This window comes from Equus asinus, chromosome 4 (assembly GCF_041296235.1).
Source record: "Equus asinus isolate D_3611 breed Donkey chromosome 4, EquAss-T2T_v2, whole genome shotgun sequence".
Classification (NCBI taxonomy): domain Eukaryota; kingdom Metazoa; phylum Chordata; class Mammalia; order Perissodactyla; family Equidae; genus Equus; species Equus asinus.
In genome coordinates this window covers 79647304-79765970 of record NC_091793.1, presented here as the reverse complement: position 1 = coordinate 79765970, position 118667 = coordinate 79647304, and the positions used below count along the sequence as shown (strand labels likewise).

General features: G+C 41.7%; 2 protein-coding genes and 1 pseudogene across 2 annotated transcripts; all 3 read left to right on the top strand.

Moving 5' to 3' along the window:
• Positions 1 to 30280: 30280 nt before the first annotated feature.
• On the top strand, positions 30281 to 61437 carry MCM6 (minichromosome maintenance complex component 6). Its single transcript, XM_014849526.3, has 17 exons — positions 30281 to 30495; positions 34405 to 34551; positions 36323 to 36433; positions 37550 to 37799; positions 40001 to 40166; positions 40444 to 40589; positions 41403 to 41553; positions 43770 to 43911; positions 47903 to 48044; positions 49022 to 49129; positions 50155 to 50310; positions 52109 to 52237; positions 53460 to 53621; positions 55234 to 55369; positions 55956 to 56111; positions 58187 to 58326; positions 61014 to 61437. Exons 1-17 carry the CDS (start codon positions 30389 to 30391, stop codon positions 61128 to 61130), a joined length of 2466 nt encoding a protein of 821 aa, XP_014705012.1. The 5' UTR covers positions 30281 to 30388; the 3' UTR covers positions 61131 to 61437.
• Positions 61438 to 66758: 5321 nt separating this feature from the next.
• Positions 66759 to 72887, top strand: LOC106836551 (protein CDV3 homolog pseudogene; annotated as a pseudogene).
• LCT (lactase) lies at positions 72881 to 117592 on the top strand. Its single transcript, XM_014849525.3, has 17 exons — positions 72881 to 73962; positions 84181 to 84260; positions 87065 to 87148; positions 90462 to 90564; positions 91098 to 91176; positions 95180 to 95903; positions 98605 to 99250; positions 101583 to 103133; positions 103825 to 104093; positions 106082 to 106372; positions 108300 to 108498; positions 109229 to 109431; positions 111284 to 111393; positions 112920 to 113054; positions 114599 to 114822; positions 116014 to 116241; positions 116895 to 117592. The coding sequence occupies exons 1-17, from the start codon at positions 73323 to 73325 to the stop codon at positions 117113 to 117115; spliced, it is 5787 nt and encodes a 1928-aa protein (XP_014705011.3). The 5' UTR covers positions 72881 to 73322; the 3' UTR covers positions 117116 to 117592.
• The last annotated feature ends 1075 nt before the right edge of the window (positions 117593 to 118667 follow it).

Sequence of the window (118667 nt, the reverse complement as noted above, 5' to 3'; positions counted from 1 at the left end):
AGAGTATCTTGAGTATAGTAGGCACCTCAAAAGTGTCTAATAAATTTAAACCACACCAAAAATAAAATGGACTGCTATCCATCTTTTTCTGTAGTGTGTAATCTCCAGGCCCTAAAGTAGTATGATAATAATGGCCCCAGAGCTGGTCTTCTCAAGTTCATAGAATTATAGCTTCTTTCAAAATAAATGGTTTGTAAAGTCTTAGAATGATATAATCTTTTTTGTTTAATTCTTTTTATTAAGTATTTCAAACATGCCAACCAGATGACAGCAGGATAAAAAGGACACCCCTATACTCACCACTCAGCTTTATCAAATCGTAACATTGTCATATTTGCTTCAAATAGGGGAAAAGAAATTGTGGATACAGTTAAGGCCTCCTGTATACACACCCTGATCCTATTCCTCCCCACCCTAGTGGTAACTACTATATGAATTCAGTGTTTTTTAGTTCTTTTCCATGTTTTTATATTTTAACTAAATATTTATGTTTCTATAAACATTAGTATTGTTTCACAGATTTATTTGATATGTATATTCTGGGGGATTTTGATTGGCATTACCTTGAATTTAAATAATTTAGAAAGGCTTGGAATTTTTGTCTCTTTAGTATTCTAATGAGTGATCATGGTATGTCCCTTCATTTTTTGGTGTTTTTTTTCTTTAGTCATGGTAAAATATATTGATATTTTTTAATATCTCAAAATTTTTTTAATTTTTAGTTTATGCTAGCATACTTTACAGTTTGCTTTTCAATTGGGAATGGGATCCTTTTTTTCTGTTATTTTTAAATTGTTAGTAAGGCATAAGAACACTATCAATTATCAGTTTTTATATGTTGCTTTTTTTATGTAGCAACATTCCTGAACTCTTCTTCATTCTAATAGTTTATATTGAGTGTCTTGTATTTTCCAAGTAGACAGATGTGAGGACAGATAGCATAGTAGTAAAAAGTGGATCCTGTGGCTACACTGGCCTGGATTCAAATCCTGAATTTGCTGTTTACTAACTGTATAACCTTGGGGAACTTGCTTATCCTCAACCCTCCTCATTTGCATAATCCTATCTCATGGGACTATTGTGGGGATTAAAAACTGTAAAACACTCAGAACAGCACCTGGTACATAGAAGAGTGTCTGGCAAATAAGGAGAGTTTTCTCTCTTCCTCATTATACATACTTATTGCATTTAGCTTAGCCTCCAGTAAAATGTTGAATAAAAGCAGTGATGGGGGCATGCTTTTCTTGTTGTTGATTAATTTTAAATACTTCTGAAGTCTCAAGATTGTGTAATATTTTCTCTAGGTTTTTAATAGATGCCCTTTATCAAGTTAATGAATATTCTATATGTTGAGTTTCTGTAATGAATGACTATTTAATTTGTCCAATACTTTTTCTATATTTGCTGCAATTATTTTTTTTCTTTTAGTTTTGAATATGGTAGATTATGTTATTAGAAATTCCTGCTATTTTTCTGGAAGTAATACTTTTTGATCAGTAGGTAATATTTTGTGTACATACTACTGAATTCAACTTGCTAATATATACAACAAAATTAACTCATCTTAAGCCTGTAGTTCGATGAATTTTGGTAATTTTATAGTCAGGTATCCACCACCATAATCAAACTACAGAATATTTCCATTGCCCCCGAAAGTTCCATTTTTATAGTCAGTCCCCCCACCTCTGGCAACTAAAGATCTACTTTTGTCACTATTGTTTTGCCTTTTCTAGAGTTTCATATAAATGGAACAATAGCATCTGATTTCTTTCTTTCAGCACAGTGTTTTTGAAATTGATCCATGTTGTTGCATGTGTTAACAGTGTATTTTTTTTTTATTGATGAGTAGTACTCCATAGAATGGATATGCTATAATTTGCTTATCCATTCACCAGTCGATGGTCATAGAAGTAGCATCCGCTTTTTAATCTACAATGAATAATGCTGCTGTGAAGATTTCTTTGCAAGCCTTTGTGTAGACATGCTCCCTGCTACTAGCTCATCACCTGCCGTGTGCCAGGGCTGGGCATGTGCTTCACCCAAATATCCTCACAGCATCCTACAAGGTCAGTCTTATTGGCCCCATTTCATTTCTACTAGATAGATACTTAGGAGTGAAATTTCTGGGTTATATGAGAAGAGTATGTTTAACTTTGTAAGATTCTGCCATACTGTTTTCCAAGGTAGCTGTACCATTTTGCATTTCCACCAGCAGTGAATGACAGTTTAAGCTGCTCCACATCATCACCAACACTTAGAAATGTCAGTCTTTTTAATTTTAGCTATTCTAGTGGTTGTGTAGTAGTACCTCATTGTGGCTTTAATTTGCATTTCCCTAGTAATTAATGATGTTGAGCATCTTTTCATGTGCTTTTTGACCATTTGAATATCTTCTTTGGTGAAGTGTCTTTATATCTTTTATTAGGTTGATTGTCTTCTACTTGAGTTATGAGAGCTCTTTATATATTCTGAATAGGAGCACTTTGTCAGATGTATGTTTGGCAACTAGTTTCTCCCTGCGTGTGGCTTGCATTTTCTTTTTTTTCCTTAACTGCCTTTCAAAGAGCAAAAATTTTTAACTTTATAGTTGTGCTTGTTGTAATCTGTTTAAGAAATCTCTGCCTAACCCAGTGTCACAAATATTTTCTCTTATGTTTTCTTCTATAATTTTAATCATTTGAGCTCTTATATTTAGGTCTATGATCCATATTGAGTTAATTTTTGTCTGTCGTATTTGTAAGGGTCAAGGTTTTTTCTTTTTGTTCCCCATATAGATACTAAGTTGATTGAGCACCATTTGTTGAAAAGGCTATCCTTTCCCTGTTGAATTACCTAGGGACCTTTGTGGAAAAGAGTTGACCATTATGTATGGGTCTATTTTTAAGCTGTTCTATTTGAATCATTGACCTATATATCTGTTCTGTCGCCAATACCAAAATGTCTTGATTTTTGCAGTTTAAAGTAAATCTTGAAATCAGGGAGTTTAAATCCTCCAACCTTGTTCCTCTTTTTCAGGATTATTTTAACTATTGTAAGTCCTATGCCTTTCCATTTAAATTTTTTTTTTTTTTAAAGATTGGCACCTGAGCTAACAACTGTTGCCAATCTTTTTTTTTTTTATTCTTCTCCCCAGAGCCCCCAGTACATAGTTATGTATTCTAGTTGTGAGTGCCTCTGGTTGTGCTGTGTGACGCTGCCTCAGCACGGCCTGATGAGTGGTGCCACGTCCACGCCCAGGATCTGAACCGGCAAAACCCTGGGCCACTGAAGCAGAGAGCACGGACTTAACCACTAGGCCACGGGGCTGGCCCCCTCTATTTACATTTTTATATCATCTCATCTGTTTCCTCAATAAAGTCTGCTAGGATTTTGATTGAGACTGCATTGACTCTATAGATCAATTTGGGGAGAATTGCCATCTTAACAGTATTGAGTCTTCCAATCCATGAATATGAAATACTCCTTTTTTTTTTAGGTCTTCTTTCATTTCTCTTTGCAATATTTTGTACTTTTCAGTGTTCTGTGTACTAGTTCATCACATCTCTTTGTAAATCTAACTGTGTGCTTTTGGAAAGAACGTGTATTCTGTCCTTGTTGAGTATAGTAATAGAAATAGTGTTGATGGTGTTGTTCAGAACGTTCTCTTTGCTGGGTTTTTTTGTCTAGTTCTAGCAATTGTAGAAATTGGACAGATGATTTTGGAATTGTCTATTTTCCCCTTTAATTCTGTAAATTTTTGATTCATTTATTTTGAAGCTTTGTATTAGGCATATAAACTGTATGATTGTTATAGCTTCCTGATGATTCGGCTCTGTTATCTGATGAAATGCCCCTTTATAACTCTGGTAATGCTCTCTCTTGAAATCTGTTTTATCTAATCTTAATATAGCCATTCTCATCTTCTTGTGCTTATTGTTTGGCATGGTATATCTTTTTCCATCATTTACCCTCAGCCCGCCTGTGTCTTTATATGTAGTGGGTTTCTTATAGACAGCATATACTTGGGTCTTGTTTATCCGTTCTGACAAGCTCTACATTTTCATTGGAGAATTCCTCCCAAAAGATTTAATGTAATTATTTATTTATATGGTTAGATTTGTATCATTTTATTGTTTTGTACTTGCCTCCTCTGTTCTTTGTTCCTCTATTTTCCCTTTCCTGTCTTTTTTTTTTAATGGCTATTTAAATATATTTTTGAATTTCATTTTAGTTTTCCTTTGGCATTTTTAACTCAACTTCTTTGTATTGTTTTTTTAGTGATTGCTCTAGAGATTATAATATACATTCTTAACTTTTACAGTCTGCTTATAGTTGCTAATTTTATGTTTAAGGATTTTATATCTATGTTTATAGCCATTATTTGCTTTTTTATATTGGTCTCCTCCAGTTTGGCTATCTATGGCATCATCAGCCTGTTTTTTCAAACTGTTTGAGACAAAGTTTTATATTTAATGAGATAATGATCATAGTAGTCTCTAATGGTTTTAAAAAAGATTTAACCTCATCTTTTTGTGCCTTTTTTACTTTTGTAAATGATTAATGTCTTAATAGACATTTACCTATGTTTTAAATCTCTTCAGCTAACATTTTTAGCTTTTGATCTTATTGATCCTCTCTATTCTTTGTTTTTTAATTCATTAATTTCTGCTCTTGTATCATTTTCATTCCTTCTGCTTTCCTTAAGGTTTTTTCCCTATAGTTTGCTAAGTTTATTTTTTGTAGTCAGTAGTTAATATACTGATTTATTTTTATCAAGTTTTCTGCTCACTATTGTTTCTTATATTTGTATATTTCGTCTGGGTTCACTTTTCTTCTTACTAAAGTGTACCTCCTTTAATATTTCTTTTAGTATCTGTTAATTATAAACTCAAAGTGTCCTGTGCTCTTCGATACATTTAGCTCAGTATAAAGTTCTAGGTTAACAGTTATTTTCCCTTAGCACTTGGAAATACAGTAGTCCCCCCTTATCCTTGGTTTCGCTTTCTGTAGTTTCAGCTACCTGTGGTCAACTAAAGTCAAAGATATTAAATGGAAAATTCCAGAAATAAACAACTCATAAGCTTTAAGTTGCACACTGTTTTGAGTAGCATAATGAAATCTCGAGCTGTCCTACTCCATCCTGCCTGGGACATGAATCATCCCTTTGTCTAGCCTATCCATGCTATATACACTACTTGCCCATAGTCACTTAAGCTGTCTTGGTTATCAGATTGACTGTCATAGTATCACAGTGCTTGTGTTCAACTAACCCTTATTTGACTTAATAATGGCCCCAAAGCACAAGCATAGTGATGCTGACAATTCTGATATGCCAAAGAGAAGCTGTAAAGTGCTTCCTTTAAGTGAAGAGAACATAGTATGTATAGGGGTCAGTACTATCTGCAGTTTTAGGCATCCACTGGGGGTCTTGAAATGTATCCCCCAAAAATAAGAGGGGACTACTGTATTACATCATTAAATTCTTGTGTTGCCTATGAGCAGTTTGCTGTCAGTTTAATTATTTTTCCTTTGTAGATAATCTGGCCTCTTTTCTTGATAGCTTTTAAGTTGCCTCTTTATCTTTGATATTCTACCAATGCCTTGTGATCTGTGTGACTGTTCCTCATCTTGTTCAGTATTCAGTGTGCTTTTTGTCTAGGATCCACATCTGTTTTCAGTTATGGAAAATTCTCAGCAAGTATTTCTTCAAATATTGCTTCTTTACATATTCTCAATTGTTAATTTTTTTGAAACTCCAATTAGCTAAATTTGGGCCACTAACTTTTCTGTGTCATATTTTTCATCTTCTGTGTCTGTGCTGTGTTCTGGATGAGTTCCTCAATGTTGTCTTCTAATTATTTAATTATGCAAATCTGCCTAGTCTAAAATTAACCCCATTTGTTGCATTTTTTTATTTCATTGACTATATTTTTCATTTCTAAAATTTCTAATTCTTATCTCATTTATGACTATTTTTGTGCATACATTCTTTGGTGGCAGTTATGTCATCATTTATGTCTCAATAAATTCTTTATCATATTGTCCTAGAAAATATTTTCACCTATGTCTTATTTTGGTTTTGCATGTTCTTGACGTATGTTCACATAGAAGGGGTTATCGCATGTAAACTCATTGGATCATCTTGAGGAAGATGATTGTAATTAATGGAAGAAGAAAATAATATTTAAACAATGAGTAGATGCTATCTCCTAGCACAATAGTTTTCATACTCAGTTGTTGCTCAGTTGACGTTTGCAGTGCTGAGGGCAGCAGGCCTCACAGGAAGTTCTCTCTTTGGCCGTTGCAGGGAGCAACAAAGGGTTCTGCTAGGGTAGAGTCAAATTTGTATCGAGGCTTTTGTCATGGACCGCTTCTTGTACTACATAACTTCCTGCATTTCAGAGTTTTTCCTTTTCTCTTTAACTTATTTATAGTAAGAACACTTTCTGAAGTAAAACTTTGTTAAGTCAAGCTGAAACATGTTTAAGACTTAAACAAAATATATTTCCTGTAAGTGAATGTTTATATATAGTATTACTATATAGATGGGTCACATAAGAATATATTTTTCAGCAAACAAGCTCCCGCAAGCTCTGGAAGGGTTTTTTGTTGTTATTGTTTTTATTTTTTTCAGATTTATTTAGATATAATTGATATATCTGGAAGTATTGAGATACTATGGTACTTAATCATTAAGTATCATTAAGATTGCCCATGGGTCAGCCTGATTTTTTTTTTGGCTGCAGTTATAGACTCCTAGGTGACACTGGCTTTGGCACTAACTAGAGAAAATACAACATTCTCCTAGTTTCTGTATTAATTCACTCTGCTCTTGCTTGAGCATTTCTCTAGATTTTGAGTTGTATTTGTTACCTGGTGCTTCAGTTTCTCAAAAGTTAGGCAGACCCAAATTAAAACAACCATTTTCATTTTGCTACTTTCTTGTAAATGTCAACACCCGGCACAAAGCACTATGGTTAATTCGCCGTCAGAGTGGCCCTTCGTTCCACTGTGTGCTGTCTTACGTTACCTCATCAGTACAGCAGAACACACACCACCCGCCCCTTGCTGTTCTGACCCTTCTTCCGCTGTCAGTCCTTCCCTTTGCTCAGCCATAAAAGGTTGTCCTTCTATCTCATGGGACCCTGGCAAAGCTGCTTCAACCCTCCCCTTCCCAGGTCTGCTTCTATCTCCCAAGTTCCCACACACTCACAAGAATGACTCTCCTGTTCCCAAGGCTGCTTAGGATCTTCTAAATATCGATCCGTCCAACTGACTATGCCCCAAGCTATTCAACCCATAGAAAACTATACCATCGTACTATCAAGACCACATGGTTTTGCACCTAATTTTTCTCTAAAATTCCTGTTACTCTCATTCCTGTTGTTTCTTCAACTGATTTTTTAAACAATTTGATGTAGCAATGTGAAATCCGAAAACTTTGAGTTCAGCTCTTGACCTGACAATAGGTATGTAATTCTGAGTCTCAGATCTCTTCATCTGTATAGTGGTGTTAATGCCTACCTTGCAGGGTTGTGAGGATTAAATGAGACACGTAGGTAAAAGCTCTTTCAGAGTTCCTAGCATATAAAATATATTCACTAAACAGACACTGTTGTTAATGCTAAGAGCAGGGGCCACATCTTCAACTTTTTGTAGCCCCATATTCATAGCATAATGATAAATACATGGGATGTGCCTGATATTACTGGTAAATTGATTGGTTAATTTTTGGAGTTCAGGGATGAAGCTGTTAATAATAAGCCCAGGATAAAATGTTCTTACACAGAAGTTTTATTTTTTACATTCACATCTGACACTGTATTGTGTTCATTTAAATCTGACAACGTGTATATATTTAGTTGAAAGACCAAAGTATGACCCATAGGCCTTCTTTAAAAACAAGCCATCTGGCTAAGAGTGGTAGCCAACAGTTTGCAAAGTCTTAATCACTTTTCTGTACACTCCTTAAAATCATTGTTTGTTTGTACCTTGCTTAATTAAAATGAGCCACCATACTCCTAATTGCTGCCCAGGAAGTTGGACTGCTGGCTGCCGCTCATGGATCAAGATGTCATCATGTCCCTAGAGGAAGTAAATGCTCTGTCTTCTTTCAGCATCAGTAATCTGTAGAGAACTTTTCCATATAACTTTTTAAAACTTTCTCTCTTAAAGATGTTCAACTTCCTTGGCAATCAAATTGAAACATCAGTGAGATGTCAAACTGGCCATGATAAAGCATGCTTATTATTTGCAACAGGATGGAGAATTGGGAACTTTGAGGCCCTGTTGGTGGAGTGTAAACTGGCTCTCAGCCTGCCCTTCCAGAAGGCAGTTTAGCAGTATATATCAAAATGTGTATGTGCATAGCCTTTGACCCCATAAACCCTCACTCTTAGAATTTATCCTAAGAATACAGGTGCACAAAAAAGATGTTATTAAGTATATTTATTGCAACATTGACTATACCAGTGAAAAAATTGCAAACAACCTAAATTTCCATTAACGGGTTATTAAATAATGCTTTATCCATACTATAGAATGTTAGTCAGGCACAATACAGGCAGTCCGTGCTTTGCACAGTTGTATAGGATCCTAAAAATGACCATGCAAAGCAATGTTAATAATCAAAGGGGAAAAGTATGATTGTGCTGTGAACTTTAAAATTTGTCAAACATTAAAAATTCTCTTACTGTTGGTTATAAGTGCATAGGGAAATAAAAAGTAGTAAACCCAATATTTATTTAGTACCTTATAATTTAAGACATAAGAAACATTGAGAAAGTGCTTCATTCCTTTGTGGGGAAAAAAAAAAAAACTTATCAAGGGAAGTTGCTACTCACTCCAGCCATGCTGGGGATCGCATCTCCTCTACCATTAAAGACTCTATGTGGCTCTGCTGCCTATTGTATTGAGTTGTGACCTGTACCAATCGCAAGAGTCATAGTAAGGACCCCAGGGGGCCCAGGAAACCTAGAAATGACTGACATCAGCATCATGGTAGAGTGAGCTCCTCCCTTAGACTCTCCAAGCTCAGCTACAATGAAAAGGACATTCATATACCAACAAAGGACATTCACACAACACAAAAGATGTCTGATAGGCCCATGCAGCCATATGTCTAAAGGTGAAGGTGCTGGAATCCCAAAGAAAGTGGAAGGAGGAAAGGAGATGGCCTCTCCATCCCCTAGTAGCAGTGAACCAGGATGCAGGACCACACATGGCTCTGAGAGGAGAGGGGGAGTGGGGTGGCCCTCCATGGGAACACTTTCGCTCTCCAAGTGTCTTCACAGCCCATGGGAAAGACCCACACAGAGGTGGCTAAGCTATTTCAGGGATGTCTTCATCAAGCCAGCACTCCAGAAGAGCAGATAGCAAGGGCAGAGTGAGACCATCCCCAGGATCATGCAGGTGAAAGAAAATGCGCCTCCCTCTGCCCGGCACTCCAGCTCAGCCAGCTGGCCAGAGAGCCCATGCATATTATAGAAAAGCAGCAGCTGTGAGCAAGCAAGCTGGAGTTGCGCTGGGCTCAGAATACACAGCTCTTGACCCCCACCCAGTGGCAGCAGGTGGAAGCTGCAACCAGATACTAATATCGTGCAGAGGCACAAATCCACACCATCAAACAGTATGAAAAAATATACTAATACTCTAGATCAGAAGGAAAATGACAAGCACCCAGAAATCAATCCTGAAGGCACAGAAATTTATAATCTAAATGACAGAGAATTCAAAATAGCTATTATAAAAAAACTCAACGAGTTTCAAGAAAAATCAGATAGTTCAATGAAATCAGGAACTTCTTCACATAAGAGATTGAAAGCACAAAGAAAAAACAATCAGAAATGTTGGAGATGGAAAACACAATGGGTGAGATGAAGAAAAATCTGGACTCCTGAATAATAGAGCTGATATTACAGAGGAAAGAATCAGCAGTCTGGAGGAAAGAAATATAGAAATGCTTCGAATGGAGGAGGAGAGAGAACTAAGGCTAAAAAGAAATGAAGAAATTCTCCAAGAAATATTTGACTCAATTAGGAAATGCAATATAAGGATTATAGATATTCCAGAGGGAGAGGAGAGGGAGAATGGATCAGAGAGCTTGTCCAAAGAAATAATAGCTGAGAACTTCACAAGCTTGAGGAAGGAGCTGGAAATACAAGAGAAGAAGCTAATAGATCTCTTAATTATATCAATGTAAAAAGACTTTCTCTAAGGCATATAGTAGTAAAGCTGGCAAAAATCAATGACAAAGAAAAAATATTAAAGGCAGCAAGGCAGAAGAAAATAACTTATAAAGGAACCCCTATCAGGCTTTCAGTGGATTTCTCAGCAGAAACCTTACAGGCTAGGAGAGAGTGGAATGATAATATTGAAAATTCTGAAAGACAAAAACTTTCAGCCAAGAGTACTCTATCTAGCAAAAATATCCTTCAGATATCATGGAGAAATAAAAACTTTCCCAGATAAACAGAAGCTAAGGGAGTTCATTGCCCCAAGACTCCCCCTTACAAGAAATGCTCAAGAAGGCCCTCATACCTGAAGAAAAGAAAGATTTTACAAAGGCTTGAGGAGGAGATAAACAGGTAGACAAAATCAGAAAATTGCAGCTCTCTATAAGAACATGTTATAACTTAATTATAACATTAAAGATAAGGGGAAGGAAAACATCAAAAACAAATATAATCTCATCATTTTAACCTCAAACTCACAATACAAGATAAAAGAAGTTGTGGCAATAATAACTTAGAAGGGGAAGGGGGGGGGGACGGAGTCTGCTTTCGTCTAAGGAAATAAGAGGCAATCAGAAAATGGACCATCTCATCTATGAGATTTTTTTATACAAACCTCATGGTAACCACTAAACAAATAATCAGAACAGAGACACAACTGATAAATAAAGAGAAAACTAAGAAAACCATCATAGAGAACTACCAAACTGAATTGGTAGTCTGAAATACACGGGATGAGAAATAAGGAAAATGCAGAAGCAGAAAACGAGTGATAAAACGGTAGCATTAAGCCCTCATTTATCAATAATCACTCTAAACGTAAATGAATTGTATTCTTCAATCAAAAGACACAGTGTGGTGGGATGGATTAAAAAACAAGACACAATAATATGCTGCCTCCAGGAAACACATTTCAGCTCTAAAGACAAACACAGGCTCAGAGTGAAGGGACGGAAGACGATACTCCAAGCAAATGGCAAACAAAAGAAAGCAGGTGTTGCCATACTTATATTAGACTAAGTGAGACCTCAAGACAAAACAGGTAATGAGAGACAAAGAGGGTCAGTATATAACGATAAAAGGGACACTCAACCAAGAAGACATGAAACTTGTAAATATATATGCACCCAACACAAGAGCACCAAAGTACATAAAGCAACTATTAACAAACCTAAAAGGAGATATTAACAACACCGGAATAGTAGGGGACCTTACTACCTCACTTATGTCAATGGATAGATCATCCAGACAGAAAGTCAACAAGGAAATAGTGGATTTAAACAAAAAACTAGACCAGATGGATTTAATAGATATATATAGAACACTCCATCCAAAACAACAGAATAGACATTCTTCTCAAGTGCATATGGAACATTCTCAAGGAAAGACCATATGTTGGGAAACAGGTGAGCCTCAATAAATTTAAGAAGACTGAAATCATATCAAGTACCTTTTCCAACCATAATGCTATGAAACTGGAAATCAACTACAAGAAAAAAGCTGCACAAGGGACAAAGATTTGGAGACTAAACAACATGGTACTGAACAACCAAGGGATCACTGAAGAAATTAAAGGAGAAATAAAAAAATATGTGAAGACAAATGAGAATGAAAATACACCATAACAACCCATATGGGATACAGCAAAAGCAGTCCTAAGAAGCAAATTCATAGCAATACAGGCCCACATTAACAAAGGAGAAAATTCTCAAACAAGCAATCTTAAACTATACCTAACAGAATTAGAAAAAGAAGAACAAATAAAGCCCAAAGTTAGCAGGAGGGAAATAATAAAAATTAGAGCAGAAATAAATGAAATTGAAAAAAAAAAAGTAGAAAGGATCAATGAAACAAAGAGCTGTTTCTTTGAGAAGATAAACAAAATTGACAAACCCTTATCCAGACTCACTAAGAAAAAAAGAGAGTAGGCTCAAATATATAAAATTATATATGAAACAGGAGAAATTACAACAAATTTCATAGAAATACAAAGGATTAGAAAACTATGAAGAACTATATGCCAACAAATTGGACAATCTAGAAGAAATGGATAAATTCTTAGACTCATACAACCTCCCAAAACTGAACCAAGAAGATATAGAGAATCTAAATAGACAAATCTCAAGCAAAGAGATTGAAACAGTAATTAAAAACCTCCCAAAAAGTAAAAGTCCAGGACCAGATGGCTTCTCTGTAGAATTCTATCAAACATTCAAAGATTTAATACCCATCCTTCTCAAACTATTCCAAAAAATTGAGGAAGACACAACACTTCCTAACAATCTGTGAGGCCAACATCACCCTGATAAGGACAACACAAAGCCAGACAAGGACAACACAAAGAAAGAAAATTACAGGCCAGTATCAATAATGAACATACATGCAAAAATCCTCAACAAAATATTGGCAAACTGAATACAGCAATACATTAAAAAGATCATACACCATGATCAAGTGAGATTTATACCAGGGACACAGGGATGGCTCAACATCCACAAATCAATAAATGTGATACACCACATTAACAAAATGAGGAATAAAAACCATATAATCATCTCAATAGACACAGAGAAAGCATTTGATGGGATCCAACATCCATTTATGATAAAAACTCAAGAAAATGGGTATAGAAGGAAAGTACCTCAACATAGTAAAGGCCATACATGACAAACCCACAGCCAACATCATACTCAATGGTGAAAAACTGAAAGCCATCCTTCTGAGAACAGGAACGAAACAAGGATGCCCACTCTCACTACTCTTATTCAACACACTACTGGAGGTGTTGGCCAGAGCAATTAGGCAAGAAAAAGAAATAAAAGGAATCCAAATAGGCAAAGAAGAAATGAAACTCTCACTGTTTGCAGACAACATGATCTTATATATAGAAAACCTTAAAGAATCCATCCAGAAACTATTAGAAATAAAGAAGAATTAAAGCAAAGTAGCAGGGTACAAATCAACTTACAAAAATCAGTTGCATTTCTATACTCTAATAACAAACTGAAAGGAAGAGAACTCAAGAAGACAATCCCATTTACAATAGCAACAGAAAGAATAAAATATCTAGGAATAAGTTTAAGCAAGGAGGTGAAAGACCTATACAATGAAAACTATAAGACATAATTGGAAGAAATTGATGATGACATAAAGAAATGGAAAGATATTCCATGCACATGGATTGGAAGAATAAATATGGTTAAAATGTCCACACTACCTAAAGGAATCTAAAGACTCAATGCAATCCCAATCAGAATCCCAATGACATTCTTCATGGAAATAAAACAAAGAATTCTAAAATTCATATGGGGCAACAGAAGGCCCCAAACAGTTAAAGCAATCCTGAGAAAAAAGAACAAAGCTGGAGGCCTCACAATCCCTGACTTCAAAATATACTACAAAGCTACTGTAATCAAAACAGCATGGTACTGGTACAAAAACAGACACACACATCAATGGAACAGAATTGAAAGCCCAGAAATAAAACATTTATGGACAGCTAATCTTCAACAAAGAACATACAATGGAGAAAGGAAACTCTCTTTAATAAATGGTGTTGGGAAAACTGGACAGCCACATGCAAAAGAATGAAAGTAGACCATTCCCTTTTGCCATACACAAAAATTAACTCAAAATGGATCAAAGACTTGAAGGTAAGACCTGAAACCATAAAACTCCTAGAAGAAAATGTAGGCAATACACTCTTTGACATCGGTTTTAGAAAGATCTCTTCAAATACCATGTCTACTCAGACAAGGGAAACAAAAGAAAAAATAAACAAGTGGGACTTCATTAAACTAAAGAGTTTCTGCAAGGCAAAGGAAACCAGGAACAAAACTAAAAGACAACCCACCAACTGGGAAAAGATATTTGCAAATCACATATCCGACAAGGGGTTAATCTCCAAAATATATAAAGAACTCACACAACTGAACAAAAAAACAAACAACCCGATCAAAAAATGGACAGAGGATATGAACATTTTTCCAAAGAAGATACACAGATGGCCAATAGGCACATGAAAAAAGGTTCAATATCACTAATTATCAGGGAAATGCAACTCAAAACTACACTAAGATACCACCTTACACCTGTTAGAATGGCTATAATCACCAAGACAAAAAATAACAAATGTTGGACAGGATGTGGAGAAAATGGAACCCTCATACACTGCTGGTGGGAATGCAAACTAGTACAGCCACTATGGAAAACAGTATGGAGATTTCTCAAAAAATTAAAAATAGAAATACCTAGCTATCCCACTACTGGGTATTTATCCCAAGAACTTGAAATCAACAATTCAAAGAGTCTTACGCACCCCTATGTTCACTGCAGCGTCATTCACAATAGCCAAGACGTGGAAGCAACCCCAGTGCCCATCAACTGATGATTGGATAAAGAAGATGTGGTGTATATATATATATATATATATAATGGAATACTACTCAGCCATAAAAATGACAAAATTGTCCCATTCCCAAGAACATGAATAGACCTTGAGGGTATTATGTTAAGCGAAATAAGCCAGACAGAGAAAGACAAACACCATATGATTTCACTCATATGTGGAAGATAAACTAACACATGGACAAAGACAACAGATTAGTGGTTACCAGAGGGGAACGGGCTTGGAGGGTGGACACAAGGGGTGAAGGGGCACATTTATATGGTGACTGACTAATAATAATATACAACTGAAATTTCACAATGTTATAAACTATTATGACCTCAATAAAAAAAGCTTATCAAGAGTAACTTGAACAGTGCTGCCCTTCTTCTCATGGTATAACTTTCAGTATGGAGAGACCATCTCTCCTATGCTTTGGTGAATTATCATACTTTCCTAAGTTCAGATAAGCTTCAAACACTTTATCCTTTGCACTTTCAACATCAAGAAATATCTCCAAGAGTTCCTTCAGGGTGAAGTTTTTTACTGTTGTCACCTCCTCTGAGATATCTTCATCTTTTCCATCACAACCACTTTCCTTGTTTACGTCAGTAAGTTCATCTTCACTAAGTTTCTCTGGCTACATATCTGGAGTTTCTCAAACAGTGGCAGTGTCAACACAACCAGGGTCAGCTATTTCTTCTATAACTCCATTTACATTCCATTCAAATTTCACTTATGGAGTTATCACTTTCCTTGATGTACTTTCACCTTTGTTGGCCAATTCCCTCTTTTAATTGCCTATTTTTGTAAAATGTCTCATGGGTTCAACAGTGGGAGGCAAGGAGGCAACACAACTACATGCTTTGCTGTCTGTATGAACTGAATACCTGAATAACATGCAGTGACAATCACTGACAGACTTTGACAGACTGAAAGACACGATCGGACGCTGATTATGATGAACATCTGTTATTTACAGAGTGATCTGTGGACTGAAGAGCTAGCAGTGAAGTCTGTATTTTATGCAGTTACTCAATATATCATGGTAACTGAAATCTGAACCATGTTGTTAGAGGACTGACGTAATTTAACAAAATGGTGGTAACTCAGAACCACGCACAGCTAGGACTACATATATGCATACATAGGACTACAAATATTTATTGTCTCTAAAAACTCTTCACGTGAGCTGGACAGTCTCTATTTGCTCCCTTCCCCGCCACACTTACTGCCTTTTATACTCTGCTGTGTGCCCTGGGAGGCCAACTTCTGTGGACTCTATCAACCAGTACCCTTCCCGATGGCCTCTAATTGGGTTTAGTCAAAGGAGGCACCAACAGGAGATCAGATGGAGGACGAAGAGAAAGGTGAGGATATTTACTTTCCTTTTTCTCCGCTGGGCCACATTTTGACCATGGCTGCTCTCCCCTCCTGAAGGCTACGGCTTCCACTGAGCAGAAGGTCACAGCTCCCTCTCTACAGCCACAGCTTCTTCTCAGGTCCCAGCTGCTGCTCCCTCTCGTTGCCCCTTCAGGCCTAGAGGTGGTAATAGCTCTCTGGAATTGCTAGCTCTGGGGTACTTCACCATCCCTTTCTGGTTTCCTTTAAAGCTTCCCAAACCTTCGTTTTTGGCCTCTTCACAAAACTCTCTTTAAGCATACTTATCCTCCTGGGTGTGCCATATGTTTTCCACCAGGACCCTAACCTACACACCATATCACACTGTTTATGGGAAATTATATGTACATATCCAAATATGTACATGCACTCAGAGAGAGGTTGGAAAGGATATAAACAGTAACATTATTTTTAACCCTTTGCCCTTTTCCTATCTGCTTTCAAAAGTAAGAAGATTACATATAGTGATGGATTATTTGAGCTTCAAAATATTCATTTTTTTAAATTTAGTTAAATATTTATGGAAGTTTCCAAATTAACTACTCTACTTTTTAACATATTCAGTCTGACTTATCTTTGTGTGAGTGTTCTTTAAAGCTGTTCTGACAAAGAAGAGTTGATCGTGCAGCAATTCACATCAAGGAATTGCTGGATAGAGACAAGTTTCAGGAATTAAATGAGATTAGCTGTTGTCTGCTTTCTTAAATAGAGTAACTCAGAACATGCTTTATGCCCTAACACACTCCTGCATCTGGGCTGTCACTGACTTCAATTTGGGATAGCTTACGTTTCCAATTTGCAGGAAAACCACTGACATACACACATAGCTTTATTGCTGCTCTGACTGGTTATTAGTCACAGCATCCACACATCCAACTTAATATTTCCTTCAGAACCAGACCTAATTGAATTTTCTACTTGTGAGAGGCATTAAAATGCTAATTCCAAAATTCTTCTGTTTTCTTATTGCTGTCACCAGAATATTTAACAAGGCAAGCAGACATGGTGGGTCTAAACATATACAAAATAGATTTCGAAAACGCCATGTGACTTTATCATTGAAATGCTGAAGGTTCTGTTTCCTATTTTTTATTTTTATTTTAAAGCGATAGGAAAGTAAAACATTTCTTGAATGTTTTTAAAGAAACCTATCAGAAGAGCATCCTAAGAGAAGACCTCTTCATTGGAATTCCTCACCTTTGCCCTGACAGTTTCTACAGCAGTACTTGCAGAAGACACTGTGCTGGTTTTATGATTGTGGATTAAAGAAAGATTTCCTCCATAACATTTTTACAGTTGCCCCACTTTTTATAAGACATTCAAAAAGTATAACAATAACAATAATAATATCCTAGTTTCTTCCTACTTTCCAAGTCTAGAATACATGGAACTAATAACTAGTGAACAGAATACTTCACAGAATACTATTCTGACCCACCTACATGGGATGCTGTGAGGTCTGAATGGTGCCTAGAACGGGAGAGGGCTCTTAAGCAGGTCCAGGCTGTGGTTCAAGAAGCAGAACTTATGGTTCTATGGTATCAGTGATGGGAAAAGGTACCATGTGGAGTTTATGGGAGGCCCCAATAGAAGAATCACAACATAGACCTCTTAGCTTCTGGAGCAGGCCTATGCCATCTGCAGCAAAGAACTATACACCATTCAACAGCCCCTGGCTTGCTACAGGGCTCTGATGGAGATAGAGCACCTGATTATAGGATATCAAGTTATCATGTGACCAGAACACATGTGCTGAGTTCCATTAGATCCACAAAATTATAAGGGTCAAAAGCAATCCATCATAAGATAGTGGCTGGTACACCTGGGACTGGGCATGAATAGAAAAAGGCCTCGGTAAGCTGGATACTCAGGATTCTGAGTCCCTTGTCATCACCACTGTTGCTTCAGTGCTTCTCCTCAGCTCAAACTTATGGCCATGTACAAGAGAAGGGGAGACAAAGGAGACTCCCTTAAGACCAGCTGGCAGAGGAGGAAAAGGGCCACGTTTGGTTCATGGTCGGGCTGACTTGGCAAGGGGCTGCTGCTATTGCACTACTACCACTCAAGGGTGGCCTTGAAAGACTTAAAGTCTTCCCCATGGGCGGTGCCTCTGGCTGTCTTTCCACATTTTGTATGGAAAGAGAAGTGGTCCAGGGTGAGACTATACATACATTTGTGGGCATTGGTGAATGACTAGGCTGATTAGCCAGAGGCCGGCAAAGCGAAAGATTAGAAATTTGGGAATAAAGAGGCTTATAAAAAAGGCATATGGATGGATCTATGGGAGGAGGTACAAAATGTAAAGATCTTATCACATATTAATGCCCAACAGAGAATATCCACCACAGAAGAGGCACTGGTAGACAGAATGCCTTGGCCACTTGATGTCAGCCAGCCTCTGTCATCAGCCACTACAAGGCTGGCACAACAGGTTCATGAAAGAGTAGCCAGGCGGCAGAGATAGAGGCTAGGGACCCATCATGAGCTTCCACTCACCAAGGCTGATCTAATTACTGTCATTGTCGAATGTCCTATCTGCCAGCAACAGAAATCAATGCTGAGCCCCAGTATGGCACCATCTCTTGAGACCAACCATTCACTTTTTAGCAAGCTGATTACATTGGACCCTTTCACCCTGGAAAAGGTAGCAATTCATCTTGACTTGACTCAAACACATCCTTCAGGAATGGGTTTTTCCTTTCTTGCTGCAAGGCCCCATTCAGAAGCAGTATCCAGGGGCTTACAAAGTTTGATCCACCAACATGGAATCCCATGCTACAACTCAGACTAAAAGTTCCACTTTATAGCAAAGCAGTAGGCACAATACCATGGGATCTACTGATTGAGGAAACTGGCTCCTGGTTAAAAAACCTATGTGTGATGTTTCAGGCCTGAACATAGGCAATTACAAAGGCTTTATCTGGCAGGCCTTATGGGGGAAGCTGCCCTCCCCACACCAGACTTGATGCACAGCCCATGCATTGCAGTCTCTGAAGGGAGGGAAGTCAAGGACTCAGACCCCTTTGGTGGTCATACTCTACACTTATTTACATTCCTAGCCCAGGCATCTTCATGCCTGGTCTCTATCTGAAGCCTTGGGCAGAAGTCTCCTTCAGGCACCTCTGCTGAGACCTCCTTATAGAAGGGAGGAGGGGGAAAACTTGAAGACAATTTTTCCCACTCCAACTGGGAATCCAGTACTTTTCCACTCGTAGCCCTCCCCCTTTACCCCACCCTCCACCTCAGGGTCCATAAAACTACCAGAGGCTTTTGTTTGAGACTTCCTCAACAGTGAGATGACCCCCACATCTGCACTGACCCTCCACCACTCATCATTCCATGTGGGAAAATGGAACAGAGGAGTCTGCTCTCTCTGGTTTTAGCCTCCTGCTTATACCATTGCAGTAATTGACTGAAGGCTTAACTCTTTCATTTTTGGTTTATTGCTTTAATCAGCTACTCACACACTGACAGCTCAGCTCTTTCTCAACTCAGCTGAACTCCTGACACTGATCCTAATACATACTGCACCACCCAGAAACTTCAAGCTTTATAGAATGATAGAGGGGCCTTTTGAAGGCTCAACCAAGGGGCCAGTGAAGATGATGTGCAAGAAGGGGGCCCCACCTCCAGGACATGGTACATACCTTAAATCAACAACCACTATAAGGTACTTGGTGCCCGTTAGATAGAATACCAGCATCCAGGACATAAGAGGTGGAAGGAGTGGCCCTGTTCACTATCTCTTCCAGTGATCCACTTGGGAAATCTGTGCTTCCTTCCTCACAGCTTGAGACTCTATGGATCTACAGGTCCTGGTTCCCAGAGTTAACATTTCTACGAGGAGACGCAGTGGAGCCCCATAAACTTGAAACTACAGCTACAGCTCCGTCATTTTAGGTTCCTCATGCCAGAAACCAGGAGGCAAAAAAGAGTCATGATATTAGCAGGTTTATTTGACCTGATAGGCAGGAGGAGGGAGGGAAGCTGTAATAAAATGCAGCTAGGGAAAAATGTTTGATAGCGGATGATCCAGCAGTGCTTCTCCTCAAACACCCACTAACCAGTTTCAGCCATGGCCTGAGAAACGTATAGTGACCAAAGGCTCAGGCCCCTCAGAGGTCTGTGTCACCCCCACCAGATAAGCCATCTAAACCAGCAAAGGTGCTGGTTGAGAGTGAGGGGAATCTAGAATGAGTGGTAGAGGAGGAAGTCATGATGAGTATCAGTTGTAGGCTCCAGATCAGCTCCAGCTGCAGTGGCTGTAGTCATCTTACTAACCTTTCTCTTGTAAGTCTCCCCAGGCAAAGAGCCAACCAGGATCCTAGAGATGCTGTTCTCAGATGCAGTGGAGTTACTCTGTGAAGCAAGTGGATCTGAGAGGTGCAAGGGTGGGGTACAGTGGATGCTATGTGCCACCCAAATACCCTCTTCAGGACCTCATTTCCCACAAGCCACTGGCAGTGTTGGCTCTTGAAGTCACGGCCATATCCCTTTCTGGGAATTGCCCTTGACCAAAAGGAGCTGCTTCACCTAAAGTTACACTTCCTCCCCAAGGGCAGCCTGCATCCAACGACCGATTGATGCTGGGGTCAAACACCCAGTTCCCTTGCCTCTACTGGGGACAACTCTGAGGGGGCATCTGACCTCCAGACCTCCCTGTGGGATTGGCTGAGGTCTTTGTTGCAACCACATCATAGTCCAACTTCTTCCTTTACCCAGTCGTGCTTTCCTTATCTCCACTAGGTACTGATCCTGAGAGCATTCCCCTACAATTCTCCGCACCCAAATCTCTGTCAGATTCCTCTTCTGAGGACCAAGACAATGAGGAAGATGCAATCCCAGGGTTAGCACCCTGTGTCAAACGCAACAGGAGAGAGTACCCTTGTATAAGCCACAATGGAACAAAGAAATCCAGGTTTAGTGCAATCCACTGAACTATATTTATTGAAAGCTGGTAAGGTGCCCTAGGACATCATTAGAGTATATGTAAAAACTAAATGTGGTGTCGTTTTTCCCATTTACATTGGCAAGGAGGAAAAAAACTGCAATGGTACTACCATAATGCTGGCAAGACTGTTCAATTTTTCTGGAGGGCAGTTTGGCAACATATATCAAAAGTATTAAAATGTTTTCCCCTTCTACTCATTAATTCTTCATCAAAAAGTTATCTAAAGATTTAAATTAAATTTGTAAAAATATACTACATGGATGGACTTCATAGTAATCTAGATAGCCATTAAAATAACAATGAAATATATTTATCAACTGAAAAGACATTGATGATATATTGTTGAGTTGTTAAAAAAATTCCTTGTACAATAGTGTGTTTCCCATGGAGAGATGTACATAACCAAGATATTAACAAACAATACTTCTGTGTGATACAATTTGGGGCAGATTTTTGTTTATCTGTATCTCTGCTTTTCCTCAGTGAATGTGTATTACTTGCAATTGTTAAAATTATAATTTACTGGGGCCGGCCCTGTGGCCAAGTTCGCATGCTCTGCTTTGGTGGCCCAGGGTTTCGCCAGTTCGAATCCTGGGCGCGGACATGGCACCGCTCATCAAGCCATGCTGAAGTGGCATCCCACATGCCACAACTAGAAGGACCCACAACTAAAAATACACAACTATGTACCGGGGGTCTTTGGGAGAAAAAGGAAAAATAAAATCTTTAAAAAAAAATTATAATTTATCATAAAATAAGGAATCAATAATTTTTTGCCTCCCAATAGATTATCTCATTTTACAGAAAACATCCTAATTAGAATCCTCTGTTTCTCCTTTCTACTTTTATATCATGTTATACTTTATGTATTTTGGTAACTTGCATATTTCCACAATCTGTAGTTGTATTCATATCCTACCTCCATCATTAGGTAGTAAGTTTCTAAGAGCCCTATCTACAAAGTGGCTGCCCACTGCAGGACACCCCAACATGCTGACGACTGAGGACAGAGTGCACACACTGAGCCATAGCACAGAAGGAACCGGGAGCAGCACAAAGCACTCCAGCCCTTTGTTCTTGTTAATTAAAAATCTAATGACAAAACCCACACAGGCCACACCACAGACATTCTAGTTGAAGTCATGCCAGGAATCACACTAGCCGTCTTTTTTTTTTTCTTATGTTCCACAGAATTTTTTTTATTTCATTAATCACCAGCTGTCCTTGCTGCCTCCCACATACCGTGCAACCCAATGCTTTCTAAAAGGTTGCTCAGGGGGCCGGCCCGGTGGCGCAGCGGTTAAGTTCACACGTTCAGCTTCTCGGAGGCCTGGGGTTCGCTGGTTCGGATCCTGGGTACGGACATGGCACAGCTTGGCAGCCATGCTGTGGTAGGCGTCCCACGTATAAAGTAGAGGTAGATGGGCATGGATGTTAGCTCAGAGCCAGGCTTCCTCAGCAAAGAGAGGACTGGCAGTAGTTAGCCGAGGGCTAATCTTCCTCAAAAAGAAAAAAAAAAGGTTGCTCAGTCACACAGTCCTCTCTGTAACTGCTGAAGGGAGCATGGGCTCATTTTGGTTTTGTGTTTGTTTTTTTGTTTCATTTCATGTAATTACTTCAGAATAACTTGGTAGACTTCCATTTAGATCAGAAAAATGTTTCAGTTGGTTCCATCTGAACTGCTCGTAAGTGCATCTTGTTCTGAGCTGCCTGTCAACCCACCAGTCTGCTATGCCTCAGATGAGTCTGCTGGGGCTGAGAAAAGATGGCTGACTAACGTAGGATGCCTGCGCAGCCTGCCGCAACTGCTCATGAAGAGTACGAATCTCTTTCGTCTTGAAGAATGGGATGTGAAAGTTCCTTTTTCAATTTCAAGCAAAGGAGATGCATTTTATCTCTTTGCAAAATACTGGGTAATTATTGGGCCCTAAACTGTAACAGAAACAGTTTAGCTGGTTGAGTCTCCATGTCAAGAAGTAATGAATTATATCAAGTCTTCAGTGTGCTCCAGCGCTCCTGGCCCTCTAGAATGAAAGCTCCAGACAGGCAGGCACTTTTGTCTGTTTCATTCACTGCAGTATCACTAGTACCTATCCTAGTCCTGACGCATAGTAGGTACTCATTAAATATTTGTTGCCTGATTGAATAAATGAATGAATGTAGCAAAGTTTGGGGATGGCTGAGATTTTAGGGGCACTAGGTAGTTTCTGTTGCCCAAATAATCGTTCCCCATTGGCAGACAGTGACCTCTGATTCTAAGGTCAGAACTTAACCCGTTTGCCTTCAGGTTCTTATTTATCTTAAAATAAAAATGCCGTGTGCTTTGCCAAGAGAATAAATTGCTACAATCTTACTGAAAAGCAATACGGCAGTTTATGAAAATGTACAATGTTCATTCCCTTTCACCTAGGAGCAGCCGTTCAGAAATTTATCCTCCTGGGCTGGCCTGGTGGCGCAGCGGTTAAGTTTGCATGTTCCACTTCTCGGCGACCCGGGGTTTGCCAGTTCAGATCCCGGGTATACCAGACATGGCACCACTTGGCAAAAGCCATGCTGTGGTAGGCGTCCCACATATAAAGTAGAGGAAGATGGGTATGGATGTTAGCTCAGGGCCAGTATTCCTCAGCAAAAAGAGGAGGATTGACAGTAGTTAGCTCAGGGCTAATCTTCCTCAAAAAAGAAAAAAGAAATTTATTCTCCAGAAATGCACACATTCAGAGATGTTTATTGCACTGTGGTTTCTAATGGGGAGCAAGGGGAAGAAGGGAGGGAAAAAAAACCCTAACCTAATCTGAATATCCATTGGTAGGGGATTGGTTAACAGCAAGAAATTTAACCCCTGGCTCTCCTTTTCTGTCGATCAACGATTCTCCGGGCCCCTGACTCCCCCTCTCCTCCGGGGTGCTTCTGAGAGGCAGGAGCTGGTTCCTCAGCGGTTCGTCAGTGGAACCGGAATGAGCAACAGGTGAGCCTGGGAGGATCTGAAGGGGTGCATAAGAACGTCTGATATAGTGAGTATGTTTTTTTAAAGAATGTTTACCTTTTGGAGATACATATTAGAATATTTACCAAATAATTTGGCAGCAGGAGAAGATGGTGGGGTTATAGATCCAAGATTAAACTAAGTGGTAGATACATAATTCTCTTTTCTCTCCTTTTTCATATGTTTGAAATTTTCCATAACAAATTTTTTTTTTTTAAGATTAGCCCTGAGCTAACTACTGCCAATCCTCCTCTTTTTGCTGAGGAAGACTGGCCCTGAGCTAACATCCATGCCCATCTTCCTCTGCTTCATACGTGGGATGCCTACTACAGCATGGCTTTTGCTAAGAGGTGCCATGACCACACCTGGGATCCGAACCGGCAAAGCCCAGGCCACTGAGAAGCGGAACATTCGAACTTAACCCCTGTGCCACCAGGACGGCCCTAAAAAATTTTTTTTAAGAAAATGTGCTCTTTGGTTTCTTAGAAGATTTTAAGTCTTCCCAGATTCCCAGTTTTAATCAATCAATAAAAATGTCTGACATCGAGATAACAACCTGAAAAGAAAACCAACTAAATCAAGGCAGAAAACTCCATGTGCCAACCGGGTGATGTAATATTTCCAGAGTTCAGAGAAAGGAAGGAGAACCACAGGCTGGGAGGTCAGAAAGCCTCACAGTGGAGGTGGGACAGTAAGCAGACAGGTTTAAGAATATGGACACGGACCCTGTGTTAGTAAGGGGTCTCTGGGTCCGGGGCATGGGTTCCCAACAAATCAGCCCTATATGCATCCTTACAACACAGGCCTTAGGGAAATGCCTTCCTGGAACATTGGCATTTGCTCTTGGGCCTCCTCAAAAACTCTGAAATTAAGACATGCCTGGGCCATAGTTTCTCCCAGGCACATGTCATACCATTCTTGCTCTCTCCTCCCAGGTGGCACTGATGTTTACAAGGCCTTTCATAACATCCGTCTTCCACCAATCTCCAACTGCTGGTCCTAAGTACAGCTGAGTTGCAGAACACACTCACTTCAGCAGACGGTGATGTGCAGTGTGATGGGCTAACCAACCTTCACTGGTACAGAATACACAGCATAGTGGCCTATAGCAGCTCTCTTTGGCTGAGCACTCATAAAAGTACTCAAAGCAAGGTTATACATGCACACACACACACAGGGTATACCATAATGTACTTATGTTATATAAGTACATCTCTATGGGAAATAATTTAGAAACAAATAGTTATAATGAATCAGCCCTGACTAGGGTTAAATAGAATATAATATCTAATATGTGCCAGGCATATTTACACATATTATGATGCACTTTATATATACAATCTCATTTAATCCTACAACGACAGCCCTATTAGCAGTTACTATTATTATCCCACAGATAAAAATCCATTGCACAGAGAGGTTAAGGAATTTAACCAAAATTTCTTAAGTTGTGGAGCCAGGATTCAAGTCCAGAGTTCAGGTGCTTAACTGTTTAAGCTATGCCATCTACTCGGCATATAAAACGTCCTTCCAGATATGACTGGATTCTGGTGCAAAGTTCTAAGCGAGCACTCCTTTATCGTGTAGAGAAAAAGATTTACCCGTATTTACCTTCTGGGGAGAAGTGGGATTAGCTAAGGCCAAGGTTCTTGGAGAGAGAAGGCCTATATGCAGGAAAGCTGCTAGCCCATCTGGTGCCTTTGTACAATATGGAATAAAGTTCTCCTTACTCCAGGGTGAAGGGCCGGGCTGGTAGAGTTGGACTAGACGTTAGCAGCGCTGACTTTGCCTACTACAGGTGGTGACCCTGGCCATATGAATGAAGGAGGGAGTAGCAGGAGGCCTCCCTGGAGCAGGACACTCACACATTCCATCACAAAAGTTGGGGGCCGTGTAGTCTCCCTTATTCTGGGTTGCCAGCAGGAGGGGGTAACTGCTGACTTGGCTGGCTGTCTTTCTCCCTTCACCTTTGCTCCAACAGCCAATGGTTTCAAAAGCACCAAAGCTTGTGTCAAGGGCCTCTCAATCCAGATAGAGCAGAGCAGGTCCCTTACAATCCACTCTCTCTTTGCAGCCCAGCTTAGTAAAGAGTGGCCGCCAGTTACTTACTCTGCTTCCTCACCTTCACTCGCCTTTACTCTCCTGCAATCCAACTTCTGCCCCTTCCACGTTCCTAAAACACCTTCCACCATGTTCAGTCTCTAGCCTCCTTGACCACTGTGCAGCGTTCACCACTGACAACGATTAGTTCTAGACTCTTCTCTTTTGGCTTTTCAGATTCTCCTCCTATTTCTCTGGCTGTTCTTTCCCAGTCTCTCCCATGGCATGTTCCTCCTCAGCCTCCCCTTAAATGTTGGTATTCCCCAGGGTTTCATACTTGAACCTACCTTCTCTTTCTTCAGAGGTTCTCTGGTGATCACATCTACTCCAAGGCTTTCCCACCATCTCTTCTGAGGATTCCTCAATCCGTTTCTGCTGCCCGAATCTTTCTGAAACTTGAGAAGAAGAGAAAAAAACGTTAATTTCACCAAAACCTGGCTTATATAATTTTTTAAATAAAGTGCTTTCAATTTATAATGTTCTTTAAATATATTTTGGTCAAAACTTTGGAGCTAAAGACTTAGGTCATTCAATGTCCAGGAAGGTCCACCCCATAACTCACTTAGCAAAGTCCATCCTCACTGTAAATCAATCAGGTAAATCATACTTACTGTTTTGTTAGAAAAAAAATCCAACTTTGTTTTTCACTTCAAACAAACATATTAATACTTGTTTCCAAGAATAGTCTAACAACCACTGGGAGACAAAATATGGAACACATTTTGTAAAACAGATGATTAAAAGCTGTCAAATCAATATTAAAATAATATAGATATACTATAACTTATCCATTTTTCATAATAGCTATAAAAATATGAGTAAATTTATATACAGTTTCTCATTTCTTAACTTATAATAAGTAAGGTATAGTTAAAATGATGTTATTATGATTTGAGAAGTATGAAAGTTTTACATTTTTTTTAGTAACTGCGTATGTGTGTGTGTGCCCGCATAATTCTGGTATTCAGCTTTGGGGAAAAATTAAATAAGTGTTATATAAAAATAGGTAAAAACTGCCATCATTTCCACTGCCCTCACTCCTACTTTTCATAGACATCATGATCAAACTTCTCACGTGGAAGTAACTAAAAAAGAAGGCAAATGACTAAAAAGGCTAAAAGCTCACTGGTCAGCAGCTAGCATATAATTTTCTTATTTTGTTCATAAGAGGTAGGATATATTAAATATTTTATAAGATGAGGATTGACTGTATTTGGAAGAAAATATTTCATAATATGATTTGATAGATATCTTACTGACTATTGCACACCCCCTAAAATAAAGCACATAAAAATTTAATCTGCTGGCTTTATTCAAACTAAGTCGAAGTCTTGGTAATCCAGGAAAATATTACAATTAGATTAAAAAGAATCAGCATCATTAACCTGTACTGCTACAGCTGTTTGAAGGAAGGCTCCTACCTGGCCAAAGATATGTCTCAGGAAAAAGAGCCCTTACCTTTTAAAACTTCATTCTGAAATATCTGCATATGAAATCATATGATATCTAGGATTCACTTCAAAATCCTAAGGGAATGGTGAGAATTGTACTTTACCTCTATGGTCTTCTTCCTGAAACCCTAACCACAGTCTAATCATGAGAAAAACATCAGACAAATCCCAGTTGAGGGATATTTTGCACAATATCTGAGCAATACACCCAAAACTATCAATGTCATTGAAACCAAGGAAAGTCTGAGAAATCATCACAGACCAAAGGAGACCAAGGAGATGTGACAACTCAGTGTAATGTGGTATCTGGATGGGATCCTGGAAGAGAAAAAGGACCCAATTAGAAGAAAACTAGTGAAATCCAAATAAAGTATGGAGTTTAGTTAATAGTACTGTACTGAAGCTGGGTCTTTAGTTGTGACAAATGAACTACAGTAATGTAAGATGTAACAGTAGGGAAAAATGGGCAGAGAATACACAAAAACTCTGTACTATCTTTGCAATTTTTAGTAAATCTAAGACTATTCTAAAATAAATTAAGATGATAATAATGGAGACGGGAAAGCAGATGGGGTGTGTGGCTGGGACAGGATTGGCCACACGTTGATGGTTACTGGGGCTGTATAATGGAAGTTCATTATACTATTCTGTCTACATTTGTGCATGTTTGAAATTTTCTATTATAAGAAGGTAAAAAAATATATACATTGTGTTGAGGGTCGTCAAAACCATCCTCAGGTTCAGTGATTTGCTAGGAGGACTTGCAGGACTCAGCAGATAATTGTACTCACAGCTATGATTTATTACTGTGAAAGGGTAGAAAATAAAATCAGCAAGGAAAAAAGGCACGTGGGGAGTCCAGAGACCAAGCACAAGCTTTCTCGAGTCCTCCCTCTATGGAGTCATACAGAATGTACTTAATTCCTCACCTGCAACAAATTGTGGCAACACACATGTCACCTTGTCTATCAGGGAAGCTCATTAGAGAAGCCCAGCAATTTTTACTGGGGGCTGGTCCCCATAGGCACCCTCTACTTAGCACATGCCAAGATTCCAGACTCTCAGGAGATATTCAGCATAAACCACACTGTTTGTACAAACATTTTAGACACTGTGAGCCACCTTTATCATTTAGAGAAAGTGTCTTATCAGTGTAGGGAACTGTTTACCAGTCAGGTTCCCAAAGGCCAAGCTTGCAAGCAGGCCTTTCTAAGGATAGCAGTCTCAGGCCTAAACACACACACACACACACACACACACACACACCCCCCCCCCCGCAAGGAATATAACTCTCTGGGACACAGCACAGAGAGGTTTCATAACTCACACCCTTCTCCTGCTATGGAAGGTATCCCTACTTTGAGACCTCATCTCCTATTCTGGTCCAGAGGTGCATGTCTGAAGGAGGAAGGCAGGACCTGTAAGGTGCAGAGGGCTGAGAATAGGAAGTCCCAATTTTCTCAGTGGGCAAAGCTGCAAATTAGCCTGGCGCTCTGCACTCTTGTTCTTTGATTTTTTTTCCTTCTGTACATGGTACTTTAGTTCTGAAAAATCTACCCTGAGGAAAGAAGAGGAAGAGAAGGGAGGAAAGGAAAAATAGGAAAGAAAAGAATGAGGCCTTTTGAGAGGATGAGGCAGAATCTGGTTAGCAAACTGCTCCTGGATATCTCCTGGACCCATTCTTAGGGCAAGAGTTTGTGAATATCATGAAGCTTGTTGAGTCTGAGGTTCCTAACACACATACAAGCGGTGATGTACAGCAGGCAGGCAGACTGTGAAGCTGGGAAAGGGCTGAGGGATACAGGGCCACAAATGAGGTACTACACCAGAGTACACCAGCAATGAGTATTTTTGTTAAACCTTGTAAATATCTTGTGAATAGTGTATTTGTATGTGTGTGTGTGTGTTAAAAGAATTACTATAATTTCTGTCACCCTGTTTGGCATTAAAAAAAAATTTTTTTTTAATAGGCTAGAGGCCTCAAAAAATGGAAGTGGTCCAGGCTTCTCTTAATCTCTTGGAGGCCCAGGAAAGAGTACTGGTTGGTGATACACACTGAGAAGTCATCAGCACCGAGACGTGAGCGGAAGCCAAAGGAGTGAAGGGGGTCGCCCAAGAGAGCTCCTTTATGGGAAACGAGGGCTCTAGGACCAGAACATTTAAGGGACTCGCTGAAGGAGAGGGGTGCACAAAGCAGGCTCACCAGGAATGCCAACGAGATAGGAGAAAAATCAAGCGAGTGAAGTCGGGAAACGGCCAAAGAGTGGGGGAAGGAAGATCAGGGGTGCGCAAGAGTGCGTTTAAAAGAGGAATTATCAACAGTGTCAAATATTTCGCTGATTTTCCCCGGTCAACACCAATGAGAATAACTGCCAACTCCCCATCTCCCCGGTACTGTTTCTACATCTCTTGAGGCTCTTTTAGAGGTTTACCCGGTGGTTTACAGTTTACTTCCTCCAGTTAGACCACTCAAACAGGAAGTCTAAATCTTATCATTTTTCTCTCCCATAGAGCCTTACGCCTACTGCTCAATTAATATCAGTGGAATGATTTGAAGAACATTTGAGAAAACACACAACAAAGATCCGACTTTTTCACTTGCTCCAGATGCCAAACTCCCCAAAACACGACCACACTGCGCAGGCGCAAAGGCAGAACCCCGGCCTTTCTCCATATCTTTGCATTTGGCGCGAAATCCCCGCTCCGTGGGCGGGGCTGAGGGGGAAGCCGAGCTCATTGGGCAGGTTTGGCGCGAAATCTCCCCGGCTCCTGCGCCACGATTGGCTCCGGCGGGCCCGGTGGGAGCGAGGGGGCGGGGCGGCGGCGACGCGCGCAAAGCGACGGCGTCCGGGGGGAAGCGACTCGTGGCGGTCGAGCGTGGTGGCCCCTCCGCGCTCGGCAGCCATGGACCTCGCGGCGGCAGCGGAGCCGGGCGCCGGCAGCCAGCACCTGGAGGTCCGCGACGAGGTGGCCGAGAAGTGCCAGAAACTGTTCCTGGACTTCTTGGAGGAGTAAGTCTGCGGGCGCCCCTTCCTCGCGGAACTGCTCCTCCCCTCCCTACCCCTCCCCACTTCCGGAGCCCGGGGGCCCTGAACCCGAGGGCCCGTGCGTCTTCTGGAACCGAGGGGTCGCGCGCCTTGGAGAGCGGCCCACGCCCCACTTGGGGCTTAGCCCTGCCGCCGCGAGGAGCCAAGGACGGCGGGGCTGGTTTCCAGGGGTAGAATCCATCTCGAGGCCTTCTGCACACTCTCGCTGCGCCCAGTGTCCTGTGCTAAGCGCTTTAGTCCCATCATTCGGTCGTCGCTGCCTGTAAGGCCAGTGGTCGTGTAGCCCCTGGTGACCTGCGCGGACACTGAGGCTCGGCGACGATCAGTAACGAGTCCGGTTAGGCCACACGTCGGCAGGGTGGAGTGGGAGGCCGAACTGGCCTTGGGATCCTCGCAGAGCCCGGATTGGACAGCTAGCGAGGCCCGTGGTGCTGGGGGCTCGTGGAGATGAAAGTACTAGGGCGAACCCTGCGGTTTGACGGATGCTGGGTGAGGGCGAGCCCCGCCCTGCTGAAAAGTAGCTGAACAGACGCCCTCCATCCCCTGCTTGCTTCCTTTCCTTCCAGCCCCCATCCCCACTTTTTTTTTTCAGTTGCCTTCTAGGCTCCTGGCCTCTCGGAACCCCCTCCCTGGCATTCCTCCACTGCCACCAGTTATTTCTCTTAGATGGTGCAGATACATCACTGCTTTCCCTAAGATAGACTCTCCTGCCTTTGGGATGAAGTGTAAACACTTTGGAATGTCTTAGGAAATTCTTCTTTTTAATTGTAGTAAAATATACATAACATAAAACTTAGTGTTTTCACCTTTTTCAAGCGTAGAGTTCGGTGGCGTTAAGTATATTCACTGTTGATGCAACCATCACCCCCTTCCATCTCCAGAACTTGTCTTCCCAAACTGAAACTCTGCACCTGCTAAACGATAACTCCGCATTCCTCCCACCACAGCACCTGGCAACCATCAATCTACTTTCTGTCTATGAATTTGACTACTTTAGGTATTTCACATACTTGGAGTCATATGATATTTGTCCTTTTGTGACCAGCTTATTACTTAGCATAAAGGCTTCAAGAGTCATTCATGTTGTAGCATGTGCCAGAATTTCCTTCTTAAGGCTGAATAATACTTCATCGTGTGTATATACCACATTTTGTTTGTTCATCCTTCCATGGACACTTGAGTTGCCTCCACACTTTTACGATTGTGAATAATTCTGCTGTCTTATGAAATTCTGATATACATAAAACCATCATTTAATTTATATTTCCCCACCTTTGGCAATGTTATTCCCTGCCTGATAGCTGTTCATCCTAAAGACTCATACCTCCTTTGTGAATCGCTATAAACCTTTCAGGTAGCGCCAGTCCTTTCTTCCCTTGTGCTCCCAAGATGCCATTTTCCATTATCTCTGGTAATACGACATTATGTCTTTACCTGTCAGTCACTTCACCTTGAATGTGAATCCCACCCTTAACCCCACCTGGGCACCACACCATGTTACAAAGATCCTCAACTAATGTTTCATTTTGACAAATTATATAATTGCCCTCGCTACCTTGCAGTTTACCATGCAGCTAGATGCTGGGGATAATGATGAGCAAGATGAATAATCCCTGTACTTTGTTGGGAAAATAATGTTAACTCCCTCTCAAAATAACCAACTTTGATTTGCCATTGCGTATGGAACAATGTCCAAATTCTTCACAACTCCTCTTTCCAGTTTCATCTTCCATAGCTGGCCTGTCATCATCCACACTCCTCCCATGCCTTTTCTGACTTTGCCACATACTTGCAAACATCTGTAGCCTGTCTATCCACCACTCGTTCTTTCAATTTTTTTTTTTTCCTCCTCAAAGCCCCAGTACATAGTTGTATAAGTCTGTCTAGTTCTTCTATGTGGGATGCCACCATGGCATGGCTTGATGTGTGCTGTGTAGGTCCACACCCAGGACCCGAACTGGTGAATCCCAGGCTGCTGAAGCGAAGTGCACGAACTTAACCACGACACCACTGGGCCAGCCCCTTCTTTCAAATTTTAAAAGTCTTTCAAGGCTGAACTCCAGTGCCACCTTTTATATGCAAGAAGCCTTTCTAGATGTTCCTGTTAGGCACAATTAGTTTATATTCCCTTATCACATTTCTTTACCTCCTCCTTTTTTTCCTTTTCTCTCTTTTTCTTTTTTTTATTTTATTATGGAAAGAACACTTAACATGAGATCTGCCCTCCTAACAGATATATTTTTTTAGTTTCATTTATTTTATTACTTTTTTCTTGTTCTCTCCAAAGCCCCCCAGTATATAGTTGTATATTCTAGTTGTAGGTCCTTCTGGTTGTGCTATGTGGGACGCCGCCTCAGCGTGGCTTGATGAGCACTGCTAGGTCCGTGCCCAGGATCCAAACTGGTGAAACCCTGGGCCACTGAAGTGGAGTGCACGAACTTAACCCCTCGGCCAAGGGGCCAGCCCATCATTTATTTATCTTTATTATTTTTTTTGGGTGAGGAAGATTCGCCCTGAGCTAACGTCCACTGCCAGTCTTCCTTTTTGTGTGTGTGAGCCACCGCCACAGCATGGCCACTGACAGATGAGTGGTATAGGTCTGTGCCCAGGAACTGAACCCAGGCTGCCGAAGTGGAGTGTGCCAAACTTAACAACTGGGCCACCGCAGCTGGCCCTTAACAGATTTTTAACTGTACAGTATGTTATTGTTGACTATAGTTACACTGTTGTGCAGTAGATCTCTTAGAGCTTATGCATCTTGCTTGATTGAAACTTTATGCCCGTTGATTAGTACCTTCCTCCAGCCCCTGGCAACCACCATTGCACTCTTTGATTCTATGAATTTGATTATTTTAGATACTTCATATATAAGTAGAATCACACAGTATTTGCCTTTCTGTGATTGGCTTATTTCACTTAGCTTAGTGTCAAGTTTCATCCATGGTGTCACATATTGCAGAATTTCCTTTTTTAAGGCTGAATGGTATTCCGTTGTATGTGTCTACCACATTTTCTTTATTCATTTGTCCTGGACATTTAGGTTGTCTTGTACCCCTCTTTAGTAGGAATGTCTCCTAGAGAGTGTCAACCCTAGGGCAGGAACAACATTGTCATTTTCAGGTTCAGGTACCTCTGGCCTAGTGCTTTGTAGGTAGATGTTGTTCAATAAATATAAGAGTCAGAATATGCTGTAACGAAAGAAGGAGTTGATTTTGCCTCAAAACTAATTTGCATGTTGTGTTAAAAGAAGAAAAAGCAAATATGTTTGTATAATACTGCTTTTGGAAACAAACACACCAGCTTTATTTTGTGTATGTGTATCTTTCTGTTTTCCTGAGATACTGGGCAGTGAAGCACCTCATTTCTGTATTTATTTTTATTCTGGTTCTTAAATCAGCAACTCATCTGTCAGTTTTCCCTATAAAAATTGAATCTTTGGATTTTTAACCTGAATGTCTTGATTTAATATTTTCCAATCTTAATTATACATAAGAATAATAAAGAAATAGTGTTTGTTGATTAGAAAATATTAAATCAAGACATTCAGGTTAAAATCGGAAGACCCAGTTTTTCTGTGTTCCAGGGTCTGCACAAAGCACTTTGCAGGAGTTCCCTCATTTAACCTCCACAGTAAACTTATGAAATAAGGTGATGTCCTCATCTGTTTTGTTTTTTTTAGAATTTTGTTCCAAAAAGGAGAGGGGCAGCTTTAGAGGGCATAAGTAACTTGCCTTGAGTTACAGAAATACTAAAATGGGCCTGTCTGATCCTAAAGCTGATGATCTTTAGCCAATACACAGAATTATTCAGGCCTCCAGATTCTTCTTTTTACTGCCAATTCTTCACTTTAATCTGACTTGCATGTGTCTGCAGGTTCCAGAACAGTGATGGCGAAATTAAGTACCTGCAGTTAGCAGAGGAGCTAATTCGTCCCGAGAGAAACACATTGGTTGTGAGTTTTGTGGACCTGGAACAATTTAACCAGCAACTTTCCACCACCATTCAAGAGGAGTTCTACAGGTATGGGTGTATTCATCTTCTTTGCTTTAAATAGGCATTGAGCCTGGGAGGCCAGCAGTTCATGTACTGGAAATGTTCATTTGTGAGGCAGACGGGCGGCTGTCACAGAGGCCTTTGATAAGCCAGTGATCATTTTAGTACTGCTCTGAGCTAATTAGGCCTTTGTGGAGCTGAATATTTTTCACATGCTACTGTTGAAAACCTTTGCTTTCTATATAGTTTTCTCAGGTTTTAAGAGGAGAGCTCACCTTGTATCAGGCATTCAGTGCTGTTGCTGTGTCATTCGTTTGGTTCTCCTCCTCCCCAGGAATAGGTGTTTTGAGAAAGTGTGCATGTGGGTCCTCTTCTGCATCAGGGATGTCTTTACAGCAATGACGTTGTTGTTGTTCTCTTAAAGTTTGAGATTTTTTCCCGATTATAAAAGTAATACGTGTATATTACAGAAAATAGAGAAAAGTAGGGAGAACAGAATCATCTGTACATTGTAATGCCACCACCTGTAGATAACCACAATTACAGATGTGTTGCAACAGAGTTCCAAGAGCCTTCCAAGTCTGCAAGAGCAGAGTTTCCTAGAGATCTCCTGGCCCATTCTGATGTATTTCTGTGTGTATGTAATTATTGGGATCAGACTGTAGGTAGAGCATCCTGCCCTTTTCACTTAACAGTATAACATATTTTTCCATGTCATATAAAATCTGTTGAAAACATTTTAGTAGCTGAATAGTATTTTTTTGGGCAGAAATTAGACATTATATTTAATAATTTAGGCTTTCATTTTGTTTTTAATTGCTATATAAAGCAAGAAACAACCTTTTACACAGATCTTTGTCTGCATTTGAATTAAATAAACAATTAATGTGACAATCTCTGTAAATAAAATCAGGTTAAAATAAACATGGTGGACAGCTGTGAAAGAAATGTTCCAGGACTAAGGAGACGTAGTCCTGTTCCTTTGCTTGGTGGACTGGGAGATGGAGGACTTGTCTCAATGTTCCTAGTCCTAGCTGACCGTCAAGAATAGTTGGAGAAATAAGCAGCAGCATTTACTGTGAAAGTACACGACAGGAAAAGTTGTACTGAGAAGTGAGAGGGAGGTAGAAAATCAGGGCTGGTGGTAGAAACACCTACTCCCATACCTCATGCACAGGCCATACAGCAGTTCTGTCTCCTGAAAGCAGCCAGTTTTTCAGAGGACTTCCAGATCCCACTGCTGAAACAAACGAACCTACAACAGCTGTTGGGCACTTATATCAAGAGGACATGCACGCTTCAGTCAACCAGTTAAATGGAGCATTTCTGCCCATTTGCTCTTATATCAGTAGACAAGTTCCTTCTCTGCCCTCATCTATTTCTTACCAATCAAGAATTAAACCTAGAAAGATAGACTAGGCCTTGACACCAAATGGGATGCTGCCTTTCATTGTAAACCGCCCAGATTATCCAGGTAGGGTCATTTTGGACAGAGGAGTGGCCTGCAGTGTGAGTGTTAAATGATTATTTAAAGATAGAAGATATTTGGGTACAGCATTTTGTCTTTCATGTTTCTGTTATCTTAGATCTATTTGTGATGGGATAGGAGAGGTTTGAAAGAGGCTCCTAAACCTGGGCTAGATGATTGAAGTGTCCTGCATAGTTAAATTTTAAGACTTGGTTGTAACCAGATGAAATTTCTTAGTCTCAGCTGTTGGCAAGCATGAGAGGGGAAGGAGGCCTTGGTAAGCCTCTTGAAGATGTCAGTTGATGTGTGTTTTTTTTGTTTGCTTTTCAGAGTTTACCCTTACCTATGTCGGGCCTTGAAAACTTTCGTCAAAGATCGTAAAGAGATCCCTCTTGCTAAGGATTTTTATGTTGCGTTCCAAGACCTACCTACCAGACACAAGTAAGAAACCCTTCTTTGGAAGAAGAGGAATTCACCAAATAGTATAGCCATCACTTAATTGTCAGAAAACTCAAGAGGTTGCAGTCTTAGATCTGTAAAGAGTTATACCCAATTATCCAGAAAGTTTCGTTTTGGAGAAATATATTTTTCTAGGGAAATGGGATGAGAAGTGAAGCAATTTCTGGGGATTGTCATATTTTAGGGCACCTTGTAGGGGACGTTTGGGGAAAAAGTTAGGCGAGAAAACACAAAAACTGAGAACAGTCAGAGAAATTCATGAGTCTATGGAAATTTTTGCCAGACTTAAATGGCATAACTATTAAATAGTTTTTCCCGTTAGCAGTTATCTAAAGAATAAATTTACTGGAAGAAACTGAAGTGATATTTTGAAAACTTAAACTTTCTGAAATTACTTATAAAATTACCAAGTTATTTATATAAAATGAGTTTGTGAAGTAAAGGAAGTGTTTCTGAACTTCTGAGTATAAAATTTTTTCCCATGATTACTATGAAAGTAATACATGCTTATTTAGAAATTATACGTAAGCAAAAAATCTATTTGCGTATAAAACAAAAATGGAATCATCTTATTTTCTGATTGTGATTTCATTTGTTTGGTGTCCTTTATTTAGTTTTTCATGTTCGTCTGTGTGTTTTGTTGTGAATAGCATATATATTGTGTGATTTAGGAATGGGCACGTTGACTGAATAAGTCCTGTAGGAGATTCCAAAGAGTACCTTGTCTCTTTTGTTTTCTGTTTGTTTGTCTGTTTGTTTTGAGGACGATTAACCCTGAGCTAACATCTGCTGCCAATCCTCCTCTTTTTTGCTGAGGAAGCCTGGCCCTGAGCTAACATCTGTGCCCATCTTCCTCTACTTTATATGTGGGACGCCTACCACAGCATAGCTTGCCAAGTGGTGCCATGTCCGCACCCGGGATCCGAACCAGCGAACCCCGGGCCACCAAAGCGGAACGTGAGCACTTAACTGCTGCGCCACCGGGCCGGCCTCTGTTTTTTTAAGCATAAATTATCATTGAATAGTCTCTCATTAAAACAGAAAAACTTCTTAGTTTGGCAATGAACATTTGCTAATGAAACATGTGTCTTTAAACAGAATTCGAGAACTCACCTCATCCAGAATTGGTTTGCTCACTCGCATCAGTGGGCAAGTGGTGCGGACTCACCCAGTTCACCCGGAGCTCGTGAGTGGAACTTTCCTGTGCCTGGACTGTCAGACGGTGATCAAGGATGTAGAACAGCAGTTCAAATACACACAGCCGAACATCTGCCGAAATCCGGTTTGTGCCAACAGAAGGCGATTCCTGCTGGATACAAATAAATCGAGATTTGTTGATTTTCAAAAGGTATTTATTAACTTCTATTTAGGTCACATTCAGCCTATGCTAATAATTCATTTCTAGGCCCTTGCAATAGCTTACGTAGACAATGTTAAACTCAGTTTTTATGTAAGTCAAGTCAAATGTGACTACAGATGTAAGCCAAAAACTCTTAATGCAAATTTCAGTTACCAATATATAAATGTGTTTTAACCTATAATAACTTGGATTGGAAGCTCCTTCTGACTATGACAAAATGTATTTGTCAGAGAATAAACAGTAACCATTATTGTGATGATGATGAACTAGAGTTAAGAAAACTTTGGAGAAGTTGAGACTTGTTTTATAAGACTTCAAGTTGGTGGTTAGGAGGGAGGAAGGCATGAGTAAGTGGAGGGGCAAAAATGGACATGTGTGTCAATAGCAATAAGGATTGTCAAGATTGAAGTAGAGGAGCCAAATTGGAGATACTCTGAGAGATGATTTGGGATGAGGCATGGGGGACTTGGAGCCTTAAATCTCTGGTTGAGAAATTTGGACCTGTCTTAATAAGCAAGGGGAATATATTTTCAGGGGATTTTTCTTTTTTAATGGAAGATTAATGAGTGTAGTATTTAACAAGAGGCTAATAATTACGCACTCATAGTTACCTGGGCAAGAGGTGGATGGTAGCAGTTAAGAAAGAAGGAGAGGGGACCGGCCTGGTGGTATAGTGGTCAAGTTCATACCCTCTACTTCAGCCTGGGGTTCACAGGTTCAGATCCTGGGCACAGACCTACACACTGCTCATTAAGCCATGCTGTGGCAGCATCCCACATACAAAATAGAGGAAGATCAGCATACATCTTAGCTCAGCGACAGTTTTCCTCAAAGCAAAAAGAGGAAGATTGGCAGTAGATGTTAGATGAGGGCCAATTTTACTCACCCAAAAAAAAGGAATGAAGGAGGGGGAGCCAGCCCTGATGGCCCAGTGGTTAAACTTTGTCATGCTGTACTTCAGTGGCCCAGGTTGGCTTCCTGGGTGCAGAACCGCACCACTTGTCTGTCATGCTGTGGCAGCAGCTCACATAGAAGAACTAGAAGGACCTACTGCTATGTACTGGGGCTTTGGGGAAGGAGGAAAAAAAAAAGAGAGGAAGATTGGCAACAGATGTTAGCTCAGGGCAAATCTTCCCTGGCAAAAAAGAATAAAGGAGGGGGCATCTCAAATCTCAGCAGGATTTAGTAATTCCAGGATTTGCAAAGAGAAAAGAAAAGTTGCCACAGCTCAAGCACACAAGCATGAGGGAATGCGTACCAGACTGAAAGAATTAATATTAAGTTCACTTGTTAATCCTTACTTTGTTTTCTTATATTAATCCACTTAGTTTATAAGAAGTATATACTCCCAACAATTTTGGGTAAGAGATGCTTTATATTTGAAAAAGAACATGATATAAAAACCAAATACAAAGTATGAATCTAGATTGGGTCTTCATTTGGAGAAAAAGAAAAAAACAGCTGTAATAAAGTACATTCTTGACAGCTTGGGAAATTTGAAGATGGACTAGCTAATAGAAAACATTATGGAATTAAATATTACTTAATTCTCCTGGTATGCTAATGGTCGTTACATAGAAGATTGTATTCTCAGAAGATGAGTGGTAAAAAATTTAGGGGTGAAATATCTTGCTGTTTACAACTTCTTTCAAATGATAGAGTAGACATATGTGTGTGTCGATGTAAGTAATGTTAATGGTTGCATTGAGGTAGGGGGTATAAAGTATATGAAATTTTTCATAAAATTTCCCTACAAATTTAGAGGAAGATGGAACACAGAACAGATATTTAACTACATAGTCAATTTGAACAAAGAGAGAAAAAAGAAACTTTTTTTTTTGAGGTAATGTTGATTTGTAAGATTATATAAATTTCAGGTGCACATCATTATGTTTCAGCTTCTGTGTAGACTACATCGCGTTCACCACCAGAAGTCTAGTTTCCATCTGGATGGATGAATGCTTAAAGAAACAACATTGTTTAATCAGTAAAAGTGCACCATTAGTAAATAGTTAAATAGATTAGATGTAATCTTTTGCCTATTTGAAAGGAGTTTGAGGGTAGAGAGTTGTTAAGATGAAGGTTGGCACGTGTTGAATATGTCCGTATTTGTGGCATTTAACTTAGAGTGTATGGCATTTGAAAGATAACTCCTCTCATTCTTGGCCATCTCTTTGTCTTGATTATAGGTTCGAATTCAGGAGACTCAAGCTGAGCTTCCTCGAGGGAGTATCCCCCGCAGTTTAGAAGTGATCTTGAGGGCTGAGGCTGTGGAGTCAGCTCAAGCTGGTGACAAGTGTGACTTTACAGGGACACTGATTGTTGTACCTGATGTCTCTAAGCTTAGCACACCAGGTCAGTAATCTATGGGTGAAATTTAACAAATTCCCAGTTGCCTGAACTGCAGAAGAGCTAGCTTCTTGAATCTCCCTTGTCTTATTTTTGGCTACCAATCAGGGTGAGCAAGTATGATGAGAGTAAAAACAACTTGATTTTGCTACAGAAAGTACGGTACTGAAAAATTTCAAAGGCTAAATTAAATCGTTGGATTTATGGGTTTTATTTGAGCAATTTTGGTTCTCAGCACCTTCAGTATTTGAGCTGTGAAACAACCTATCATTCGATCTTTTAGGAGCACGTGCAGAAACTAATTCCCGTGTCAGTGGTGTTGATGGATATGAGACAGAAGGCATTCGAGGACTCCGGGCCCTTGGTGTCAGGGACCTCTCATACAGGCTGGTCTTTCTGGCCTGCTGTGTTGCACCAACCAACCCAAGGGTGAGTCTTCTTAATGCAATGGCAAAGCTTAAGAAAGTCCTCCCCTGAGGCTGCCACAAGTTACAGGCTTCTGAACACCTGAGTTATCCAGTCAGTGTTAAAGGCAGAGGTTTGGGTTGAGATTTGATTCTTTAGTTTTAAAACCAAATCTTTCCATGTCTGTCTTTCTGACCTTGAGGAAAAGTCTTATTTTCATACATAAGAGCTCAATGCTTTAAGAGCATTGGTACAAATCATCCAGAGTGTTTTGTTTTGCTTTATTTTTTAATTATCATAGTTCCTCTGTCATGCTCCTGGAGAAAGCACAGACAGAAGGATTTAGTAATCTGGGAAGTAAAGTAAATGGCTGTTTCTGAGAGTGGTGGACTGTTAGTATTACAGTTGTTCCGAACTTGATTCTGTGTCCTGAATGGGAAAGCGGTGAGAAGGGGTTTGGAAAATTGTCCAGTATTGGGAAAAGGAGGGGTAAAGGTAATACTCTGTTACTTCATTTTCATCTTCATATCAATGATTACTATTTTATTGTGGCTCATCTCTTGAGTATTCAAATTCATTTAGATAGCAATACAAAACAGTGGTGATACCTTTTTGGTTGTTGTTTTTAATTCACTGGACAAACGACAGACTCTTTGGCATCTTAATTAACTGAGGCCTTAATAATTTGGGGTTTTTTTTTTTTTTTTTTAAACCTTTATAGTCAACGGATTCTGAAGTTGACTTCCCAGGCTATGTTTTGTTTGTAATGAAGTTCCTTCTCCTGTCACATTATTTGGCTGTATTCTAATACTTTTTTCTTTCTTCTCCACCTCTCAGTTTGGAGGGAAAGAGCTCCGAGATGAGGAACAGACAGCTGAGAGCATTAAGAATCAAATGACTGTGAAGGAGTGGGAGAAAGTGTTTGAAATGAGTCAAGATAAAAATCTGTACCACAATCTTTGTACCAGCCTGTTCCCTACTATACATGGTAAGGGTTCTGTCCATTTGTGACACTAACTTGAAAGCAAAATAATGAATATAAAACAGCAACAAGTGATTTCTTAAAGCATACAAATCATCATGAAAGCTTTTTAGTGGGTTTAGAAGGGATCTTAAAAAGTCATTTACAGAAGGACAAATATATGATTCCACTTATAATACCTAGAATAGGCAAATTTGTAGAGACAGAAAATAGAGGTTACCTGATGGGGAGGTGAATGGGGGTTATTGTTTAATGGATAGTCTCTCTTTGGGATCAAGAAAAGTTCTGAAAATGAGTAGGAGTGATGGTTGTAAAACATAGTGAATGTACTTAATTCCACTAAACTGTACACTTAAAAATAATTGAAATGGTAAATTTTATGTTGTGTATATTTTACCACAGTTTTTTAAAAAGAAAAAAAGGTCATTTAGTCTTCTTTTCCTGGTTTCAGGGCAGAACTGCACTTAAGTATTTTCCGATATGCTAGATTAATGTCCTGATCTTATTTTTCTTTTTAGTTTTCAGAGATGGAGATTTCATGGTGCTTCTTGGTTACATGTTCCTTTTGTGGTTTCCTCTTTCATGTTTTCTTGGCTCTTGGTTGCTAGCTGCTCACTGTCATTAAAATCCTCTTGTATTAAAGGATATGACTAAATTTTCATGCCTTGTGCTTTACCCTTGTTTTTTTCCATGCTTATCTTCCATATTCAGTTGGAGTTATGGTAAGAACTCAGGAGATAAGTGTATTTCTCTTAGGTATATATTTTTAATCATTGAAAATTAACCTTTTTTTTCTGTCTAAATATTTGGTCAATGAAATTGAACTAAAATCCTTTATGTTAGTAATCCTTTATAGATTTTATTGTGTCCTTCCTTATAGTAACTAGGTGTCAACATTTTTATGCTGCTCCACTCCCCCCCATAAATTAATCCGTTGCTGTGTAACAGATTACCCCAAAACTTAATGGCTTGAAACAACAAACATTATCTCATACAGTTTGTGGGACAGGAATTTGAGAGAGGCTTAGCTGGGTGGTTCTGGCTCAGTCTTTGATGAGGTTGTAGCCAACACGTCAGCCTGGACTGCAGTCAGCTAAAGGCTTAACTGGAGCTGGAGAATCCACTTACAAGGGGGCTGACTCACACAGCTTACCTGTTAGAGCTAGCTGTTAGCCGGAAGTCTCAATTCCTTGCCACATGAATCTCTTCCTTAGGGCTGTATGATTGTCCTCACAACACAGCAGCTGGCTTCCCCAAGAGCATGTGATGCCAGAGAGCCAAGCAAGGAGGAAGCAAAATACTTCTTGGGACCTAGTCTCAGAAGTTATACACCCTCACTTTCACCATATGCTAGTCGTTAGTAGCAAGTCTCTAAGTCGAGCCACACTTAAGGAGAGGAGAAATAAGCTCCATTTTGAAAAAAGGAGTATCCAAGAATTTGTGGACTATTTAGAAACTACCACACCTCTGACACATTTGTTTCATAGGTCATGAGTCAGAGAAATATTGTTTGTGGAATGGGTTTTTGATCTTCTACTTTCAAAGAGTAGTTTGTGTAAATGTGCCTAGCACTTTGTTGATGGAGTTCACAGAAAGTCATAATAATTAACACAGAAAATTGTTTCTTTTAATAGCACATTTCTAAAGATCCAGTGTTTCTGTTTTTGTTAATTGTGCATTTTCTTTTTGTATTGCATTTGTAAACAGTCCTTAGAAGCAGCTGCAAATCACACTCGGCATCTTATTTAATCCATATCCTTTCAGTTAGCATGTATTTACATTCAGCACTGGTCACTGTTGGTGATACAAAAGATGTAAGTCATGGACCATACTCTTGATAGAACTACAAGACCTGCCATTAGGAAGAACTAGCAAATGTGGTAGGCTGTGGTGGACATAGTTTATTTATGGGGAGAGTTGAGGACAACGACATCGGGAAAGGCCTTGTGTAGGAAGTAGGACTTATGGACAAGGAAAGACTCGTAGAATGGTGAACTTTCAGCAGCTGTGACATCTGTGGTATAGGTGAAGACACTGGGATGGTGGTTATGTGACTTTAAGTTCACAGAGCAAGAAACAAGATTAGAAGGCAGGTTATTTTTATTCCAGTCTTAGGCCTTGCTTCAGCTGTCTCTGCTCTTTTGATTGGTAAACATGCCTTTGTAGTTTCCTGTGAAACGGTTTAACTTCATGTTGAAAAATACCTTAAATTTTCGTTTCAGGCAATGATGAAGTAAAACGGGGTGTCCTTCTGATGCTCTTTGGTGGTGTTCCAAAGACAACAGGGGAAGGGACCTCTCTTCGAGGGGACATAAATGTTTGCATTGTTGGTGACCCAAGTACAGCTAAGAGCCAGTTTCTCAAGTAAGTGTTTGCTTGAGGTAATATAGCAGGAAAACCAAAGTGCATCGTTCCAGGCCTTCTGTGCTCCCAAGAATACAGTCGCTGTGCCTTTACTAGAGCAGGAGTATATATTATGACTATGTCAAATATATAACTCTCTTATATTACATACAACTTAATTTGTTTAATAGAATGTAACATTTTACAATGTTTTGGAATAGGGAAAAATTGCCTGTAATCCCAATCCCACATAGACTTCTTTTATTCTTTGTATAATCCTTGTATAAAAGTCTTTGAATACAGGAATATTTTTGGGTTTTTTCGTGAGGAAGATTGGCCCTGAGCTAACATCTGTGCCACTCTTCCTCTATTTTGTATGTGGGACACCACCACAGCCATAGCTTGATGAGCAGTGTGTAGGTCCATGCCCGAGATCTGAATCCACAAACCCTGGGCTGCTGAAGCAGAGCATGTGAATTTAACCACTATGCCACCAGGCCACCCCCAGGAATGTGTATTTTCATGGTTGTAAATCATAGCATACATATTTTAAATTTTCACTTAACCTAAGTATTTTTTCATGTTTATTTATGTTCATAATTGTTTTTTATTGGTGCGCTGTAACTTACAAAATCATTTCCCTAGCCTGTTAGTAGACAATTTAACAGAGTAGTTCATTTTAATAATTATAGATATTGATACAGTGAACATCATAATATGTATAAATTTTTTTCCGCCTTTGGGTAAATTCCTAGGCATAGGATTGCAGAGACTAAGAATACAAACATCTTTCATGGTCTTAAACAGGATGTGCTTTCCAACAGCCGTGGTACAAGGATGAGACAGTTTATGCTAACCTTATCAGCATGAGTACCTCTTTAGCAATTTTTGCTTATTTTTAGAAGCTATAATAGTTACTTGCTTACCTTTCAAACTTTTATGAAACTTAAGAGGTCAAAATAATAGCAACCAGTTTTTGAGGACTTTGTGTGTGTGTGTGTGTGTGTGTGTGTGTGTGTGTGTGTGTGTGTTATGTCTTATCCTAGCAGCACCCAGACAGGCATGTGGTATTATCTTTTTTTAGGCAGGCCAACAAAACTTCTCTTAGCCTCAGTAACTTGCCTGACTTTTCATACCTGATAATTGATGCTGAGCCATGAATATTAGAACTCAGATATATTTGACTGCAAAGCATGTGTTCTTTATACTATATCAAGCTACCTTTCCTTTATTTGTTTGGGAAATTGTTAACATGGGACTGTTCTAGAATATAGAATATTTTTCTTTGGAATTTTATAAATAAATACTGTTTCCTTCAAGTATGTCAGGGACTGAGTTCCAGATTTGAAGATCTGTGAATAGTCCTATGTTAAAAGGAATTCTTTTTTTTCTCATTTCCTCTGCTCCCGCCTCCCCCTACCACCACCACAAAAAGATGTACTACAGTGTTGCTTCTGTTAACAGTATTGTATCGTGCATGGTTATCTTAGACAAACATAACCTTTTGTATCTAGTGGGGTTTCTAGTATCTTTATTGCAATATAATTTACATATCATAAAGTTTACCCCTTTAAAGTGTACGGTTCAATGGTTTTAGTATATTAACAGAGTTGTACACCAAACTAAGTTTAAAACTTTTTGATCACTCAAAAAGGAATTCTGTACACACTAGCAGCCCCTCTTCATTCTCTCCCCCAGCCATAGGCAACTGCTACTCTACTTCAGTGTCTCTATCTGGACATTTCGTATAAACGGAATCCTATACTATGTTGTTTTTGTGACTGCCTTCTTCCATTTAGCTTAATGTTTTCAAGATTCATTCTTGTTCAGCATGCATCAGTACTTCAGTTCCTTTTATTCCCAGTGATATTGTCATACATATATTACCATGTGTAATTCATCAGTTAATGGACATTTGAATGTTTCTACTTTGGCTTTTATAAGTAATGCTGCTATGAACACTGGTGAATAAGTTTTTACCATTTTTTTGTGTGTGTGTGGTACAATATATATCAAATTTACCATTTAAACATTTTTATACGTACATTTCAGTGGCATTAAGTACATTCAAGTTGTGCAGCCATCACCAACATCCGTCTTCAGAACTTTCTCATCTTCCCAAACTGACACTCTATTCCCATTAAACAATAACTCCCCCTTCTCCGTCCCCTAGAAATCACCATTCTACTTTCTGTCTCTGAATTTGATTATTCTAGGTCCCTCATATAGGTGGAATCATACAGTATTTGTCCTTTTATGACTGGCTCATTTCACTAGCATAGTGTATTCAAGGGTCATTTACGTTGTAAAATCTCTCAGAATTTCCTTTTTAAGACTGAATAATGCATTCTTCATTGTATGTATTTATCATATTTTGTTTATCCATTCATCCATCAATGAACATTTGGGTTGTTTCCATCTTTGAGCTATCGTAAATAATGCTGCTGTGAACATTGGCTTACAAGTATCTGTTTAGGTACTTGCTTTTGATTCTTCTATACTTTAAATTCAGTTCTCTTAAGTTTGGGTCCTTGATCCATTTTGAGTTAATTTTTGTATATGGTGTGAAGTCGGGGACCAGCTTTATTCTTTTGTATGTGGATATCCAGTTATCTCAAAATCAAGACTGTTCTTTTGCCCCATTGAATTGTTTTAGTACTCTTGTCGAAAATCAGTTGACCATAAATATGAGGGGTTATTTCTGGATTCTCAGTTATATTTCATTTATCTTTATGTCTGTCCTTAGGCCAGTACCGCACTGTCTTGATTACTATAGCTTTGTAGTAAGTTTTTAAATCAGGAAGTGTGGGTCATACAACTCTTCTTTTCTTCCCCCCAGATTGTTTTAGCTATTCTGAGTCCCTTGACTTTCCATAGGAATTTTAGAATCAGCTTGTAAGTTTCTACAAAGAACCCAGCTATGATATTAAGAGGAATTGCATTGAATCTGTAGATCAGTTTAAGGTGTATTGGCTTTTTCACATTAAGTCTTCTGATCTGTGAACATGGAATATCTTTCCATTTATTTAGGTCTTTCATTTCTTTCAGCAGTGTTTTGTAGTTTTCAGGGTATAGGCTTTCACTTCTTTTGTTAAATTTGTTTCTAAGTATTTTATTCTTTTTGATGCTATTGTAAGTGGAACTGGTTTCTTATTTTCATTTTTGGGTTGTTCATTGCAAGTGTATAGAGATACAATTGATGATCTTTGATCTTGCAGAACTAATTTATTCGTTCTGTTTTAGTGAATTCCATAGGATTTTCTTATAAGATCATGTCATCTGCAAATAGTGATAGTTGTTTTTCTTTTCAAATCTGGGTGCTTTTTTCTTTTTCTTGCTTACTTGCCCTGCCTAGACCATTCTGTATAATGTTGAACAGGAGTGGTGAGAGCAGGCATCTGTGTCTTGTTCCTGATCTTAGGGGGAAAGCATTCAGCCTTTTACCATTAAGTATGATGTTAGCTATGGGTTTTCATAGATGCCCTTTATCAGGTTGAGGGAAAGTCTCTTCTATTTCTAGTTTGTTAAGCTTTTATCATGAAAAGGTGTTGGCTTTTGTCACATGCTTTTTCTACATCCATTGAGACAGCTCTTTTACAATCTTAACATGGCATATTACTGATTTTTAGATGTTAAATCAACATTGCATTTTTGGAATAAATCTCACATTCAGCTTTTTCTTGTTTTGTTTTTTAAGCTCATGGCCTTCTAATAGATTGTTGTTGCTAAACTATTTACTATTAAAGACTTCTTTTAAAATTGATGTTTTTGTCATGTATGAACTTCATCTTCCATTTGACAGGAATGGATTTAAATCTATATCAAAGGCCAGAGGAGATAAGGCTTTCTACTTGATGTATGGCATCAGTCTTTATGAATTGCTTAAGCTTAATGCCTGTCTCAAATGTTTTTTAAGAAACTTAAATTCTTAATTGATATAAATCCTGTCAGCTGACATTCCTGGAAAGGAGGCTTGTAGTCACATATTAATGAATATGATAACCTTGAACAGGCACGTGGAGGAATTCAGTCCCAGAGCTGTCTACACCAGTGGGAAAGCATCCAGTGCTGCTGGCCTAACAGCAGCTGTTGTGAGAGATGAAGAATCTCATGAGTTTGTCATTGAGGCTGGAGCTTTGATGCTGGCCGATAACGTAAGAACATTTTACACTCTTGGATATAAAGAAAGCAGAATAGCCCCTATCAGTAAAGGCGTATAAGTTTCTGTTAAAAAGATGTCCTTAAAAAAAAGTATTTTTAGTAAATCATAGTCTGATTAATCTAGAATTTAATTGGGATTGTCATCATTAATCAGCACTTTTGAACCTGTCTAGATTGTATTGCTTGCCCTGAGCATGTGTAGTTGCTGTGACTTGTACTTCCCAGCAATTTTTCCTTTCTAGACTCTGACACCCCTTTGAGTATGTCTGTTGCATTTTACATGTATTTGACATAGATCAATTAGCTCTGTGAATTTATACAAGTTGTAGTTATACATGCTTGTAAACATTATGTTCCAACTTCACCCTTCACTTTCCAAGCCTAAAATCAATGCTGAGGCGACCCAGAATATTTTGACCTTGAGATTTACACAGTGTTTTGTTTTGGTTTGGTTTGGGTTTTGGTGAGGAAGATTGGCCCTGAGCTAACATCTGTTGCCAATCCTCCTCTTTTTCCTTGAGGAAGATTGTCCCTGAGCCAACATCTGTGCCAATCTTCCTCTATTTTGTATGTGGGATGCCAACACAGCATGGTTTGATGAGTGGTGTCTCGGGCTGCACCTAGGATCTGAACCCGCAAACCTCGAGTCGCCAAACCAGTGTGTGCGAACTTAACCACTACACCACTGGGCCAGCCCCTACACAATGTTTTGATGTTGAGTAAAAGTGCAATGAGTGACTTTCTGTTTTTCAGTCTTGCTGTTAGTTTAAAATGAGTCAAAGCGGGTAGTTCCTTCTACCTCGGAGATCTATTGAACTATCTTACTCTAGTAGAGAGAATTGGGATTGTTTACTTGCCTATCTTCCAGTCGTTTAGAGAATGGAAAGGTCTCTGTAGTAGCAAACTTTAAGCTTACTTGCCATTTGACATCTGAAAGACAATTTCTTAGGCTAGATTTGTTTGGTTACAGGGTGTGTGTTGTATTGATGAATTTGATAAGATGGATGTGCGGGATCAAGTTGCTATTCATGAAGCTATGGAACAGCAGACCATCTCCATTACGAAAGCAGGAGTGAAGGTAGGTGTGTTCTTCTGTTCACTGTACTGTGCCTTAGCCTTGTAGATTAATGCAGCTCCAGAGACATTCACTGGCTGAAATGCATTACTTCAATATGAAACCTGTTCTTTGAAATAGAAAACACAGCCCTGAGGATTATTAATCCAAATTATAGGTGCTACTTAGGGTACTGTGAAAACGTATTGCTGTGACAGAGTAGAGGTAAAGTTTTTAGCACTTCTCTTCTCAAAATTTCCACAGAGCTTCTGTGTTCTTTAATAAAGCATGCTTCCAATTGTAACAAAAATAATCAAACTTGACAAATTATTTAATGAAAATAATAAGTACAACATTGTAACCAGCATTAGAGAGAAACAAAAATTTTTAAATAAAATTAATATATTCAAGTAATTAAGGAAAATTTAAGCAGTATACTAAAATATAAATTAAAAAGAGAAATCTTCCCCTGCAACTCCCGGCACCAATAGATGCTCAGAAGTACCTGCTGAGTTTATGCCCCTTTCAGGAATATCTTATACATAAATAAGCATAATATGTACAGTTTTATTTCTTGGTCATTTAACTTCATAGTCTTATTTTGGCGAGCTTTCTATATCAGTACATATTAGATCCACTGTGGTTTTTTATTACTCCATGGTTTTCAAGTGTAGGTACCCCAATTTGGCTTATTAGACTCTTACAGAGTGACATTTGGGTCCTTTCCCGCCTTTGTATTATGAACAATCTTCTAGTAAACATCCTTGAATACATATCTTCCTGTACCTAGCTGCAAGATAAATTCCTAATAAGAAATGGCTGGCTTAAAGGGTATGCACATCATACCACCACCATCCTGTGGGAGTGCCTGTTAGCATGCTATGTATTATCACACTTTAATTTTGATGGTTCAATAGATGAAAAATGATATCTTATTATTTTGGTTTGCATTTAGTTAATTATGAGTGAGATTGAGTATTTTGTCATGTGTTTATTAGATATTCCAGATGTCTTTTTAAACCTGTCATGATTCTTTCTTTTGTGGTCAGGCTACTCTGAATGCCAGGACGTCCATTTTGGCAGCAGCAAACCCAATCAGTGGACATTATGACAGATCAAAATCATTGAAACAGAATATAAATTTGTCAGCTCCCATCATGTCCCGATTTGATCTCTTCTTTATACTTGTGGATGAATGTAATGAGGTAACCACATGAGCTGTCGCTCTTAGCTTCTTTGTTATTTCCAATTTGAGTAATTGAGTGAGACAAGGCTGGAAGTTGTATTCCTGAACAGCTGGTGCATGTATTTGCATTGACCTTTCATTTCTCTCAGAGTGGCCCAAGATTGGGCAAAGGATTTTTATTAAGCAATTCAAAATAAAGTCACTTGAATTACTGGTGTGTGTGTGTGCACACGTGCGAGTGTGAGGAAGATTGGCCCTGAGTTAGCTGACATCTGTTGCCAGTCTTCCTCTTCTTGCTTGAGGAGGACTGTCACCGAGCTAACTCTGTGCCAGTCTTCTATTTTTTCCATGTGGGACACTGCCATAGCGAGGCTTGACAAGTGATGCTAGGTCCATCCATATCCGGGATCCAAACCTGCAAACCTAACCACCATGCCACCGGGTTGGCCCCTGTTTTTTAATTCACGAAAGAAAAAAGAAAACATATTACAATTAATTCCCAGCTATACTTTTTTAAGATTTTTATAAGAATTTTTTTCTTTCATTGGGTGTGGTGGTTTTTGGGGTTTTTTTGGTTTTTGTTCAAATCATGAGTCATTTGTCCTCCTGTATCTTCCCATCAAGTTGTTGAATATGTATCACATTTTTTTTCTTAATTATGTAACTTTTAAGATTGAATGTAAAATTGTGGATTTGCTTGAATTCTAACATGTTAGTATTAGAGATATTTATACTTAGACTTAAATATTTAACAACATTGCACAGCTAAGATGTGCGCAGAATTACAGAATGACATTCTGTAGAAGCTAGTATCATAGGCTCTACTTTTAATTGTTGAGCATGCATTAGGCACAATGCCTACCTCTTGCTTACAGTGAAACTTTAAATGTTAGCTAAATAAGAGTTGCCTTCCATTATGTGAATGTTTGGAAAGTTAGTCTTTTATGTTTTGGTTTGTTTTTTCTTCACAAATCCATGTAACTATTTGACCCAAACTCCCCCATCCCCCATAGTTGAAACTTGTCTGATTTTCATATCTTCCTGTTTGTACATGATTCATTAAATTAATTTTTAACCTTTTGTTGGAAATAATTTCAAACTTACAGAAAAGTTGCAAGAAGTAGAGTAGTGCATATAGCACCCATATACTCTTTATTCCGTTCACATATTAACATTTGGCCCTATTTGCTTTATCATTTGCTGTCTATATCTCTATGTTTTTTCTGTACCATTTGAGAGTAAATTGCATATTTTTAGTATGATTTTATTTTTTTCAATGTTAATAACAATTCTATGATGATTATCTCCATATATTCATAAGCTGCAATATAATGTAGTGGCTCAGAGCCTGGACTCTGAAGGTAGACTGTTCAAATCCTGGCTCCATCACTTACTAATTACTATGTTGGACAAGTTACTTAACCTCTCTGGGCCTCACTTTGCTCATCTGTAAAATGAGGATAATATTACCTACCTAATAAGGCTTTTGTGAGGGTTGCATGAGTTAATGCTTCTAGATACAAGGCAACAGTGCCTGGCATACACTGGTGGCCCTAGAAATCTTAATTCTGCTATTATGATTAAAGTCAGTTAATTCCTTCAGGAATATTCTTAGAGTAGAGCAAAGGTATGCATCTAAAATTTTGATTTTAAATGAAACTGGTACCAAACTTTCCTCAGAAACTTGATACCCATTAACACATCTTTCAGTGACATATTACAGCTTGTTTTTAGCTGTAAATAATTTCTTAATGCCTGGGATAGTCTGAAGTGGATATTGCTGTGACTGATCAAAGTGATTTTCTTATTTGAATTAGGTTACAGATTATGCTATTGCCAGACGTATAGTAGACCTGCATTCAAGAATTGAGGATTCGATTGATCGTGTCTACTCCCTTGATGATATCAGGAGGTATCTTCTTTTTGCAAGACAGTTTAAACCCAAGGTAACCTGGGCTTTTGTACTGTAATAGGGCATGGTGGGCATATGAAAGTGGCATTTTCACAAAAAGCTTATGTGGAAATTAACTGAACCTGTACTTGGTTGGGTTTTTTGTTTGTATGTGTTAAGAACAGCTTGTTTCTTCAGAGAGAGCTGAGAAAAGGGAATTTTAAAAAACTGAATAATTCTATTGCTTTTACTTGTTAGGTGCTAATAGAAAGATTTTTATGGGTAAAGAGTTTTGAATAACCAAATAACGTAGGACGTCCTTTTATTTCAACCATTATTCCTAAGAATCTTAAAACTGTGTATGTGCTTAAATCCATAGTCTACCGAATGCTCTCCAGTCTGTGTGAGGAAAAGCTTGGATCCCTCCGGGTCATTGTGAGGAATGTGAATTACTGTTTTACAGTAATTGATGTAGTTCATTGGGTTGAATCTGCACTGGACCCAGGATACTCCCTTGGGCATTTATTTTTGGAATAAACCTCCGTAATGCATCTGTTTTGTTTGGCATTTTTCTGAAATAGAATATGAAAAGAAAAGATTCTGGTTGAGTTTTTTGGACTATGGTCTAGCTTGACTTTTGGGAGTTACCTTAGATTTTAATTATCCCTCACCTTCACTTGATTATCCGTAATATTGGGATTGACCCTCACTGTCCCCAAAGAAGCTCAGTCATTAAAAACTAAGGGTGATGGGTCCCTTCTCTGTGAGAGGCATTTGTTCCCCGTATGTACTGGTCCCTCTGTGACTTTGGCATCCTTCCTTGATGTATTGAGTTCCTTGCTCTGAAAAACTGAGGGTTTTTTCCTATGCCTCACTTTGTTGTTATTATTCAACAAATAATAAAATTTACTGAAATAGGTGGTGTATATATATATTGACTTTTTCTCAGAGACAGCATGGGTTAATTAACTGAGCCTCAAGAATAGCCTGAGCATTAATTTGTGTAATGAGCTTTGGCATTTTTTAGAAATGGCCATTTGCTTAAATACTAACCCTGCTGTCTTCCTATTCATAAAATTGACACATGGAATTCACAGGCCCCTTTAGTGTTAATTTATTTTTGAAAGGCATTTCAGTCTTATTTCTTTGTCATTGACTTCAGAGTTTTGACTCTCTCAGTTCCCCAAAGTGTCTCCACCTGGAAGGCTCTTAAACTTAGGTTTAACGCAGCTCTCATTAAGTAGAAGTGCTCTCACTTGAGTGATGTTCTGAAACAGATTTCTAAAGAGTCAGAGGACTTCATCGTGGAACAGTATAAACGTCTCCGTCAGAGGGATGGTTCTGGAGTAACCAAGTCTTCATGGAGGATTACAGTGCGACAGCTCGAGAGCATGATCCGCCTCTCTGAAGCGATGGCTCGGATGCACTGCTGTGATGAGGTCTCAAAGTCACTTTAACATAAGGAGGAGGAGAAACTGACTTGGCTTATAAGCATGTATTTAATCTTTGGTATAGGACATACCGGCTTTCGCTGCAGATGTATTTTTGTATAACTATTGAGTGCTCAGAGGATGCGTGACTCTGGGATTTCTCCCTTTGAGAAGGTTGCTGTCGATCATTTATTGAGTGCAGTAGTTAGATTAATAGTAATGAGATAATGATGTCAAGGATTATGAGTACGTATAGAAGTGATTTACCATTCATGCCATTCATTCAAGAAAAATTAGTTTAAACTCTACAATGTGCTAGGCCTCTGGGCTGGGGATACAGATAGGATAAGGTAGCCCCCAGCCTCAAAGGGAACTCTCCCCTTAGGTTTGTATAGTGTTTGGTTATTAAACTGTCCATGTCATTGGGTATTTAGAGAGCAAATGCGGAGCAGGGTAGAAGGGCATTCAAGCCCTCATCTCTGCTTCAAGCAAAGCAGCCCTGCTTTTACTTAGCTTTATATATTAAACAGTGTAAGATTTTATTTGAAGAAAGAGTTGGCTATTTTTCTTTTGATAGTATGATTGAGGTATAATTTACATCAAAGAAAATGTGTAGCTTTGACTTTTTACATATACCCTTGTGACCACCGAGCTCAAGATAAAGAACGTTTCTATCATCCCAGAAAGTTCCTTTGTGCCCTTTTTCAATCTTAGCCCCCTTCCCAGAAGTAACCAGTGTTCTGATTTCAATCACCATTTCTATCCCTATAGATTCAGTTTTTGTCTTTTTTTCTTTTTATTTAATTTTTCAAGTTCTCTGATATGGTGCTTTGCTCTTTACAAAGTACTTTCACGCTGTCTTATTTGATATTTTTTGATTCACCTGACATTTAATGGACATCTTTGTGGGATAAGAGATGAATAAGAGAGCCCCTGCCTTCCATTGCTGATAATCTGGTGGGAGCAAGACATACATTTAATTAAGCATGTGAAATACCAGAGGGAGGATATTATTATGGAGTGTCACCAGCAAAGAGTGCAGAGATTAATTCTTTCCTAACGAAGGGGAAGGGTTTAGGGAGGTGCCAACATTTAAACTTGATCACTGCAGGGTATGTAGAATTTTGATAGGCTTTTTTAGAGTGAAGGTCGAAAGTTTTGCAAGAGTGAAGGGTATCTGGAGGAATATAGTGGGATCTGCAGAGAAGGAATAGGTCATGGTGGAGGGGAATTCGTAAAAATCAGGCTTCTTTAAAATTCTTTAAAAACCATGGTTCTATTCAAAATATATTACGATACACATCTAAAAAAATAAATAAATAAAACAAACCATGGTTCTTCATTTCTGCCATTTGTACCCTTTTTTTCATTGTGATGTTTCCTAAGTTGTGTTTTATAGAACTAACCTGTGTGAGAGGAATCTCTAATAGATTTTTCTTTCTTTTTGTCACTCTTTTTCACCATTCTGGTGAATTTATGGTGCTATCTCATATCTTATGTGTGTGTGTGAGAGCAGAGGGTGTGAGAAAACCAAAATACCACTATGACTCTGTATGGAGAAAATCTGTTTGGTGTGTCAAGAAGAGTGACTTACTGATTTTCCGCTTCTTGGTTGGTTTAGGTCCAGCCTAAACACGTGAAGGAAGCTTTCAGGTTACTGAACAAATCAATCATTCGTGTAGAAACACCTGATGTCAATCTGGACCAAGAAGAAGAGGCCCAGATGGAGGTAGATGAGGGCCCAGATGGCATCAATGGTGAGTCGTTTGTTCATGACTGTTCTGGAGTTAGGGACCAGAATGTCCTCTGAGACATCACAGTAAAAGTGCACTCTTTGGTGGTTATGAAGTCTGTCTAGCAAAGGGAAAAATGGATCTTGAATTTTATTAACTGTTTACAAGTTAAAATACAATTAAATAGCTGATATAAAATATATATGCTTAAAAGACTGAAAGAAAATATACCAAAATGATGATAGTGGACTTAATTCCTTTGGGCTTATTTGTATTGTTATTTTGCTTTTGAATTAAAAACTTTCTCAAGTACGTTAGAACAGACACATAGCAGAAATTTAAGTTTTGTCTATAATGTTGCAAATGCACTTTTAGATTATGAAATCTTTCTGTCTCCCATCATTCCCATTCCTTCCTAATTATTTTTTGCTTTCACTAGTAGCATTTACAAATTTGCTTCTAATTTATTTGTAAAACTACTAAACACGGAGTATGACTATATGCTTGTTTTGAAATTAGTATTAAAATATAACTAGTACATTTATAAACATTTGATAGGGGAGTGTTGGAGGCACAAAACTAATATTCAGAAGGTTAATATTTCATCTAGGTCGTGCTGACAGCCCTGCTCCTGTGAATGGAATCAACGGCCATGGTGAAGACATAAACCAAGATTCTATTCCGAAGGCCTCCTTAAGGCTGAGCTTCTCTGAATACTGCCGAATCTCTAACCTTATTGTGCTTCACCTCAGAAAGGTGGAAGAAGGTGAGTGTGCTAATGCTGCTCACATGCTCAGCCCTTTGCATAAAGTCTATTGGCACAAACCACTTCTGATTGCTACAGATTGTATTGTTGTGTCAGAAGAAATGATAAATTGTTAGACAAGGTCACTTTAGCAAAGGGTATCTACAGAGTATGCCAGCCTGGACGTTTCCCCACAAGTTCATCGTCAGGCAAAGGTTTATGGATAATTCTTGTTAATGTCCTTGGCCTATTTTAATTTGGGATTATTTGGGATAATACTGCAGAATTTGGGATCTGATAATGTATAAAGAAACACTGAAAAAATGGCTTTTTGTTTTGTTTTGGTGAGGAAGATCAGCCCTGAGCTAACATCTATGCCGATCTTCCCCTATTTTGTATGTGGGACACTGCCACAGCATGGCTTGATGAGTGGTGTGTAGGTCTGTGCCCAGGATCCAACCTGTGAACTCCAGGCCACCTAAGCGGAGCACACGAACGTAACCGCTATGCCACTGGGCTGGCCCCTAACAAGCGTTTTTACAGATGCAAAATCACTGCTCCTTACACTGGCTTTGTTTAAAATGGATAGACTCCTAGAGTATTTATATTTCATAGGCAAGTAGTTGAACTCAAAAGCCTATATTAGCCAAGTATATTCCAATCTAGAAATTGAAATAAAGATCCTCATTTCTCCATAGGAAAGTGTAATATCTAGGCATTAGTGTGCTTCCTGCCCTTAACTGCTTTACCATGCTATTCCAAGTTTTATCAACCTGTAGTTAGCCAGAAAGCAGAAGGAAAATGATTAATTCAAGGAGTCGAACTTGAATTTCAGTTTGGTGGTTAACCATCGGGTAGTTCTTATTTAAAAGTTCCAATATGCTGGCTTCCGGACATTCTGTTTCATCACAGTGTCTAATCTGCAATGGAAGAAGAGAACACCAGAGGTTGTCTTAGCTTCATAAAGATTTGAGCTCTTTACTTTCTGCCCTCACTCCCTTGGGAACTGTGGGTCAGTGGGAAGGAGGAGAGAAGGCAGTAAAGGGGCCACTAGGACAGACGAGTTTTAGCCCCACTCCCTTCTAAAAAGATTCGGGAGCTCACATGTTCTTGTGTTCACGTTACGTCATTAGTCTCTTTCTCTCTGGTGCAACTAAGTTTTAAACATGGCAAACAGCTGATGGAGCAAGGATATGATTAGCACCCAGACACTGTCTGCATTCCACAGATAAATTCTGCTAGGTCTTCTTCCTTGCCTTAAAAAAAGAAAAACACTGTTCACCCAGTCAAGTAAGTTATTAATTCTCAGCTGTTCTTTAGTCCAGCACAGGGAGCACAACTTTAAACCAAGGACGTCACTTCCCCAGGAACATTTGAACAAACCACTGAAGTGTAGCCCATAAAAAAAATTTTTCAAAGGCATTATCATTGTAAAACTAAAGTTTTCCTATTTTGAATTCTCATTTTATTAGCAATTCCTAGAATCAAGACTAAGTAGAGTTTTCTTTTATTATACTTTATTTCTGTGATAGTTATATTATCTAGGTTCCACCATTTCTTGTGAATTTAGAGTTCTGCTTTAGACTCTAGGCAGACAGGAGTAAATTAGTAACTTTTTGTTTTGAGTGACCACTCATGGATTTCAATTCTTGATTGACCTCAATTTCATAGTCTTCCCTTTTCCAAAGAGGAAAAGTTATATTTAAACAGTTTTTCGTGCTGTTGCTTAATTCCTAATTTATGCTTTCAGTTGCTGTTGACAAACATTCTCATAGGTGATGAAGGATAAGAAGATGAAGGAAACACCTTCTTCCTTTGAAATCTTAATAGCTTTAAGAAACTTGTTTCTTATAGTGTCTATTTTATTAGATTTTTCTCTTCGGGATAAAATAAGGCATACTTTAATACAAGTAATATGACAGGTTATTTCAGGCTTGTGCTGGAACATTGCAAATCTTATTTCAGGAGATGTGGTTTCTGACAGGTTGATGGTTATCTAATCTGTACCTTATCTTGTGTATGCAAACTCCAAGAATTGGCAATACAGTTTGCTAGGAGGATAATTTAATCCTTTTAAAATGTATTTTTTGTTGCAGAAGAGGATGAGTCGGCATTAAAGAGGAGTGAGCTTGTTAACTGGTACTTGAAGGAAATTGAATCAGAAATAGATTCTGAAGAGGAACTTATAAATAAAAAGAGAATCATAGAGAAAGTCATTCATCGACTCACCCACTACGTACGTACAGAGCTGCACTTGCTCGAGTATTAATGAGGGAGGGAGTTCACGCCTGCTATCTGTAGGTTCATTAGGTGTTCATTTATTTTGAATCAGTAGCGTCTAGTCAGAATTAGGAGCTATAAAACAAGAGAGAATTAACAGCAATTAATTGATTTATTTCCTCTGCTAAAATAAAGAGAACTTAAGTTAAATCTGGGAAGGTGGTTTTAGGGTCTTACTACTGGAGTGTTTTTAACCTTTTGTTTTCCACTCCCATTACCATAAATCTTTAAGCATCCTGACCACTCACGTATTTTCTACGTTTCATCTTCCTCATACCCTTACCTCCCACGTTACCCAGCTTACAGTCTATGGTCCATCTCATAATAACCCTTTGACCCTCAACTTGATTCTCTCTCTGTTTTACTTCTTGGCAATACCCCAGCCTTGGTTAGTCTAATTCTTTTTCTATACCTATATCCAAGCAGTTTAAGTATCTGGAGAAAAGCGTACAACCACGTGTCCATTCTTATCGTAAATTCATGACCACAGTTCTCAAGTGGACAGTTCTTTACTTCTGTCTTAGTGACCTCACAGTTGCACTCCCCAATGCTGTTACTTTCCCCTAGTTAGTTCATTGTCCCACTCCCTTAAAGGACCACTACATGCATACTTTCTCTCTGCTCAAATCAATTGGTCGTTCTCCATATTCAGCCTGTCAGCAGCGTTTGTCACAGTTGATCACTCCTAGAAATACTTTGTTCACTTGGCTTCTGAGTCACCGTATTCTCCTGGGTTTACTCATGTCTCCTTGGTTTTTCCTCTTGATCTCTTCCTGAGTCTTTCTCTTGTCACTTTTTGGAGTACTGTGCTCAGTCCTCAGACTTCTTTTCTATTACATTTATTACCTAAGTGATCTCATTTCATTCTATGAATTTAAACCCACCTGCTGATGACTCCCAGATTTATCTCTCCAGCTCTCACCTCTCCTCTAAATTCCAGGTGTATGTAGCCAGCTGCCTACCTGCAAATTAATAGGCATCTCACACTTAACGTGTTCAAGACAGTTCTCTCCCCCCTCCAGTGTTCCCATTTACTCAGCGGCTGTAGGCCACACGCCTTAGAAGTTTCCTTGATTCCATTTTCCCCTCACAACTTTTCCTTCTAGCAGCAAACCCTGTGAGCCCTGCCTTCACTGTGTGTATTCTCACCACCTTCACATCCACGCATGCTTGGACTTCCATAGGAGCCTCCAACTGCCCGCCCTTGTATTGGCTCTCTGCCCAGCAGCCAGACAGATATTTTAACAAATCAAATTGTTTTAGTGCCCTTCCTTCCAGTTCTTCCCTCACGTTTAGGATAAAACCAGTCTCCATACTGTGGCCTGCAGAACCCTCCACAGTCAGCCCCGGGTCACCTTGCTCACCTCATTTCCTAGCACTCTTCCCCTTGGCCATCTTTGTTGAAGAATTGAATTTTTCTGTTCAAATGGCAGAGATTCAACCGTCCTACAGTTCTCTTCACAGTACTCAATATATAAATTTTATAGGTGTCACATATCAGGGTTTGTCACCTGTGGGAATCAATGAGTGTATGATTAGTTGTGTGTTGGGGGATGGTGACAACAGCTACTCAGGTCAGAATTTAATAAGTGATATGTATGAAAATAAAGCTGAACTGGGATGGTGCGTGCCCAGAGTTGTCTTCCTAGTGGTGGGCACTGTGTTGAACCAGGCCAGCTCTTCCCTCCATAGTGCCTCCCAGGATCAGTGTAAGATAAAATGACTAACACACAAAATTCACATTGGGACACATTCTAAAATCAACTGATCTAAACTTTTTCAGTTTGACTCACCACCTGAGCTAACTCGCTACTAAAGACTAGCGAACTTGTACTGTGCTGATCAAATGTGCTGCCTTTGAGGGTGTGTTAGTACATAGAGTGAGTGCTTGAAAGTGTCCAGTGCCTCTTAGTGGCATTAGTGCTCATACTGTGGGACTTCCCTACCTTCTTAGGATCAAATCACTATTCTCTGAGTTTCTCAGTATGGGTTTGGCTAGGAGTCCTTCTCATTTGTGAACATTTGAGACTGACTGATAAGAACATTGTGGCTTGAACTCTGTTATCAAGATTTCTAAGACACATGGCATGTTCTACTTTTTTATTAGCTAATAGCTCAGAGTGAAAATCTTCCCATGTTAATTATCTTTAGATTCTACATCTAACTGAGTTATGAATGAATGGTACATGAAAGAGTTCAGTGGCCAGTAATTTAAACTTAACATATTATTAAGTGAAAGTGAACACTTTTATCAGTGATAAACATATTTAACAGAGGATTTTACACAATTTCATAATCTTAAAATTCATGCATTATGTTCATTCTTTTTTGAAATTATAGTTACAAGTACTAGGTGTAATATGCCAAGAAACCTTATTAAAGTCACAATGTCTGTTGAGTTTACTTATATATTTCTTAATTTTTCAAAAGAGGTTTATGGTATGAAGAGGTGTATATTCTAAGGAGAAGGATTTAGCAGAACCTTGTTAATGATTTTAAGGTATCGTCCTTTTTCTAGGAGTTTCTAGTGGGGAAATGAAAGAAAATGTTAGTAGCATACATTTAGAAAAAAACTCAAGTCCTGTGTATCTGGGCACTTCTGTAATACTGCTGGAGACCTGAGGACAAATCTTTCTTTCATAGGATCATGTTCTAATTGAGCTCACACAAGCTGGATTGAAAGGCTCGACAGAAGGAAGTGAGAGCTATGAAGAAGATCCCTACCTGGTGGTTAACCCTAACTACCTGCTTGAAGATTGAGGTATTGAAAGTAGCTAACCCGAGAAACTGCAGCCTGCTGCCTCCTGGCCTGAGTCTGCATGGAGCTCTCCTAGAGAGAGGAATGCTTCTGGGAGTGATGCTTCAGGAATAAGAACAGAATTTGGATGGTTGTGTCATGTTTCTGTCATACGCTTTTATACCAACACAGGCTTTAGCCCTTTGTTTACTGTGCTGCTTTTCATGTGTAGGAGAGGGTCTGTTACTTATGATGTGTGTATCTTCCTGGGAAAATAACTTCAATTACCAACTGCTGCTTTTTAATCAAAATAAAATAACTGGTTCTGCAGTTGTCTATTGGATTTATTTATACTCTACCTTAATTATTGCTTTCATCTTCTTGTGAATATGAGTCTTTCCCTTTTTACTTAATCTGGGACAAGGGGGTGGAAGTATGCCATTGTGATGAGCCTTTAGGATAGGTTCCTGTGAGGAGGAGTCCTTATTAGAATTGGTATGAAGGGTAAGGGGCCTTGGAGATGACTTTCCAAGGTTAATTCCAGTTCTGTTTTATTTTCTTTAGGATAGTTTAAAAATAAGTTTATTGAAAATTTTTTAAATAATTTCCTTAACTCATGTGTCCTAAGAGTAATTTCTCAGAATTATTTTCTAACTGCTTTTTTAAGAGAAAATATGTCATTGTCTATATTACAAACCATCCCCAAATATTATGGCTTTCTTCCAGGAAAAAACTGTTACTGTTTATGATAGTAACAGCCACTGAGACTTAGCTATAATCAGCATGTTCATGACACAGCAGTTCCTATTGTTGCAGGTTTTAACAACAGATGGCATCCTGGGGCTGCAGAGCCAGTTACGGAATGTTGTTTGTGGCATGTGAGTTCACTAATAGTAACTTCACTCCACTGGCTTAAAAACAGTAAGAGTGAGGGGGACTGGAAATGGATAAAGTTGCACACTTGGCAGATGCAGGGTATAAGCTCCTGTCAAAAGTATGTTCCTAATTAATGAGACTAGGAGAGGCTGTCGGGTCGAGGAAACCACGGGTGTAGGATCTCAGGTTTCCTGTTGAGGCAGTTAGAAGATGCTAGTAAAAGGCATAGACAAATAAGCAGGACATTCAGGAACAGGTGACAGAACATTCTAGTGAAAACCCAGGAGACAGCAAGAAAGAGCCCCTCCCTGCACTTACTCCCAGCTTGTTAAATGGGGCGAAAATGTCCTGTAAAGAGAGAAATAGCATGACAGGAATTTGAACTTTAATTTGATCCAATATTTACGAAGGAGAATGTGAAGCCCAGGAAATAGGAGTCCCTTTCTGGTGAATCTGTCCTCCCCTCCCCAATTCTGTCGTTGGTGAGAGTGGGGGCTCCAGAGCGGGGGGGGGGGGGGGGGGGGGGGGGGTCATTAATATAAATGAAGTCAGATTTTGTACATGTGAATAAGTGGGCTTACATTTCCACACACCCCCTTCCTCCACATATTACTTCTCAGAGAGGTGAAGTGGCTAATGGATGATGGAGCATGTCCCAGATCATTATAGAGAAAATTAGACAAATGTTCAGTAAGTGGATAGACATAACATGTTCCTGAATGGGAAGTCTTGAATATTGTAAGTTGTCAACAGATCTATGAATTTAATGTATTTTCAACCAAATCCCAACAGATGTCCATCAGTAAGGAAATGACTAAATAAATTGTGATATAGCTATGCTGTGGGATATACAAACAAAAATGAGATAAACATAGACCTTTGAAATGGAAATATCTCTAGGACACATGGAAAAGAAAATGTGCAAATATAGTCATAGGAGCACCTAAATATATAAAGCAAATATTAACAGACCTAAAGAGAGAATAGACAGCAACACAATAATGGTAGGGGATTTTAATACCCCACTTTTCATCACTGGATAGTGCATCCAGACAGAATATCAGTAAGGAAACATTCACCTTAAACAACATGTTAGATCAGATGGACTTAACATACACACTACGTTCCATCCAAAAGCAACAGAACACACCTCCTCAAGTGCACATGGGACACTCTCCAGGACAGATTATATGTTAGGTCACAAAACAGGTCTTAATAAATTCAAGAAGATTGAAATCATATCAAGCATCTTTTCCAACCATAATGATATGAAACTATAAATCAATTACAAGAAGAAAACTGGAAATTAAACAAATATGTGGAGATTAAACAACATGCTACTGAACAACCAATGGGTCAAAAGGAAAAAAAAATACCTTGATGCCAATGAAAATGGAAATACAACATACCAAAACTTGTGGGATGCAGCAAAAGCACTTAGAAGAAAGTTCATAGAGAAATACCTACATCAACAAACAAGAAAGATCTCAAACAACCTAACTTTTCACCTCAAGGAACTAGAAAAAGAAGAATAAATGGAACCCAAAGCTAGTAGAAGAAATAACAAAGATCAGAGTGGAAATAAATGAAATAGAGACTAAAAAACTTAGTTCAATGAAAGTAAGAGCTGATTTTTTGAAAAGATAAAGATGACAAAGCTCTAGCTAGACTCACTAAGAAAAAGAGAGGACTCAAATCGGAAAGGAAAGAGATAGTAAAAGTGATATGGATATACAAAGAATCATAAGCTACTGCTATGAACAATTATATGTCAACAAATTGGACAACCTAGAAAAAATGGATAAATTCTTAGAAACATATAACCTACCAAGACTGAATCATGAAGAAATAGAAAATGTGAACAGATCAATTACTAGTAAGGAGATTGACTCAATAATCAACGTTCCAACAAAAGTCCAGGACCAGATGGCTTCACTGGTAAATTCTACCAAACATTTAAAGAAGAGTTAATACCATTCTTTCTCAAACTCTTCCAAAAATAGAAGGAACACTTCCAAACTCATTTTACAAGGCCAGCATTACCCTAATACGTAAACCAGACAGGGGTGCCAAAAGAAAAGAAAATTACAGGCCAATATCACTGATGAACATAGATGCAAAAATCCTCAACAAAATATTAGCAAACCAAATTCAGCAACACATTAAGAGGAGCAAACACCATGATCAAGTGGGATTTATTCCAGGGGTGCAAGGCTGGTTCAACATCCATAAATGAATGTGATACCCCACATTAACAAAATGAGAAATAAAAATTATATGATCTTCTCAAGAGAAGGAGAAAAAAGCATTTCACAAAATGAACATCCATTTATGATAAAAACTCTCAACGAAGTAGGTATAGAAGGAACATACCTCAACATAATAATGTATGACAAGCCTACAGCCAACATCACTCAATAATGAAAGGTGAAAGCTTTTCCTCTAAGATCAGGAACAAGACAAGGATGCCAACTCTCACCACTTTTATTTAATATAGTATTGGAAGTCCTAGCCAGAGCAATTAGCCAGAAAAAGAAATAAAAGGCGTCCAAGTTGGAAAGGAAGAAAAACACTATTTGCAGATGACATGATATTATATATGCAAAACTCTAAAGACTCCACCAAAAAGCTGTTAGAACTAACTAACAGATTCGGTGACGTTGCAGGATACAAAATCAATATGCAAAAATCTGTTGTGTTTATATACACTAATAACAAACTATCAGATAGAGGAATTAAGAAAACAATCTCATTTACAATTACATCAAAAAGAAGTTGTAGGAATAAATTTAACCTAGGAGGTGAAAGACCTATAAACTGAAAACTATAAGACACTAATGAAATAAATTAAGGAAGACATAAATAAATGGAAAGATATTCCATGCTCATGAATTGGAAGAATTAATATGTTGAAATGTCCATAATACCCAAAGCAATCTACAAATTCAATGCAATCCCTATCAGAATTTCAATGGCATTTTTCACAGAAAGAGAACAATCCTAAAATTTGTGTGGAACAACAAAGACACTGAATAGCCAAAGCAGTCTTGAGAAAAAAGAACAAAGCTGGAGGAATCACACTCGCTGATTTCAAACTATATTGCAAAGCTGTAGTATTCAAAACAGTACAGTATTGGCATAAAAACAGACACACAGATCAATGGAACAGAATAGAGAGCCCAGAAATAAGCCCAGGCATATATGGGCATAAATTTACAACAAAGAAGCCAAAAATATACAGTAGGGAAAGGACAATTGCTCCAATAAATGGTGCTGGGAAAACTGGACAGCCACATGCAAAAGAATGAAACTAAACCACTATCTTAAACCATACCCAAAAATTAACTCAAGATGGTTAAAGACTTGAACACAAGACCTGAAACCATAAACCTAGAAGAAAACATGAGCAGTAAGCTCCTTGACATCAGTCTTGGTGATGATTTTTTGGATTTGACACCAAACACAAAGGCAAAAAAAGTAAAGGGGCTGGACCGGTGGTGCAGCGGTTAAGTGCAAATGTTCCGCTTCGGCGGCCCGGGGTTCGCCAGTTTGGATCCCTGGTGCATACACGGCACCACTTGGCACGCCATGCTGTGGTAGGCGTCCCACATATAAAGTAGGGGAAGATGGGCACCGATGTTAGCTCAGGGCCAGTCTTCCTCAGCAAAAAGAGGAGGATTGGCAGCAGATGTTAGCTGACGGCTGATCTTCCTCAAAAGAAAAAAAGAAAAAATAGGGGCTGCCCCTGGCCAAGTGGTTAAGTTCCCGTACTCTGTTTTGGCCACCCAGGGTTTCCCCTGTTCGAATCCTGGCTACAGACATGGCACTGCTGGTCAAGCCATACTGAGGCGGCAACCCACATGCCACAACTAGAAGGACCCAGAACTAAAAATATGCAACTATGTATGGGGGAGCTTTGGGAGAAAAAGGAAAAATAAAATCTTAAAAAAAAAAAAAAAGCAAAAATAAATGAGACTACGTCAAACTAAAAAGCTTTTGCACAGAAAGGAAAATAAGAAAATGAAAAGGCAAACTACTGAAGGGAGAATATATTTGCAAACCGTTTATTTGATAAGGGGTTAATATCCAAAGTATATAAAGAACTCATACACCTCAATTAAAAAATCCGATTAAAAAACTGGCAGAGGATCTGAGTAGACATTTTTCCAAAGGAGACGTAGAGAAACCCAACAGGTACTTAAAAAGGTGCTCAACATCACTAATCTTAGGGGAAAGGCAAATCAAACTACACTAAGATATCACCTTACACCTGTTAGAAAGGCTATCATTAAAATGACAAGAAATAAGTGTTGGCAATAATATGGAGCAAAAGGAACCCTTGTGCACCATCGGTGAAAATGTAAATTGGTGCAGCCACTATGGAAAACAGTATGGAGGTTCCTCAAAAAACTAAAAATAGAACTACCAGGCTCCCTCCTGCACGCGCCCCCGCTAGAGCACTGTCGCCGGAGCCTCTGGCCTGCGCGATCCTCTGCCCCTCCGGCTGCAGGGCGGGCGGGATCCTGCCCCGCGGGGGCGGCGGCGGCCGCCGCAGCGCGCGAGGCCCCTGCAAACCGCACCACTGCCCGCCCCGCCGCCCGCCTCCACCCCAAGCTCCGAGCCCCGGGGGCCGTGCCCGCCGCCCGCCCCACCCAGGCGGCCCGAGGAGGCTGCAGCCGTAGCCGAGACGGAGGAGCGGAGCCTGGACAATTTCTTCACCAAAAGGGACAAAAAGAAGGAGCGGAGCAGCCCGGCGGCGCCGGGGGAGCAGCGGAGCCGCGAGGCGCGGCGGGCGGCGGGAGCTGTGGGCTGCGGGGCCTCCACCAAGGCCGTAACGAAGGAGGAAGATGAGTGGAAAGAATTTGAGCAAAAAGAAGTTGACTACAGCCGCCTGAGAGTTCAGGCAATGCCAATATGTGAAAAGGAAGAAGAGGATAATGAAAAGAGAGAAGGCCCAGGTGATAAGTGGGAAGGAGGTGGAGGTGGTGGTGTAGAAAAATCTTCAGGTCCCTGCAATAAAACAGCTCCAGGGCAAGCACCTCTTGCTCCAGGAACTGTTACAGAAACCCCCGAACCGGCAACAACTAGTGATGTGTATAGGCATCCCGGGGCGAGATTAACCACAACAAGGGAAAAAACACAAGGACCACCAGAAATAGACAGCGACACACAGTTCCCATCCCTGCAACCCACTGCCAAGCATGTGGGGAGCTGGAAGGATAAAGAGATGGAGAAGAGCTCTGAAAGTAGTCAGACACTGAATGAGACGTAGGGATGAGCTTTCAAAAAGCCAGGCCCTTAAACTGCAGCTAGACAACCGATGTGCTGTGCTGGAAGGTCAGAGAAGCGGCCGCGCACAGTCCAGTTAAGGAATGGCCTGTGCTAACCCTGCTAAGATAACCGGACCACGGCTAACCACCAGGAACAGCCGTCCTCAGCCCATCTCTGCTGGCTCTACACCTGAGGCAGACCACTCACTGTAAGTGACTGGCCCTTCTGTGCTGGAAGTTTACTGCTCTCTATGTGTATCGGATTTAGGGGGATTTTCCTCGCTATAGAAATGTGTGACCTAGATTCAACAGTGTTCTTTCATAATTACTCTGCAAATACAAAACAAAAACTGCAGCCACTGGTCATTGCAAAATCTTTTTGTGTTCGGATACAGAGCCTTGGTAAGCGCTGACTCCCTAGGTTTGCTGGCACTCGTGGACTTTGTGTGGATCACAACTTCTGGATGCGAAGGTTACAGCTATTAAGTGTCGATGTGAAACTTGAAACCAGCTCTACTGGATTCGTATCAGAAATCCTGCAGAAAGTCAGCCATTGGGCTTCTGATCTGCTGTAAAAGAGGAAGATTTAAGTGACCTTAATTAACCTGTGCCCCACCCTCCAGGAGCGTTCTGTCGTGGGCTCTGGCTGTATTAGACTTCCGGAACGTACGGCTTGCAAAAGAACCAAGGTGTTCAGATAATCTGTATAGGGTTGTAATTTATAATTTAAACTTTGAGTTGTATTCTGAGGTAACCACAAATTAAATGCAACCAAACTTGGGTCCACCAAGTGGGAAAGGGCAGAATCTTGTTTCTTTTAGTAATTTTTTATTTGGGTAGTGCTTTTTCTGTGTTCCACATAAAGGCCTTGTTTTTGCTTTGACTTGGAATGAGTCCTTTGACAGAGCATGTTGCTTGGTTAGGTAAGTAACCTGAAATATGCATTAGAATTGTGAAATGTTTCGTGAATTTGCCCCCTAGAGTGGAACCAAATAGCCTTTGGTATAAAGGGCAGTGGATGCAGCGGGCTCTACTTCAGGTGCTGCCAAAGCCTTCGTGATCAGGTCAAAATGGTAGAGTGGACTGCTGTGGAACGAGCGTGGCTTCACGCCGGCCGAGGGATTCACTGCCCTGTCCTTAAAAATTCAGAGCAACGCAAGCAGAATCTCAACCTAAACCCCACTTAAGTGTCATGGATCTTGTCTGATCTTTGCCAAGAATTCCAGATACTTGTGCCCAGATTTTTCAGGTGTTGAACATTCCGTACGTGCAGTGATTGTCCCACCTTAGCTCTGTTATCAGCCTTCTGGTGTGTCTTTACGTTGTTCATTTGGAGAGTCAGGGACAAAAGACAGGTGAGGTAGCACTTCTGTTTTTCATAATTACAGCTTAAACTATCCAGTAGTTTTTAGCCCTTGAAAGGGACTGCAGGAAGCTACCCAGGATTCCTGAAAGGTCTTTCCATCTAATGAGATAGTCTGGTCATTTCCTAGTTTTGTGTCTTTGGTTCAATAGAAGTATTTCAAAGTGCTGTGTGACCACTTGGTGCAGAGTCGGGGTTTCTCTATGATAAATCCCTTTGCCAAATGCCAGAGTTGCAGACTTGCTACTGGTGAGAGTGAAGCGAATGGGTGAGTAAAACTCTCCTGCTGGGGGAGTATTTCCCTGTAGGAGTTCAGTCTTGATGAAAGTGTCCATGCGGGACTAGGCCTCCTCGGAGGGTCACAGTATCTCCTGGCGGGACCTGCCACCCATAGCTGGGCAGTCATGGTGGTGTTCTCTGAGGTGACAGGAAGACGGCTGCCCTCCGACTTGGGTGAGCAGCTGAACCAGCCAAGGAGAGGTTGGCTGAGTAAGTGAGAAGTGAGCGATTCTTGGTTAAAGTGAAGACTTCATTTGGGAACCAAAATCTTAAACAATCTCTTGGACCTTGAGCCATGTGTTTCCCCAGAAAAGTATGTATTTTTTTCTAGCAAAATTTTGTTGGGGGTTGTGTTATTGAAGAATGAACTGAGTTCAATATGTGGAACTGGTATTTAACGGTATACTGTTCCAGAAATCTGAAGACCTTCAGGAGATTTAAAATTCTAACTCGTTATAACTTTTTAAAAGATTGTGAAATTATCAAAATGCACATGAATCAAGTTTTAATATACTGTATGATGGGTGGATGAGGCTGTCCATTGTACCATTTCTTTCTTTGAATTCTCAGGCATGGTTTGGCAGTTCAAGAACTCTGTAACATTAACGAATTCAATAAAAAATAAATATATGGAAAGAAGAAAAAAGAACTGCCATATCATCTAGCAATTCCACTTTGGGTTATTTATCTGAAGAAAATGAAAACACTAACTCAGAAAGATATCTGCACCCCATGTTCATTGCAGCATTATTTACAAGAGCCAAGACATGGAAACAACCTAAGCTTCCATCAATGGATGAATGGATAAAGAAAAGGTGATACATATACAATGGAATATGATTCACCCATAAAAAAGAAAGAAATCTTGCCATTTGCAACAACATAGATGGACCTTGAGGGCATTAAGCTAAGTGAAATAAGTCAGAGAGAGAAAGACAAGTACTGTATGATCTCACTTATATGTGGGAACAGAAAAAACAAACCCAGGTACAGAGAGCAGACTGGTGGTTGTCAGAGGCAGGGGTGGGGCATTGGTGAAGTGGATGAAGGTGGTCAAAAGTACAAATTCCAGTTATAAATAAATAAGTCATGGAGAGGTAATGTACGGCACGGTGACTGCAGTTAATAATATATTGTATATTTGAAAGTTACTAAGAGAGTATATCTTAAAAGTTCTCACCACAAGAAAAAAAATTTGTAATTACGTGTGGTGATGGATGTTAACTAGACTTGTGTGGTGATCTTTTCACAATATATACAAACATCAAATCATTATGATGTACACTTGAAAGTAATATAATGTTATATGTCAATTATATCTCAATTTTTAAAAATTAATTTAAAAAAGAAGCTATGCTTTATAACTTTGGGATTGAAGGGGCTTTTTAAAACAATATGTGGGGCTGGCCCCGTGGCTCAGTGGTTAAGTTCCCTCACTCCGCTGCAGGCGGCCCAGTGTTTCGTTGGTTCGAATCCTGGGCGCGGACATGGCACTGCCCATCGAACCACGCTGAGGCGGCATCCCACATGCCACAACTAGAAGGACCCACAACGAAGAATATACAACTATGTACTGGGGGGCTTTGGGGAGAAAAAGGAAAAAAAATTTAAAAAATCTAAAACAATATGTAAACACAGAAATCGTAAAGAAAAAATTAATAAATTTAATTTATTGAATTTATAAAATTTAAAACTTTAAAAATTAGAAAGCAAAGCTACAAATTGAGAAAATATATTGTCAAGCTACACAACAGAGAAGGGATTAATATCCAGAAAAGACAAGCTATACATGAGAAGAATATATTTCCAGTATATATATATTGAATTTAAATATATATATATCTTTTCAATTTATAATGGGAAAAAGATTATTTTCCCAAAATAGATACAGAGCACATACAAATCAATTTAAAAATCATGGAAAATTCTAAAAACACTTTAAAGTTTGATACGATTATGCATTGGTGGGTTTGAGGGGAATTTGATATTGTCGTACGCTACTGGTAGGACTGTAAATTGGGACACTCCTTTTAGGGGAAAATTTTTCAGTACCATTAGAAGTTAAAATATGACTACCTTGCCACCCAGGAATTGTACTTTTCAATATCTTCCCTAAAAAAAATCTACAAGTGTATAGAAAGACACATATACAATGACATTCATTGTGACGTCTGGGACACTGAAAGTGAAAAACAACCTAAAACCTGATCAACAAAAGAAGGATTATGTAAAGTCATAAAATGCAGCTCTTGAAAAGAATAAGATATATTAATATTTACACAATGTGGAAAGATCTCCAAGGTGTAGTATAAGGTGAAAATACCAGTTGTAGACCAATATTCACATTGTACTACCATTTATTTTATAAACTAGTTACACAAAACTATATGTTCTTCATGTACATATATATGTAATAAATATATAGAAAAATTAATAATGGTGGATAGTTCTTAGGAAGTAGCTGGAATTAGGTACAAGGCAAATGGAACTATTATTTTATCTGAATTTTAAAAAATATGTATGAGAATGCATTATTTAATACTGGTATAATTAAAATATATAATTTTAAAGAAATCACAATGATTATAAACACAGGAATCTGAAAATGGTATATTGATATGAAGCTGTCAGGGCCATCTTGAAAGTTCCACTAAGTGAAATAAACCTATTTCTATTTAGAATATATATTTATATCTCCAAGAAAATTCCAGGAAAAAGAATGATAGGAGAGGCCACGTCCTGTCATAAAGTGGAAAGTACTGCCTATGTGGTATTGCACAGGAATAGATAGTTAAGCAGTAGAAAGTCCAGAAACGTCTACATCTATGTAGATATTTCGTTTCTGATAAGGCGGCATTTCAAATAGTGGGGGAAAACGGCCTATTCAACAACATCTTAGAAATTGATAAGCCCTGCCACGCAACATACACAAAGTGAAAATTCAAGGTGGGCTAAGGATCTAAAGGTTAGAAACAAAAATAAGGAAATAATAAGTTTGACACTAGATTTTAAAACCATGGTACCACATACTGTACCTTGAAAGACTCCATAAACCAAATTAAAAGACTGGGGGAAAATTTTCTTTCTATCATATTTTAATACGTGATATCCAAACTCAATTAAGAGTTTTCATGTCGGTAATAAGTTAAAATAATAAAAATGTACAAAGGATATGATCATAAATCTCAGAAGGAAAACAAGTAGCCCGTTAACATGAAGAGCTATCCTTCTAAGCAGAAAAATGAGAAATCAACAAGGAGATAATATTTTCATTCTTCAAAGTGTCAAAAATGTTTTATGACAGGTGTGAGCAAAGCAGAGAAATTTAGGCACGCTTCTAACTGTAGGTAGGATTTAGATTTGAAGAAGCCTGTTTTGGAAGTCTATTTGGATCTCAGTCAGAATTCTAAATGGATCTGCCATTGAGTCAGCAACTTAATTTCTAAGAATCTTAGTTTAAAGAAACGGTCATCACACATGTGGACAAAGATGTACAGATACAGATATTCATTTGTAACACATTAAAATTAAGAACCAACCAGTGTTCAATATGCAAGAGGTTAAATTATGGTACATCCTTACTGTGGAATGCTATGCATTCGTTAAAAAGAGGTGGGTCTATATATTGTGATATAGACAGAGCTGCAAGAACTATCGAGTGAAAAAAGAAGGCTGAGGAACAATACATAAAGCATAATCCCATATATGTTAGATTATATTATATATTTTAAATGTTATATGCTTACATGTGTTTGCATTTGTATATGTGTAATAATAGCTATCATTGAGTTGCCTTGTTCTAAACGTGCTAAAGAATGACTTCATTTAATACTCACAACCTCCCATCCCCATTCTACAGATGAGGAAACAGAAGCACAGAGAAATTAAGTAACTTTCACCAGACGAGATTTAAACCCGGGCATTCCAACTCCTGAATAACCATTAAGCTACAGAGAAAGAAAACTGGAGGAAACCGTGTTGACAGCACTTACGCTAGGAAGGGGAGGAGGGGGAAGAGGAATTCGGAAGTTTTTCCCATGTTTCCATATCGTTTGAATCTTTTACAAAATGTGTTCATCATTTACTTACACATTTTTAAGGAGGAAAAAATGTTTGTCAAGGGACTCACTTGTTCTGTTGTGTAAACAAATTTTAAAATAATTTGTAAGTAAGACAAAAATGTGGAGAACTCTTTCGCTTCGGGCATGTTCCAGGTTCTTCTGCTTGAACTGTGAGCCGCTTGAGCTGTCTGTGTTCTCTTTTACGAGCTTTAAATTTTTCGATGTTAGATTAGTGAACCATGTACTCATTTCATTATCTTAGACAATCCAGTTAAATATTAAGTGTTAAAAATCACTTAATATTTTACAACCTCAGCTGTAGTTATAAAGGAAGGATTCCACGTACTTCCTATCAGTTCCTTGAAAATGGACCCGGCTTGGAGCTCCGTCTTTATCGTCCTCCTAAGTTTTTCATGCTGGGGGTTAGACTGGGAATCTGATCCAAATTTCATTTCAGCTGCCGGTCCTTTAACGAATGACTTGCTGCACGACCTGAACGGTCCACCAGGAAACCGGGATTCTAACTTTGTAGCAGAAGATAAAAATATTTATGTTTGTCCCCAGCCACTGCCCGCTTTCCTGCCAGAGTACTTTAGCAGTGTTTATGCCAGTCAGATCACTCATTATAAAGTATTTCTGCCATGGGCACGACTTCTCCCAGCAGGAAGCTCCAAGAACCCAGACGAGAAAACAGTGCAGTGCTACCGGCAGCTCCTTGAGGCTCTCAAGGCTGCCCAGCTTCAGCCCCTGGTCGTCCTGCACCACCAGACCCTCCCAGGCAGCACCGTCCAGAAAAGTGAAGTCTTCGCTGACCTCTTCGCTGACTATGCCACGTTTGCCTTCCACTCCTTTGGGGACCTTGTTGAGATGTGGTTTACTTTTAGCGACTTGGAGGAGGTGATCAGGGAGCTTCCCCACCAGGAATCAAGAGCCTCGCGTCTCCGGACCCTCACTGACGCCCACAGAAAAGCCTATGAGATTTACCACGAAAAATACGCTTCAAAAGGTGAGTATACCTGACCCCGACGGCTGACCCGGGCAGCCTTCCTCAGCCACCTTTCCCCATCCTCCTTAAAGCAGGACTCGGCATTTCCTGCCCACTCACCTTCAATAATCCTATCATATCTATTCGTTAGTGAGAAATTAATATTGCATTGAAGATTTCCAGATGGAGAGAGGCATGGGTGGCTTATATTGCATCATGCTCAGCATTTCCTTTGAAAAATATCTTTTAAGCACCCCTTCCCCACCGCCACTGGCTATCTTTGTGTCCCCCTTCCTTCTCCAGTCCTGCCTCCCTGACTCTGCCAGGGCTTCAGGATTGTCCGTCCTCCCTCAGCCTCCCCCTTTTCTTATGCGAGGCACCTTATCGGTTCTAGTTGCAGCTTACATTCCAGCAGGGAAGACAGACAATTACAAAGACAAAATAATGATATTCTGATAGATAGTGAGAAGCACGTAATTGCAATTGTCCATATTCCTGCTTCACAGCTAATTGAGGTTCTGATTTAGTAGGTTTGGGCAGGACCAGGACATTTGTGATTTTAATAAATTACCTAGGGGCCAGCCCCGTGGCCGAGTGGTTAAGTTCACGTGCTCCGCTTTGGTGGCCCAGGGTTTCACCGGTTCAGATCCTGGGCACGGACATGGCACCACTCATCAGGCCATGTTGAGGCGGTGTCCCACATAGCACAACCAGAGGCGCTCACAACTAGAATACACAACTATGTATGGGGTGGAAGCAGGGGATTTTGGGGAGAAGAAGGACAAAAAAAAGATTGGCAACAGATGTTAGTGTTTAAAAAACAAAAAAAAGTTTAAAAAAATAAATAAATTCCCTAAGTGAATCTGAGGTACACTAATTGTGAGAACTATTGGATTATATATGATTTCTTGTTTTTATTATATATTGTATGTATATTTGTATAGATAGCATATAATACATATATGCATACTTGTATATTCTACTTCTTAAAGATATTTTATGAGTATATTTTCATTTTATTAAAAAACTGAAAGCATAGTTTTCAATGGACTTATTCGTTCCCATCATATGAATGGATCATAGAGTTTTCAATATTTTTCTCTTTTTTATATACGTTTATTTAATTTTCACTATTACAAATTATGTTGCAATGAACATGAATATAAATCCTTGCCTACCTTCTGATAAATTCTTTCTGATAGATTCTTAGAATTCAACTTACTGGGTCCAAAAATGTGCATTCTTTAAGACTTTAAAGCATGTTGCTAAATTATCTTCCTGAAAAGTTGTAATAGTATATACCAACAGTTATAAAATTGTTCTTCTGACCCCACACAGCCTGTTTTCAATAATGTAATTATTTTTGTCATTGGTAATTTGACAGCTGAAAACTATTATCTCCTTAGATGCTTCATTTGCATGTGTTTGATTATAGAGAGATTAAACATTTTTTCTATGTTAAAAATAAAAGCAGGAGGGGCTGGCCCCATGGCCGAGTGGTGAAGTTCGAGTGCTCTGCTTCAGCGGCCCAGGGTTTCACCAGTTCAGGTCCTGGGCACGGATATGGCACGGCTCATCAGGCCACGCTGAGGCGGCATCCCACATAGCACAACCAGAGGCACTCACAACTAGAATCTACACCTATGTACTGGGGGGCTTTGGGGAGAAGAATAAATAAATAAATTAATTAATTAATTAATTAAATTAAAGCAGAGCAAGAGAAGGAGTGTGAGTGGGGATGGGGGCCATTTCACATAAGGCTGTCAGGGAGGCTGTCCTCGCCCATCATTTGAGCAGACTGGAATGAAGGGAGGGACAAGCCGTGAGATCCAGAGAAAAGCATTCAGGCCAAGGGAAGTGTGTGAAACCCCTTCAGTGGGAGCAGGGGACGCCCAGCAGGCAGGTTAGTGAACCAGGAGTAGACCATAGGAGATGAGAGGATGCTGGTTTTGAAACTCGATTCTTTGGAAAGCCAGTCTTGGGGTCAGTGAGCAAATAAATATGTGTTGGCTGTTAATTCTACCAAAGAAGCACTGAGTAAATGAACTTTGAAAGAAAGCAAGACTGAACTTGGATCATCTCAAATAAAGGAAAATCTGTCTTATTTTGAGGGTAGATTCCACAGAATTATTTAAATTATAAAAGTATACATGTTTATTAAAATGTTTTGCATATTTCATTTTCAATCTTCACCAGGTTACTAAAGACGTTTCTTTTTTAAACTCATGTTTTCCTTCATTTCTTCATCTGCTCATTCCTCCTGTCCTTCATTTTGTGTTTCATCAAGATCACTAGCTTGCCGCCAATATAATACAGGATACAAAATAAATTCTCCTTTCAGTCTCCGTACTATTCCAAAAGACAGTTTTTCTTCTTTCTGTCCATCTCTCGTTCTCCCCTGCTTTTTTAGTCCAATCTCATAGCTTTGTTGTTCTTTTTAAAATATATCATTTAATATACACACAAAAGTTATATAACATATGTTGGTTAAAAGCAAAATAATAGAATAAATACCCACAGAGTGACCATTCAATCCAACAACTAAGATACAAGAGGAAATCACCTCTCATCAACTAGGATGTCTGTAATAAAAAAGACGGACCGTAACAAGCGTTGGCAATGGTGTGGAGGAGGTGGAACCCTCATACACTGCTGGTGGGAACGAACGATGGTGCAGCCCCTTTGGAAAACAGTCTGGCACTTCCTAAAACAGTTAAACTTTAGACTTACCGTATGACTCAACAATTCCTCTCCTAGGTATATATCCAAGAGAAATGAAAACGAATGTCCAGAGGAAAACTCATCACAAACTTGCATAGCAGCATTATTCATAACAACCCAAAGTGGAAACAACCCTAATGTCCATCAATTGATGGATAAACAAAATGTAGTACATAAATACAATGCAATATGATTCAGCCACAAAGAGGAATGAATACCACAACATGGATGAATCTCGAAGACATTATGCTAAGTGAAAGCAGCCGGTCACAAAAGATCACATATTATATGATTTTATTTATATTAAATGAACAGAATAGGAGATTTCTAAAGTAATTAGCGATGTCTAGGGCTAGAAGAGAGAAATGAGGAGTGATGGCTAATGGGTACAGAATTTCTTTTTGGGTGATTAAAATGTTCTGGAATTAGATAGTGAAGATAGTTGCACAGTTTTGTGAATATACTAAAAAACACTAAACTGGGGGCCGGCCCCGTGGCCGAGTGGTTAAGTTCGTGTGCTCCACTAGGGCGACCCAGGGTTTCCCTGGTTCAGATCCTGGGCGTGGACATGGCACCGCTTGTCAGCCATGCTGAGGAAGCATCCCACATAGCACAACCAGAGGGACCTACAACTAGAATATACAACTGTGTACTGGGGGACTTTGGGGAGGAGAAGAAAAATAAATAAATAAAGATTGGCAGCAGGTATTAGCTCAGGTGCCAATCTTTAAAAAAAAAACCAAACCACTAAACTGTAAATTTTAAAGGGATGAATTTTATGGTATATGAATTATATCTCAATAAAAAATGTAAGAAAAAATATGAGAGGGTTGACGGTTTATAAAACAAAACAGGGGCCGGGCCGGCTCCGTGGCCGAGTGGTTAAGTTCGGGCGCTTCGCTGCGGTGGCCCAGGGTTTGGATCCTGGGCGTGGATATGGCACCACTCATCAGGCCACGTTGAGGCGGCGTCCCACATCCCACAGCTAGAAGGACCTGCAACTAGGATGTACAACTGTGTACAGGGGTGAGTTGGGGAGATAGAGCAGAAAAAAAAAAAAAGATTGGCAACAGTTGTTAGTCCAGGTGCCAATCCTTAGAACAAAACAGGGCCTGCCTGGTGGCGCAGCGATTGAGTGCGCACGTTCTGATTCAGCGGCCTGGGGTTCGCTGGTTCAGATCTCGGGTGAGGACATGGCACTGCTTGTCAAGCCATGCTGTGGCAGGCGTCCCACGTATAAAGTAGAGGAAGTGGGCATGGATGTTAGCTCAGGGCCAGTCTTCCTCAGCAAAAAGAGGAGGATTGGCAGCAGATGTTAGCTCAGGGCTAATCTTCCTCAAATAAATAAATTAATTAATTAATTAAATAAAACAAAACAAACTACAGCTTACATCTACCTATATATTCCTTCCTATCCCACCTCCCATTCTTCTCCCCTGCACCACCCCAGGCCACCACTATGTTAAATATTCTGTTTATCATTGCATGGCTTTTTCTTCTCATTTGGTGTCCACCATGACTTAAAGGTCAAAGCCAAACATTTGAAATAATATTGTTTTTAATTATATAAGAGGTGGCATTTTAGCAAATAAAGCATATTCACTATGCTTTTTTAAAAATATGTTAAAGAACTAAGTTCCCATTTACTGCCAGTTAGAAAATAAGCAATATGAAATGCAGTTCTGATTTTTTTCATAGGCATTTTTAGGGGCCAGCCCCGTGGCCAAGTGGTTAAGTTCTCGCACTCAGCTTTGGTGGCCCAGGGTTTTTAACTGCTTCAGATCCTGGGCGCGGACCTAGCAGTGCTCATCAAGCCACGCTGAGGTGGCATCCCACATAGCACAACCAGAAGGACCTACAACTAGAATATACAACTATTTACTGGGGGGACTTTGGAGAGAAGAAGAAAAACAAAACGAAACAAAAAAAAGAAGATTGGCGACAGATGTTAGGCTCAGCTGCTAATCTTAAAAAAGAAAAAAAAAGAATTTTTATCAGGGTATGAGTTACATATAGTGAAATGCATAGATCTTAATTTTACAATGTGAGTAGTTTTGACAAAGACATACACCCATGTAACTCATACCCTTATTAGGATATAAGATATTAACCAAAACCTCAGAAAATTTCCTTCCTGATCAACTGTACCCTTTCTTAATCAATCTTTACCCCCAGGAGCAACGGCTGATCTGATTTCTATCAGCAAAGATATGAATGGAATCATACAGTATGTCATTTTTTGAGTCTGTCTTCTTTCATTCAGCATAATGTTTGTGAGATTCATTCATTTTGTTGTTGTATTAGCAATTTGCTCCCTTTTTCTTTTAAGTAGCATTCACCCCAAAACAGTTGAGGGGCATTTGGGCTATTTCTAGTTTATCCATTATGAATAAGGCTGCCATGAACAGTCTTGTACAAGTTTTTGTGTGGATAGGTTTCATTTCTCTTGGATAAATACCTAGGAGTGGAATTCCTGGGTCATAGACTAGAGCTGTATTTGCCTTTTTAAGAAACTGCCCGTTTTCCAAAGCAGCTGTTCCATTTTACACTCCCACTAGCAGAGTATGAGGGTTTCAGTGGCCCCACATCCTCGCCAACATTTGGCGTGGTCACCTTTTCTATGTTAGCCATTCTGATTGTATCTCACTGTAATTTCCATTACTTTTTAAAAATATGATTTCTATCCCAAGTGCGTATGTTCTTAAACAATATAGTATTCAATTTTGCTTAGTTTGCTTTTGAGCACCATAGAAGAGTACTGTCTTATGCTTTTTGTGGTCCTATAAGACTTTCTTTTTTTCAGACAAAATTGTTTCCAAGACTTATCCATGTTATTGAATATATCTATAGTATATTCTTTTTCACTGCTATATAATATTGCACTGTGTGACTAAACCACATTTTATTAATTCGTTCTCCTGCTTATGGACCTTTGAATTGTTTTCAAGTTTTGCTGTTATGAACATAGCTGCTATGAACATTCTTGTACACATTTCTTTCTGTGCACATGCAACAGTTTCGCTTGTGTCTATACACAGGTGATAGCTAATTGTGGGGGATACAAATATTTAGCTCTGAGAAGTAATGTAAGATGGTTTTCACCTGTGGTTGTACTAATTTACAATCCCATTAGCAATGTGTAAGAGTTCTTGTTGATCCTCTCCAACACTAGTAATTGCCAGAATTATAAATTTTTGCCAGTCGAATGGATTTAAAAATATTTCTTTATGATCTCATTTACCTGATTACAGAATAAAGTACCACTTTCATCATATCATATCAAAGTTACATACTATCAACATGATTTATACTGTTGATGTTAACCTTGATCATCTGGCTGACGTAGTGTTTGTCAGATATCTCCCTGGTAAAGTTACTCTTTTTTCCTCCTTCCCATACTGTACTCTTTGGAAGGAAGTCACCACACACAGCTCACACTTAAGGAGTGGGGAGTTATGCTCCCTCTAATAAATAACTTTTAAAAGTTTGTTTCTAAACTTAACCAAGGAGGCAAAAGACTTGTGCACTGAAAACTTTAAAACATTGCTGAAACAAATTAAACAAAAGTAAATGGAAAGACATATCTTGTTCATGGGTTGGAAGACTTGTTGTTGAGATTTCAATACACCCTAAGGCAATCTATAGATTCAATGATATCCCTATCAAAATCCCAATGACAATTTATACAAAAATAGAGAAATCCAACCTTAAATACATATGGAATCTCAAGGGACCCCAAACAGCCAAAACAATCTTGAAAAAGAAGAACAAAGTTAGAGGACGCACACTTCCTGATTTCAAAACTAACTACAAAGCTACAGCAATCAAAACAATGTGGTACTAGCATAATGACAGACATAGAGACCAATGAAACAGAGCAGAAAGCCCAGAAATAAATCCTCACCTATATAGTCAAATGATTTTTGACAACAGTGCCAAGAACAATCAATGGGGGAAAAGACAGTCTTTCTGACAAATGATGCTGGGAAAACTGAATATCCACACGCAAAAGAATGGAGTTGGACCATTACCTTACACCATATACAAAAATTAAATGGATCAAAGACCTGAACATAAGAGCTAAAACTAAAACTTTTAGAAGAAAACATAGGGGAAAAAACTTTGTGACACTGGATTTGGCAATAATTTTTTAGCTATGACACTAACAGTACAGACAACAAAAGATAAAATAGATAAATTAGACTTCGTCAAAATTAAAAACTTTGTACATCAAAGGACACTATCAATAGAGGGGAAAAGAGACCTACAGAATGGGAGAGAACATTTGCAAATCATATATTTGATAAGGGATTAATGTCCAGACTATATAAAGAACTCCTTCCTCAATAACAAAAAAACAAACAACCTCATTAAAAAATGGGCAAAGGACTTGACATTTTTCCAAAGAAGGTATGCAGATGGCCAATAATTACATGAAAATATGCTCTAAATCAACAGTCATTAGGGAATGCAAATCAAAACCACAATGAGATACCACTTCATACCCATTAGGATGGCTACAATTTAGAAAAAGCAGGAAATCACAAGTGTTGGTGAAGATATAAAGAAATTGTGATCCTTGTGCATTGCTGACAGGAGTGTAAAATGATGTAGCCATTATGGAAAACCATTTGACATTTCCTTAAGAAACTAAACATAGAATTACCATATGATCTAGCACTTGTGGGTATATACCCAAAATAATTGAAAGCAGGGACTTGAACAGATACTCATACACCCATTTTCATACCAGCATTTTTCACAATAGCCAAAACGTGGAAATAACCCAAATGCCCATAGATGGATGGATGGATAAACAAAATGTGATATATACATACAAAGGGATATTATTCAGCCTTAAAAAGAAATGAAATTCTGACATGCTACAACATGGATGAACCTTGAAGGCATTATGCTGAGTAAAATAAGCCAGACACGAAAGGACAAATATTGTATGATTCCACCTATATGAGAGACCTAGAATAATCAAATTCAAAGAGACAGAAAATAGAATAGTGGTTACCAGGGACTGGGAGAAAGGGGAGATGGGGAGTTGATGGTTCAATGGATGCAAAATTTCAGTTTGGGTTGATGAGAAGTTTTGGAGATGGATAGTGGTGACAGTTACACAGTATGAATGTACTTAATGCCATTGAACTGTACACTTAAAAAATGTTAATGGTAAATTGTATGTATATTTTACCACGATTTTTGAAAAGTTCTTTTCTAATCTTTCTATATGTGTTATTATAAACCTCCTATTGATATGTTCAATGTGTTGCCACTATGAAGGATACAAAAGAAGAGAGGATTCTCGGCAGAGAGTTGGAGGAGAGCGACCATCCCTCTCATGGGAAGAGTAGAATTGCGCACAGCATCCATCTTTGTACAACACTGGGACACAATCCAGAACAGTAGTAATCCCCGCCCCACCCTTGGCAATAGTGGCTTGAAGCATTGATATTGGCACTTCAATATTGGCTAGATTACTTCTATTGAAGCATTTGGGGCAAAGGGAAAGGATCAATGAAAAGGGGCTATTTTGTGTAGATGAATTTACGGAGGAACGACTTCCCTTTGTGGTGGAAACAGAAATGAGCTTATCCTTTAGAAAGGCCTACTAATGCCTCCGAGGGACGTGAATTTACACAGTGCTTTGCAGTGATTTTCTCCACAGGCTTACAACAGTTAGTTCTCACCCCACAGCAAATGCTGGTTTTGAGTTCTATAGACATGAATACCTGTCTTTAACCATATCCAGCAAAAATTACAAGATGTTTTAAACCATAGTAATCACGCCCCTTCCAGTCCCTCAGGAGACATGAACTGCAAGCTGAAAGTGAGAATCTAATTTTGAGTAATCTGCATTTGACATTATTTTAAAAAGTATAGGGGCTGGCCCGGTGGCACAGTGGTTAAGTTCGCACGTTCCACTTCAGCGGCCTGAGGTTTGCCAGTTCAGATCCTGGGTGTGGACCTACACACTGCTTGTCAAGCCATGCTGTGGCAGGCACCCCACCAATAAAGTAGAGGAAGCTGGGCACAGATGTTAGCTCAGGGCCAGTCTTCCTCAAAAAAAAGAAGAGGATTGGTGGCAGATGTTAGCTCAGGGCTAATCTTCCTCAAAAAAAAAAAAGTATTGTTTATGCTCGCACTGGGAACAGGTTGGGATCCACCTTGGAGAAGTTTGATAATTTTGTATGATATGAGAATTTCTGGAACTCCAGGTACATTTGTTCCACTCCTATTCTAAAAACAGCTTGCAGAGTCAGATAGAAATGATTTGTGAGCTAATTGTGCTTAGGGATTAACTGTACTCTTGTTTCATTGCATTGATCTAGAGATGATACTAAATTGCACATTTTAAAATGTTCAGCACCAGCTGACAACATATGTTCTATGTGTGCTGACGTGGTGATAGACCAAAGCATGGAAATGTGTGAAAGGTGAAATGGAACCATTGGGCACAATCATTGAATAACCGGAAAACAGCGATATCTTATCAGAACGAGGACTAAATGTCTCTGTGATAGCCCCTGCTCAGATTTCAAAGTTCCATTACACTTTCAAAATAAGCACTTTTGCAGTTGGCAGTGGCGTGGTTTCACTGGCTGGGGCTATCTTACTCTTGCATAGAATCTGGATAAAGAGAGAAATGAGGCCGAGAGTCTTAGAGTTCAAGTCTCAAACTCTGGTTTTCTACTATTTTTGTTTAGCGTTTCCCAATCACAGGTCTGAGCACCTGCTCTGCACTCCTAGGCTTGATATTTGCAGGGAGTCAAGAAATGCTTAAGTTTCCTCCTCAAGGTGCATACAATCCAGTGAGAAAGAAAAAGACTCATGTGCATCCAAGAGTTAGACACCGATACAAACAACTGAGGACTCCCAAGGGTTTCTCAAATTGTGGCCTGAGGACCACGGCATCAGAAGCACTGGGCAGCTTGTTAAAATGTGCTCTTTCTTGGGCCCACCCCGGGCTGCTGCCAAGCACGGCAGGTGGTTCTCATGCACGCAAGCGGGAGCACAAGTGTCAGGTAATCAAACGTCAGCACAAGTGAGCACAAGCTGCGCACATTTGTATTTCCTTCGTTCCCCTCTCAATGTGCACTAGGGACTGAACTGACGTTTGTGCAGTGAAATAGGACAGGTGACAGCAGCTGCCTGAGAGCATACTTGCCTTTAAAAAGAAGTTGAGGAAAGCGTTCTCCCCTTACAGCCTTTCACATTGCGGGAGGCGGGGCAGCAGAACTGCTTTTCTTCTTCTAAAAGACTTTTTTACAAGTGCCCTGCCTTTCAGAGTCCTGACTTACATGAAACATCCTCTCAAGGGATCTATTTTTTTAAGCCGTCTTGTTTTCTTAATTCTTTCAGCTGGGCTAAAGTCATGTGAGTGATTTCTTCAGAAATCTTTTTTAAAGTCGGTGAAGTGGAATAGGAAATGATAGGAAATGAGGCCCCAGGTGGCCTCCACGGTCACAGCCTCGCTCACCTGCGGCTCGTTCCTCTGGTTGGTTTCAGGCGGCCGGCTCTCCGTGGTCCTGCGAGCTGAAGCGGTCTCGGAGCTCCTGCTGGAACCGTCCACGTCTGCGCTTGCTAAGGTGATGACAGCCCACAGAAATAGCATCTGTAACATCTGAGGAAAGTTGTGATTTTAATTTTAAAAAACAAGAGAGTTTTTGTCTCTTGGTCCGACGTCGTTTATAAATGCCTCTTCTGGGTGGTGTACATTCTCTAGATTCATAATTACTTTGAAACAGAATCTCATTTGTTGTAGCCCCAGCTCTTGCTTGGTCAAATGTCAGCTTTTGTCCACACAAAGAAGTCAAATGCCTCTGCTTGGTCTGATTTTTTTTAGCAAAAGTGTCCAAAATAGATTATTAGAAGAGATGTCAGTTTGTAGCAAAAAAAAGATCCTAGGGTAAAGGGTTTTTTTTTTTTTTTTTTAAGATTGGCACCTGGGCTAACAACTGTTGCCAATCTTCCTTTTTTTTTTAAGGATTGGCACCTGGGCTAACAACTGTTGCCACTTTTTTTTTCTCCCTGCTTTATTTCCCAAACCGCCCCCCACCCCCCGCCCCCGGTACATAGTTGTATATCTTAGTTGCAGGTCCTTCTAGTTGTGGGATGTGGGACGCAGCCTCGCTACCTCAACGTGGCCTGACGAGCGGTGCCATGTCCGCGCCCAGGATCCGAACCCTGGGCCGCCGCAGCAGAGCGCGCGAACTTAACCACTCGGCCACGGAGCCGGCCCCAAGGGGTTTTTTTAAATAACATACTCTCTAGAGTACCCATCATGGTTTCTACCTCCTCTAAATATAACTTTTTAACTATAATTTTTACAAGAAAAGTGAAATCCTCTGAGAGTTAAACAGCCTTGGCCTTTGTAACATTGGCTGCCGAGCAGCGTGGAAAGTCATCAGAAAAAACAGCTGGTTTCTGTAGTTTTGTGGCCTTGACAGGGTGTTGTCCAGATACCAGTGCTGTACAACACATCTGCTTTCGGTGCTGACGGGGCCCCACATGTCAGGGTCCAGTCTTCAGATTTATCACCTCAGGAACTTAAAATCCAGACGCGATAAGGTTCTAACCAGCTCCAAGGCTGATAGGAGGGCGAAAATGCCGTCTAAATTAGTTTACAAGTGGCGGGAGATAACTGCTATCGGTTATGGACTCAGGAGACCAAAGTGCTGATCACGAAAGTGCTTTTCAAGCAATAGCCTTTGAACTGGTTTCTCTGCCCGAGTCCATGCCATGCAACGCTTCTGGATCATCTTCCAAAAGCACAGTTTTGCTCAACTGCCTGCTGGGGAGCTACACTCCCTTGAATGGGTGCAAATTCCTCAGAGACTTCCAGAGCGCAGCTCGCTCTGCCTCTCTTGCTCTCTCTCTGGCCTCACCTCCTATTTGTCCCAGTGCATATGCTGTGCTTTCTTTCTACTCTCCTGCGTTCCCAGTCAGTGTCCTTCCTATCCTCCTAGGCTTCCTCAAACCTCTTCCAACAAAATTCTACCCATTCTAACGTCCACACGAATGTGCTCTCCTTCAGGAGGGCTCGCGTTAGAATACTCCTTTGCTCGACCTGATGTGGTCTCTCCCCAACCGGAACCCTTAGCCATTTGTTTAGACCAGAGCTTCCCAACCTTTGGTGTGTATCAGAACCCCTGGAGAGCTAGTGATGAACGCAGAGGCCAAGGCTTATTGTGAGGGACAATCCTGGGTAATCATAGGCTTCCCAAGTTCCCAGGTGAGTCAAATCCCCACTGGTTTGAGGACCACTGGTGTGGGCTTCTCTCCTAGCACTTGTTACTTTCTGCCTTTTCTTCACACAATCGGTGCATTTACTAACACTGTTTATTAAGCTTCTGGGGACATTACTCATCTTTAAACATGAATCCCCACCCACTATGCCCAGCACAGTGAGTTTCAAGAGTGGAACTCAATGACTACGTGTCGTATGGAATTGACAAACAAAAGCCAGAGCTGAGAGGGCAGGTAGGGGAAGGTTCAAGGGGTTCTTGTCAAAGTGGAACAATGTGTGGCATGTTTAGTAAACACGATAACTTGATTGGGAAAGCCAGCGGTGAGTCAGTTATTGAAGGTCCACAGTGCACTTGGTTGTCACCAGATGCCGTTATCCACAGTCTTTGTCCTGAGGGAAGAGGTGATCTGTGAGGGGGAAGAGACAGGTGATGACCTAGGGATGACAAGGATAGACATGGCTTGCTGAGAAGGGTGGGGAGAGTTTCACAGCAGTATCTTTATTTGTTTAGACTCTGTGACCCTGAAGTTCTTAGAGCATATGCAGGTCAAAGGGCAGAGGGGTCTGTCCAGGACCGTGAGAGGTGTGTTCTCAGATAATAATATGGGGCAGGCTAAGGCCAACTGGGATGGACTTTAAACTGTAGTCTGAAAGTAGCCAGTAACTATAGCCTACAACTAAAACAAAACACTAAACACCAGTAGTGTCATGGAGGGGCCCACGGGTAGCTGAGGGCTCCGTTGCCTCCATTCTGGCAAAGTTCAAGGGCCATGAGGAGGGTGCTGCCCGGGACAGGTCTGGCCTCTGACTCCTTTCCTTAGTGCTCACCCACTTGCTAGGAACCCACCATTTCTGGCATACACTACTTCATTCATTCATGCACTCATTCATTTAATCATACACGTGTATTGAGCACTCATTGTGTGCTGAGTACACATGATGTATTCCCAACACCACGCAGGCACACCGCACACACACACATTCTCACTCCGTCCCTGGCTTCTCCTCTGCCTGCTTTTCCTTTGCAAAATCCCACTTTGGAATATTCAGTTTAGTGATAGGGGCAGAAACAAAGAATACTTTTGAGCAGTTCTTTGTCTTGAAATTGTTTATGCATTAATGACCCTATGTATTTATTTCTAGGAGGCTGTCGATTTCCTTTCTCTGGATTTGTCTTATGAATGCCAAAACGAAGCAAGTTTACTGCAGACTCTGAGTAAATTGCAGGTAATTGAGCCATTCCCCAAACCGATGATGAATAGCAAAGGTTTCTGAGAGCATTTTAGACATTTAATGCTTTGGCTGGTGTGTAAACTGAACTTCCACCAACATTCAGCAGACCTACCGAGTTGCATCTGGGGAGATTGCCACTGAAAACCTCACTAGAGGGGCCGGCCCCATGGTCGAGTGGTTAAGTCCGTGCGCTCTGCTTCGGCGGCCCAGGGTTTCCCTGGTTCAGATCCTGGGCGCGGACATGGCACACTCATCAGGCCATGCTGAGGCGGCATCCCACATACCACAACCAGAAGGACCCACAACTAAAATATACAACTATGTACCAGGGGGCTTTAGGGAGAAAAAGGAAAAATAAAATCTTAAAAAAAAAAAAGAAAGAAAAGACAAACCTCACTAGAGAACATTGGGAGGTTAGGCAGCCTTCCCTGGACAGGATAATGAGGGTTAGCTTGTTCAGGTAAACATTTACATGGCTCTTCTGCTCTCCCGTGTGGAAATCTACTGAGACTCAAATCTCCTGCATTCATTCTGAGATTAAAAAAGACATTTTATGGATGGTGGTCATGGTTGTACACAATGTGAATGTACTTAACGCCACTAAACTCTACACTTAAAAATGTTTAAGATGGTAAATTTTATGTTGTATGTATTTTATGACAATTTTTTTAAAAGGACATTTCACACCCAGGTCTACTGAATCACATGCCGGCTATTGGGACTTTCCTGTAAACTCAGGCCCCCTCTTCCTGTGGCCAGTATTGTTCTTCTCAAATCTAATGACTCTGACTCATTAGAGAAAATATGTTAGGTGCCTCCTACCCAACTACTAGCTTTCTCTCCTGTGCTTGGTCACCGCTGTTGACGGACGAACTAGGATCCAGCCCATCCCTAAGTCTGTGTGTTTCCAGTGATCTGTGTAGGCACTGCTGCTTTTGCTGTCTACAAATAAGAAGATGATCTAATCAAAGACAGCAGATGCATTCACAAGACATTTGAGTAGAGCTGCCATGATTTTAGTGCCCGCTCGACACCAGGCGCCGTGCGGGGCACTGTATCCTCACATTATCTCTATGCCGCACAGCACGAGATAAGAAACTTAACCAAGGTCAGACAATAGATGGTGAGCGTCAGAGCTGGGATGGGAACCAGGGCTTTCTCATGACACCACACTGCCCTTCCAAAACAAAGTCCAAGGTGTTGGGAACATTATAACGAGAGTGGCATTTTTGAAAATCACGTATGATTTTAGTTGTTTTTGTAAATACCTTCTCACCCGAACACGAACTGACTTGACCCAGAGCCTGCACTTGTGGGCTTGCTACCCAGATTTCTGGGCCTTAAACAGCACGGCAGTGTCTTCAAGGCCTGCTGATGCCTGTGACGACTAAATCTGTCTTTGTCTTCCTGGAGGCATTCAAATAGAGCTCATGGCTAAGCTAATGGGTTCAGACACCACTGACATTTTAAAACTGTCTGGCTTATGCAGATGTGGCCTGCCTCAGAGAGGCAGCCAACAGAGCATTGCCTCGATTTCTGCTTGAGGATGTGGTTTACAGTATTTCGCTTTTTACCTCAAAATATTTTCAAGAAGATCTGCTCCCGTCCATGTCTGATAAAGCTGTGAATCCTCAGTCCGTCGCCGGCCAGCCAAAGAGTAAAAGTTTCCCTGGACAAGCCTAGCAGCCATTTATTACACCCTGCAGCAGTTCTTTATTCCTTTTATTTCCTTAGGTAGGAATTAAATTCCAAATGTTGCACTTGACAGCTCATGCAGGATGACCACTGTCATCTTGCAGTGGTGAGGAGAGAACTGAGCCGGAGAGGAGACGGGGAGACTGTCCCTCTGGGGCATCCTTAGTTACACGCCTGGTAGCATTTCCCACACAGTTACCACACCTGAGTTCTCCCTGAGGAGAGGGCTGACTTGTGTCCACAGGAACCCGAATTGCGCTGCCCACAGCTTCCTTCCAAATACACCATCCCTCCTCAACCCAGGTCCCCCGCTCTCCTCTTGAAGCCTTCCCCCGTGGGCTGCAAGGGAGGAGGGTGAGGGCAGGACAGGGAGGAGCGGGGCCCTCTCCCATTCCCCTTTCCCTGCACGCTCCCCAGAGCACCTGCGTGACCCTCTCTGAGCCTCAAGGACTCCTGGCTGCCGCTCCCTTCCAGCACACAGGTGTCTTAGGGCCGGAGGACACCCTCAGGCCCAGCTCATCCACAGGTTCTGAATTCTACAGGACGCGGATGAGGGGGTCCCACATCCACTTATCAGAAGGGGCTCTGCTCACCCAGCAGAAGGCCCCTCCAGCTCTCCAGTCCTGTGATAGCACACCCGCCCTCGCTGCACACTGATCTTGCCGAGGGAGAAAGCCTCGGTTCCCTTAGTAGTCTGGCTGTCCTGCGTTGACCAGCACGCAGAAAGAACAAGGCTGTGGGAATCTCAGCTCCGCTAACCGTGGTCCTGCATGACTGACTTGGATTCTCAGAGCTCTCAGCACCTCATCTGTAAAGAAGGGACATTGTTACTCTAAGAAAATAAAGAACATGCCTGCCTACTTTTGAAGTAATTGCTATTGGTATCTCTCAGTGGCCTTGAACTCCTCAGAGGAGGACAAAGTTATTGTGTGAAAAATAATCAAACCAACCATGCCAAGAAAGTAATTTAAAGTGAAGTCAAGCAACGTGTCAACCTAGAGATGTTTTCTTTGACACTGAAATGGCTAGACATGAAAGAAAAAATTACATTTTCTCCAGTTTTACTGAAGACAGCTCCTTTTATCTTTTTATTATGGAAAATGTCAAACATATCCAAAGGTAGAAAGAAAAGTATAATGAAGCCACCCCAGCTTCAAAAGCTGTCAACTGGTGGCAACTGTTTCGTCTATACCCTGCCTTCCTGCTCCCAAACCAAATTGTTTTGAAGCAAACCCCAGACACCCATAAATATTATGATGGTGGCACCTCACTTCTTATAGTAACACAGGCCCCTGACGTGAATGGGTGGCCTTGCTCCTGGTCATAACACAGTGCCTGGTTCTAGGAGGTGCCTCATAGGCCTGAGATGAAGGCATGGATGAACCTGTCTCTTTGGTGGGGGTCAATAGGGAAGGTGGCTACGTTGTTGAAAGGTGTAGATCTTTGTCCCTCAGAATCTATAGGCAGTTCCCTTTTATTAACTGAGATGGCTAGAGGTCATTTCCAAAACCAGATTGAGTGTTCATAGTTTCTTATCTTGAAAATCCCTCCCGGTCATCAAAAGACTTATCTAGGCAGCTTTGGTTCACTTGCTGGCCTTTATCTTTTTCAGACTATTGAGCCAAAAGTGAAAGTTTTCATCTTCAACCTGAAACTCCAGGACTGCCCCTCCACCAGGAAGAACCCAGCTGGGCTGCTCTTCAGCCTTTTCAAAGGTAAGTGGACCATTGCTGGAGAGGTTTTGAGTGACACTGGGTGCACTGGCTTGGGGGATAACAGTCTTGAAAGTCTGGGGTTCCAATGGAAGGAAGGACCAGAGGAGGGCTAGTCTGAGAGCCAATCCCAGGTGGGTTTAGTGTCCCTTGCATTCCTATTATTGATCTCTTATATCCCATTGACCTGAGAAAGAAGAGAGGTTCTGTACAAGAATGCCAAGGATGCCTTGGTCTTATGGAAATAAAGACCATCAGGCCTCAGATGTCACGTGTAAGCATGGGAACTGCTCTGTGCCTGTCCTGTCCCTTTTCATTGCCCCTCCCTCCAAGATCTTCATCTCCCCCAAGACAGCCATCTCTGCTTACCCTTGTTCATTTCCCCATTACCTCAGCTTGCACGTCACCGTGGTGGCACCTGACCAAAACCTTCAGTTCTAGGGCCCACAGCTCATGGACCATTTCCTTGGTGTTTCTTAATTCAAATCCTTGAGAGTGGACTTCAGGTAGAGTTAATTAAACTTCTTCTCTTGCAGCCATAAATAAAGACCAAGTGCTCACCATTGGGTTTGATGTTAATACTTTCCTGAGCTGTTCATCAAGTTCCAAGGAAAGGTAATGTTGGATTTCCTGTTGCACTCTCAATAACTGAGATTTACAGAATACTCTGCTGTTCTTCCACATGTGTAACCTCACAAGACTGTTGTCGTCTGCATCTCGGGCCAGTGAGCTTATTGTGGCCATCCTGCAGATGAGAGATGAAGGCTCAGAGGGGACAGCAGGGAGAACCTGTCTCCCCCGAGTCTTCCTCTGGGCCCCACACGGTCTGCATTCTCACCGGTCATTCAGCCACTTTGCAGTTCACCCAAGTGCACACAACTAGCAGAGCTGGGATTTGAACCCCTGCCTTCTAGTTTAAGATCTTGTTGGAGGCAGCATGAGCTTGTGGAAGAGCAGGCTGGGTTAAAGATAGATCTGACCACATGAAGCTGGGTGATCTGAGTAAGTGAGGTGAGTTCTCTGCATCCATTTCCCCGTGCCAAATGTGAAACATCTTCCCCTTGAGAAGACAGCCACGTCTCGTGTCCTAAAAAAGAAAAGCCAGCTGTTGCAGTGGGACAGAAGCCTAACTCTGTGGTGTTCTCAGGAGAGAGATTTTAATCTATGGTGAGATTGGAAATAATTTCTTACCAAATGACTAAAGTACCAAAATTTGTAAATGACATACTTAAAAAAAAATAGAGCAGATTTGAGGTTACCTCCATAATTACATCACTCTCACGCACTCACAGTCCAATGGGCTTCTCGAGCGAGTGAGGAAAGGATGGTGTGGAAACCAGCACTGGGAGAGCCCCAGAACCCTCAGCACTCCATGAGAGTGTGTTATGTGTGTGAGCTTCACGCAGCATGCATTAAAGTGGAACAAAGGCTGGAGGCAGCCATTTGGCTTCCTACAGCTTCAGCTGGAGCTCTCGTTGTCGTTCACCACAGACATTTCTAGCACAGCTCTGTCCATGGCCAGAAACTTGGGTCGCCACCACCTTTTTGTACTTTTCCTCTCCCAACAATTGGCTCTCTTGAGCTGTATCTTCTTCTCTTCGTCTATACCCTGCTCCCAACTCACTTCAAATCAGCAGTTCAGATCAACAGACCCCGAGCAGTGGCTACATAGCAGGCTCTGTGCTGGGAGTATGAACAGCACAATGAGCAAACAGGTCAGAACTGCTGCCTGGCCACACTTGGAGTCAGCCGACGAGTCTGGGCTATGTCTTCTCAGAAAATAAAACCTCAGGTCATAATAACAGGGGTACCCTGAAAGCTCAATAATTATGAAACCGTGAGATGACATGTGACACCAGCTCCAAGGTTCTTAACACCTTGACCTCCTGGTACTTTGCCTGAAGCAAAGGTCCAAGGTTGGCTAATGTTAAGCTGACAGCCGGGGATCCTCACTCAGGTGGATGGTGATGGAGAGCCTGCTGGGGGCAGGGGCGGGTGGAGGGGAGTTCCCAGAGGACCAACGTCATTTTCTTGCCTGAGAATTTTAGACCTCCAAGGTGAGAGAGAGAGGCCCACAAATGACTCTAACACTGGACTGTGGTAGGAGACACAGCACTCTTCCCAGAGGAGGGTGAAAAGAGCATTATCTGGGATGCTCTGAGGTGGCTTAGAGTGGGGAGGCAGGGCGCAGCTGAAGGACGGGTGCCTGGAAGGGCTGGGCATGGAGAATGAGGCTTCACATGCTAAATCTCTTCCCAGGCTAGGCAAACCCAGGACTCCTGGCTCCAAGGCCTGTACAGCAAGTCCTTTTTTTTTTTTTTTTTGAGGAAGATTAGCCCTGAGCTAACATCTGCTGCCAATCTGCCTCTTTTTGCTGAGGAAGATTGGCCCTGAGCTAACATCCGTGCCCATCTTCTCCTACTTTATATGTGGGACGCCTGACACAGCATGGCTTGATAAGTGGTGTCTCGGTCCATGCCCAGGATCTGAACCAGCGAACCCCGGGCCACCAAAGCAGAACGCACAAACCTAACCACTGCACCACCAGACCGGCCCCCAAGTCCTAATTTATCCAGGGGCAGTTTATTTTTTTCTTCAAGACCTCATTTCCTCTAAGTCAGGAGGACAGTCAGGGTCGGAAGGTTGGGTCAGAGCAGCTGAGGCTGTGCACCGAGTGGGTGTCACCCGTGTCTCTGCTTGTGCTCCAGGGTTGTGAATGTGTTTTGGATAATCCACAACTATGGGTCATCAGTACCCCTCTCCACTGTTCTAGCAAATGTGCGTGAGTTGATGTTTTATAAAACAGGAGATGCTTAGGTTTGGAAGGCCCAGGCTTCATTCCATGGGAGGGAGGTCCCTCTGCAGTGTCCCTGTCACTTCTACCAGTTCTGTACTCTGGACCAACCCAGTAGAAGCATCGTCCCCTCTCCACGTGGTGGCCTTGGACTGGGGGATGCTCCTGTACTGCAGCCCCTTTCCCCATGTGTGTTCTTTTCTCCACACCAAACACACCCACTGTGCCAACCTTTCCTCAAGGTTGCCCTCTGCTGGTGTAACTGCCACGCGCTATGGTGCCAGCTTTCAAGCCTGCAGTTGACAAGACTCCTAGATTGAGAAGTCAATTGAGGTTGACTAGGAAATCAGTTTTGGTATGCAAAAGAAACCAAGCTCACTCACAACTGGAATATACAACTATGTACTGGAGGGTTTGGGGGAGAAGAAGAAGGAAAAAAAAAAAAGAAAGAAACCAACCTAGAATATTACAATACATTCTCAAGTGAGGAGTCATGGGACGGAAAATGTAAATGACAAATATTTTAGAAGTCAAGATAGGGCCTTACCTGTGTGATGGTGTTTCCTGGTTTTCTGGATCCATGTAAGCAGATTGGGCCAAAAAAAAAAATCGAAAGAAAAAAAAGGAAGAAGGGGCTATATTAAAAGGAAGGATCTGGGAAGTTAAACTAAATGCTCATACATTAGGTAATATTGTATACTGTACTATTAAAGTGTCTTACTACATATTAAAAAAGTACTTTTTTGCAACGAATGTTTTCAAAAAGAAGGAAGGAAAGAAAAAACGAGCAAGCAGGAGAGAAATGGACTAGAATAAAATAGAAAATATCAGACTGCATTACATATAAGGATTGCATTACATATAAGGAGTGCATTTTTATGTTACGTTTAATTTCAGATATACACACACACATAAATGTCCACATAGCTACACACATACCTAGTGATATAGTGGTTAAAAGCACTCTGTGATCCTCCGCTTGCAAGCTATGTGATCAAGGAGAAGTTCTCTCTAAAAAAAAAACCAACAAGATATGAGCTCATTTACATGAATAAAGCCTGGAGGTGGACAGTCTAGAGTGGGTATAATCATCAAGAATCCAAGCTCCTCATATCGTTGTTTTGTCATTCTTAAGAAGGCTTCTACCTCATGGTCCAGGATGGATGCTTGAGTTCCTGCCATTAGGTCCGCAATCCAGGCAGCATGAAGCAAAAAGGAAGTTGTACCTGGGGTTGATAGTTAGCTGTCAGTAGAGTTGGACCAGTAGTTCAATTATTGAAATACTTCTGTACCAGCTGGTAAATAGCTGCTAGCCCCCTGAGGCCCAGAAGTTACTTATTTCTTTAAGTCTCAGTTTCCTCCTCTGTAGGATGAAGATGAATAATTGCACCTATCTCATAAATTTACTGTGAAAATTAAGTGAGATAATATACATACATTCTTATCGCAGTAGCCAGCACAGGATTAAGGCTCAATACATTGAAATCATCACTATTATTAGCTATGTTTTATAACAATAAGTTATAAGACGAAAAATATGGCATCAGAACGGAAGACAGTATTCAAGGGAAATCTAAGGCAGAGAGCAGTGGCATTAGTACAGTGTTTTTACTCATGCAGGAGCAATAATAACTCACCTAAGAAGGGGTAATAGTAATAATTTTCCCATCAACCGGTCACTTCCTGCCCATGACTTTGTGGCTGTGGCTTTTGACTCAGTGTTTCTGGAATCTTTACTGATTAAACCCGTTGTCACTGTTCATCAGTCTGGGGCATTTGTAGCTCAGAGTCAATACTTACCATGTCACATCAATCCCACTGCAGGTCTTGTTCTCTGACTGATGGCCTGACCCTTCAGACGGCCCGTGAGCGGGACCTCGAGACAGCAGGAGACTCCTCAGCCCCCAGCTCGGCCTATCAGAGAGTCTGGGGGACGTTTGCTAACCAGTCCCGGGCAGAAAGGGATGCTTTCCTGCAGGACGTCTTCCCTGAGGGCTTCCTCTGGGGCGTCTCCACGGGGGCCTTTAATGTGGAAGGGGGTTGGGCTGAGGACGGAAGGGGGGCAAGCATCTGGGACCGACTTGGGCGCCAGAACGCTGCCAAGGGCCAAGCAACGCCGGAGGTGGCCAGTGACAGTTACCACAAGGTGGCCTCGGATGTCGCCCTGCTGCGTGGCCTCCGGGCTCAGGTCTATAAGTTCTCCATCTCCTGGTCTCGCATCTTCCCTACTGGACAGGGACGCAGCCCCAGCCTGCGGGGTGTCGCCTACTACAACAAGCTGATTGACAGCCTCCTGGACTCACACATCGAGCCCATGGCCACGCTGTTCCACTGGGATCTGCCTCAGGCGCTGCAGGATCTCGGCGGATGGCAGAATGAGAGTGTGGTGGAGGCCTTCCTGGACTACGCAGCCTTCTGCTTCTCCACTTTTGGGGACCGTGTGAAGCTGTGGGTGACCTTCCACGAGCCGTGGGTGATGAGCTACGCAGGCTACGGCACTGGCCAACACGCGCCGGGCATCTCCGACCCAGGGGTGGCCTCTTTTAAGGTACTTCCCACCCTTGCAGCTCTTACTCATTAGAGGAGAAAGGCCATTTGCCTGGAAGAAACTTATTTTATCTTCCCATAAGTATGTCTTTGCTTTGTGTCCTTTAAAGGAAATCAAAGAGAGGGAAGGAACCATAAATTGTTAATCACCTTATTTTGTCCAGGCACTGCGCTGGCACTTTAAAAATAGTTATTACATCCTCAGAACAGCGCTGACGGATGAGGGAATTGGGACTCAGGGAGGAGGAAGCAACTCAGTCACAATGACCTTGCGAGTGGGTTAGCACTTTGAAGCCAGCACTTGAGGCCAAGTCTACTTGACTCCAAAGCAAGTTTTCCATGTCAGCCAGCACTCTTAATTACAGACAGAAAACCCAACCCAAACTGACTTAGGCAAGGAGGGGATTTATGAGCTCAGGAAACTGAAAGTCTTGGTTTTAGCTGATCAGGGTGGACCTCGATCAGAATGCAAATGTTGTCACCAGGACCCAATTTTTCTTCTTTCTCTTGCTCCCCTCATTGGCTTTATTCTTGTGCTACTGGGTAGCTAGATGACAGCAGCCCTGTCCTCATATTTCAAGACCAACAGGAAAGAAAACTTGCCTCTGTTCTGGCATTCCTAGCAAAAGTGTCCCTGTGTCTCATGGTCTCTCTGTGTGGGTGGCATGCCCATCCTTGAACCAATCACTGGATCTAGGATAGGGGACTGTAGTGCACCGACTGGTTTGGGTCCAGGTCCCCACTCTACCCCTCAACACGCTGGCTGAGAGGTGGGGAGGCGGGGCAGGAGAAAGGGCTTGGCTTTCCAGAGGACAATCAGGAAATCATTTCAACGAGAAGAGGATGTATGTACTAGAGAAACATTTTAAATGGCTTAATGTGGCTTCTTTGCATCATTTCCCTTTTTCTTCAAAATTTCCCAGAAAACCTACCAGCTTTCTTTGGCAACATTCTTTAGGATAGACATGTCAGTATGGCTTTCCCTGCCATACTCTGGGTTCTGTTCTGAAATAGGAGTATTTACTGTGCCCCATGCTGGATGTTAAGGAGGATGCACGCCCATGCCCCCAAGATGTGAAAGTGTTTTAGGGGAGATGATACTAACACACATAAGAAACTTAGAGAGTAATTCAAAGAATCCACAATTAGAATGAGCTGGAATAGTGTGCATAAATGACTCATTGAAATCCCCAAAGTAGATGACTTTATTTTTTAGAGCAGTTTTAGGTTCACAAAAAATTGAATGGAAGGTACAGAGATTTCCCATATACCTCCTACCCCCACACACGCACAGCTTCGCCCATTATCAACATCCCCCACCAGCGTGGTACATTTGTTACAATAGATGAACCTACACTGACACATCATTATCACCCTAGTGCCCATTATTACTTGACATGTCATTAACACTTCTCCATGTCACTACACAGTCACAGTGATTCATTCTGATGCTTGTCTAATATTCCATTGAGCACCTGCCTGGCACTGCCTAGTTTAGAAGGGAAGCATTCCTGCCTTTTGGAAAGGAGCACAGTTTGCCAGTGGAGTTTGGGACCCAGTTAAGGACTAATATTTGGGACATGAGAAGCAGCCACGAGTTTCACTTCCTAGGGCATAATTTGATATGAAATTCTTCAAAAGTAAGTATCATTATCTTCAAATGATAAAAAGAAAAGGTAGCTAAGGTATAGCAAACTCCCTCCTGCACCCCAAGTTTCTGGTCAGTGCTTACGTACACTATGTCATTTACTCCTCCTGGATGGATCCATAATAATCCGGTTCTTGTACATGAGGAAGCCGAAGTTGAGAAAGAAGGTTGTTTGAATTTACTGAGCAAGTTAGTGAGAGTCAAGATTTAAATCTAGGCTTGTTATACTTGACACACCCTGCTTTTGCCCCTGCTTTCCCACAGTGCTCCACCAAGGAAAGCTGTTGACTTTTGTAAGACCCTGAGTTAAGTCTGCAAAGAGATTCCTGGTTGTGGTCTTTCTCCCTAGATATCATTAAGTAGAAAGGAAAACAGGCTAGAAAGAATTGTCCCCTCCTTTGTGTGTTAGCTAAAATGCCCCGTCTTCCCCAATTAGTTGTTAATTAATTAGTCAATAAGTACTTAGTGAGGACCGAGGCAGAATAGCATTGTGGGTGACAGTACAGGCCTGGAGTCTGACTGCCTGTGTTCTACACTTCTCTGGATCTTCTTTTCCTCATCTGTGTAGTGGTAATAATAATTGTACTTGCCACATAAAGTTGTTGTGAGGACTACATGAGAGAATTCATTAATAATTGTTGTTGTTAACGTGGTTGTTGATGCTGTTGCTATTGACCTGTTGACAGTAGTGTTGACTTGTTGACATTGTTGTCCACATTGGTGATATTGCTGGCACTGATGTTGTGGTTGTTGATGTCAACATTGTCCCTGTTGTTGATTTGTTGATATTGTTGGCATCAGTCTTAACTTCTTGTTGATGTTGTTGACTTCTTGATGTTTTTGTTGACCTTGTTAATTTGTTGATGATGTTGTTGACATTAGTCTTGATGTTATTGATGTTGACATTTTCAGTGTTGTTGTTCCTGACATTATTGGCGTTGGCATCAACTTGTTGACATTGTTGTTGTTGACTTGTGATTGGCTTGTTGGTGCTGTTGTTGACATTGCTGTTGTTGTTACTAAGCACTGTATTTCCTTCCTTCTTCATCATCAGGTGGCTCACTTGGTCCTCAAGGCTCATGCCAGAGCTTGGCACCACTACAATAACCACCATCGCCCACAGCAGCAGGGACGCGTGGGCATCGTGCTGAACTCAGATTGGGCAGAACCCCTGTCTCCAGAGAGGCCCGAGGACCTGAGAGCCTCTGAGCGCTTCTTGCAGTTCATGCTGGGCTGGTTTGCACACCCTATCTTTGTGGATGGAGACTATCCAGCTGCCCTGAGGGCTCAGATTCAACAGATAAACAAACAGTGCCCCAGTCCTGTGGCCCAGCTCCCTGAGTTCACTGAGGCAGAGAAGCAGCTCCTGAAAGGCTCTGCTGATTTTCTAGGTCTGTCGCATTACACTTCCCGCCTCATCAGCAAGGCCCAACAAGATACCTGCATCCCCAGCTATGATACCATCGGAGGCTTCTCACAACACGTGGACCCTGCGTGGCCTCAGACCTCATCTCCTTGGATTCGTGTGGTGCCCTGGGGTATTAGGAGGCTATTGCTCTTTGTATCCTTGGAATACACAAGAGGAAAAGTTCCGATCTACCTGGCTGGGAACGGCATGCCCATAGGGGAAAGTGAAGATCTCTTTGATGATTCCTTCAGAGTAAACTACTTCAATCAATATATCAATGAGGTGCTCAAGGGTAAGAACAGTGGATATACTGGTGATTGGAAGGTGGGTGGTACTTCTCCAAGTCTTCAGAGTTTTGTTTAATAGGACAGAGACAGTCACCCAAGGAAACAAAGCCAAAAAGTAGTATTAGTAGCAATAGCATGAGTCTTTCACATCAGCCTCCTAACTCTCTCCCCTAAAAGCCTCAAGTCTTTACTCCTATGTTCTTATTCCCTAGAATGCCTCCCTTCTACATTTTGCCCACCATGAATCCTATCCATTGATAAAGCCTCATCATCTTTTAATGCATTTATTCAACAAATATTTGAGCTCCTGTTATGTGCCACACATTGTACAAGACAGTAGGGATACAATATTGAACAAACAGCTTCTTTTCCCGTCGGGGGCTCATAGTCTACAGAGGGACACAGACAGAAAATTGCAATATAGGATGGTAATGGCGTTACAGGATGGCATGAGGACGCTTAAGATGGGATTCCAACTTATTAAATCTTCTCTCATTGCTCCAGCCACGTTGATCTTCATCTCCTTTAACTAGCTATAAAATCTACATTCCACGTCATTCACTTTGATCCACTTGACCCATATCTACAGTCTTATTCTTACCTACCATATTGTTTCATATGTCTTATTATTCCAAGTAAAAAGGAGTAGCAAAGTTTCATCCCATATGTCAGTCCAAATTAATTGATAGTAGCTAGTTGTCCACCTAGAGGACTGTGTTGAGAAGATTCCAAGGCCCTATCTAGATTCAGAGAGAGAGAGTTGATTAGCGATACCTGCCCTGGCCACTAGAGTAAAGAATGGAGACACACCACTGTTTGTGAGGTTAGACACCCTCTCTTCTACTTTGCTTGTTCTATTCACAGCATCAAGGTTACAATTCTGCAATCTTCATAATCTTGGAAGCCCTTTAAGACATTATCTCAAGTGATCCTTGAAACAGCCTCACACAGTAAACAGGGGCGGATATTATCCTCATAAGATGACTGTGAAAACTGATGCTCTGAGAGATTAAATGAAGGGCCCAAACAGCCAGTGAGTGGAAACATAGGCCTTTCTATTTCTGGCTCAGCTCTTCACTCCACCCTCTAACCTATGAGGCTTTTGTTCATCTTTACTTTCCCCAGATCCTAGCATAGCCTGGGACAAAGTAGATGCTTACTAAATTATTTATAGAATGAATGAGCAACTTTACCTACCTCTTCTACAATCAATGTTTGCTGATAGGCTGTGTAATCTGATAAAAATAGGCCTTAATACTTTGCTGGCTCCCTGTAGGAGCCTGCAGCCGTTGCCTTACTTTGCCTTTGGTCCTTGGTTGACTCAATAGACTGTTTCTTATTCTCTCACAGTTCTGGAGGCCAAACGTCCGAAATCGAGATGTCAGTAGGGCCTCTCTCCCTCCAAAGGCTCCAGGGGAGAATCTTTCCTTGCCTCTTCCAGCTTCTGGTGGTGCCAGGCATTCGTTGGTTTCTGGCTGCATCACTCAATCTCTGCCTCTATCTTCATGTGGCCCTCTCATCTGAGTCTCTTATAAGGATGCTGATCATTGGAGTTAGGGCCCACCCAGTTACTCCAGGATGATCTCGTCTTGAACTCCTTAGCTTAATTACATCTGCAAAGAAGAAACTTTGTCCAAATAAGGTTACATTCACTGGTGGGGGCCATGGTTAGGACTTGGACATATCTTTTTGGGGACACCATTCAACCTACTGCACCAAGGAGTACCTTTGTTTAGGCTTTCTTTGTCTTTTTTTAACATGGAATGTGTGACCATTTTACGTCAATATTGCTAAATGTAAACAAGGAAAAACAAAAGCACATTTTTAAAGAGTAAATGATTTTATGTGTTCTGTATAAAACCAAGGAATCCTGATACTAGCAGATGGGGCACAGTCTCTCTATTATTCATTTTAAGACAGGCTTGATCATTTAGATTGAGATTTATAGCCATAGATATTTTGTGGGGGTTTTGTGGATGTTCCTTTTGCTCATTCTGAGGAGGAGAAAGGGTTAACTTTTTTTGCATAGCCCAAGTCACCTACAAAACTTTTATGTCAAAAGAAAAACTTTTTTTTTGGTGAGGAAGATTGGCCCTGAGCTAACATCCGTGTCAATCTTCCTCTATTTTGTATGTGGGACACTGCCACAGCATGGCTTGGTGAGTAGTGTGTAGGTCCGCACCTAGGATCCAAACCCACGAACTCTGGGCTGCCGAAGTGAAATGTGTGAACTTAACCACTTTGCCACCAGGCTGCCCCTTCTAAAGGAAAACTTTTAAAAAGCAACATCAGTAACAGAGGCTTTAACATAATCTCTATTTTTGTTCTTCTCCACAGCTGTCAAGGAGGACTCAGTGGATGTTCGATCTTATATTGCTCGTTCCCTCATCGATGGCTTCGAAGGCCCCTCCGGTTACAGCCAGAGGTTTGGGCTACACCATGTCAACTTCAACGACAGCAGCAAGCCAAGGACTCCCAGGAAATCTGCCTACTTTTTCACCAGCATCATTGAAAAGAATGGTTTCCTCACCAAGGCAGTCAAAAGACTGGCGCCACCCAGTACAGCAAACATCTCCCCTAAAATCAGAGCCTTCACTTTTCCATCCGAGGTGCCCTCCAAGGCTAAAGTAGTTTGGGAAAAGTTCTCCAACCAACCCCAGTTTGAAAGGGATTTGTTCTACCATGGCACGTTCCGAGATGACTTTCTGTGGGGTGTGTCTTCATCAGCCTATCAGATTGAAGGAGCTTGGGATGCTGACGGCAAAGGTCCCAGCATTTGGGATAATTTTACCCACACACCAGGGAGCCATGTGAAAGACAATGCCACCGGAGACATAGCCTGTGACAGCTATAACCAATTGGATGCTGATCTGAACATGCTTCGAGCTCTGAAAGTGAACGCCTATCGCTTCTCTATCTCCTGGTCTCGGATTTTCCCAACTGGGAGAAACACTTCTATCAACAGACTTGGCGTTGATTATTACAATAGGCTGATCGATGCCTTGATAGCAAGCAACATCTCTCCCATGGTGACACTGTTCCACTGGGACCTGCCCCAGGCTCTCCAGGATATTGGAGGCTGGGAGAATCCTTCCTTGATTGAGTTGTTTAACAGCTATGCAGACTTTTGTTTCCAGACCTTTGGTGACAGAGTCAAGTTCTGGATGACCTTTAATGAGCCCATGCACCAGGCGTGGTTGGGTTACGGCTCAGGGGAATTTCCCCCAAACATCCAGGACCCAGGCTCGGCACCTTACAGGATTGGTCATGCAGTCATCAAAGCTCATGCTACAGTCTATCACACCTATGATGAGAAATACAGGCAGGAGCAGAAGGGAGTCATCTCTCTGAGCCTTAGTGCATTCTGGGCAGAGCCCAAGTCACCAGAGGTCCCCAGGGATGTGGAGGCAGCTGACCGAATGCTGCAGTTCTCACTGGGCTGGTTCGCCCACCCCATTTTCCGAAATGGAGATTATCCCGAGGTCATGAAGTGGAAAGTGGGGAACAGGAGTGAACTAGAGCACTTAGCCACCTCCCGCCTGCCGAGCTTCACTGAGGAGGAGAAGCGGTACATCAGTGCTACAGCTGACGTGTTCTGCCTCAACACCTACTCCTCCAGAATCGTGCAGCATACCACACCCAATTTAAACCCACCCTCCTACGAATATGACCAGGAGATGACCGCGGAAGAGGATCCTTCATGGCCGTCCACAGCACTAAACAGAGCTGCGCCCTGGGGGATGCGAAGACTGCTCAACTGGATCAAAGAAGAGTATGGTGACATCCCCATTTACATCACTGAAAATGGGGCGGGGCTGACAAATCCGGAAGTGGAAGATACTGATAGGATGTTCTATCACAAAACCTACATCAATGAAGCTTTGAAAGGTATATGAGGGTTCATGTTCCTCTTGCAAAATCTTCCAGCACCCATTTGGCATGTGCTGGAAATGGTTTGCCAGAGCAGATAATGAACCATCAACGAGCCTCTGTCTTATGCCCTAACTGCATAATCCTTTCCCTGTCTGGGGTTACATATCCCTTTGGGGATCTGAAAAAAGCTATGGGTATCTCCCCAAACATACACACACAGAGTCCCCACAAGAATATTTTCGTGGGTCCGTTCATTCATTATTGAGCCGCTGCTATGCGATAAGTTCTGTTCTAAGTGCTGGGGATCCAGCAGTGAACAAAACAGATAATCTTCTGCTGACATGGAGCTTAGATTCTTGTGGGTTCCATGCAGCCCGGAGCAAGAAACTCTTCTCTAATTCACATTTCTGTGTTTAACTTATAAAGTGGGCTGAGACTTTTGAATTTGAGACATGTCCCTTTACTCCAACAAAAGAATTTGATTTTGCAAAGATCAGTCATTAGTACTTGCTGTGGGAGTATCAGTGCTGGCAAAAAGAAAGACAAGGTGATCTGTCTGTCTATCTGGGCACATATTACTTGTGTGTGCAAGTTGATGGTTTAGGAGGACTGGCTTGAGTTGAGGAGCCAGCACTTGGCTGGGCTTCTTGGGGTCCCTGACCTCCTGATGTAAAGCTCTCCTCTGCTCTCTTTGGAATGTTCCCAGCCTACAGGCTCGATGGTGTCGACCTTCGAGGGTATGCTGCGTGGTCTCTGATGGACAACTTTGAGTGGGTGCATGGCTACACAATCAAGTTTGGACTATATCATGTTGATTTCAATAATGCGAACAGGCCTCGTACAGCAAGAACCTCAGCCGGGTACTACACAGAGGTCATTACCAACAACGGCATGCCAGCGGCCAAGGAAGATGAGTTTCTCTACGGACAGTTCCCCGAGGGCTTCGCCTGGAGTGCAGCTACCGCTGCATATCAGGTGAGGCATCCAGGGCAGCTCCACAGCATCCATTGCATACCTACCAGGCACCAGGCTCTGGGCTCAGTGCCAGGGAGGGCAGGCACGTGAGCAGGGCATTTTCACAGACTCGTGGGAGGAAGTAGGAAGTGCAGGATGATGCAGGGGAAGTCTGAGAGATCCTCTTCCTGGAGAGCCTGGCTTCTTCACATTCCTGAATTCAGGCAGACAAGCACAGTTACGAGGGCTGTGCAGAGATGGGTGTTTGCAGGCACGATGGAGCGGGTGGAGCCTGGGCAGAAACACTTGGGCAAAGGCATGCGGATATGAAGCTTCTCTGCTGGATGCTTTTATTTCTCACCGGATCTCTTCCAAGCAGGTAATTCACTCAAAATGGCTTTCACGTGGCCCTGGGCTTTTTCAGGTATCCCAAAAACATCACAGTGTTGCCTTATTCAGGCCAAATGAACTCACTAATACAGAAATATGAGGGTTTTGCTTTTCCCAGGAAAATAAGATAAACAGCAAAGAGTGGCTTGCCCGGGCAGTTAGTGGTGGGTCCCTGCTTTACGTCTTCTCCCTCCGTTCGTTTTCTCTGACACAGGAGGGGGCTCTGTAAGCTCGTTGTAGAACCGGGGCAGGGTCAGTGGTATGGGCTCACCTGACTCTGGGTGTGCTCAGCCCTTAGGTTTTTTCTGGATAACCATAGTTGCTGAAAACATTTTTGAGGTAGGTGAAGGTTAGCTACTCCCAGACGACCACACTACCAGGTTAAAATGAAATCTCAGACCAAGTTCTGCCATATGCAGACATTTATTAACTAAACGCACAAACACGAAAACTGTTCACGAGGCTTGTTCTGTGGACTGGAGAAAACCCAGTTCTTGGTCCTTTTAGGTGTTCTGGCCAATACCTCACATGAAAGATTCACTTGAGGAAATGCCAAGAGTTCACGGACAGGATGCTGTTACTTTTATTAGGGGCAAACAGCATCCTCTGTAGCAGGGTTTCTCTAGCCTGGTCCGATTGACTTTGGCTGGATAATTCTTTGTTATCCAGAACAGGGACTGTCCTGTTCACTGTGGGATGCTTGGCAGCATCCCTGGCCTCTACCCACTAGGTGCCAGCAGACTCCTCCCTCAGTTGTAACCATCAAAAATGTCTCCAGACATTGCTAAGGGACAAAATAGCCCCTGGGTGAGAACCACTGCCCCACAGGTTTACAGCTGGACGCAGGAAGTGTTGGGGATTTATTCTAGAGCCCAGGCTGTAGGCCTTGCTGGATTCTTCAGCCTTGTCCATGCAAGGGCAGGGAGTGTGTTGAAAACATCTTGAGTGATTAAATAGGCATCAGTGAGTACCCATTTCTATTCATCATGGCAAACTTGTGACTACAAGTCTCACCCTTTGTGACATTGAATATTCCAATTAGCCAAGCCTGGATATGCGTTCTTGGTTAAAATGCCAGCACCAACTTAGCTGCATCCAGTCACATAATATCACACCATATTTGCTAAAGTGTTTTAAAGTAAATTACAGAAATTGTACCTGTCAGACTAAGCCTGTAGGTAAGCATTTGCCCAGTGGCTTGTGGTCAGCTTCCCCATAGGATAGGTGGGAGGAGAAAAAGGAAGCACAGAAACAGTAATACATGTCCTGAGTAGAAATTCTGCCTCCTTGCCTGGCACCACTGGGATTTATTTGGCTGTGATTGGAGTTGGGACACATGGAATTGTTCACTCAAACTTTTAGTGAGCACCCACCATACACCAGACACTGCTGCGTTAACTGCTGGGACACCAAGAGGAAGGTCACAATGCCTAGACCTCACGGTCTTGTGGGAAGCCAATCAGCAAGTGCATCATTGTATAATGCCACATGACACTGCCATGATGTACAGAAAGCTAGAGGAGTTCAGAAATCCTGACTCGGGAGTCCCCTGCTGACAGAAAGGAACTTATGAGGGCTTGACTGCATGACTTAATTAGACCATGTCTTGTCATCTTGAGATCGAAGGTGCGTGGAGAGAAGATGGCAAAGGACTCAGTATTTGGGACACGTTCTCTCACACACCACTGAAGGTTGAGAACAGTGACATTGGAGACGTGACCTGTGACAGTTACCACAAGATTGCTGAGGATGTGGTCGCCCTGCAGAACCTGGGCGTGACCCACTATCGCTTATCCATCTCTTGGACTCGCATCCTCCCTGATGGAACCACCAAGTACATCAATGAAGCGGGGCTGAACTACTACGTGCGGCTCATTGATGCACTGCTGGCTGCCAACATCAAGCCCCAGGTGAGATTGGGCCCCGACAACGCCTTGGTCAAGTTCACACGGTAGAGCCAGCCGGGGCAGGGAGCATATTTATTGTGTAAATAAAATGCTTTTTTCAAATTTAAATTTTGAATAAATTCACATGGTGCAGAATTCAAAAAGCATAAAAGAGTCTACAGTGAAGATTTTCCTCCATCCTTGACCCTGAGCGATCCAGTTCCCCTCCTTACAGACAACCAAGTTTGCTAGGTTCTCAACTCCTTCTCTGGGGTATGTAAGCCAGCGGGAGTGTATGTGTGTGTGTATATTCCTTTTCCCCTCTTTTTTTATAATGGTAAGATACATGCACTTTGGTAGTTGCTTTTATTTAGCACTATTTCTTGCAGATATTTCCAAATCCACACATAGTTTCCTTTATGTTCTTTCTTTTTTTTAGTTATGTCAAATTCTGCTTATACCTTACTTCTCTAATTACTTCCCTGTTAATAGACACTCTTTCCTGTGATGTTTCCACTCTTTTGCCATTATGACCAACACTATAATGAGTAACCATAGACATCCATGGTTTCGCATGGGTGGAAGCGTATCTGTAGGAGTGGTCCTAGGAGCAGAATTGCAGGGGCAGACGTGCATGTGTTTTTAAGCCATGAGTTGTTATGAATTATAATACAGAAGCTCCCTTGTGGACTTACTTCGCTGTTACCAAAATTTTTACATTTTACTTGGGAGCCTGAGAACACTTTTCCTTTTCCCCTGGGCTGTTTGTGGTATTTATGACAAAGCGCTAGGGGGCACTCGTCCTGTGAAGCACTGCGTTTCCTCTGCTGGAGCGGTTGGAGATCGTGCACTGAGGCCAGAGCATAGTCCCCACGTTACAACCCACCTCTTCCCACCCCAAAAGCAGAGCTTTTCCCACATAAAAGTGCTATCTGGACTTCTCTCCTCACACTGATAACACTGCAGGAACAAACCAGCCAGGCAATGTTTATTCCCACGAGCACTAGGGAGAGAAGATGGCCAAGTGGCTGCCTTGCGTGACCCTATGATCTGGGTGGACAGTGAGATTCATCACACGCAACAGTTCAGAACAACTTCAGAGAGCACACAGCTCTTTCGTAGCCCTTGAGGGCGTTGAGACACCAAAGAGAGGAAAAGTGCTGTGGCCATGAGAGCTTCCGGGAGGTGTGGGTCTTGAAGATAGAGAATTTGGATGGGTGGGCGGGCAGAGGAAGGGCATTTCAGGCAAAAGGAGAGACTGGGTCTGAGCTGAAGATGGCTAGTGGCCCCATGCAGACTGAGGACAGCGGAGACCCCGGCTTGGCCAAGACGGGGTGTGTCAGGGGTGTCGAGGAGAAGGCCAGGAGAGAGGAAAGACCACCACGTGGATGTGGCCAGAGGCGCCCCTCTCCTGGAAAAGGTTCCCAGCTCCACAGGAAAAACCTACAGACACATTAGATGGTGTCCTTGGGGGTGTCCCTTTACAAGCAAAATGCCTCCATCCTCCTGGGACCCTCCTAGCCTCAGACTCTCAGTGCAGTCTATCTGGGCAGGTTCTGAGGCACCAGCATCTCTGACTCCTGACTATAACATAGCTAACACTTACCAAAGAGCTGCCAGGGTGTCAGCCACTTTTCAAGTCCTCCGCCATGTGATTTAGGCCTCACGATGATTCGCTGAAGTGGAAGTCTTAGTGCCTGAGTCCGGCATCATATAGCTGGTAGGTGGCAGAGCTGGGACTCAAACCCAGGCTTCTCTGATCCAGATGCATGAACTTCTCACACTTCAATACTGCTGCCCCCCCTCCCCTCCCACCAAAGAACCCGTGAGCCTTTTTCGCCCCATCGTTCATTCTCAGCTTGAGCAGCAGACATTTGTGCTGGCACATATGGCCTCCATGGCTTCCCATGCAAAGCAGGCTGATGGAACTGCTGATCTTGCTTTTCCACAGGTGACCCTTTACCACTGGGACCTGCCCCAGGCGCTCCAGGATGTTGGAGGCTGGGAGAACGAGACCATTGTGCAGCACTTTAAAGAGTATGCAAATGTGCTCTTCCAGAGGCTAGGGGACAAGGTGAAGTTTTGGATCACGCTGAATGAGCCCTTTGTCGTTGTTACCCAGGGCTATGGCTACGGGACAGCAGCTCCAGGTAAAGGCTCCAGACCCAACTTGTCAGCTCTTTGGAGCATGGCATTCTTAGCACCATGAAGACCTGAAATCCAGGTAGCACTGGAGGAGGAGGCCAAGAAAGCCCCGTGGCAGCACCTCAAAGACCCTGCCTCTTGCTCAAGGCTGCCACACTCTTCTGGGTACTTTGCCTGAGCTGTCTGAGCCACTCTTTGCGGGAGAGGGTATAGAAACCAACATTTATCAAGTGCCTCTCTTTGCCAGACACAGTGCTGCTGGGTGCTTCACATACACTATTTCATGTCCTCTCAAGAACTCTCTATTGCTCATTTTGCCGAGGAAGAAATTGAAAGGCTAAATTACTCATCCAAAGTTACACAGCCAGCTTGTAAGAAGCGGGGCCAGGGGGCCAGCCCCGTGGCCGAGTGGTTAAGTTCACGCGTTCCACTTCGGCGGCCCGTGGTTTTGCTGGTTTGGATCCTGGGCATGGACATTGTACTGCTTGTCAGGCCACCCTGAGGTGGTGTCCCACGTGCCACAATCATAAGGACCCACAAATAAAAATATACAACTAGGTACTGGGGGGATTTGGGGAGAAAAAAAAAAAAATGAAGTGGAGCCAGGATTTGACTTCATTCTTCCTAAAGCCAAAATCTGTACTCTTTCTCCCAAACACATAGACGCCATCTATAGGCAGAGAGTGATATTCTCGGCCACATTTATTCTTCATTGACATCCATGTCTATTTCCAGGAATCTCCTCTAGGCCTGGCACTGCCCCCTACCTTGCTGGCCACAACCTGCTAAAGGCTCACGCCGAGGCCTGGCATCTGTACAATGATGTATACCGCGCCAGTCAAGGCGGCACGATTTCCATCACCCTCAACTGTGAGTGGGCTGAGCCCCGAAACCCCTCCAACCAGGAGGATGTGGAGGCGGCCAGGAGATACGTCGAGGTCTGTTTCTCCTCTGGGTGTTGTTTTCACTCTTGCCCATTTTCCCCTCTTGTCGTGATCTAGCGGAAACTTAGATTGCAAACAAAGATTTAAAATCTAGGCCTTGTTTTGCTATTTCCTGATTTTGTGAACTTGGTGAAATCATCTAACCGTTTTGTACCTCAGTTTTCTCATTTCTGAAATGGAGATGACCTACCCACTTAAGAGGTTTGCTGTGATGGAAGATCTTTGGGCTTGAGTTTTCTTTTAAGTCTTAAAAAATTATTTGCACATGCTGTCCTTACTGGATGCTACACTGGCTTGAAGCTAGCTAGTAGAAAGAAATTCCACCTCTTTGATCTCTGGTTTGGCTGTGGTAGCTAATGGAGCCGAGCTGCAAGGTCACACTTCACCTCTAAGTGTCACCATCTGATTTTAATTACTCCACCTGAGAATTTCTTAAGTTGGGGGCTTTAGAGTCTGTGAAACACATTAGTGCCCCAAATTTCCCAACTCCATGAGTTTAGCATGCATCTTTTGCATCTTTTGGGGCACGTATCTTTTGGTCATGGAATTTTGCTCCTAGGAAGTAGAGACACTAGTGAGCAGGTGCCAACAACATGGCCCACCCTGATTTCAGTCTGGGCCCCTGAGAAGAGGAGAGAGAGGAGAACGGCCCTCGTCATGGCACAGCTTTTCTCTGGCTCCTGCTGGTGTCTCCTAAGAGGCTGGAAGGAACCCTCTCCTGTGTTTCAGCATCAGGAAAGAAAGGCAAGGGTCTCTCTTGATTGGCGCTCCCTTTTGGCTCTGTGGAGGAGCCTGCAGACTGTGGCATTCGGAAGGGACACCAAGGCTTTGGTTTGCCAAAGTCTTTACAAAAGAACTTGACAAAGGTGGTCAAATTAATAAATGCGAATAAGAGCTTAATTTTCCCCTTTGCCTGCCAGCCGGGGGAAAAGTCTTGGAACGAAATTCCTGCATCCCTCATTTCAGACCCACAGAACTGGTGAATTGGAGCAATAATTTGTTTTCCGAAACCAAAACAAACCTCAGGAAATGTTAGGCTGTCATCTCATTAGATGGAGCCGCTTGCTGATGAACTGTGATACTGCAGCCAGGGACCAAGAGCCATCCATCCCCTGATAAAACCAGCTCCCACGGAAAGAAACGCTCTGTTACAACTCAGAGGGCACTGAGGCCTCTTTTACCAGAGTGAGTGTGTTCTTTGCCTCATCCCTGACTGAGGATGGAAGGCTGCCCTCACCCCACATTCCAAGCATCAGCCAGCAGAGGAGGGGAGGATGTGGAGAGAGAGAAGGCGGCTCTCAGGACTCACGCGTCATAGCATTTGGGTGCCATGTACCCTCCCTGAGGGTAAGGGTGGCCTAGACCTTACTCAAGAAAATAGATTGAAAAGTTCTCCACTTTAGGGCTGAGAATCCAAAGCCCATGGAGAATCATCCTTTGCCTGGGCAACCAGGAAAGCCTTGCAACTCAGCCCTCCCCAGAAAGTTCTGGTGGATCCTTAGGCATGATGATGGGCAGGACCTGGTCTGTGGTAAGACAGGGCATCCTGTCGTCTCTCCCCCTCTTCTGTGAGATGCTTCTAAGGGCCGCCGGGCAGCGGTTATCAAGTCCAAGGCTGTGCTCAGCTCAGTGCATGTCTCCTTGGGCTGCGGTGTTGAGACCACAGCAAGGTGAAAAGACCTGTGGGCGTTCAAGCTGCAAGGTGCCAACCGCAGCAGAGGAGATGCAGTTTAAGATTGGGGCTTGGGAGAAGGGGCATTCTGAGGTCAGCGACTTCTGAGCAGGGAAGCTGCTGTGTGCTCACCTGTCAATGCTGAGGCTCACTGTCCCCCAACTCCACCTGCAGTTTATGGGAGGCTGGTTTGCACATCCTGTTTTCAAGAATGGAGATTACAGTGAACTGATGAAGACTCGGATCCGTGACCGGAGCCTGGCTGCAGGCCTCAACCAGTCTCGGTAGGTCCTGGTGCCCATGTGCTCAGCCAGGAGAGGTTCAGGAAGAAGTCTGGTCTGTGGGGCCGAGCTGAGGCTCCTGGGCCCACAGTGCCGTGATGAGAGCTTGGCCCTTGGGGTCAGAGAGGCGTGTCTTAGGCAAGTTACTATATCTCTCAGCTTCCTTGCTTGCCAGGAAGATTAAACATAATCATGAATGTGAAGCCGTTAGCCCAGAACCTGGCACTGTTATGTGCTTGACAAAAGGCAGTTGCTATTATTATTATTCTTCAGAAAAGCCAGCAAATCTGTCCCCAGGGCACCCTGTCCCCAGGGCACACTTTTTTGCAACTCACTACTTCACTCCAAGAACAAATTCCCCAGCTCACCCACTCCTATTTCATCTAATAAGTGTGGAGACTAATGAGCGACCCTCATCCACGTGCTTTTTGCCATTTGGCCAGTAGGTGGCGACAGTTTGCATCAAAGCAGTCCTACTTCCTGGCCCAGCCCTCTTCCTGTCAAGGAAGAAGTGGCAACATCAACAGCTAACATTTACCCATCTTCTATGGGTACTTGTATTCCTATTTAAAGATGAGTAAACTGAGGCACAAAGATTAGAGCAAGATCACCCAGCTATTAAGTGATGGAGCTGAGATTTGAAATCAGGCGAGTCCAGAGCCCACACTCAGTTTGAGAGTCATCCAGGGGGCTGGCCCTGTGGCTGAGTGGTTGAGTTTGTGTGCTCCGCTTTGCAGCCTGGGTTCTCAGGTTCGGATCCCGGGTGCAGACATGGCACTGCTTGGCAAGCCATGCTGTGGCAGGCGTGCCACATATAAAGTAGAGGAAGAAGGGCATGGATGTTAGCTCAGGGCCAGTCTTCCTCAGCAAAAAGAGGCAGATTGGCAGCAGATGTTAGCTCAGGGCTAATCTTCCTCAAAAAAAAAAAAAAGTGCAGGGAAATCATGTGAGCAGAAAAGTCCAAATCTCAAAAGTTCAATAAATTCAACTTGTAAAAATACTTCCTCTCCTAATAAGGATAGACTTTGGGGAAAAGAGGCACACTTAAACCACAACAAAACCTGTAACTTTTTATAAAGGGCAGATTATGGAAATACAAATTATAAAAGATATTATAACCTCACGAACATAAAGGATTAGTCTCAAAGCATGTACCTCAGACAAGTTCTTGATTTCCAAATCTATCACGGATGGTAAATATCAGAAGTTGCAGGTGCTAATTTTGAAGGAAATAAAAACCCTGTATCCGTGTGCGTGTAGGGAGGTTTATAACAGGGTCACCGGTAGTTTCGTTTTGCGACCAGTTAGAAAAAGGGCCTCGTAACCGCAGGGAAGCCAGGCTTCAGGGCTGGTGGGAGGGGCCGCGGTGCGTCGAGCAGCAGCTGGAGGGGCCTCTCCCTGCTCCTGGCTGCCCCAGTCACCACGAGCCTGCAGTTTAGGGCGCTCCCCCGACCCTGCCCCAGGACATCCTCGTCCCAGAGCGCGGCTCCTGCCGAAGCCCCACGCCTTTAACGGCCCCTTCCACCCAGGCTCCCAGAGTTCACGGAGGCTGAGAAGAGGAGGATCAACGGCACCTACGACTTTTTTGGCTTCAATTACTACACCACTGTCCTGGCCTACAACCTCGACTATGACTCTTCCGTCTCTTCCTTTGATGCAGACAGGTAAGTCGGCCAACAGGGCACCGGGAGCAATCTTTGGAAAAGACAGCAGGGCGCCTCTTCGCCCAGCTGTTGCTCACAACACCGCCTCCTGCTGCCGCACATCCTGGGGTTTGCAGGATGAGCCCCACCCTCTGAGACGCCTCATCAAAGCTCTGCCAGTCGGATAGCGACCTGCTAGGATTTCCAAGAGGCTTCCCGTTAAGACAGAGGCGCTTGGAGGTTTTTAAAGACGTTTTCAAGAAAAATATTTTTCTTCCTATGGTTTTCTTTTTTTTGTCAAATTTGTTTCACTTAGATGTATTTCAGTCAAAATAACAATAAGGTTTTTTCTTCCTTTTTGGGGTAAAGGTCAAACTATGATTTCTGTATGACACAAATAATATATGTTCACAGTGGAAATATTAGAAAGCAAGAACAGGATATTTTTGTGTCATTTTGGAAGTGTTGGGGTATACCACCTCTCTTTTATATATATATAGTTTATATAGTACATATTATTTATTATTTAGACATAAATATATATGTACTTATTTATTACCCCAAACCATGTATATGTACACACACTATTTGGTTCCTTTTCTGACAAGCATCCTTCCACATCAGTGGCTGCGAATCCGTCCAGGTGCTTTCTTTGAAAACAAACGCGGACACCCCCACCGCATCATGCAAACCGACAGAGCCGGGCTTGCAAGGGGCTGAGGAGACTCCTCTGTTGGTCCCCATCTGAGCACCCACTGCACTTTTGCTGCCTCCTTCATCCCAGGACTGCCCTCCCCAGTGACCTTGCTCAAGCTTACGAAATGCCCTAAGTTCAGGACAGCCGAGCCAGATATATCTAGTTACTAATAAAACTAAAGTTTTTTTCTGAAGGATTCGGATATTAAGAAGTATCCAGTTAACTGATTCTTATTTGAAACGTGTGACTCTCGAGTTGTTCAAGCCTCTGTCTCCCCCAACAGGCATTCCTTTGGCACACCCTGTTGCCCTCTCCTTGTCTGTCACTGGACAGGGAGGCAGAGTCTTGGGTGCTCGAGGCAGGTCCAAGCCTCTCTGCTCCCCGTCATCATACAAATGGGGGCCCCAACTGTTGGTGCCTGCGGCCGCACCTGTGGCCTGCATGTGGCTTTGACTAGACGTAGGTGACTGAGTGGAGACCGTTCTCTGAAGACATAGCACTCGCGTCCCATTGGAGATGGTGGCCAGGAAAGCCTGGAGCCCTTTCACATCTAGCGTGAGGCGTGCTCTGTCAGAGCCAGCCCGTCGGAGGTCCACGAGTAAGATCATTTCCTCTGTGCAGGTGGAAAGCTGGAAGGACAGAGAGCTTAAGTGGCCTGTCTGATATTACACCAGCACTGAGTGGTGCAACCAGAACTAGTGGAAAGAGCAGACTTTGACGCAGTTTGACTCTTCTGGGTTTAATTATGTCTCTCAAATCTAGATAAAACCTAAGGCTTTTCCTAGTTTAAATCTCATTTTGTGTTTTGTGCAAAGGGCCTCTTGGGATTTACAAATCGTGACCCAATCTTTGGTGTTTGAACCTGCAGGGGAGTCGCCTCCACCGCAGATCCCTCTTGGCCAGTCTCTGGCTCCTCCTGGCTGAAGATGACCCCTTTTGCCTTCCGGAGGATCCTGAACTGGTTAAAGGAGGAATACAACAACCCTCCAATTTACGTGACAGAGAATGGAGTGTCCAAACGGGGAGAAACAGACCTCAACGACACTGCACGGATCTACTTCCTCCGCACTTACATCAACGAGGCACTCAAAGGTATGCCAGGCCCCCGTCCTCCCCGTGCACTCTCCTCTGTTGGGAACATCTGCTAATGTCCGCAGTTAGGGCAGCGCTGTGTCCACAGACCCCCATAATGAGAGAGATGAGGCTTCTCTCCCCTGTTGGGTTTAAGTCTTTCTTTGGGGCTGTGCTCTGGGTTTTTTCCTTCCTAGATTGAAGCTCAGCAAGCAAACCCAGGTGCCTGGTACAGCTAGACCAAGCTCCTGGCCTGGGTCATTTGCTCTGCTTGCCCCCCTCGCTGTCTGACGTCCCTGAACAGCCGCGCCCTCCTGAGGATGGTCTGGGCAGGGGCCAGGAGGATCGGGCTGGAGGGTGTCTGTAGGGTCTTTTGTTCCCCAAGCAAAAGTTTGAGACCTTCAGCTCAGCAGAACCACTTGGGATGGGACTACGACAAAGGGACGGTAAGTAGTGCTGAGTAGAAGAGAATGAGAATGCAGCAGCGAAAAGAAATGATTAGAAAATCCTATTCCAGCTAAAATCTTTTCCAAGGGCCCCCTTTTTTCTACAGGGAAGAGCATTAACACTCTAAGGCAGTGACCAAGATCAATATTCTGAGATGTAAAGACAGAGAGGTTTGGGGGCCGGCCCCGTGGCCGAGTGCTTAAGTTCGCGCCCCCTGCTTCGGCGGCCCAGGGTTTCGCTGGTTTGGATCCTGGGCGTGGACATGGCACCGCTCATCAGGCCACGCTGAGGCGGCATCCCACATGCCACAACTAGAAGGACCTACAACTAGAGTATACCACTATGTACTGGGGGGCTTTGGGGAGAAGAAGGAAAAAAAAAGATTGGCGGCAGATGTTAGCTCAGGTGCCAATCTTTAAGAAAAAAAAGAACTTCTTCAAGTAACACAGCTCACACCTCAAAATAACAATTATAGAAGGAAAAAAAAAAGAGAGGATTGTAGATAACCTAGTAGGATTTACTCTACTCACGTTCCTGACTCCCGCTAAGGGCTGAGCCTTTCTGGAAAAATGCTGGTGGCTCTGCAGCTCCGTCCAGCTAAGAATTACTGCATGTAAAGGATGCGCAGCTGTCTCCCAAAACTAAAGAAATCCTCACCTTGACCTGCGCATGGGGACTGGGGGAGAACTGTGGGCCTGCAGGCCTGGTGGAAAGGTGTCTTAGAAGGCCAGGAGAGCTCATGCTGGGGCCTCTGTGTTTGGGCAGCTGTGCAGGATAAGGTGGACCTTCGAGGATACACGGTTTGGACTCTGATGGACAACTTTGAGTGGGCCACAGGCTACTCGGAGAAGTTTGGTCTGTATTTTGTAAACTACAGTGACCCTTCTCTGCCAAGGATCCCCAGAGCATCAGCCAAGTTCTTCGCCTCTATAACCCGGTGCAACGGCTTCCCTGACCCTGCCACAGGGCCACACCCTTGTCTCCAGCAGGAAGGTGAGATGTGGCTCTGGGAGGAACTGAAGCCAGAGGGTGAGGGGTGAGAGGGGCCTTTTTCAGTCTCTTCTCTTCTACTTTATTACCCTCCTCTCTGCCTCTCCATCTCCTTCATTCATTCAACCAGGATTTATTTTCTTTGACTGCTCCAGACATTCTTAGGATGGAGCAAAGGAACTTAGGGTTAATGTTACATCTAGAAACTAGGCTCTGGTCTGGGAACAGCAGGTCTGGATTCTTGTCCCAGCCCTACCATTAACTTGAGATCTTAGGCAAGAAACTAGGCAAATGCTTCTGGGCCAATGCGAAGATCAAATACAATGACTGTGAAAACGCAGTGCCAGGCACAATGTAAGATACCCAGTATTTGTTGAATGACTGAAAAAGTATAAATTACTATACAAAGAAAGAGACAATCACCCGATTTATACTCTAATTGCTGATAGTGATATTTAAAAAATAAAACTAATTAACTTCATTCAGAGGCTCATAGTGACAAGGATACAAACCGTCACCTCAATAATGCATTCACTGTGGGTACTTGTGTGATTTCTCTATTCCCAGGATGTAGCTGGGGTTTAACATAGATTAACAGAGATCCGAGAACGACATCTGTACTAGTGCGTAAGCCACCCTTTGTTGTCCTCTCCTAGATGCTGGACCCACCGTCAGCCCTGTGAGAGAGGAGGCAGTTCAGTTCCTGGGGCTCTCGCTAGGTACGACAGAAGCCCAGACAGCTCTGTACGTACTCTTTGCTCTTATGCTTCTTGGAGTCTGTGGTGTGGCATTTCTGTCATATAAATACTGTAAGCGCTCCAAGCGGGGGAAAACACAGCCAGGTCAACAGGAATTGAGCCCTGCTTCTTCATTCTGACCCACAAGTTACCACCTCCTCCAGTTCTGCAAAATAAGCCTAGTTTCTTTGTATCTTTGCCACCCACAAAACTCCTTAGCATCTTAGATTCTGCCCATCAGACTTCGTAAAGGCCTTCTGCACTGTTAGAAACTAATCTTGAAGGATTCCCAGTCTCTGATTAAAACGGAAATATCGGCATCGCGCCCCAGTATCAGGAGTTCATCTGGGCATTAGAGGGCCCTGCAAGTGGCTCTTGTGGAAATGTGCAGATACTGAACTCGCCTAGCAGTTCTGTGAGCCACTTAACTGGGCTGTTTTAAATTTCAGAGATTTTAAAGGTGGAAACATGATTAAAAACCACAGCAATCCTTTCTGTAAGAAATCAACTCCCTAGTGTAGATAGACTGCAGTGCCATCTCCTGCCCTCTCCTCACGCTTCCTCCCAGCCTGGTACCTTGTGTTTCTCAGAAAATAAAAATGTTGCTGTGAAATGTGTCCTGTCTGCTATGGGTGCTTTTCCTTGAGAAGTAATGAAGTCACACAAACCATTTGGGGCATCTAAGTTTCCCCACCAGACCAAGGCTTTCCGCTTACATTATATATTCCCTGGGGCAGATACCATAACATACAGAGATGACCTCTGAATGATCGTTTATTCCCTCCACTGCCACCTTTTATGTCCTTCCTGTCTCTCCTCTGTCTAGGATGACTTCTGAGGGCCCAAGTATGGCCTTCAAGACCCATGTGATCTGACCTTGGTTCACTTAGACTGTTTGCTTTCTTCCTCTCTCAATTTGTGGTAGTTTTGAACTGCATGTTAACTCCTCGACTATGATCCCATATTCCTGTGTCTTTGCAAATACTATTCCTTCTGCCTAGGATGCCCTCTCTTCTAAAAGTGCCTGTTAAGTCTCAGCTCAGATAATGTACTTTCCCCTTTGGATGGCTTCCCTGAATTCCCCCGGCAGGTGCTCCTTCCTCTACTTTGCTTGTAAATATCCCCTATTAAAGCTTGACCACATTATCGTGGAACTGCGTATTTCCCTATCAGCTTCTTCAGACCAAAGGACCATGTCTCACTGTCTAGCAAGCATTTTGGAGACAGGGTGTAGAAAGCACACCTGCTCCTTTTGTGTGTTTACTCACAAAATATATCTAGAGTAGTGGTGGGTGCAGAGAAAGATGGGGTCTTTATCAATTCCCCTCAAATGTGCTAATGAAACAATCTTAGTGTGGAACACTTAGAAACGTATTTGGTCTATATATTCTTTCTAACTATCTGGGAGAATGTTTCTTAAAAACAGCAGTTTTCAACTGGTTTTAAGAGGGTGATCATCCTTAAAATTTCATTTCTCAGAAGCATTCCTTACCTGAATAATAGTATCTATAGAAAATTCCTGTCAAAATGTTCCTCTGGGGGCTGGCCCTGTGGCCAAGTGGCTAAGTTCGCGCGCTCCGCTGCAGGCGGCCCAGTGTTTCATTGGTTCGAATCCTGGGTGCGGACTTGGCACTGCTCATCAAACCATGCTGAGGCAGCGTCCCACATGCCACAACTAGAAGGACCCACAAC

What these genes read in the sequence shown, in the direction of transcription:
- MCM6 (XM_014849526.3), top strand. Translation starts at nt 30,389, where the DNA reads ATGGACCTCGCGGCGGCAGCGGAGCCGGGCGCCGGCAGCCAGCACCTG. An exon ending in CAAGACAGTTTAAACCCAAG is followed by an intron (nt 52,238 to 53,459) that starts GTAACCTGGGCT and finishes GTTCTGAAACAG; the next exon opens with ATTTCTAAAGAGTCAGAGGA. An exon ending in GGGCCCAGATGGCATCAATG is followed by an intron (nt 55,370 to 55,955) that starts GTGAGTCGTTTG and finishes TATTTCATCTAG; the next exon opens with GTCGTGCTGACAGCCCTGCT.
- LCT (XM_014849525.3), top strand. Translation starts at nt 73,323, where the DNA reads ATGGACCCGGCTTGGAGCTCCGTCTTTATCGTCCTCCTAAGTTTTTCA. An exon ending in CTACGGGACAGCAGCTCCAG is followed by an intron (nt 108,499 to 109,228) that starts GTAAAGGCTCCA and finishes GTCTATTTCCAG; the next exon opens with GAATCTCCTCTAGGCCTGGC. An exon ending in TCTTCCTTTGATGCAGACAG is followed by an intron (nt 113,055 to 114,598) that starts GTAAGTCGGCCA and finishes TTGAACCTGCAG; the next exon opens with GGGAGTCGCCTCCACCGCAG.